This window comes from Tamandua tetradactyla, chromosome 20, assembly GCF_023851605.1.
Source record: "Tamandua tetradactyla isolate mTamTet1 chromosome 20, mTamTet1.pri, whole genome shotgun sequence".
In the NCBI taxonomy this organism is placed as follows: Eukaryota; Metazoa; Chordata; class Mammalia; order Pilosa; family Myrmecophagidae; genus Tamandua; species Tamandua tetradactyla.
Genome location: NC_135346.1, coordinates 30,979,491 through 31,085,823, shown reverse-complemented (window position 1 = coordinate 31,085,823; position 106,333 = coordinate 30,979,491). Strand labels below are relative to the sequence as shown.

The following is a 106,333-nucleotide window of genomic DNA, read 5'->3' as shown; positions in this document are numbered from 1 at the left end:
GACGGAGGCAAGAATGGATGGACAGGGGTGATGGGGTGGAGTGGGGCTGGGGTGGCCCTGCTCCCTTCCACCACATAGGCTACCACCATGGAAGAGGGTTGGCTCATTTACACCTTCACCCCTTTATGTTCCCTTCTGAATCTCTGCTGAGATTCCCCCTATATGTTCTGCTCTCTTCCTAACGCCCCATTTTATCAGTTTCCCTCCCGTGGAGGATGGGGAAGAGGCGGTGAGGGTGGCCAGGCCAGCACCAAGCCAAGTAGGACTATCACCTCCCTTTTTCTAAACGCTATACTTCCATTAATACAGCCTCCCAGCACATTTGTCTTTTGTTTCTTTTTTAAGCAGTGTTATCATTCTGTTGACACCTGAGGAGCTGGAGGTCCTTGTGTCCTCCTCCTCTCCCAGCCCCGGTTCTTTGTTCTATAGGAATCGCTGCAAACCAGGCCCCGGCAAGGTGATGTCCAAACCATCAGCTAAACTCCGGGGCTCTAAAGTTCCACCATTTGATGACAGTGGTGTGTGCTTCCATAAGGCAGAGAGGGGTGTGAAGGGGAAGGAACTTTTGAGTCCCTAAACAGTGATAGCTTCCCATTTATTGAGCACTTACGGTGTCAACTACTGTGCTCAATCTTATTCATCTTATTTAAGCCAGAGAAGGCCTAGAGGTATGGAAGGCCTAGGAAATGTTATTCACCCTATTTATAGATGAAGAAACTGAAGCCCAGAGACGTTAGTATACTCATCTGAAATCCACAGCCTGTAAGTCATGGAGCTGAGATACCCACCCTGGCCTGAAACCTGTCTTCTAACTACCGAAAACACTGCCGCTCCCCTGGGCAACGATGGAGATTGCCTCAGGGTCACTAAAGGCCATTTCAGCACTTTCCTGTTGGGAAAGTATTCACTCCTGGACAGGCTAGATAGTGCAGGACACAGGCCGGGTAGTGGACCAGCCCTGCCCCTTCCTGTCTGCACATGCCTCAAGCTCGGGCTGCAGTGTTCCGTGTCCTGCCTACTGCCCCCGGCTGTGCGGCCCCCAAGCACAGGCCTCTCCTCCCTGCCTCTGAATTGCGACGTTGGCGGCAGAAGCGGGAAGCATATTGTGCACAGAAACAAAATTGGGTGTTTTTTCCTTTTTCTGAAGGTGGTAATGGTGCAATTAGTGGCTAAACCATTACACCCCCCTCCCCACTCCTCTCCCTCTCTCCCTTGCTCACCTCCCCTCTTTCCCCTCTGCCTCTCTCCGTTTTCTCTCCTGGGAAGAGGTGGCTGAATAAGAAAGTCCATCATTCTCCTGACTTTCAAGAAGAGGGGCAGAATTGGGGGATACACAGATGTATCTAGGAACCCCTGGATCTAAGGTAGTGAATCAGGGACTTGCTACTGTTGGAAAATGCCAACAAGCAGATGCCCAGCAGCCTATGAGAAGACCAGCAAGGGGTTCGAAATTTCAGAAGAGGTGGGCTAGAAACCCAGAGGGTTTGATCACTGGGTCCTTTCCACCGAACTGTGCTGAATGGGGACAAACGCTGGCATGATGCTTCAGCCTGGTGAACTGTGAAGTGGTGGGGGTTGGGTTTGAGTCTGAGATTCTAAGTCTAAGCTAGCATAATGGGAGTGGTCATGGCTCCCTTCAGATCTTTCTTTTCCTCTCCCAGAAACTAAATAGAACCTTCATGTTTCCATGCTTCCCAAGGGCCTTTGCAGCCCTTAGCCCGCTCCATTTTCACAGCTTTCCTCTGCAGGAACATCTTTGTTTCCCTGTTTTGTAGAAAAGGAGGTGGCTCAGGGAGGGTCAGTAACTTGCACAAGGTCACACAGCTAGCACATGTTAGAACTGGAACTTGAATGCAGATTCTTAGTTTTAAACTCCAGTCTCCTTCCTTCTTAATTCCCCAGTCCTGGGCTGTGATCTTGGAGCCATAAGTATGGCTACTTCCCTGAAGAGTTGAAGTTGGCAGGGAAGGCACCCACAGAACTTGAAAATGAGGATTTCAGGGCAGGTCCGTGGCTGCTGACCGAGCCCTGGTAAGCCAGGTCATGCTCCCCTCCCCACTACAACCTCCGACCACTTTGCCTTTGACTTGAAACACACGCAGAAACTGGAACATAAGCCCCAGGAGGCCACATCTCCATGGTTCTCTGGGGCATGGGGTGGGGGAAAGTTAGGAAGATATCTAAGGAGGGGACCACTGCCACAGCTGTGAGGGGTCGGGGTAGCAGGCATCCAGGACAGCTGCCTCTAGATTCCTTGGGTCCCCTCTGCCCTTCTCCCCCAAGCTTATGTGCTGGTGCAATGGACGACGTAGCAGAAGAGTAGAGCGAGAGCGAAATAAGAATAAGAGAGGCAGAAGCCAACAAACAAACAAAACAGAGGGGAACAGAGAGATAGCTGCGGAGGCTATAGGATCCACAGAGAGAGAGAGAGAGACATTCCAATGAATTAGCCATCATTTCCCTGTAAATCTTAGAACCCGGCTGTTGCCAGGGAAACGGGGCAATACCTGTCTCTCCAGAGGAGATGAAGTTGCCAGGGCAACTGCATCCTGTCTTTCCTGGGGACCATCCCGGAATGTGGCACCCACTGGCCATCACCATGGCAACTGCTTTTTTGCCCCACTTCATCCCATCCCTCTTGCATGCCAGGGTCCCACCATTGCGGGTGGGGGAGAGGGGAAGAGAGGAGATCACTTGTGGACTAAGTTTGTTTTCCTCCCCCTCCCCTAGCTAATTTTCCTGGGATACTAGGTCCACCCGCCCCCGGACCCACACAGGCCTGCAGTATTGTGCACGGTGGGGCCAGGGCTTCCAGGAGCAGGTTTCTCAGTGGAAGGCAGGCAGGTGTTGGGGAGGCAGTTACCGGGGCAACCGGAACAGGGCGTTTCGGAGGTGGTTGCCATGGGGACCTGGATGCTGACGAAGGCTCGCGAGGCTGCGAACAGCCACAGTGCCCTGCTCAGAAGCCCCGGGCTCGTCAGTCAAGCGGGCTCCGTTGGCACTCGGCAGCACGGGCAGGCGAGTGGCTCCTAGTTCCCGGAGCCAAGCAGCGGCGCCCCAGTTCTGGTCTCCCAGCCCCAAGCCTCGCCTGCCTGCCCAGCGCCAGGATGGCCACCATCACCTGCACCCGCTTCACGGAAGAGTACCAGCTCTTTGAGGAACTGGGAAAGTGAGTTGCACCTCAGGGAGTCCAGGAGGGTGGGGGGAGGGAGGTCCAGCATCACGGGTGGTGCATTTGCCTGTGGTGCCAGGGGTGCCCAGATGCATTCCTGTGCACACAGATGTAGGCAGGTCACATGCACTTGGGAGCACTTGCTCGTGCACAGAGTGTCCAGAGTCAGGCGTGGGCATGTTTGGGGGTGCACATATGTGCCGAGGTCAGTTGGGTGTTGTGTGCATGTCGGAGTGAAGGGGTGATGTGCATGCACACATCCAAGAACACACCCAAGTATGCACAGGTTCTTAGAAACTCAGAGTTGCCAGTCAAATAGGTTCAAAGCTGGAATCTCCTCTCTAGTTTCACTTGAGGAGGTCATCTGGCCTCAACTTGGCTATCTCTGGCGACAGAGTTTCCCACCTCCCAGCTAATGCTTCCTGACTTTAGACCCCTGTGCTAACTGTGCAGAGTGGCCAACTTCTTTCAGCAAGGGCTTCCCCTCCTCCCTTCCCCCTCCAGCTCCTGCCGGGAGTGAAGGATGTGTACAGCAAGGGTTAATATCTGAGCGCCTGGAGAGGCTTCCATGATGTTGGGAGGAGGGGAGGGTCAATCAGGCCAGCTGAGGGGGGCACTGCTGTGGCGGAGTCTAGTGGTAGGAAGGACACACTAACTCTGGTCCTTTGGAAAGTTGCCCAGTGCCAGAGCTCATTTTCTGCCTCTGATGATGGGTGATGGAGATAAAGGTGGAGGATGAGGGGAAAGGAAAACCCCTTAGGGTAGCCTGGTAAGATGTGGAGCTGTGGGGAAGGGTTTCTGGATGCCCCAGTTAGGTTTGTGGAGGATTCTGGGATGGATCAAGGGTGCAGTTTGGAGGTGGAGTTTGCCCTATGAGCCAGCCAGCTCCAATGCCCTGCTTAGTTCCTGTGCAGCAGCAGGAGTGTGGGGAGAGGGGCCCTGTCCGCGGTGTGCGCTGGTGTGAGGCCTGGATATGTGCTCATCGGGGTGCATTGTGTGGGGGGGTTAATGTGTGTTGTATAAGGACTGACTGTGGGGGTGCACTGTTTGCACCGACAGGGTGTGCAAGTATTCACATGGATACACCGGGAGGAGGTGCTGGTGTGTGCTTCACCAGTGAAGTCTGAGAGTACAAGTGTGCCCTGCAAAGGTATATGCATATGAGGGTCACAGAGGTGCTGTTGGCTGGTTTGCATGGGAGTGAAGGTGTGAACATGTGTCAACATGTGTGAACATGTGTGAACATGGGAGCTGTGCGTCCATCACTAGGGAAACGAATGTGCCATCTAGGAATGTGCAAATGCATGTTTGTGTAAGAATGTACATGTCTTTGCACATGTCTGTGCACATGCAAGATGGGCATAATTATGTTCTATCAGATCTGGGCATATACACGTGTGTGTGAGGCCGGGGGTGCATGTACATGGGAAGGTTGTGTGTGTGTATGTGAAAATGTATGTGTGTGAGGCCTGGGCACTAGGGCTCGTGTGGGAGTGTGGGTGTTGTAGGCATATGCGTGCTCATCCTGGGTGTCTGCATATGTGTGGGAGGTAGGTCCATGGCTATGTACAAATAGGCTTCCTGCACACACACACACACACACACACACACGCTATACAGACACCCTCATATGGTCACTGACCCACGTGCAGATGTGTGTTTTCTCTTCTCTTCAGACTTCCTGGCTTTCTGAGTATGTTTTGTGTTGGGGGCAGGAGTCAAGTGTTTTGGGTTGCTTTGGAGGACTGAGGCTCACCGCTAAACTGGGCTGGTGCAGGGACCCCTCCTCCAGCTGGTTTAAATGCCCACATGGAACCCAGGAATTCCCTGATATCTGGAAGCTGCCTTTCAGGGTGCAGCCAAGGCTCGGTTTCGGCAGGACTGCGTCACAGAGTACAGTGAGGTGGAGTTGAGCTGTGAGTCAGGCACCCAGAGTGAAAATAAAAGTCGTGTTTTGCCCCAACGGGAGATGGATTCCATGGAGCCTGGGTTCTGTGGGGGCGACTTGGCAGAGCCTTCGCCACCCGACTGCCTCCCTGGGTACTTTGAGACACCCGGATGGGGCAGAGTTTCAGGGAAAAGGGAGACCTGGTGGGGCCATGGCAGGAAAGCCAAGGGTGGCGAGCATGGCCAGGCCTCGTCCAAGCCGTTTCAGACCTCTTCTTTCCAGAACAATCAGTACTCTTCACCTTTTTTTAGGTCACATATTCCTCTAGGAATCTGCTGAAAGACTAAGTCCACATTTCCCAGAAAAATGCACACACCTACAAAACGTGGCAATGTCGGACCTTGCAGGACCCCGGGATGGCTGTGTCTGGGCCTCGGGCTAAGATGCGTGTGTGGAGAAGGGAGGTGACATGGAGCCAGGCACATCCCCAGTGAGCCCGTGTGCCCGGGTCTGCCCAGCCGCTGCAGTCCGGCGGGGTCCAGGGCGGCAGTCCGGGGCACAGGCTCTGGAGCCAGGCTTTGAGTTAGTCTTCATCGTCCCTAAACTCTGTGACACTGGGCAGCTATAGATCCCTTGGGCCCTCAGTTTCCCCCACCCATAATGGGAAGATAATATAAAGGGTTGTGAGGATTAAACGAGACGGTGCGTGAGAAGCTGTGGCTTCCAGCTTGGCACACAGTTGGCCTGCCCTGAGGTCCTGCTGCTGGGATGCCTGCTGTCCTCAAAGTCTGGGCAGGGCTGACGGCAGGGGTGGAGCTGGCCAGGTATTTACCTTTTTTGTCTAGAGCTTGTCCCGTTGGGGAAGGGGCTGACCAAACCTTGCCTCCTGTGACTCCTCGTCTGTGTTGGGGGGGATGGGATGAAGACGTCTGCAGGCCCTGCCTTCCAGTGGTGATCCCCAGTACCCTCCCACCAGGACACTGCAGGTACCACCCAGAAGCTGAGCCCCCCTACCAGGAGCCCACTTCAGATCACTGCCAGGGAGGTCGGCAGAGGCAGCTGGATTGGCCCTAAAAGGGAACATGGGGGTCTTTGGACCTCCTTCCACAGGGCTCTGGGCCGCCCAGCTGGAGAGGAGGGCGATGTCTCTGGAGACATTACTGGTGTCCTGCCCAGAGAGGAGCAGGCTTTGAGGAGCCCAGGTTAGGGCTATGGCGATAAAGGATCCTCTTCTGCTCCTTCCGTGGTGGGCAGCCGGCTGGGAGGAAGGGTCCTGGGCAGCGGCTTCCGGAACCTCTTGAGCTGCCAGACTGAAGATAAAAGAACTTTGCCAAGGCACATGAATTCAGACACTCCAGGAGCTTGATTCCAGGTCCCCTGGAGGGTTGGAGCGGGGCTGTGTCTTGGAACCCCGAGACTAGCTCAGTCCTTCCTCCCTTGACTCAAATCCTCCTTCTTCCCAGGGGGTCAGGGAAAAGAGACCCCAGGCACTGGGAGTGCAGCACTTGCTCAGTAGCAGTCTCTAGTGACACCAGCTCCCAGGGGTCAGGGTGGGCCTGGGAATCCAGGCCAGAGCTTCCAGACCAGAGTCTACCTTCTCTGCAGACCAGGATCTCAGAGAGAGACAAAAAAGACTGGTCTGGGGGACAGGGGAAGTGCCAGAGGGCCCAGAGAATGGTCAGGGGCAAGGAAGTGGAGGAAGGGAGGCCTCCCCCAGACTGACATTCTTGGGACTTTAGATGCCACCCCCAGAAGAGGTTAGAGAGGCAGAGAATTACCCTGCAGCCTGAGTAATTGCTGGCGCTGTGCAGAAAGCCTCAGAAGGAGATTTTATTTGAGAACGGGAGGGAGGGAGAGAGAGGAAGAGTGACTGGAGAGAGAGAGAGCACAGCCCACTCTTTTCTCTCCAGAAACAGAGATCTGAAATGGACTTGCAGGCGGTGTTGGGTTGGGGGCGGGGACGTGCAGGGGCTGAGGCTGGCAAAGCTGGCAGAGGGAGCAGAGAGGGCTGGCTCCCCCTGCTCCCAGGTGACCTTTCCCGGGGCCCGGAGACCCCCCTCACCTGTGCAGTTTCATACATTAACCAGGCTGGGTTTGGGGTGTCCCCTGAGCTGGGGGTTCAGGATCCCAGGTGCTTAATTTCTTCTTGGGACCTGAGCGTTCACATCTGTAAAATGGGCTTAGCGTCCCCACCCTTCCCTGTCAAGGACAAGACGTCCCGGAGAGAGAGAACACTGAGGCGTAATGCACTACCAAAAGATGGGCGGTATGCTTTTATTCCGCTGCCGATAGCCTCTCACATCCCCAGAGTGCTCTGGGGCCTGCACGCTGGGGTCTGCGCGGCACTTTCCGTGCATTATTAGCTCATCACCGTAGGGCTTATTCATCCAGCTTGCAGGTGAGCAGATGAGGCTGGGGAGAGGGAGGGACGGGCCCAGGGGTCGGTGGCAGCATTTAGACTTGCACTCAGGTCTTGGGGCATGCAGAGTGAGGAGGAAGCTGTCGCCGAGAGGAAATGCTTCTGGCGCCGTATCTGGGCAGCATCTTCCCTATTGCCAACTGCAAGAGAAGAGGGGCTGTGGCCTTGTGCGGTGGGGGGAATCTCTAGTTTATTTTTTCTGCCTCTAACTTACTGGGCCACTCTGGCTGGGCCGTTGTCCTTTGTTTACCTCAACTTTAACATCTGTAAAATGGGTACCATGATACCTCCACAGATGCCTGAAATGCCCCCATTCCAGTTGCAACCGTCTCCAGTCTCCCTCTGTCAGAGGCGCACATGGGAAATGACAGACCCTAGAATATCAGCCCTGGAAGGGCTATAGCGACTGTCTGCTTAGTGCTTAGGTGCTGGAGCCAACACCCGAAGAGGGGGGATTTGCCCAGGGTCACAGGGCGAGTCAGTGGCAAAGCCAGGGCTAGGGGACCAGATGATGTACAGGGGCCAGAGGCCAATGGATAGGAAGCTGCGAAGCAGGTCCCCAGGGAGGGGGTGGCAGGGACAGGATAGGGGCCAGCCTTTCTTCCCTCCCACTCAAGCCCTTGGAGTGGCAGGCGCACATGTTCTGGTGCATGCCACAGCCCTCCGCCCCCACGCAGCCGCCCCCACTCAGGCTGAGACACTGACACTCAGCTCCCTTCCTCCTTCCCTCCCTCCGTCCCTGCCTCCCTCCACAAGCACACGGTGGCACCACTGCCAGCACCCCCTGCAGCCTGCGGCCTGTACCCCCACGGCCCTCCCATTGGGGTGGGGGCAGCGTCTGTGAATGCAACGAGTGGAGCCTGCTGTTCACACATGCACATAAAGACACGCACATGGATGCACACTGGGCACCTTGGCAGCAACCCTCGGAGCACACGCATGCATGTGGACACACACAGGCTGCAACAGAGCACAGAGCACGCGTCCACCCTCTCAGTGCAGGGACAGCTGTCTGATGCTGACTGGCCTCCTGGGCTCTCTTTCTCTGTCTGTGCCCTTCTCTCTCTTTTCCTCTCTCGCTGTCTGTCTGGTCTCTCTCTCTCCTCTCTCTCTTTTTGTGGGACTCTTTGCCACAGTTCATGCTCTCGCTGTGCCCGTGGTACATTCTCTTCTGAGCTTCCCTGTGGAACTGTAGGAAGCCCCCACCCCAGGCAAGCCTGGCCCAGCCCCCGAAGCAGGTCCTAACCTGTTGAAGCCCAGCCCAGGCACTCCAGGTCCTTTCTCGGGGCATGGCTGTCCACAAGGTGTCAGGCGGGACTGCAAAGCCAGTGGGGCTTTCTGTGCTGGAGAAAGTTGAGGGTCGTGTGTCTTGGGGTCACATGGCAGGAGCACATCTGTGATTCTTGCGTCCATTCACTGAGCACTTGCTCTGTTCCCAGTGCTGGGCTGAGCCCAGCAGGTGCCACATGATAGACTTTTTTAGTCTCTGCCCTTTTGGAGCTCATGGTCTGGTGCTAAGCAGATGTTGATGAATTCATTTCAGAAATTATTTAGATGCAACCGGATGAGGGCTGGGTCCACAAACATGGAGCTAGGAGCTGCAAAGAGACCTCAACTAGTTGGAACTAGGGAGGTATCAGGGAAGACTCACTGAGGAGGTGACATCAGGGAGCTGGAGGCTGAATATGAGTTAACCAGTGGGAAGAGGGTGGAAGAGTGTTCCTCGGAGTGGGAACAGTCCAGGAAAAGGCTCTAAGGTGTGTGCTCAGATGGAGCATGTCAGCCCCAGGGCATCTGGGGTCCCACTCTTTTCTGCCCTACTCAGCCCACCCTGACTTCCAGATGCCTGGCATCGGGAAGGAATACTGAAAACGTGTAGCTTTAGAGGGGAGAAAGCAGCCTGAGCAGGGAAGGTCTGGAAGTCAAATCAAGTGAGGGTTGGATGAGGAATGGGGGACTTTAGCAGGGAGAAGAGCCCTCTGGGTGGTTGTGGCCTCTTCCCTCATCTCTGCAGGGAAGCCCTGGGGCTGGAGAGCAGGAAACAGTCTGTTCCTGTGGCCCCGGAGGGCAGGGCAGGGTCGAGTGTGTAAAATAACCAGGAAGCGATTTCAGCTCGACATAAGAAAGAACTTTCTAAAGGTCAGAACTGCTCCCCTGCCCCATAGGCGGACAGAGCCTCTGGAGAGAGTGGGCTCTCTGGGAGCAAAGCTATGCAAATCCACACCCCTGATCCCATCCATTTGCCATCCTAGCATGCGCCAAACCCCACTTGCTGCCCTCACCCAGCGAGATGCCTTGCTGCTGGAAGGAAGCAGGAGGGTGGGTTCAGGGCCCGGGTGTCCTTAGAGCCATTAGAATATCTGTGTTTTATAGATGGGGAACTATGGTCCAGCCCAGGCCCACACAAAGCAGTGACACAACAAGACCTGGGCACTCCAGCCTCTTTCCACATTAATGCTGGGCTGTCACCACCCTGGGAGCCTCTCTCCCTGACACAGGTACTTCTGAAGGCCTTTGTGGCCGGCCTTGGGGATAGGGCCAGACCAGAAGGCCATCAGAGGCTGGGGGGAAAGAGCCCTTCAGCATCTAGTCTGCTGTACCAGGCTCTAGCCCTACCTCCATGTGCTGTGAATATCTTTCTTTTTGTAACCCGTTCAAGAAAGCCCATGTGCAGCCCAACCAAGGAATATGTTGGAACTTCTGTTGGCTCAGTGTTCCCTACAGCAAACAGAATCTTCTGGTTCCTGGGCCTTCTGTGTCCCCCACGAGACTTCTGCTGGGTTGGCACAGGGCAGGCCTGGTTGGGGGGTGTGGGGAGGGCAACCTGGAGACATTGCGTCCCTGCAGCATCTGCTGGAGTCTGGAAGTGGGCGCTGCGGCGGGGGGTGGGAGGAGGGGAGAGGTGTGGTTTTAATAATAGGTCCTAGGATTTTCCGGCTGACAAATCCCCTGGTTTGTGCAGTCTAGGCCGAGTTGTCATGGTGAGCCAGGGGAGACAAGGGGGAAAGCCAAGCACAGGGGGTGCCTGAGTCCTCAACCCTCGTCTCTTTTAACCAATTTGCCATTTGGGGGCTTACATAGCTGGGTTTTGTTGTTTGTAATATTGCTTTTAAAACATAAATAAAAAGAAAGAGGGAGCTTACACATGACTAATCTAGTCCAACAGTTGACTTCACAAACGAGGAAGCCGAGGCCCCAGAAGGCAAAGGGACTTCCTGAAGTACGTAGAGGTGGGTGATGTAGAAACATTCTGTGCAGGGTTTTCCTTTCGTTTTTGAATGAAGCCGACCTCAGCTTTTTAAACAGAATATCCTGATTTAAGATGATGTTTTGGGAATCTAGATCCCTCAGAGAATCTCTTGAAAACCACAGCCTTCTCCCTTGGAAAAATGCACACCCACTCGGACGTGCGGGCTGTGGTGTGTTATTTCTCACAGACCCCCTACCCCAAAGCCCATCTGTGGACCCCCATTTAAGGCCCCAGTGATCTGAGAGGGTGAAAGAGCAATGCACTATGAGTCAGGAGTCCTGGGTTTAAAGTCCTGAGCCCGTCTCCCTCTCTTGACCTCAGTTTCCTCATCTCTGGAATGGGGATGGGGTGGACCTCAACCGTGAGATATTGCTGGGTAAGCCAGCTTCTCAAACTCGAGCCTCTCGGTGGAGCTGCTCAGGTGTCCAACCCCTGCTCTTTGCTTCCCGGAGACATTCTAACTCTCTCTGCTCCGCCCCCCATGCCCCTGGGCCTTGATCTGTGCTCAGGGGTCTGACCAGCCAGCCTGGGCTAATGAGATGCTGACCACCAGAGCTGGGCAAATCCTCTCACAGGTCAACAGGTCTTGCACTTGACCCGGACGCTTTCTGAAATCACTCCAGCTCATCTCAAATTTGATAATGGTAGAATGCTTCAGTCTCTTAACCAAGAAGGGGAGATTTGGGGAGGAGACTGGGCTTTGATTGTGAGATGCCTGCCACATAGCATACAGGCAAGATAGTGAATAGGTAGAAACACGGGGCTGGAGTTCTGAAGAGCAGAGGGGCTGGAGATGCCGATTGCAAGGTTGTTGGGTGATGGTCCGTGGCTTTTCCCCATTTGGGGCCATGGACTCCTTTGTAAAGCTGATGAAAGATATGTATTCTTGGCCCAGAAAAATGCACGGACTCAGAATAATTTTACTCAATTTTTCAGTGGGTTTTTGATTGCCCAGAGCCTCGGTGAAGAACCCAGTAGAGGAGCTGGAGGAAGAAGTGTCAAGAGACGGGTACAGAGAAAACAGGGCTGACAGGAGCTCAGGGAGGAAGATGAGGCAGTGAAGGCACCGCCAGCCAGGTGGGGTAGCATGTAGAGTGCAGCGACCTCAGGCTGGTTGGTCAGGTGGCCCCTGGCTTGGGGAGGATCAAGCCCAAAGCAGAGCCCCGCGGGGCTGGGGGTGGGTGGGTAGGCCTGGCACAAGTATTTCCATGGAGCCCCGGGGGTGGGAGCCAGATTGTGGTGGGTTCATGAGTGTGGGAGGTGGGAAGAGGAGGCAGCGGATGTTGGACACTTGTTCTGGAAGTTTGGCAGCAGAGAAAGAGGGAGGAAGGAAGTGACCCAGTCTGCTGGGTTGAGGGAAAGGTTCTTAGTTGTGGGTTTTTTTTGGGGGGTGTGCTGGTGGAGAGGTGGAGGGTATTTTTCCAGAACAAAGGAGACCTGGGTATGTTTGAGGAAGCAGCCGATGAGGGGACGATCTTAAAGATTGTGGAGGTCCCAGAGAAGCAGACCTCAGGGAGCCCCAAGTGGAAGGAGCATCAGTGGGCATGATGTCTTCTGAAAGCTCCGATAATCAGTGTTCCTGCCTGCGGAGCCCCATAGGCGTGCCTGGGCCCCCAGCGGCTTGGGATAAGGTGGGAGAAGCTTCCTTTAGAAGAAGGAAGGCCAAAGGCACTCGTGGCAGCCGGGACCTCTTCCCATTCCTACATAGCAGGGACCCTTGCAAATGGCCCCAGGAGAAAGTGGGGTCCCATCTTTCGAATGGGGAAACTGAGGCCAGAAGGATAAGCCCAGGTCTTCTGAGGACCCTTCTAGTGTCCCTGGCGCTGCACCAGATTGCCTTTCAGGGGTGGCAGGCCAGCGAGGGTAGCAGACCCCCTGTGGGCTGGCAGCCAGCATTTCTCAGGACACCAAACTGCCAGGCAGCCAGAAAGCGATTTCCCAGTGTGAATCTTGCTTTTCACGGCCCATTAACACGTTCCCACATTCTCAGCCAGGCTGGGCTCGCTAGCAGGGGCACTCTCCTGATGTAGGACTGCTGGGCAGATGCTGCCTACTTGCTCACATGCAATGCCCACACTCGCTCAGGGGTGGGCTGCTCAGCCCCTTCCCTGCCTTACCTGGCCCCCCACACCTCCTCCCCTGGCTTACTTCTTCCCTGAGCTTGGGAAACAAGGTCCATTTTACATCTGATGAGGCCAGCTTACTCATTGCTTTGTTGGTAATGATGCCAATAAAAGGTGCTGTTTCTTGAGCATTTACTGTACTCCAGGGATTGTGCTGAACCCCTTACATACCTTATGATCTTCTGGAATCCTAGAAACAACTGCACGGGGCGGGTGCAGTTATTACTACAAGCTCACCACCGTTAAATGTCTGCTCTCAAAGAACTACACTGTCTGATCTGGGAGTCACTAGCCACATGGTGCTATTTAAATGAAAATAAAATTAAATAAAAAATTCAATCCTTCAGTTGCACTAACCCATTTCAAGTGCTCTGTACCCATATGCGGCAAGAGGTTTCCATACCTGACAACACAGAGAACATTTCCATCACCACGGAACCTTCTATCAGACGGCACTGATATAGAACATCGAAGCTGGACAGCCCCCTCTCCTAGGTAACCTCACCCCCCCTGCCCCGTCAATGTGGCAGATGAAGAAACTGAGTCCCGCGCTGGAGCAGCTCCCTGCCCAGGGTCTCCCATCAGGGCTGAGAGTCCAGATCAGGCCCCTCGAACATCTGTCTCTCTCACACACGTCCACGGTCTGTGATCCTCTGGCGCACATGGATACAGACTGCACACCCGTGATGCACACATGCCCTGTACACAGCGTCACACACGCAAGGGCACTGGCTGGCTGCCGTACTCACATCTCCGGCAGACACAAACCCCCTGCCACCCACCACCCACTCCCTCCTCTTGCATCCAGGGACACATTCAGAGGCTGTCCCAGGACTCACACAAGGCTCTCCCACCCAGGCCTTCCCCGTCCCCTAGAGGCCCCCGGCCACTTACTTCCACACCCTTGTTCCCTCCACCCTGGCCCCTCACCTCCCCCGCCCTGTCCTGGTCCAAAAGCTCCACGCCCCCCCCCCCCCCCCCCCACCTACTGGCCACCTGTTCGGCTCAGGGTCACAGGAGGAGTGGGCTGGCTCTTCTGTTTGCCAAGGCTGCTGGGCTGTGGCCACTCACTCCTGCAGGATAAGAACACAGAAATAGGCCTTCTTAAAACAGAAGATGAAAAGAGAGGAAGCCAGAGCGGCAGACTGCCTCCTCGGTGTCGTGCAATTCTCCTCTGTCCCTCGTCTCCCTGATCTCTACCACCGGGGCAGGCGGGGATAAGCCTTTCCACTTATGGATGGAGATGAGGCCCAGAGAGGGGCAGTGGCTTAACCTGGGGCTGCAAAGGTGGAAGGAGGGGCTCCCTGAACCCATCAGACCCAGCCCCACCATACCCCTGATGCTTCAGCTAAATGCCTGGTTCTGTGCCTAGTAGTTTGCACATGTTACCTTGCTTAATGCCTCTAATAAATCCAGGAGGTAGATGCTATTGTTGCCCTCATTTTAATAGAAGGAAACAAGCTCAGAGAGGTGGGGTGCCTTGTTCAGAGTCACACAGCTAATCAGGGGGCTAAGCCAGGATTAGACCATAGTTCTCAGTGGCCCCAAAGCCCCTGCTGAGGACCACACTTTCCTGCATTTGGTAGAGTCAGGAAAAAACGTTCACGTGGCCTGGATTTTCTTCTCAGCCTCACTCGATGTATGCCTGCTTACTTCAGCAGTTCTGAACTGGTTTTGATATACTTCCTTCTCTAAGATTCTGATCAAAGTTATGCATCCTCACCCTAGAAAAGAGTGCATACTCCTACATTCAGATGCACAGGATATCATTCAGGGGCTCAGGGGCTCTACAGCCTTGTGTCCCCCTGCCATGGACCTCTAGTTAGGAGCCTCAGATTTACACGAAAAGTTTGGCTCTGTGTTCTGAGGATGTTCAACATGTGACTTCTCTTATTTTATGCACAGGGCTCTGAAGTTCTCAGCTCGTTGGGATCAGAGCCCAAGTTTCTGGGGCTTGAAGAGCCTCCCCAGCACAGAGCCCCGTGGGGCGGCTCCCGTCAGGGCTGATTCTCAGGATGCCTAGTGGGACCTTCCAGCAGTCAGGTGGGGGCAGTGCTGAGTTGGCCAGGGGAGAGTCTCCTGGAGAGCAAGTTAAAATGAAAATGCAGATTCCCTGGATCTACACCCAGAGGTTTTGATTTGGTAGCCCTGGGTGGGGCCTTGGAATCCACGTTTTTAGAAGATCCCCCGAGGATTGTGAAGCAACCAGTTTGATAACCACTGACCCAAGGTCTTTACCTAGAATGGGATTTTGTTTTTCTAGTGGAAAAATTATATCCATGCATCCATCTATCCACCCACCCACCCATTCATACACCCTACACCCACCCACCCACCCACACATCCACACGTCCACATATCTGTCCATCCACCCATTAGTCCATTCACCCACCCACCCATCCATCCATCTACCCACCCACACATCCATCCGTGCATCCATCCATCCATCCATCCATCCACCCACCCACCCACCCATTCATCCACCCAGCACCCACCCACCCACACATCCACACGTCCATATATCTGTCCATCCACCCATTAGTTCATTCACCCACCCATCCATCCATCCACTCACCCACACATCTATCCATCCATCCATCCATCCATCCATCCATCCATCCATCCACCCTCCCACACATCCATCCATCCATCCATCCATCCATCCGTGCATCCATCCATCCACCCTCCCACCCGTTCATCCACCCAGCACCCACCCACCCATCCACACATCCATCCATCCGTCCATTCATATGCCCACCCATCCATCCATCCACCACATAGGAACTTCAGATCTGTGCTGAGCATGTAGGCTAGATACAGGTGAGCCAGACCGAGTTCCTGTGCTCAGGAGCTTATAGCCTTCCTCCTCCCCTTCTCTTCCTCAGAGCTTTTCCCAGAACTGGCCGTTTTAAATATTTTCTCCCCTGGGGTTTTTGGAATCATGGCCTCCAGCTGTGAAGGGACGTAAAGGTCTTCAGGGTCGCCCCGTGCCTGGGTAGGATGGGCGCCTTTGAAAGGCCAGCTGTCCCTAACATCCTCAACACCTGCTCCTATTCCTAACATCGGTGACGGCTGAAAACTCTGTTGTCTTGTCTCATTTCAGCTCCTCTCTGTAGCTTAAACCTCCTTCCTGCCCCTGCAGTCTCTCCAGCCTGTTGGTACTACACAGTGTGTGAGGCACTGGGGGCCCTCAGGAATTCATGGTCAGGTTGGGAGCGACAAACACATGGGTGAGCAGCACACACCTGGCTAGATGTGCTCTGGGAGCACAGAGGAGGGGTCCCGTAGCAGGGGGGCTGCCCAGGACATGTGACTCAGACCCGGCTGTTTCCCTCCAGGTGAAGGACAGGTGGGGGCTGCACACCCTGGGAGGGGATCTGTTTCTGTTTGAGGGATGGCCTCCCTTCCAGCCTGAAGAATTCTGGCTTTCTCCACCCTTCCTATGAGGTCCTATTTCCTGATTCCCACCCTGGCTCTTTCTTCCTCATCAATCTCCACAGTTTCCCAGCCGCTCGCTTCCTGCTGCCCAGACATGAAGTCAGTGACTTCACGCCGAGGGTGTGTGCAGAGCGGGCATCTGTGCTGGTCTGCAGGCTTCCTCAGTGCCAGGGTCTTCCCTCCTCCTGCTCCCATCGGCATTGTCATCGCCACCTGTAAGCTTAGGGTGGGGACTAACGTTTGGAACATGTGATAGGATGCAGCTGCGCCAAGAGCCTGGCCGTGACCTACCATGCTAGGAAGGGGGAGGCTGGAGACACGTTGGCTCCTTGATGTGGGAGAAGTAAAAAACTTGGGAGTGAAAATACCTGAGTTTTAGGTGCACCCGTGCCTGTAGTTTGCGGGGTCACCTTGAGCAATCTGTACCCAGCTACACTGACAGCAAATACTGAAGACCTCAGAGTCTGGATTTTAACGAGACCCCTAGGTGACTCAGAAGCACATGGGACTTTGGGAGGCCCGCCCAGGAGATTTGCTTCGTGCCATTAGCCTGTGGTCACAGCGTGACGGTCAGTGTGTCATACCCCTCAGGGGCCTCCCTTGTGACATGAAGGGCTTGCATCAGATGACCTTTGTGCTGAATGGGACAAAAGGGAGCTCAGATGCCAGATTTGGACCACAGACCAGTTTTGTTTGGCCTGATACCATGTTCAAAAAATTTTTTGGAATTGTGCCAGTATTTAAAAATTGGGAAATTTCACATAAAAATCCAGACTTCTGGCTTCTCTTGAAAAATTGAGTGATCTGACAAATGGGCCCACATGCCACATGGCAACAATTGTTTTCTCCCTTTGAACACTGAAACTCACAGGCCTTGCTCCTCAACCACTAAGACTTCGAGGGCAAAATTCCAGGAGCGTCTTAAACATATGAAGAGATGCTCAGCTTCACTATTAGTTTGAGTGTATTAAGGTTCTTTGGAGAAACAGAACTGACCAGACATTTGCCAATCTTATGAGACCATGGGGATTGGCAAATCCAAATTCCATAGGGCAGACCACACATTAGAAATTCCAATGAAGATGCAATTGAAATTCCCAGGAAAAGCTGTCTGTCTGAAGTAGAGGCAGAAAATCTTCCTGCCTTCTGAAGTCCTCAGTTCTGGCTTTTAAGACCTCCAATTAATTGGCTGTGGAGGCTCTCCTCATTGCTGAGGGCAGTTTCCTATGTTGGTTGTAGATGCAATCAACTGGCTATAGATATGAATTCATCCACAAAATACCTTCACAGTAACAATCAGGCCAGTGCTTTCTTGACAAATAGTTGAACAAAATACCCTAGCCAAGGTAACATATGAAATTAGCCATCACAATGAGTGTTACAAGTTAAATATACACCAACTTGCCATTGTCTCCATCTCACCAGCAAAGATAAGAAGTTTGATAACACACTGTGTTAATAAGGGTGGAGGAAACAAGTCCCCTTGCACACTAATGGAAAAGTTAGGTGGTACAATCTCTAAGAAAGACAATCTCTTATCTGTCAAAATTACTGAACACCTACTCTTTGGCCAAATAACCAAAGTTCTAGAAAGTAATATCATAGACACTTGCACACATGGGAAATGACAAGTGAATACAGTCAGGTCAGCTGTCATAATGCTGTTTGTAGTTGCTATAGATTGGAGCTAACCCAATTACCCCTCAATAGGGGACCGGCTACGTAAATTATGGGGCAGCAATTGAATACTGTATAATGAGGACATCTTTATGTTATGCCTTGGAAGGATTTCTAAAATATATGTTTACTGAAGAAAAGAGGGTGCAGAATAGTGTGCAAAGCTCAGAACCATTTGTGTGTGAGGGGGAGATCTCTATGGAAAACTGCTCAAGGAACTGGTAACATACTGACTCTGAGGAGGGGAGCCTGGAGGCTGGGGTAGACTTTTGTATCTTTTGAACTGTATCAATGCACTACTTAATCAAAGAATAAAAGCCTAAAAACTACAAGTCACCTAGATTCTGTGGCTCTAATACCACATGACCCCAGTGTTTTACAATGTGGGGAACCTAACTTTCAATGATCCAGAAGGCTCATCTCGCGTGAGGCTTCTAATAACCCACGACTGTGGTTCTCCCGGGTCTCCCTGGCCCCGCTTTGTCCCTCGGAGCAGGAGCAGCCCTGCCCAGGGCTCCAGCAGCGTGCAACTGTGCCACCTCCCCTGTCTCTCCGAGATGCAGCCCTTGGGTCTGCCCTCATGGTCTTCTCCCTCTCTGACCTCCTAGGGGCGCCTTCTCGGTGGTGCGCAGGTGTGTGAAGGTGCTGGCTGGCCAGGAGTACGCTGCCAAGATCATCAACACCAAGAAGCTCTCAGCCAGAGGTAGGTGGCCGGTTCTGGGCCCGCCCGCCAAGTCCGCTCTTCTTCCTTCACCACTACCTGAGAGCCAGCACCCGGGTCCCCTGGGCGGTTATGAGAACAGACCCCTCCTTTCTCCTCTCTCAGGGCATCGAGGCTAGAGGTCACAGCTTCTCCCAGACACTATGTGCCCCCCATCCTCCACCAATACAGGTGCCAGGTGGCACTTTCTGTCCCTGCTCCTCTGTGACTCCCCGTCATCTCTTACCTCCAGACCTCTGCACTTGCTGTTCCCTCTGTCTGAGCACACTTACCTGACTCCTTACCTGGCTGGCTCTTTCTCAGTCTACCAATCTCAAATGTCACATTCTTTGAGAGACTGTCCCCATCAGGAGTGGTCTCCCCCCTTTATTCTCTCTCATTTCTGTTTATTTCCTTCATTACTTTCCCCCAACCAACTCTCAGCCCATTTACTGATTTGGTTCCTTGTTTAACATTTCTCTCCCCTCTTGACTGCAAGCTCAAAGAGGGTAGGGATGGGTCTCAGCACGCTGGGCAGGGGGGCACACAGTCTAGTGTTCAATAGATGCTCAATGAATTCCAGGTGTTCTCCAGGTGTGCTCCACTTCAACCGCATCAGTCCATCAGCCCAGACTGAGGTGGCTGAAGGAGTAGCGTCCTTGAAGCAGTGGTTTCCAAACTTATCTGCACATTGGAATCATGGGGGAGCTTTAAAAACTGCTGATACCGAGGTCCCATTTCCCCAGAGATTGTGAGTTAATTGGCCTGGGTGGGGTCACTGCCCTGGGGCTGTGATGATTGTTCCTGGACCAGCAGCATCTGCATCAGTTGGCAGATTGTCAGAAAGGACAATTCATGAGCCCCACTTCAGACCTGCTCCATCCAAATTGTCATTTTAACCAGAGCCCGGGGTGGTTCGTATGCACACTGGGAAGCCTGCACGCGAGGCTTGCTTCCTGCCACCACGTGTCTAACAGTGAGGCAGCCCGTCGGAGAGGATCCTCTTTAAAGAAGCCCAGCCCCACCTGAAGAGTCTAGAAGTGGTCTTTGGGGACCACCTGGCCCCAGAGGAAATTTCCTGGGGGAAATTCTGTGGGGTGAGGTGGGTACAGGTGAGGGGCTGTGCAGCCTGTGGCTTGTGCAGTCTGGGAGATGTGTGAGGAGCTGGCGCCATGCCCGGGTGTTTGACACCCTGTGCCGAGCCCTGCCTGGCACAGGCCACAGTTGTGTCTGGGCCAGTGCCCAGCAGGTGTGGGGTTCGCCGAGGCCTGTGCTGCGCCTGGCACGGTTGTTCGCACTGCTCCCCAAATGCCTCCTGGCAGGCCCCGCGTTGGCCTGCATATGGCTGACTTTCATCTCTCTGGCTCCATCTTGCTGCGGGCCCAGCGCTTTATCCCAGTTACTGAACCGCCCCACAGGCAGCCCAGTGCCCTGCAGGCAGAAGAGGCTCAGCAGAGGGGGTGAGGTGTGTGTGTGTGTGTGTGTGTGTGTGTGTGTGTGTGTGTGTGTGTGACTGGCCTCTGAAGGCCCAGGGCCCGTGCATGGAGCAGAGTCGGCATTTAGGGGTTGAGTGAAAGGCTGGTGTGGGAGGGGGCGGTGTGTGCAAGGCTCTGGGGCCAGGCCAGGGGCAGGGAGCCCAGGGCAGTGGGGGGGCTAGCAGGGGGGCCAGCAGGGGAGCTGCCCCACACCCACACTGTGGCCGGCGGCAGACTGACACCCTCTCTGCACTTCATGTCTCCGGTGATTGAGGGAGAGGTCCTGACCCTTGAGATACACTGGGGAGAGGGCTAGAGCCACGACTTGGGGTGACAGGTTGAGATTGCTCCAAAACAAGGGAGGGTCAGGAACCGAGGTGCTGCCTGTGTGCCGGGGGTCTCAGGCTAGCTCTCCACACTCATAGGAACACACACACACACACACACACCACGCACACGCTATGCTCTGCTCCTTCAGCACCCCCTCACAGAAAGAGGCAGATGAGCCCCAGGGAGAGTGGGAGGCCAACTAGCCTTCTCTGGACGTGACTAAGCACTCCTGGGCAGTGTGGGCTCTGGACCCTGCAGGGTAGTAACTGCCGAGCACCCTCTGTTTGGTGATTTGTTGAGTTTTTGACCTCCTGGGGGAAGGTGGCCCAGGCCCAGGCGGGCATGTGGGGTGGGGAGGTTATCAGAGGAATCATCCTGAAGAAGTCTACCAACTGCCAGACGCTTTTCACCCCAGCGGGAGAGGAGGAACAGAGCTTCTTTTAGCTGATTTCTTTGTTTGCCACTCGAGGTACCTCCAGGGTGGTTTTGATGCTGAATATTTGGCAACACACTCTATAAGCTTCTCCCGCTGCCTCTCCTGGCTGACTTTCTGCAGCTCCCTGCAGGGCTGTGTCCACTCGGGGGGCATCCGTCCACCCTCCAAGGGCGTGAGGCTTCCCCTCTCTTTCCCACACAGCCTCTTTTAGAGAGTGATTCCCAAACCCAGGAGATATTATTTGGTACATCTTTTTAAACTTGTTTCTTAAAAATGTTCACAGTACAGACAATTCAAAGAAACAGTAAAGAAATGAAATCCCCCAAATCCCCTTGGAAGCCTTAAAAAAAATACAGCTGTCTGAGTTCCAACCCCAAATGTTGGATTCATTAGGTGGGGTTCCTGCATTTAGAAAATCCTACATTGGTAACGATAGCTGATAGACACGGAGTGTCCCCTCTACCAGGCTCACTGTGTGCCTCCCAGCCTTGCTTCATTGGGGCACACAGAAAGAGTTGACATTCTAGAGCACACAGGTGCAAGGGCATGGCTGGTGCAGCAGAGGTACCTGGCCTAGGTATGTGACCCCCACAGGCCCACCGTCCACCCTGAAATAAGAGGAGTCCTATCATGCAGCCATGCCTGAACTTCATGAACTCTATAACAGGGCTCCTCTTATCTCAGCAACTTCCAGGACCAGGAGCCCTGCTGATGCCCCATGGAGTGGGAGGGGCTATTCTTTTTCCCAGATTCAAGGCCTCTTTACTCCCCCGGCTCCTGTGCCTTCTGCCAGGAACTACTGCCCACCTGCCTGCTGCAGCCCACTCCTCTCTGCTGGTCTGGGGGGTTGCACTTCCTCTTCCCTGCTCCACCCTCCCCCCAGAGTTTTCATCCCCTCCTGACTGCCCAGCTCAGGGCAGAGCCAGCCTTCTTGCCTCCATACCTGGGGGCTGCCTCTCCAGAGCGAGTGAGAAGGTTCAGAGGACATCTTAGTGGACAATGAGGATGGCACTTCCAGGTACCCAGGCCGGAGGCTGGAGACTCTTCAGCCCACTCACCACTGTCAGACTCTACCAAATGGACTGATACATTACTAAATTCATTATTAGAATGGGAGGCAACATAGGACAATAATTATGAACATGGATTCAAATCCCAGCTTTGCCACATATCAGCTACTTAGCAGCTCTATGCCAGACCCTGGGAACATGGCAGAGACCAGCAGACAAGAGCTTGCTCGTATGGAGCCTGTTTTCTAGAGAGTGAGACAGAAAAGAGTATTAAACACACAAGTAAGCTGAGTGATTTCAGCTAGTAATGACTGCTATAAAGAAAATAAGACAGGGTAATGGAAAATTGTAGGGGCTGGGGGGAGCCTTATAGATAAGGCAGCCAGGAAGGGCTCTCTGAGGAGGTGATGTTGCCCTGTGTGATGAGAGGAGGCAGCCCAGGGCAAGGGCATTCCAGGCAGACAGCAAAGGACGTGCAAAGACCCTGAGGCAGGAAGGAGCTTGGTATGCCCAAGGCCAGGATGGCTGGAGCTTCACAGCTGAGAGCAGGGTGGCCCGAGGTGAGAGGCAGGACCCAGTATATATGGCCTTGTTGGCTGCATTGAAGAGTTTGGATTGTGTCTTAAGTACATTGCGAAGCTGCTGGAGAGTTTGGAGCCAGCAAACAGTGGTCTGATTTTATTTTAAAGAGACCTCCCTGGCTGTCATGTCAATTTTACTGGGAGGTTGTTGGGGAAAGCTCAGGAGAGGATCCTCAGAGCTCTGGGTTCTCATCAAGGTTGACCATCTGATGAGTGATTTTGATAAAATCAACTCCTCTCTGGGCCTCAGTATCCCCATCTATATAACAGAGCAAGGCCTCAGAGGTCAAGTGAAAACCAGTCCTTAACACTGCTTGAGGTTTTCTGTATATTAGAAAATGAAGACATTTCAAATAGCATTCCAAGGATTATTGTATAATGTGTATGTTTACTTTCAATGAAGTAATGCTTTCTCTCTGGAAGTTATAATGAGGTATAAATGGATTAATCACAAAATAATTACAAAATTTATAAAAACAATTCTTAGTATTTCCAGCAGTGAGGCTGGGTAACTGGATGCAAGTTTGAAGTTGTGTGACCAGCGTTTTCTTCTTGCAACCTTGTCCGTGTAACCCTGCTCCTGGGAAGATAACCTCACGTGGAAAAAGCATCAAAGTTCTGGATCAGGGATTGAATGTGCAGCCTGGGCCAGAGGGTCCCCAGCCCCTTCTGATAGAATGAACCTTGGCCTGTCCAATTTCTGGTTCTTCTGGGAGTGGGGTGGGGTGGGACAGGCTGTGGAGCAAGGGGCTGTTCCAGTCTCCCTCAGCCTGAAGAGGGGCCAGCCCTGGATGGGGCTCCCCCTCCTTTGCCAGGAGCTGGCATCCCCTGCCATGGAGGCTGCAGAAAGAGGCCAGGAAGGGAGGGGAATTAGGGGGATGCCTCCCCACAGTCTTCCCCCTCCTCCTCCTCCCCAGCCCGCCAGCTGTCTTCAGCTAGGGAGTTGAGCCTATGGAAACAGAATTGGACTTAATTGCTTTACTGATGGAAAAGCCACATTTAAGTATCGATCTTGGCTTCTGCAGTCCTTGGAGGACGGCCAGAGATTGCTGTAATGGAGGGGGCAGGGGAAAGGGGAGCTGGCTGCCCAGGGACAAGGGCTGAGCCTGGGGTAGAACTCTTACCTCATCCTCATCACCCTCATTGGAGCCTGCCTGCTCTGGAAGGGTCATCAGGAGACTGGGGTTCTAGTCTCGGCTCAGCCTCTGAGTGTTGTATGAGGTCAAATACATCATGTCCCTTTTGTGGGCCTCGATTTCTCTGTTTGGGTAGTAGAAACAGGTGAAGGTGGTGGCTCTGAGTTGGGGTGTGGAGAATAGTAGAGTGAAGGGATTTATAGTCCAGTTTTGAAGGCTTACTGCTTGGGCACAACATGTGGCTCCGCTACTTACCACGGTGTGACTTGAGCCACTTAACCACTCTGAACCTCTGTTTCCTCATCTGTAAATCCAGAATAATGGTAGAAACTCCCCCCAAGGGTTGTTGTGAAGGCTAGAAAATTCAAATAAAGTGCTCTGCAGAATGCCTGACACATAGTAAATATTCAACATTTGTTAGTGATTCCTTTTTTATTGTTTTGTTTTTTTTAATTACAGCATTAACTACCAAATTGTGAGAAAAGCACCAGAAAAGGAATTGGGACAACATATTTTCAGTCCCAACCCTGCCATCACTGGGGCCTCAGCTCACTCAGCCTTCAGTTTCCTTATCTGTAAATGGGGACAGTGATAGCCACAGCTCAGGGTTGCTGGGAGGACTAAATGACTTTTTCCAGCAGCCTGAGAGTCTGAGGCACAGAGAGCTCATCCTGACCAAGACCTCTCCCTGGGGTAGACGGGGAGGCTCAGAAGATTTGGACAGAAGCCCTGGAATGCTGCCATGGTGAAGGCTCTCTGTGTCCTTCTTTGAATAATAGAGCTGTTCTTCTGGAGAGACTACCCTCTCCCTTAAAAACACATCCATTCATTCAATTGTTTGATCATTTGTTCTTTTGTTCCATTATTTCTTGAGTACCTACTATGTGCCAGGCATGCAGCCAGAAGCCAAAGGTTCAGCCCAGTCCCTGGCCTCAAGAATACAGTTTCCATGACACAGAGTGAAATGTGCTGTCGGGGCTGTGAGCACACAGAGGAGGGGCCTCAACCTGCCTGGCTGTCGGGGCAGGCTTCCAGGAGGTGGTGACATCTAAGGATTGGGTAGGGGGATGGTGGCCAGTGAATGACAGGTGAGAGGTTGACTGGGAGTGTTCCAGATGGAGAGAACTGTTTGTGCGAAGGTCCCAAAGTGAGATGCTGAGCAGGGTGTACTTGGAGACATCAGTTTCAGCCCATGAACCTGGCCAGGTGTAGAGTGTGAGGCCAGGGCTGGAGAAGGAGCCAGCAGGAATCTGACCTTGGAGGGCACTATAGGCTGCAGGAGGGGAGCTAGGACCTTATACAGGAAGAGCCTGGAAACTGAGGCCTAGAAAGGGGAAAAGGCTTGCCTGAGGTCCTGCAACCCTGGCCTCTCCCTCTTTCCCCTGTGCGGCACTGCCTCCCTGGAGAATGGAGGCCCTGGCCAAAAGGCAAGCTTTTCGGGCCCCTGAGGGCTGCCCTGGGAGGTGGAGATTCTAAGAGGATGGAGAAGGAAGAAATGGGGTGGGTAAAGGCTCCTCTGCTCACCTGGACCTCACCTGAGCACCTGTGTATTTCAGACCATCAGAAGCTGGAGCGTGAAGCCCGCATCTGCCGCCTGCTGAAGCACCCCAACATCGGTGAGGCTGGGGGACGAGTGAGGGTTGGGGGGGCGGGGGGGGGCGGGGGTGTGGGGCGGGGACTGCGGGGAGCCGGGACCTGCTCCTAGTCGGGGCGACGGGGCAGTTTCAGGATGAGCAGCAGCTCTCTTCCCGAGGAAGGTGGTGGTGGGGATGGCAGAGGGGGTGAGGGTGGGTCGCTAATGAGTTCCACACTCCGCAGACACCAGCTTGGTTGGGGGGGGGAGGTGAAAAGGGGCCGTTCCTCCCAGCCCACGCTGCCACCAGCCTCCTTCAGAAAAGCTGTTTCAGGAAAACTCCCGAAGCTCTGAGAGAGACGAAAATAGGCCAGGAGGGGAAAGGTTGGCCTGGGCTGCGCAGCCCACCCCCCCAGGCTCACCCCCATGCTGAGTCAGCCTGGCCCGGTGGCTCTGCCCGCCTCCCTAGACCTGCCTCTCAGAGGCACGCAGCCGCGCCCCAGCGGTCAGAGAGGCTGCACGGAGAGGCAGGCCCTGAACCCACAACCTCCCCGCCCGCCCCTGCCCTCAGCTGCAAACCCAGTATCTGAGCTATGATCTGGGGGGTGGGGGTGGGGTGGCTGCATCCCTGCCCATCAGGATACTGAGTCACGAAGGGGAGGAAACACAGATTTGAGATCTTGTTCTGCCAGGGCATGGCTGGGTGACCTTGAGCAGGAGCACCGCCCTCTCTGAGCTGCTTTTCCCCACCTTCACAAGTAAGAGGGCTGTCTGGACCTCGCTTCTCTCTCTTTAATCATTTGGGCATCTTGTTAAGAGGCAGACTCTGATTGAGGGTGTCTGGGATGGGGCTTGAGGTTCTGCTAACATGCTCCCAGGTGGGGCTGAGGCTGCTGGTTCGTAGACCACACTTTGAGGACTGAGGTCTAGATGCTCTCTACGGAATGTTTCAACTCGGATGGCTACCACGCCTTCTCTCTCGGGAGAGAAGCATCTCTTTGTGCCCAGGGCCCCAAGGGTTAACTTGCCTGCTGGAGAAAAGCATCTCCATCTGCTATTTATACCCAGAAGGCACCTCCCCTTCCCTGTGCCTGGGAAGGGGAGCAGAGCTGCACAAGCAGCAGCCAAAGGCTCCAGGGCCAGGATCAGAGAGGAGGCAGCAGGGGGCTCGCAGGGAGGACCCGTGTTGGATCCTGGCTCCTGACCTGCTGACTTCCTCCCTGGGTGGCCTTGTCTGTGCCTTGCCTCTCTGGGCCTCCACCTCCCCAACTGCCTGATGGAGGCGGTGTGAGTGATCTCTGACAATAAAATCCCGTGTATTATAAAGGCTGTCAGCTCCGGAGGAAGGAGGCGGGGAGTGTATGTGTTGCTGCATAATTGCAGCTGTCTCAGGTCAGTGCCCCGTTTCCTTCTCCCTCTCACTCCTAGCTATAATGGGAGAAGTAAGTTGTCAGTTCTGGGGCTGACAGATTGTAGCTCAAATCCGGAGTTTGCTGCTTAATTGCTGTGTGACTTTGGACATGTTTCTTAACCACTCTGAAGCTCAGTTTTCTAATCTGGAAAGTGGGAATGATAATGACCTCATAGGATTACAATGATTAAATAAAACATAACACGATGGTAATCCTGAGGCAAGTGTTTAATTTTCATTGTTGCACCCCTTCCACTTTCCCCAGTGTATACCTTCCCACAGAAAAGGCTTACTTGAAGACTTATGCTCTTGCCTGAAGTTCTACTATAAGATTATCATTCCCCAAAGCCATCAAAATTTTTGGTCATCAGTGGAGGCACTATATAGAACATAGTGGTTAAACGAATGAGTTTTGGAGTCAGCCACACCTGGGTTCAAATTCTAGCTCTGCCGTTAACTAGGTAATTGAGCAGGCTGTGAACCACTCTGAGCCTCAGTATCCTTCTCTGTGAAGGGTGGATAATCATGGTACCCGTGTTCAACATTGGGAGGGTTAGATGAGATATTGTAAGCAAAGCCTGGCACATGGTAAATGCTCAGAAGTGGTAGCTATTATCTTCATCATCATTGAGTCATTTACTCCTTTATTCATTCATTCACCTGATGTTAAGATCCAAAGACCCACCATGTGCCAAGGCTTCTTCTAGGCACAGAGGATGTGTGGAAGAATTGAGTATTGGGTTGAGGGTGTGAGAGCAGGAGATGGCTGGCGTGGCTGATGCACAGGCAGCTGGGGAGCAGAGCTGAGCATCCTAGGACAGGAAAACTCTCAGAAGCACCTTGAGCTATTGTGAGGGCTAGAAGGATCCCCAGAGGGTGCCCCTTCCTGATTTCCCAAGCATCTCACTTCAGAGTAGGCTGTATTCTGCCTAAAGAAATGCAAAGATGGGCAGCTCGGGTGCAGAACCTGCAAGGCAAGTCTGTGCCTGGAGAAAGCCAGGCAGAGTCCTATCCCACCTGTTTAATGAGCCCATCCCAGATTACTGGTTGTGGCTCCCAAAGAGACCAGTTTCAGGGTGGTCCCTGGGTCAGTCCAGGTTGGTCCAGCCATGCCATGAACAAAGCATCTTTTTCTCCCTGATCCTACTTGGGGATGGACAATACCCTTCTCTCTGGATCCTTTCCACCTGCAGATGAGGCAGACTCCAGAAAGCCACCTGGGGAGCAGGGGACTTGGGCTGAGTTAGGGACAACCTGAGGGTCTAGTAGGTAATTTTTAGTGGGGAAGGGCAGTGTGGTTGGCTGATGATAGAGGATAATGACTTTGTTTATTGAATTCTTCTGGGGCCAGGTATTAGACTAAGTGCTTTACCAGCGTCATCTCATAATTTCCCACAGCAGTCCAGCGGAATACTATTGTTAGAAAGGTTGACTCATTTGCCCAAAGTCATACAGCTTGTAAGAAGTGGAGCAAGTCGGGCTCCAGAGTCTATGCACCTACTCATACCCAAGTGGCCCACACGAGCATGGTGTCCAGGCCCCCGTGTGGTTAGGGAAACAAATACTCTCATTCAACTTCCAAGAAAAAATGTTATAACTGGAAATATAACAGGAATGTCAGGAATTCATTAATCCAGCTCTTAAAGAAAACTAGGTTACAGATTTGTTTGTTCTATCACAATTGTTGAAAAAAAAAAACAAAGTTGCCAGCATAACACAATGGTCACAGACATGCCAATCACTCCACTGGGAGGTGGGACGAGGTGGTGCCATTACTACTCCAGCCAATGACCTGTGACCCTTCACCCAGGCCTTTTCTCTTGGGCTCTGAGTTATTCCTTGGTAGAAGAAAGTACTGCCTGTACAGTAATAACACTAAATGTTAATGGATTAAACTCCCCAATCAAAAGACATAGACTGGAAGAATGGATTAAAAAACAGGACCCATCTACATGCTATCTACAGGAAACACATCTTAGACCCAAGGATAAACATAGGTTGAAAGTGAAAGGTTGGAAAAAGATATTTCATGCAAATAATGAGAAAAGAGCGGAGTAGCTATACTAATATCCAACAAATTAGACTTCAGATGTAAAACAGTTAAAAGAGAAAAGAAGGACACTATGTATTAATAAAAGGAGCAATTCAACCAGAAGACATAACAATCATAAATATTTATGCACTGAGCCAGAGTGCTCCAAAATACATGAGGCAAACACTGAAAAGAGAAATAAACACATCTACCACAATAGTTGGAGAATTCAATTCCCCACTCTCATCAATGGACAGAACATGTAGACAGAGGATCAATAAAGAAACATAGAATTTGAATATACAATAAATGAGCTAGACTTAACAGACATTTATAGAACATTATACCCCACAACAGCAGGATACACCTTTTTCTCAAGTGCTCATGGATCATTCTCAAGGATAGACCATATGCTGGGTCACAAAGCAAGTCTCAATAAATTTTAAAAGATTGAAATCATACAAAAGCACTTTCTCAGATCATAAAGGAATGAAGTTGGAAATCAATAATAGGCAGAGTGCCAGAAAATTCACAAGTATATGGAGGCTCAACAGCACACTCTTAAACACCAGTGAGTCAAGGGAGAAATTACAAGAGAAATCAGTAAATATCTCGAGACAAATGAAAATGAAAACACAACACACCAAAATTTATGGGATGCAGCAAAGGGAGTGCTAAGAAGGAAATTTATTGCCCTAAATGCCTATATCAAAAAAGAAGAAAGCAAAAATTGAGGAATTAACTGTCAACTTGGAAGAACTAGAGAAAGGACAGCAAACTAACCCCAAAGCAAGCTAAAAGAAAGAAATAATGAAGATTAGAGCAGAAATAAATGAAATTGAGAACATGAAAACAATTGAGAAAATCAACAAAACCAGAAGTTGGTTCTATGAGAAAATCAGTAAGATTGATGGACCCTTAGTGAGGTTGACAAAAAGAAGAAGAGAGAGGATGCAAATAAATAAAATCAGAAATAGAAGAGGAGACATAACCACTGACTCCACAGAAATAAAGGAAGTAATGAGAGGATACTATGAACAACTTTATGCTAATAAACTTGACAATGTAGATGAAATGGACAACTTCCTAGAAAGGCAAGTTCCACAAAAAAAAGTCCAGGATCAGATGGCTTCACATGTGAATTCTACCAAACATTCAAGAAAGTATTAGTACCAATCCTGCTCAGACTCTTCAAAAAAATTGAAGAGGAGGGAAAGCTACCTAACTCATTCTACGAAGCCAATATTACCCTCATACCAAAGCCAGACAAAGATATTACAAGAAAAGAAAACTGCAGACCAATCTCTCTAATGAATATAGATGCAAAAATCCTCAACAAAATTCTTTCAAATCGAATCCAGCAGCACATTAAAAGAATTATACACCATGACCAAGTAGAATTCATCCCAGGTATGCAAGGATGGTTCAACTTAAGAAACTCAATTAATCTAATACACCACATCAATAAATCAAAGCAGAAAAATCACATGATCATCTTGATTGATGCAGAACAGGCATTTGACAAAATTCAACATCCTTTCTTGTTGAAAACACTTCAGTGGATAGGAATAGAAGGGAACTTCCTCAACGTGATAAAGGGAATATATGAAAAACCCACAGCTAACATCATCCTCAATGGGGAAAACCTGAAAACGTTCCCCCTAAGATCAGGAACAAGACAAGATGTCCACTATCACCACTGTTATTCAACATTGTGTTGGAAGTTCTAGCCAGAGCAATTAGACAAGAAAAAGAAATACAAGGCATCAAAATTGGAAAGGAAGAAGTAAAACACTCACTGTTTACAGATGATATGAGTTATTCCTGAAAGTGGCCTCTATTGATGGGAGGGGAAGCTTTGAGTGTGGAAATAGCATTGGAGTGAGTCCTGCTGCCTGGCTTCCAGGTCTTATTCATTGCAGAGCTGTCTCTCCTTGAGCCAAGGAGACAAGCCCTTTGTCACCACCTTCACACACACTTCTCTTGGGGACAGAAACAGTGCAATTATGCAGGTTGTGCACTGCCAGCTCACTCAACTAGGCTGCAACATCTTGATGGAGCAGACTTTTTTTTTTTTTTGCATGAGCTGCCACCAGGAATCAAACCCGGGTCTCTGGCAGGCAAGAACTCTGCCACTGAGCCACAGTGGCCTGCCTCCCAGGGCAGCCTTTTATAACCAGCACAATGGCACCATCTAAGCTAGAGGCAGGCTCTAGAGAACCAGCAGTCCAACCTCCAATTGTTTCCATTTCTCTGAGCCCCTAAAGGGGTTGATGCTTCTGATCAGAATGTGGTTTTGGAACCCCAGTCTTCTGGGGGCTCCTACCAAGGGGCTTTGACTGTCTTCTAACAGTCCTTCCTGAGATAATTCTGGTCACAGCTGGCTTCTTGGACCTTTTCACACTCAGGATAGGGGAGCTAAAGTCTCCCACATGTGCCTCGGGCAGAGTAGGCACAGAGGGTCCACCACCAAGAGTTCACTTGGAGGAAATGGGAAGAGGAAAGGTCCCTTTACAAGACTTTATTTTGATACACAATAATGCAAGTTTCTTGTAGATAAATGAGAAGACTGATCATTTTTAAAGTATCTTTGGTAACGCCACCATCTAGAGCAAACGTTTTATGCTCTGTGCTTCCAGATTTTTCTTAAGTACACCAATACGTATTATATCAGGTCAGGTTCCCCAGATGCAGAGCCTGAAGCAGGGATTCAGGTACTCATGATTTACTGAGGGTGTGCACACAAGCATTCCCTGTAAGGGATGGGCGAAGCAGGTTAGAGAAGAGGAAGGATGTTGTCTCGGGGGAAGTCCAACTTTGACCTAATCCCAGGTAGGGGAACAGGGAGTGTTCTTGAGCATAAATCACATAGCAGTGTTGTCTCCTCCTTAGGCTAGAGGACCAGCCCTTCGTACCCCAACCCCAACAACCTACACCATTAGTCAGCCATTGGCTGAGGGCTGCAGATGAACTTGTAGGCAAGGTGACTTCATCAACCAAGGGAATTCTCCAGAAAAGGGGGCAACTGTGAGTTGTTAGCAGCCGGTATTCCCAGCAGCGAGGAGATGCATGCACTAACCTGCTAAAGGGATCTGTGCAGGGCTCCAAGGTAGAGTCGCCCAATTCAGCACAAAAAATATACTGGGTGTCCAGTTGAACTGAAATTTCAGATGAACAAAAAATGTTTCTTTATATGTCCCATGAATGTAATATTTGGGACATTGATAATCCAGAATTCAAATTTAACTGCATGAAATAAACCCTATACTAGCAGCATCTACTATACATAAACATATATGCTTTAAAAATTAAGCAGGCAACTTACCCTACTATACCTTAAGAGATTAAAATGGATTAATAGGTTGACAGAGAAATGGATAGAAATGTGGAAAAGCAAGTATAGGATCTAGGTGGAAGGTATACAGGTGTATGTTTTAAAATTTTTATAATAAACTGTTAGTAAAAAAATTAAAGCATGATTGTATTATATGTGCTATTAGGCAACCTGCTTCTATTGCCTTAAAATAATTATCTTTAAAAGTTTCAGTCATCATTTATAAATATGTATCATTATTTAAGAATTTTTAAAAAAATTTATTTATATTTACGTTTGTACCTCAATCATCTTCCATCCCATCTCCCTCTCCTCTGGGCACTCACTGTGGGGTAACAGATGCCTGCTCCTCAGTCCACCTTCCTAATTTTATGTGCAGAAATGGAGCCCATAAACCATTCAGGGTATTCAATATCCAATCAGAAATATGCAAATATTCAAAGGTTCGATGGCACTAGATTTATAGTGAAAGAAAAGTCTACTGCACCCATGACCCACACTGCTCCAGCTGCCTTCCCAGATGCACCCCACTCCAGCTTCTCTGTGTCCTCCCAGAGAGACTTAGGCTACATATAAGCTTAATTGCTTCTTTTTTAAAAATGCCTTGCGTACTGTTCTGTACTTTGCTTTTTCACCAGACAGTATAATTTGGAGATGATTCTGGACCAGTGGGTATGTAACTGCCATGGTGTAGTAACAGCTGAGTAACTTCCCACTGAGGGCTGTATCATAACTCACCACGCCTTCCCCCCACCCCCGCCACCCGTGGACACTGTGAGGTGGTGGCTAGGTAGGGTGTGAAGCCTGTCCTGAGAATGTGCCCTTGGCCGGCAGCTTGTAGAGCCCTCGGAGTCCATCTCAGGCCTTAGGCCCTTCCTTTGGAAGAGCAGGAAAAAATCTGGGAGCTCTGGGCTCCTGGGAGTCTTGTATCTGTTCCTGGTAAACAAGGTATGAAGAGGTGACAGTTTCTCAGCACGCCAGGACTCAGGGGCCGCGACACTCCCGCCTCCACCCCACACTGTTATTTCCTCAGAGCTGGGAGCAGAGCAGGGGGGCTAGCTCAGGGCTAGCACTGAGTGAGCACCTCCCGTGGGCCAGGCACCATGTGGCCTCACGGGACTGTCACATCAGTCCTGCCAGTCTCAGAGCTTCACTCTCATCGTCCACGCAGGGAATGGAGGCTCAGAAAGGCATCGCAGCCTGCTCAAAGTCACACAGCTAGTAAGTGGCAGAGAGCTGAGTGAGTCATGGGCTCTTATATATATAAGATATTTTTTATATATTTTATGTGTGTATATATTTTAATTAGAGAAGTTGCAAGCTTTCAGAAATATGCAGAAAATACAGCATTCCATACACCTATTATTAGCACCTTTGGTGTGGTACCTCTGTTACAACTGATGATCTTATAATTGTACTATTAACTCTACTCCATAGCTACATTAGAGTTCACTGTTTGTATTGTACGGTCCTATGTTAGTCTTTTTAGTTTTTATTCTAGTACATATATACAACTTAAAATTTCTTCTTTAAACCCTATTCAAGTATATAATTTAGTGCTCTTAATTACGTTTACAATGTTGGGCTACCACCACCATCTGTGACCAAAATTTTTCCATCACCCCAAATAGAAATCCTGCACCAATTAAGCATTAACTTTCCATTCCCCACCCTCACCCCAGCTCCTGGAACCTATATTCTAGTTTCTGACTCTATGCATTTGCTTGTTCTAAGTATTTCATGTGTCTGGCTTATTTCACTTGACTTGGTGTCAAGATTTCTTGGTGTTGTTGTACGCATCAGGACTTCATTACTTTTCATAGCTGAATAATATTCCACCGTACGATACACCACATTTTGTTTATCCATTTAACAGTTAATGGACACTTGGGTTGCTTCCATCTTTGGCAATTGTGAATAATGTTATGAACATTGGTGTGCAAATATTTGTTTGTGTCTCTGCTTTCAATTCTTTTGGATATATACCTAGAGGTGGGATTGTCGGGTCATAAGGTAGTTCTATACTTAACACTTTGAGTGCCAGACTATCTCCCACAGTGGCTGTACCTTTTACGTTCCCACCAACGGTGAAGGGATGTTCCTATTTCTTTGCCTCCTCTCCAACGCGTGAATTTTCGGTGTTCTTTTTTTTTTTAATCATAGCCATCCTAGTGGGTGTGACATAGTATCGCATTGTGGCTTTAATTTGTGTTTTCCTAATGGCTAATGATGTTGACATCTTTTCATGTGCCTTTTGGCTATTTGTATGTCATCTTAGAGAAATGTCTATTCAAGTCCTTTGTCCATTTTTCTATTGGGTTGTTTGTTTTTTTGTTGTTGAGGTGGAGAATTTCTTTCAACAATTTTTATTATGAAATATATACAAAAAAGCAATGAATTTTGAAGTACATTGTAACATGTAATTATAGGACAGATTTCAGAGTTTGGGATGGGTTACAGTTCCACAATTTTAGGTTGTTCCTTCTAGCTGCTTCAAGTCACTAGAGACTAAAAGAAATATCAATATAATGATTCAGCAGTCACACTCATTTGCTAAAATCCTATCTTCCCTGTTATGACTCCTCCTCCTCTTTTGATCCCTCTCCCAATCTTTAAGGGTGTGTGGGCTATGCCTGTTCTAACTTGGAGGATTTCTTTACATATTCTGGAAATTAAACCCTTATTGGGTATGTGGTTGCCAAATATTTCTCCCATTCTATAGTTTGTCTTTATGCTTTCAAGATGGAGCCATAGGCTCTTTCCATGATGTCAACCTTCCCAGCAAGGAAACTGAGGCCTTGGAGAGGGGAGGGGACCAAAGTTTGACGAAAAGAGGGGGCTTTTGCTTTTCTGTGATGCCAGAGCCCCTGTGAGCACTCAGGGGTGCGGTGTCCCCTTGGTCACCTGCATTTGCCAAAGCGCCTGAGACCCTGCTTGTGCTTTGTGGCTGTCTGAGGGATGTTGGTGATACAGGGGTGGGAGGGTGGGGTGGGGGCTGGGCTGCCCTGGGTGTAACTGGCTGCCCCTCCCACAGTCCGACTCCACGACAGCATCTCTGAAGAGGGACACCATTACCTGATCTTCGACCTGTGAGTCTGGTCCCACTGGGATGTGCCAGGGATGGCAGGGGCAGACTGAGCTGGGATGACCTCTCTGAGTCCCTTGGGCTGCAGGGTCCCAAATGTCCCCACGCTGGATTCAATTCCCTCTTCTGGTCTAGAAGTTCCCAAAATGTGGTAGGCCTGCTGCTCAAGCCATGCTCGTTGGTTTTTGTGATACATCAGCCCACACTTTTAACTTTTGTACTCGTGTGTATATATATATATATATATATATATTTTTTTTTTTTTTTCTTCTTTACTTAAGGCCAGTAGTCTGGTTTTCCTTTTTAAGTGATGAGATCAAGTTTCCTTTTGGAATATGTTTAAGTTTTAAGGTTAGTCGATTTAAAGAAAAGCAATAATGAAATGATAGGCCTTTGTGGTTCCTGGATTGGCAGCAAAATGCGACACTGGTCTCATTTGTGAAGAACAGCCCTGAGCCTCCCAGGAGCCCAGTGATCCCGAGGATGAGTTTCAAGTGTCCCACGCAGTCCAAACTCCAGCCTGAAGTCTGGTGCGGGGAAAGACAGGGCATGGAGGGGTGCAAGGGACGGTGTGCTGGAGCTAGTAAGTGGGTTGCAGCAGGGGGTGCCCCTGTCCACCTGTGGCCCTTTGGCCCTACCCTCCTCCTTTTGGGGCTGAGGTTCTGAGGTCCCTGGGGCCAGTCCACAGTCTCCTGGAGACGCCTCAGATGAGGCTGCACCTGTGGCCTCTGCGGAACGGGTGATTCCTCTCCTGTCTCCCCAGGGTCACTGGCGGGGAGCTGTTTGAAGACATTGTGGCCCGGGAGTATTACAGTGAGGCTGATGCCAGGTGAGTGCCAGGTGCACCTGGGAGGTGGCACCCAATGCAGGGGCACCCTTGCCTGCCCGGCTTCCGAGGAGGCCACCCTCACACGGTGATCCTCCCCCATGTCCCCAGCCACTGTATCCAGCAGATCCTGGAGGCCGTGCTGCACTGCCACCAGATGGGTGTGGTCCACCGGGACCTGAAGGTGAGTCCGAGTCACCGCCCCAGCCCCGCCCTTCCTGCAGAGCCAGGGGCATTAGCAGAGCCCTGTTAGCTTCCCTGACTTAGGCTGGGTGGGGGATATTTTCCCCACTGCTCGGATGAGGAAACTGGGCACAGGGACATAGAGCCTCTGGGTACCAGGCCAGGGGGCACACAGGTGGACGGCCAACGCGGATGGGTGCGGGGAGGGCTGGGTTCAAATCTCAGGTAGGCCACTTTCTAGCTGCACAGCCTCCAATATCTTAACCTCCCTGAGACTTGGCTTCTTTATGATGGGGTTGCCATAGCAACCTCTGCAAGGAGCTGGCGAAGATGTCAAATGAGATAGCAGTGTCTGGTCCCTAGACACGTTGTTACTCTTGTTCCTGGGGTCTCTGGAAAGCCAGAGGAGGAGAAAAGCAGGAACACCCCGCTCTTCCCGCTGGGAGGAGGAGACTGACAGGGCTCAGCAGGTGTGGAGACCAGGGAAGGGCACAGCCGCATGGCCTGGTCTGCCAGCACAGACTTCCAGGGCTCTCTCCACTGGGCCTGGTGGCATCTGCAGCTGGCAGCCAGCAACCTCACGCCCATTGGGCAGAGCAGAAAACTAAGGTCTAAAGAGCCCAAGGGATTTGTCTGAGGACGTGCAGTTCATTCGTGCCTGAGCCAGGACAGAAGCCGTGGATTTCTGACCCCAGATCCTGTGCCCTCCATGGACTGGTGCCAACAAACCACTCAACCCAGCTCCCACTTCTGCACTAGCCCCTTCTAGGGTGACCCTACCAGGTGCCCTTGGAACCTCTGCTTTTTGACCTTCAGTGATGAATCACGTATTTCCTTTGTGTTAGCCCCTGCACCCTAGGAGAATGTGCCTTCCGTCTTTCACGCTGTGAGGCTTTCACCAGTGAACCTCAGGTTGGCCCTCTGGGGCCGCAGAGATCAAGCCTCCAGCTCAGAAGAGCCCTGGAGGGACCTGGGACAGCTTGGTTGTAGCTCCCACTTTTCTGAAGGCTGCACCCGCCTTTCCCAGCCAGAGAAGATTGCAAACTGCAATCTCTTGAGACCCTGAGCCCCTCCCGGACATGATTTCCAGGCTCTCTTCACCCTGCGTGCCCTCCCTGGGCATGCTCCAGTGGGTCCAGGGCTCTCTTTGGGGCACAACGCTCTGAAGAGATCCTCTGCCCACTGCTGGCTGGCACGGACAGCCCATGACTTGTCACTGGAGCCCCAAACAAGCTCCTTGTGGCTTGGTGCAGACCACAGCAAGGCTATCAGGCCTGACTGCAGGGCCGCTGTCCCCGAGGGCCTGCTCCCATTATAGCTATGGCCCTGAGTGGAAGGAGGAAGGAGAGGCAGCCCAAATTTAGGCCACTCTGGATAGATTAATTAGTGGCACATTCATCAAATCAGGGCAGGACGGCTACCGAGACCAGGTCACGTTGGGAACACAGTCCCCGGAGGACAGAAGAGGCCTCAACGAGCCGGGCAGAGGGGAGCTCTATATGTTCGGGTCCCATCTAGTTTTGGGCAGTGAAAAGTCAGACTAGGGCCCCTTGGAGTGGGGGGAAGGGGCCCGGAGAGGATTGTAAACTGTAATCTCCTGAGACTCTGAGCCCCTGCACAGACAGAACATATGAGTACTAAAGTTTAGCAGGCACTTTCTGGAGGGCAACGCTAAATGCTGTGCATGGATTATCTCAGCTAACCCTGACCCCACCCGTGAGGGAGGCATTACCGTTTTGTTGTTGTTGTTTGTATGTTGTATGGTGGGGTCACAGTTAATTTTCTTCCATGGGACTGTCCCACTATTGCAGCACCATTTGTTGATTTATTTTGGCGTGGGGTGGGGGGGAAGTGCACGGGCTGGGAATCGAACCGGATCTCAAGCATTCTACCACTGAACTACCTTTGCACCCCAGTTACCCCATTTTTTTTTCTGAGGATGAAACTAAAGCTCAAAAAAATGAAATATTTTGCCCAAGGTCGGCAGCATAGAAGGGGAGGCATGGGATCTGAAGCAGAGACATCCCAAGGCAGAGGGAGCTTTCAGGCCTCCAGGCCCAGCAGGAGGTGGAAGAATCCTGGGGGCCTGAGCCGGCAGAGGAAGGGTGGGGGCGCCACAGCGGGAGGCCAGGTGAGGGCCCTTCCCAGGTCAGCTGCTGGTCCCAGGGGCAAGCCCCACCGTCTTTCAGCCTAGAGGGGCTAAGGGCATCGCTCAGGAGTCAGACTTTACCTCGATTCTGGCTTTAGCACTTAACAGCTGTGTGATTTTGGTCAGGTCACTTAACCTATCTGAGTGAGCCTCAACTTCCTCATCCTTATACATAATGACAAATACTTCTGCCGCTTACTGTCCTACACGTTGGTGCACAGTGGCGGATGGGCAGGACTGGGACTCACCTTCTACTAGAGGCGACAGATAATGAGCAGGCACATGACAGATGGGAAAATCATGACCAGCTGCAATGAGATCTATGAAGGTAACAGCAAATGACTAAGTCAGAGGACACCTGAGGTTCCTCATTTTGACAGCATAGTCATGGAGAGCCTTTTCTAGGTGGTGACAGGAAGGTGAGAGGTGGCTGAGGAGAAGGGCCCAGGCTGTGAAGCTTGGAAGGAGATCAACCCAGGCAGAGGGAAGAGACTGTGCAAAGACCCTGTGGTGGGGAAGTGTGTGTCTGTTTCAGGGGCTGTAAGAAGGCCACAGTGGGAAATGGAGATACTAATCCCTACCTGAAGGGTTATTGTCACAATAAATGAGATGAGGTATGCAGAACACTTAGCCCAGTGGCTGGCACATAGCAGGGTCACAGTAAATGTTGCCTTTTCTTCCCTATTGTGGTAGTGACGGCTGTTTCCCCTCCCTCATCTGAGCCTCAGCTCCAGACCCAGAGGGAAGGGAAGGACAGGGGCTGGCTGGCGAAGGGAGGGCCTTCGTTGCAGAAGATGGAGACCTTGCTGTAGGGTGGCTCCCCTTTCTGGGGACTGATGCTCAGAGCCTATGGCTGCAAGTACTGGCAGGGAGCCCCTGGACTCCACAGCTACTCTTCCTGTAGGCCCAGGCCCCCCAGAGGTGAAGAAATTCTCAATCTGCTGACTGTTCTCTTGGCCCTTCCCTCCCCTTTCTCCCTCTTCAATCTGGTCCTGGGAAGCCCGAGAATCTGTTGCTGGCCTCCAAGCTCAAAGGTGCTGCAGTGAAGCTGGCAGACTTTGGCCTGGCCATAGAGGTGGAGGGGGAGCAGCAGGCATGGTTCGGTGAGTGGGGACAGGGCGTGGTGGCAAGGATGTTGGGGAGCCAGTCTTTGTTTTGACATGTCATCTCTAGGATGCCTCCACCAGAGCAGATACTTTCTTTTTATTTGAAAGTATCCCCAGATACTTTAAAATGGGAAATTTTATTTTTGTATGTATGTTGCCACAGTAAAAAACCCAAAAAACTAAAAGAACCCAACATCCATACCCCAGAAAATTTGTAACACTTGCTTCCAATAATAAAAATGACATGTACTCTTTGTAGGATCTCCTGGCAATTTCAATGTTATAGATTCCTTGGACTCTTTTTTTTTTTTTTTGTACGTTTTTTATTGTGAAATATAACATATACAAAAAAGCAATGTATTTTGAAGCACACTGTAACAAGCAGTTGTAGAAGAGATTTCGGAGTTTTGTATGGGTTACAGTTCCACAATTTTAAGTTTTTCCTTTTAGCTGCTCCAAGACACTAGAGACTGAAAGAAACATCAGTATAATGATTCAGTAGTCAAATTCATTTATTAAATCCTATCTTCTCTGTTACAGCTCCTTCTTCTCCTTTGATCCTTCTCCCAACGTGGGGATACTTTTTCATAGTGGGCAGGATGGATCACTGGTGAAGAGCCAGAGCTCTGGGTTCAAATACCAACTCTGCCACACACCTTGTAAGTGTGTGACTTTGGGCGAATAATCTGACCTCTCTGTCAAATGGAGATAACATGTTCCTCAAGAGCTGTTGTGAGGATTAAATGAGGTCAGGCCTATAAAGTGTTTGGCCTGATGCTTAGTCTATTAAATGACAGCTAGTCTTATAGGTATGTGCTAAAATATTCTGAGTGTCCATTATTTTGATGACTCCTCCCATCAATGCTGGGAGGTTTTTAAGATAGAAATCCCTAATTCTCCATTTGGCCCAGAAAGTAAAAAGATCTACCCAAGGGATTTGGGGACATAGCCAGAGTCAGGGACAGGACTCCCAACACCCCATGACAAGCTCTTGGAAGGGAATGGGGAGTGGCCAAGGACTCAGCTCCCAGCCTGGAGCTAGCAGGGCAAACTTGATTTCGTATCAGTTGATTGGTCATGACTGCTGGGAGGGTTGTGCAGAGAAGCTTCTGACACAGAGTCAGGACTCGCAGGCAGTAGTTCTGTGATTGATTAATGATTTCTGCCACAGGAGCTGGAGGGGGAGTGGTAATGTGTGCTTTGTATTTCTTGACCCTGGTCTACAGGCTTTGCTGGCTCCCCAGGCCAGGGCTTCCTGACCTTGGTCTGCTGGGGTTGTACGATGCAACCCCAAACTTTGGGGGTGTCTCCCCCATCTCCAGGGCAACCATCATCCCCTCTTCCAGCAGGATCTTGCTCCGGGTTACTTACGTGCCAACCTCTGTGTGTGTGTCTGCCTGTCTGTGTGTCTGGGGAGCAGGGTTCGCAGGGACACCTGGATACCTCTCCCCAGAAGTGCTGCGGAAGGACCCATATGGAAAGCCTGTGGACCTATGGGCCTGTGGTGAGTCCGTCCTGGGAGCTGGAAAGCCCTTTTATCCCTCCTGGCCATGCCTAGAGACCTCTGGTTCTCCATCCCTCCCCACCCACCCTTCACCTCTCCTGCCCTCATGGAGTTGAAGTTTCTCCTGGTCCTTTCCCAGGGGTCATCCTGTACATCCTGCTGGTTGGATACCCCCCTTTCTGGGATGAGGACCAGCACCGCCTGTACCAGCAGATCAAAGCTGGTGCCTATGATGTGAGTGTCACTTCTCTGTCGACCCTCCCCCACCCTCCCACCCTGATCCCTCCCAGTGAAAGTCAATGCTCCCGAGATCAGAGCCCTGGGGACACCTCCCTTCCAGCTTCCCACCCCACCTAGGGCCCCCGCTTCTGGGGCAGAAGAGGAACACGGCATGCCAAGTGATTGAGAGCTCAAAGTGATAGGATCTATCCCAAGGGACCCCAGAAAGCACAGTAGCACCAAAGTGGAGTGAGGAGTCAGAGTGTGGGTTCTGGAGCCAAGTTTTTATTTTTCTCTATATATGTAAAAATAATAATAATGGCCAATACTTACTCAGCACTCTTCTAAACAAGTCTTATTCTAGTTAGTCCTCATGCCAATCTATAACATAGGTACTATTATTCTCCCCATTTTACAGATAGGGAAACTGAGGCACAGAGCAATTAAGTAACTGCCCAAATCATATAGCTAAGAAATGGTAGAGCTGGGACTTGAACCCACAGTTTTACCTACCAAGCAATACTGTTGTTCGGCATAGCTGACACCCACAACCTTGCATTTTATGTTATATTTAATCCTCACAACATCTCTAGGGGCAGCTCAAGGGGTTACCTGACTAACTCAAGGCCACAAACAGGTAGAGGCAGAGCCAGGACTTGAACCCAGGCCTTCTGAGACTGAAGCCTGGGCTTTAACCATGGCCTGTTGCTCTCCAGGTTGATAAGGCACAACCTCAGACCAACAGAGGGGTTTTCCTTCCTCTCTGTCCATGTTCCAACTTGGGGTCAGTGGACCCTGTCTCGAAGGGTCCCTGCATTGAGAGTCCCCCATCTCCTCTTGGTTGCTGGCGCCCGAGTGGGCAGGCAGTGGGACCCCTGCCTGCTCCCCTGCCAGACAGGGGCTGGGGGATCGCAGGGGTGGCCTGGGGCAGGCTGGGCAAACCTGGCCCCTCTGCCCCTTCCAGTTCCCATCACCAGAATGGGACACTGTCACCCCGGAAGCCAAGGACCTGATCAATAAGATGCTGACCATCAACCCATCCAAACGCATCACGGCCGCTGAGGCCCTCAAGCATCCCTGGATCTCGGTGAGCCTTCCTCAGTGGGGTACCTCCAGGAACCCCTCCAGATCTCCAGATTAAGAGCCAAGGCGGGGCTCCAGCCATTTGGGAATGGGGTGCATCCAAGGTTGGCATCACGACTGGGGGTGCCATTGCCATTTAATGTCTGGTGCCAGGGGTGCTAAGAACTCTGCTGTATTTACAGCGTCCTTATAACAGTGAATTGTTCCCTCAAGATGCCAGCCATACTTCTCTTAATATACCCTGCTGAGGGGTGCCCAGGTAGGCCTGTCTTGCAGCCTGCCTCCTGCTCACAGACCTCTACCCCCGCTTTCCCCAGCACCGGTCCACCGTGGCCTCCTGCATGCACAGACAGGAGACCGTGGATTGCCTGAAGAAGTTCAACGCCAGGAGAAAACTGAAGGTAACTGGTCCTCTCCCTCCATATCCCCGGGAGATGGGAGTCGCTCAGCCTGGATCTCCATAGCGACCAAGAGACTCACTCATTAGTTCATTTGTTCGGCAAGCATCTGCTGAACATGTGCTGGCTGGGGGCTGCTGGCTGCAGGCTAGGCTTGGGTAGCCAGCAGTGAATGAGACCCCGCCCCTCCCTACTGAGGTCCCAGTCTAGAGGGGAGGATGGGGCAGTGGTGAGTGCTGTGACTGTCCAAACCTTAGGGCTGGGCGAGGAACCAGGGCTCCCCAGGGCAGGATCCAGGGAAAACTTCCTGGAATAAGTGGGGCTTAAGATGAGACCTGGCGGACACACTGGTCCCAAAGCAAGGTCAGAATGGATGAGTATTCCAGACATGGGGAAAAGCAGAAGTCTGGAAGCATGGGGGAGACCCTGAGGGGACTTTAAGTGGGTGGGTGGGACTGGAGAGAGAGCTTTTGGGGGAAAAGAAATGTTGGGGCAGGAGAGCTTGGGTGGGGGTGAGAGGTCCCAGCTGCAAGCTTGCGGGGCCCTGAGGCAGTTACAGCAGGACCAGAGGAGACCAGAACTGCCGGCTGCTCAGCAGGTCCTGTGTGCTCTCAGGGCTGTGACAGCTCCTGCCTAGGCCTTGCCAGGGACCGCACGAGCTGGTAGGAGGAGAAACCGAGGGCCTGGCCAGCTGGGGCAGAGAAGCCGTTGGGACGCTGGGGCATGATGAGCGGCAGATGCTGAGGCCCTGGCCTATTCAGAACCTGCTCACCAACTACTCCCAGGCCTGCAGAGGGGGGCTGGATGGGGCGTGGCCGGCATGACGTCGGGAGAGCCGAGTCCCACCCCCACACCTTGATGGGAGTGGGTCGGTATCACTGAGGGTCTCCAAATGTCAGAATCCGGGATTCTCATAACCATAGACTGTCAGATTCAGAGAGGGTCCAAATCGGGTCAGAACCAGACTGTCAGTACCTCGGAGGGCCTGACGGGAAAGCAGGGCCCCAGCCCAGTCTCCCACTCGACGGAAGAGGGCTTCTCCACATTAAGAACCCTCCAGGGCTCCAAGCCCAGGGACAGGGTGTTCAGCGCCCGAGCGGAGGATGAGGGGTGGAGGGCTGAGGGCAGAGGGGCAACGTCCTTGCTCAGGCCAGAAACGTCCCCCTGGCCTTTAGGAGTTCCCACAGGTGTCCTTGGAATCCATCCATCAGCCTTGACCAGCTGGCAGAATCTATTAATATCTGCTCCTAGGATGGCCCTGTCCCAGGATATGTGCCAGCTAGGGTCCCACTGCCCTCTGACTTCCTCGAGGGTTACGTGGGGGTGAGGACAAATGGAAGGGGCAATGGTATAAGGTTTGTCTGAATGAAGTACCTGCCTCCCCTTCTCCACTGCCCCTCCCATTTCTGTCTTTCCTCTGACCCCTCTCCTCCTGACCCCTCACCTCTGACCTCTCCTCTCCCACACTCCCTCCTCTAATCTGTTGCAGGGAGCTATCCTCACCACCATGCTGGCCACCAGGAACTTCTCTGGTAGGTGGTGGGACCTCAAAGTCCCTGACACACCCTGTACTCGTCTTCTGGGGGGCATTACCCTGGCAAATATTTGGGTGACCCCGGGCCAGGGGCCTTGGGGAGAATGGGGGCTGCAGAGGACCCCGTGGCTTGGGACTTAACCTCAGTTACCCCATACTTGTACCCAGAGGTCAAAGGTCAATGCTGGAGCCCCACCAGGAAAGGTTAGAGGTTAAATCTAGCTCTCCTATTTCACAGCAGTGCTGGGGTTCTCAGGCTGGGCCAGCTACAAGGGATGGCTTCTAATGCTGGGGACCAGGACCTCGCTGGACTGAGCCAGGCAGGGAAGCAGTACTGTTCCCCACCATTATTGGAGCACTGTGCTAAGCTGTGCTTTCTCCCAGGTGGCATTCATGACAAGGCAGTAAGGAGCTAGTGCCATCCCTATTTCCAGATGAGGAAACTGAAGTTCAGAAAGTGAGCTGTCATTTGCCCAGGTCACACTGCTAGAGAGAGTCAGGGGCTGCACTCAGCATGGGGTTGACGTCCAGAGCAGGGGCCCTGGACCAGGTCGGGTCACCAGGGAGTGGGGGGGAGGAGACTACCAGGCCCTTGTCCAAAGCTAGGCTGGTCAAGGCAGGAAGTGCTCATTTAGCTGTAGTGCATGGACCCAATGAGAGAAGGGGAAGAGGTTAGTGTCAGGGCTTAGGAAGAAACTTCCCTTGGCACGTTGGAGAGTGGTGGAGCCCAGCAGTCACCGGAGACTTCTCTCTAGGGAGCCTGCGAGGGCTGACAGGGCAGCTGAGTGGATATAGCAAAGCTTACCTAAGGGGCACTCTGACTCGGGCTCGGGCCAGCCAGAGAAGGCTGTAGCAGGCACGTGACCAGCCCCACAGTAAGGGGTCGGCTCTGAGGCACCCACAGCCCTGCATCCTCTGAGAGGGTGGATTTACCCAGCTGGGAAGAATGCCACCCAGAGGGGAGAAGGGACTAGAACTTGAGACTTGAGCTTTCCCATCACACTGGATTGCCGTCCCACTCACTCCCCAGACACGGATCCCATAGCTCCTTAAACTGAAAGATGAGCTACCCAGTCAGAATCTTTTTATAACAACAGAAGGGCCCCTAGAGAATTCCAGCCGGACTTACAAAATAGTGGCCGATGGGTCAGAGCCAGTCTCCATATGTGCTTTATGGGGCCAGGAGCATTCAAAAGTTTTGGTTTCCAGCATTTACAATTCAGGAGATTTCATATAAGAACCCAGATTTTGACTTCTCTTGGAAACGCCAGGCAGTGGAAGGTGGGGGCCGAGGGTCCTCAACCACAGGCCACCCCTCCCTCTGCTGTTGGGGTACGGCGGCGGTAGCAACACCCCTTGATGCATAGCTAATACAGACTTGAGAGGAAAGGGGCATGTTTCTTGTACTCAGGCCTATCAAAAGTGGGAATACCAAAGTCTGTGTGTTTTAAGAAAAAGGGAAAACTTTATTTTTTATCTTGAGGAAATAAAGTTTTTACCCTTGGCTGGTCCTCTTCTCTCATTTATGTTACCTGCCTGGCCACTGCAAGAAGTTAAGTTTGAGATCCCCATCCTAGTCCACCCCTCCTTCCCATCCCTCTGAGTTTCCCATTTTGCAGATGAGGGAACTGAGCCCTGAGAAAGAAATTGCTTATTTATTGACAGAGTCATGGCTGGAGCCAGCCTTTCTTCTTCAGCCTCAGCTCTGGCTAAGCCTCCACCCCCGTCCATCACACCCCGACCCGGGGGGGAAAGAGTCCTGGGAAGTCTCTCTGCCTGTGAGTCCCAGGAAAGACCGAGTTAGAAAAACCAAGTAGCTGGAGTGGGACTTGAAGAGCCCTGGGCTGGGGCAGCAGGGCCCCAGGTGCTGACTCACTACCTGACCTTGACTTGGGGCCTGTCGCCTCCCTGGGCCTCGACTTCCTTGTCTGCTAAATGGGGCTGCAAGCCTAGATGGTCCTAATGAAGCTGCGCTGAGGCTTTTGCTGGGGACAGGACTTTGTCAGACGGGGGTGGTGGGGTGGTGGGTGGGGAGGCGGTTCCGAGGTCAGCCCACTTTTTGTGCTTGTGATGCTGAGGTTCGAGGGGTGTGGTGGGTGGCGGTGGAGAGGGTGGAAAGATGTGTCTGGATGTTCAGGGCCCCTGGCTCCGTGGGGCTCAGAATTGGGATGGGGCGTCACAGAGGAAGCAGAAATGAACGTGGGCAGGAGGGAGAGAGCCTTGAGAACAGAAAGGGCCAGACGCGAAAGCCCCCCCTTGCTTTGTGAGGGGGAACATTTGGAGGGGAGCCCAGAAAGAAGGGTCCTCATCTGAGACGGGAGGGGTCCCTAGGAAGCTGGCCCAGCCATGAACCCCACCCCTTAGAGCCCCTGGGGTGTCAAGGTCCTGCACCCCACTGTTACCTCACCCTCCCCAGGCCCCTGGGAGAGGAACCATAGTGGCTCCCATTTATTGAGCACCTACTGCGTAGAGGTCAAGTGCTGCGCTAAGCACTTGATTTAAACCGTGACTCGTTCAACTTAAGACCTTTGCTTAAGGTCTGAAGCAGCCGGATGCCAGGCTGGGCAGGGATGGGAATTCCATGCTATTTCCTGGCTGATGCCCTCTCCAGGAGCTCTGGCCAAGAGGTGAGGAGGGAGGGAAAGGAAAATGACAGAGGTGGAGGCCTCCCTCAGAGATAGTGCTTTGATTTTTTTGCAGCCAGCGCTGGGCTCCGGAGTCTCAGGAGAAAGGCAGGGGATGGGCGCTGTGGCAGGGGTGGGCCCCGGAGGGGGCATCTGCTTCTTGTCACCAGCAAAACACGGCCTGCAGCTGTCCGGAGCTGGGCAGGGCTGACGCATGACCTCCGCGGCAGCGTGGGGCTAAAATTAGAGAGGCCGGGCCGGGGAGGGAGCGTCCAGCCCCAGGCGGGCAGCCGGCCTCCACTTGGCTGTCCCCAGCCCAGGGGGTGACCAGGGTCCAGAGGGAACCCCCAGTCTGGAGCCGCCGCCCCGCCGGCCCAGGACGCGTCAGACGCCTCCCCCCGGCCCACGGGGCCCGAGGGCCACGCTCGGGCTTGCTGAGAGCCCAGGGAACCCCGCAGCCGCCCTCAGGCCCCCAGATTCCGTGGGTGGCTGAGGAGCGGGAGGAGGAGGAGGGGGAGGAGGGCGAGGAGGAAGAGGAGGAAGCCTCCCCCACCCCGGCCCGAGGTCGCCGGCCGGCCCGTTCCCGCCCCGCCCGCCGGCCGCGTGGATGCTGCTCTTCCTCGCCCTGTGGGCCCTGGTGCCCTGCCTGGTGGTGGTGACCCTCTACTTTCTCTCCGCCACAGGAGGGAAGAGTGGAGGAAACAAGAAGAACGATGGGGTGAAGGTAAGCGCCCCGGCAGCCTGGCAGCATTCCCGCCGCCGGACCAGCCTTCAGGCCTGGGCCGCCCCCCCACCCCCCGCCCTGCGGATGGGGCTCTGGGCAGGTGTGGCCACACCTGCGGCTGGCCCGGCCCCGCACCCAGGAAGGCCTCTGGGCGCCCACCCGCTCAGCAGGCCCGCGGGGACGCGGCGGGACGGGCAGGGAGCCGGGCAGGTCGGAAGGAGATTTCTGGGGTTCTCCCGGGTTGGAGAACTGGTGAGCCAGGGGGTGTGAGGAGGGGACAGAGGGGGGCGTGGGGGATGGCCTCCTCCTTCCCAAGTGTGGTTGGACGGGAAAGCACCCCGGCCCGCTGGACACCCTGGTCCAGCCTGCAAAGCTGTGGAGCATCACTCCCCTCCGCGTTGGGGTCGAGAGGAGCCTCCTCCCCCCAGGCCTGCTGCATCAGTGCCAAGAATCCCCTCCTCCCCACACCTCCCTGCCAAGCCCCAGATGCCCGAGCTACTTCCCTTCCACCTGCTGACCCCTCCTTCCCATCTTTCTCTCTTCTCCTTCTGCTCTCTGGGACCTGTCCCCTGCTCTCTGCAGCTCCCCACTCCTCCCTGGCTGCTGGATCGCCTTGCTGGTTCTCCTCTCTTGACACCCTGCCTTTTTCAGGGTTCAGAGCCCTACCTGGCAGGGGTCCCAGGGCTGGGCGGTGCCCGGAACTCTGGGTGGCGTGGGAGGCTGTCCAAACACAGCCACCCAGGTGTGCTGGTGGTGCCGAGGCTGTGTGTATAGAGGCATTCACAGTTGCTGGTTTTGCTTTGTTGGGGGGCTGGGGGGGGGGGTCTGAGCTGGAGGTCAGAGACCAGGATTTGGGGCCTCATCACTGCCTGTGGTTCTCTGGCCAGAGTCTCCCCATAGACGTAAGGGGCCAGAGGTAGGAGGGGTGTGAACAGAAGGATTTTCAAGATTTCGGCTCTAACGACAAACAAGAAAGCAACAAAACCCTGCCTAGTCGTTCTCCTTTCTCATCTTGGGGAGTACATAATTAGTTGGTTATTAGCTAGTCAGTGGTTTTCAAAGTGAACTCATTGGAGCCCAGAGTTCTGGGAAGGCACCTCCATTAGCAGATGGGGTGGGGTGGGATGAGAAAGGGGGAGGCTGAGAGGAAAAGTTTGGTGCTTCTCAACCCCCTTCCGCCAGAGCCTCTCCGCATTAGTAGTCATTGTAGGTTGGTTAGGAGACCAGCAGCGAGTCCTCGGGTTTCCTCACTCATGCAACAAGGTTGAAAGGGGGGGCCCCCCTCAAAGGGCCATTTGTGAGGATTAACTAATACAATGTATATGCCGAGAGCTCCCCTCAGTGCTGGTGTGTGATGCGTGCAGGTTGCATGTTAATGTTATTTTTATCTGTTTGAGGAGTTGGACTTTTGGGTGAGATGTCTCTTGAAAACAAAGTTTGCTCAAGAAAAATATTTGGAAACCCTCATCTAAAGCCAACTCGATTTATAAAATCAACATATGCTCATCCCAAATCTTGAAATGGAAGCCAGAAGTGAGTTTTAGCTTACCTGCTGTTTTAGATTACACTTGAGTTACCCGTCCTGCACCCTGAATTGGAAAGAGTGACAGAGGGATGGCTGCATAGCATGTGGTGGCCAGGCTTGAGGCAGCTGGGGGTTTCTCTGATCCCTGGTGTACAGATGCTGGGCTGGGGATGCTCGGCCCCCAGGGAAAGCTTCCTCCCTGGCCCCAATTTTGGGGAGTGTGGGGGCAGAGGCCTCGGGCACTGGTGGACTGTGGCCCAGGTCAGTGGAGGGGAAGGAGGTGGTAGAGGGAGAGCCTGACCCTGGCCCACTGGGCTCCTGGCAGAGGCCCACTGAAGAGGCCCTAAGCACGAGGTCAGGAGGGGGCCTCCCCCAGGCTGGGTCTTGGAAGGAAGCTCTGGCTTAGCTCCTCCTGGGACAAAGCCAGGAAGTGGAGACTGTCAGAGGCAAGATGGGACTTTGATTGGTGCCTGCAGGGCTCTCAAGTGGGCACAGCTGAGCGAAGTGCCATTGCTTCCTGCAGCCCAGGATAGGCCCTGCCTGAATGACTTCCCAGGGTGGATGATGGGAAACTCACAGCTAGTTCTGACCCAAAGTCATCTATGTGGCTCAGTCTCCTCCCTTCCTAGGGATGGAGAAGGAGGAAGTTTAGCAGGAAGATGTGTGTAACCCAGTGGGGCAGAGGGGGGAGCAGCTGGAGAGAGCTCCAGTTGTCTTCTCACGATGTGGGAAGCAGGATCTCAAGCAATGAAGCCATAGGTTTGAGTCCAAGCTCCACAGATCCCCTCTGTGAAGACCTGGAATTGGTTCCGTCATCTGTGGAAGGGGCAGAAGGGAAGTTGCTTGTGGGGTGGGGGTGGGGGGTGGGCTGGTGAGAGGATGACATCAGAGTGGGCCTGGGGAAAGTCACAGTATGGGCTTCTTTCACTGACCCGAATTCAGCCGAGGCAGCGGTGGTGGGGATACATATTCTTCTTGCAAGTTTTTGCTGAGAGACAAACCACCAATTTCATCTGGAGCTTAAATGAAGAACTAATGATTGGTTCCAACGCTGGGGGGCAGCTGGCCCAGTTGGAGTTACTAGAGAAATTAGAGTGTAACGTACTTAATGGGCTTTTCGAGGTGAATTTTGTCCAGTACTCAATTTCTACCCTCCTTGCTAACTTTAGAACCATACTTCTACCTGTGGTTCTGAGAGATGTGACTCTTTTCATGACAGTCCCTTGTAAATTAAACTCTAAAGTGGTCAGTGTGAGACTGTTTTCAATTTCATCATTTGTGATTCAGAGAAACTGAGTCTGTCTATCTCTGGGAAGAAATGCCCCTCTTGGCCACCCCTAGGCCCCTCCTTTTATGAGGAGCCACCTCCTCAACCCCTCGGTCCCACTCACTGACTCCTGTTGGTGTCCCATCCGTGCCATTGTGACCCTCCCCCATGTCCCATCCTGTCACTGTGCGTCCAGCTCTGATGCAGTCTCTGCTCTGTGTTCCCTCCTCGTGTCCCACCTGGAACCTCCAGGCCCCTGTGCGGCTCCTCAGGTTTCTGCTCCCCACATGCAGGGAGCCTGGCTGAGCTCCAGCCAGGGGGTGAGGCCAATGCTAGGAAGACAGGAGAGGAGAGGAGAGAGTTGAGAAACAAGGAGACCAGAGCAGAGCAAAGGAGAGGAGAAGAGAGGAAAGGAGGGGCTGCCTGCAGGCTGTTAGTTGTGGAAGTCACACTGTCTCACCCAGCTGGAGAAGATGCAGGAGCTGTGAGCATTTATGCTGGAAATGCCCATTGAGCCACTCTTTTTTGCCACATCTGTGGAGGCTGCAGATGGAAAGCAGAGGCTTTTAGACTCCTAGCACCCAGAGGCCCACTGGCTATTGGAGTCAGAAAGCCTAGAATTTAGACCTGAGGACCCTCCAGGGATACCCAGTGTATACCCCTGGCAAAGGCCTACCCTGAAGGCACCTCAAGTCCCCCTTCTGCTCTTCAACAGTGTGGCAGGGAGAGAGGCCTCCTGGCCGCTGAGATGTAAGTGCATCCAGGAGAGGACCAGCCTTTGAAAAGGGCCCCGTACGGAGCCCTGGAGACCTGGGCACAGAGGAAGGAGCCCTACCTTCAGGGCCTGCGTTCCAGCTTCTGCTCTGCTGGTGATTTGCTGAGATGTCTTGGGCAGGCCACTTCACCTCTCCAGCCTCAGAAGTGTCAGTCTTCACCTTCAACCTTCTATGAATGTGAGTCTTTAAGACTCCAGGCTCAGAGAGCTGAGAGAAGGAAACAGTAATTACATCTGCCCTCTCTCTTTCTCTCTTTCCCTTGGTTCCATAGCCAATACAGAGGAAGCTACAAATGCAAAAAAAAAACAAAACAAAAAAAACTCAAACAGGTCAAATAAATCCAAGATCTAGGCTCAGCTTCACTTCTGGCCATGCCTCAGTTTCTCTATCAGCATCAAGGAGCTGAAGAGGCCAGTCACTGGGAAGTTGTGAGCACACGCAGGATTTCAAGGCCATTTAGAAGAGTGGTTCCCACACTGGGCCCTGCTTTAGCATCACAGGGGGATATTGTTTAAAATGGAGATGCCCAAGCCCCACCCTAGGCCTACTCAATCAAACTTTTCAGAGACTACCTGGTTCTTTGTATTTGCAACAAGTTCCCTAAGTGACACTGACACTCAGCCAGGAGTGAGGTCTCTCAACAGATTTAGGGGAGCCTAGGGGCAGACATTGGGTCTCATCTCCAGGCCTAAGAGGCCTTTTGTCCCTCACCAGCCTTGGATTCTGGAGGCCTTAGGCAATGGGAGTCTAAGACCCAGGATTCACTTCCCCCATCAGAGGTTGACAGGGCCAAGGCAGACTTGGCCTGGAGCGTGTTGGTTAGATTGGTGAGACCCAGGCTTGAGTCCATGAGGTCCCAGAAGTTCTGGCTGAGAGAGACCAGCCCACCAGGTCAGCTGTTCCCGATGACCCTGACTCCTTGCTCTGCTGCCGAGTCAGCAAAGGACCACCGAGGACGAGACCGAGGCCCATCCTCCTTCCAAACCTTCTCTGTCGTTCTGCTGTTCCCCGCTGTTTTCACGCTGTGTCTCTTCCTGTCCCATCTCTTCTCCTTGTTTTTCCAGAAAAGAAAGTCCAGTTCCAGCGTTCAGTTAATGGTGAGTGTCTGCCGTCTCCTAAACGCCGGTAAATGCTGGGCCTCGAACCCTCGCTCCTGCCTCCCTCCTGCAAGCTGCACTGGGAACCTGGGGCGGGGACAGGGTGCTCAGGGCGTGCTTGGTACGTGTGCGTTGTGTGACAATATGTATGTTGTGTGTGTGTGTTGTTTGCGTGTTTCTGTTAACACCTCCAACTCCGTGGCCTGGACCAACAGCCCGACAGTAGAACTGAGAACTTCCTTTGGTTTGAAGGTTGATTTGAACCCAAGTCCACATCCAGCCCTTGGCTTCTTGCTTCTCCTCACCCCTCTGCTCCAGAACTCATCTCAAGGCTTGATTTCTGCCAGTTTGGCGAGGGTGGGGCTTGGGTTGGCTAAAACAGTGGGCGTCCAGAGGCCCTTCTGGGGCTTCTGCAAGGCTTCCCCGCACCTGCCGGGGCAGAGGAGCCTGCCTCTGTGTAGGGGCTCCAGCGGCGGCACGGCGGCTCGGCGGCCCTCTTCTTCTGATTCCATTGCCGTCTCACTCCTCTATGTGGTTTTTCTCCCCTCTGAAAAGCCCGCCCTCTCTCATGCTGGTCCTTCCTCTCTCTCTACTCCTCTCTTACCAGTTTGCATACTCCTCCCCCATTCTACAGCCGCCATGGTGACCTTCTGCCCCTCCACATCTCCCTCTTCTCTTCCTTGAGCAGACAGAGCCCAGGAGCCCTCTTGCCCTCCTTCCAGAAAGGCCAGGGTTCTCCTTGCATCCATCCCTTCCTCCCCACCCCCACCACCCGCCGCCTGCTTAGCTGGGCCCTTCCCTCCTTAGGCTTGAAAGTCTAACAGGGTTTTCGGCACAGCATCTGGATGGCAGAGCCTGTGAGGCTGACGGGAATTGTGGCCACATCACCAGGCCCCTGGGGCAGCCCTGAGCTGGCTGTGCCTCATCCCCTTGCCAGGTGGGTCTCACCTACTCTCATGTTCTTTTTTTGGCAGGAATCTTCAGAGAGCACCAACACCACCATTGAGGATGAAGACACCAAAGGTAGGGAGGGACCTTGCCTTTGGGGGCTGGGTCCCCAAGGCAGACCCCCTTCACTGACTGCTTTCAGCTTCAAAGGGCCCCGAGGCCAATCTCCTGTTCTGCTTCTCTGCAATGAGCCTCAGCTTGGGCTCCTACAGATCCGGTCCACTGCGGGGCATTGTTCCCTCACGTGGGTCCTTGGGCCACGAGTGGCGCATGGCCGAGCTTTTCTTATTTTAGAGGTTATGTGTTTGTTTAATCTGCATTAGAAAATATTTGATTTAACATGTCCAAATCATAAATTTATAAATGGTATACCCTTTCCTTTTAAAATAAATGCATCTGAGGTTGGTTTGTTCTCTTTAAAGTGATATTAAAAACATGGCATGATGATAATAGATGGTGGGAAACAACGACTTAGAAAGTTCAATTGACTAGAGTGTGGGAAACACTGCTAAGGCCAACCCAAAAGGTAGGAGCAACTGTAGCCTCAAAAGCTCTTGGATGTGAGAGGGAGCAAAAGCCCAGATAACTGTGATGGGATAGTAAGAGACGGAGTAATAACAATCATCATAAGCGCTGCCATGTGTGGGCCCCTGCTGCATAGCAGGCACCGTTCCGCCTGCTCTATGTGTATTCGTTTATGCAAATCTTTACTACAGTGCAGGGAGGGGGTGCTATTCTCTACCCCATCCTGCAGCCGAGGAAGCAGAGAACAGGAGCGGTGGGGTCAATTTGTCCCAGGTCCCATGGCCCGAGCACAGGGCAGTTAGCAGTGGAATCCAGGCAGGCGGATTCCACTAACTGACATGTTGGGAGGCCCCAGGGTGTGGAGAGCACGCTGTGAGCACTGGGAGGGGAGACGGGACCCTCAGATGAGTTAACACGGTCCTGCTGGCCCTGCCCACACAGCCGGCCCCTAGTGCCCCCGGGCCGGGAGACAGGCGGACACAGGCAAAGGCACACCTGAGTGGTGTCAGAAGCACACAGGCGCTCATCTGAGATACAGAAAAAGGCCATCTACCGAGACCCCCTGGGAACGCAGCTGCGTCCATTGAGACAATTTTCAGGAGTTTAGATATTTTACCTCAAAAAGAATGAGGCAGTGTGATGGGAACCAGAGCGTTTTGTTGTGTAATAAATAGTTTCACGCAACTGCAATTCGGACTTTAAAGGAGCTTAGACACGACCCAAAGGACAGCCTCCTCCTGACCGCGCCAGGACGGCCTGGAGGCTGAGCCCCACCTTGTGTGGGTGTCCCTGAACTCACTGGTCACTCCCAGCTGAGGGGGCCGTCACCCCATCACCACAGCCTGGCAGCAGAGCAAAGCATTCTTTTATCATGGCACAAGGGACAGACCACAGACCTGTTAGGGTCACGCCAGCATTCCAAGTCCGCTCGTTCGATCTTTTAACCTCATTCTCGGCCCCGCAGATTCCAATTCGGTAAGTCTGTTGTGGGCTGAGATGTGTGAAAACATGCATCTTCAAAAGAGGATGCTCCCCCATATTTGAGCCTCACTGCCCAGATGGTACAAATTGGGCAGTGGGGTTCTGAGGAGACTTGACGTGACCTGAGAATTTTGGTCTCTCAGCAGAGAATGTGGACACGATCTGGCCTTGAACTTCTCTGCCGAGTCCTTTTGCTGGGTGACCTTGGACAAGTGCTCAACATCTCTGAGCCTGTTTCTTTAACAGGAAAGAGGTGGTAATAATTGTACCGACTTCGGAGGTTTGCTGCACGGATGAAATGAGAGGATGTATATAGGGTGCTCACACAGGGTTTGGCACATAATTGTTTAATTGAGTCTTGATTTCTTTTTTTGAAACTGGAGCTTGTGGTAGAATGACAGGAAGCCACATGACATCTTCTTAGAACATCCGTTTAGCTCAAAGGTTATTTTTAAGACAAATATTTAAATGTTAAACCGGCAGGAAAATATTATGAAATAGAGTACAAAATTTGTATGTGCTACTGACGTAAAATATGAGCCATCAAAGACATTTTTCCCCAGGGGTAATGGTTTTGGGCTGTATCTCTGAGGGCCCAGCATTTGTAATTATTAGCCTCTCCTTTAGAGAGAGGGTGGGAAAATTTTCCAAGTATTGAATTTTCATTCACCTATGCCCCTTTCACAGAGGAGGGTCTGAGGCCCAGAGAAGAGAAAGGGTGTGTCCAGGCTATTAATGCAGAACAGGGATGCTGTTCCCTGCCTCAGTTTCCCCACCAGTAAAAACAGCCCCAGAGGCCACATCTGATGGAGGCCACAAGCTTCACCCTGGATTTGGCAGGAGTGAGGAGTTCTTGTGCCTTCCCCAGCCTTTCCAGGCCTCAGAGAATGTTTCCAGAGAACCATTTTCTGGTGTTAATTTGTTAAATCTTCTTAGCAAGTGAGAATAGCAGCTGCTGGGATGGACTCGGACCTAATATTAAAGTTAATTAGAAACGTCATCCTTCAGGGAACATTTTCCCTCTAGCAAAGATAGGGACATTAATATTTCAGAGCACCTCAGGCCTACCACCCAGGACTTTCACCCTCTGGGCTGCACAGGGATCTGCCCGGCTTCCTACCCTCTCCTGTATCTCCCCTGGTCGGCTTGTGAAAAATGAATTTCCTCTCCAAACCAGAGAGCTACCTCAGATTCTGGGCGGAGAGACTCTGGAAAATATTAACCAGGAACACTGATCCCATCACAGCCTTGGCATGCTGTGTGACCTTGAGAGAGTGTCTTAATCTCTCTGGGGCCTCCCTTTTTCCATCTAAAGGAGAACATACCTGGCAGATGGGAAATGACAATGGTCACTCCTGAGCAGCTGCTGGGTGAAACCCTCACAAAGCTATGGGGCCAGTGAGGGTATGGAAGGGGCCTGGAACCAGAACAGCTTCTTCCAGATCTGAGGAGCATAAGGCCCCCAGATCTTCTGTCCTAAAGGATGGTGCTAGGGAGATTCTTGACCACCAGGCTTTAACTGGTGGGAAACTTGCTTTCCTGAGTGGGGCTGGAGGCATAGTCGAGTCAGGTACTATCTCTGGCTGCATCAATAGAGATCTGGTATTCAGAGTTGAGGAGGAGATAGAGCATTGCCCCAGCCCTGATACCCTGCAAAGCTCAGGCCACACCTGGGATCGTGTGCCCGCATTTACATTCAGAGAAGTATTCAGACAGGTCAAGGAACTTCGAAGGGGACATGGCTGGCCTGAGTCAGGGACCAGAAAGACACCAGCAGGAACCCTCAGCTTTGAGAAGAGAAGACTGGGGGAGGGGAGGCCATGGTGGCAGCCTGGGGGAGCAGGCTCTCGCCATGGACCAGAAGCCTAACTGGAGACTTTCACGAGAACAGACTTAGACTTGGAGGGAAAAGGAGGCTCAAAAGGTGAGAATTGTCCAACAATGCAGTGGGCTGCCTGCAGGCTGCAAGCCCCAAAATTCTGGCCAAGCCCAAACTGCTCTGTATCAGGCTGTTAGGAAGTGCCCTGGCTAGAGGCTGCACGAGGGCCCTCCAGAGGAGCTTCCGTTTTGGAGATCTTCAAATGACAAGGATCACTGCTCTCATTTGCGGAATGTCAGGCAAAGCTCTAATGTGCCATTATTTACCTAAATGCGCCATTATTTACCTAAATGAGTTAGCAAGGACCGTATATGTGTTAGCTATTTCCATTGATAAATTCATAACACGCTTACTCCTCAGAAGAACACTATGAGGTAAGTACTATCAGTACCTCTGTTAAACATAAAGGGAAACTGAGGCACAAGAAGTACTTTGCCCACCTGGCTTCTGCATCCATGCCCTTGACCATTTTGCTAGACTCTTGGAGATGGTAGTGAGAAGCAGCTCAAAGGAGATAGGACAATTAGCAAAGGCTCAAGGAATGTCAAGCTGGAAGGGTTTTAAAGTCCATGGAGAGAGGGCAGGGGAAGTGGCACAGGTCCCATGGCCAGGCCCATGGATTCCCTCTGGGTTGGCACCCCTGATTGTGTGGCGGAATGCTGCAATGAGGTGGTTTCTGGCAGAATTGGGGTGGAGAGGTGTCCCTAGATTATTTTTATGGGTTTCTTCCCATCCTTAGGCTCCAACTCCCATGAAAGAGAGCAGAGTTGACCAAAAGGCCAGATGTGCAGCTCTTAGAGACAGTGGTTTCTAGGCAACTTGGGCAATTCTGGGGAACAGGGCAAAGATAGCAGCCCTGGGCACTGATTTGGAACCATCCAACCACTCATTTATTCCCTCACTCAGCACATATGTATTGAGTGTTGCCTCTGCCCAGGCCCAGGCACAGCCCCAGAGACAGAGGTGCTACAGCCCAGTGTGACCTGCTGGAGCTCACAGGCTAACGACAGACTCATTCCCAATTCGGGTGATTCTGATTGGAGCCATGAGAGAAGGAAATCAGTCATTCACTGAAGTGACTGACATTGCAGGTAATAACTGTTGCACCCACCATGTGCCAAGGTGGGGGGTTCCTGCCCTGAGAGGCACCTGGTGTGGGGAAGAGTGTGATGAGCTGGCTGGAGTCCCAGCTTCCTGGAAGCCAGTGCTTTAATCTCTCACTGTCAGCTTGGCTGCCTGTGAAGTGGAAGTAATAGCCACAGCGTAGTTTTCCTGTGAGGCTCCAAGAGCACATAAGTTCAGCACAGTGCCTGGCATATTCATTCGTTCATTCATTCATTCATTCCCTAGGGGGTCAGGCCTGTTCTTGGGATACAGTAGGACAAGAGCAGCTACAGTCCAGCCTCTATGAGCTGATATTTGAGTAGGAGAATGAGAAAAAGTACAGGCTCACACAATAACTGGGTAAGTGCTATGACAGGCAGCATGTCAGGGTGCCAGGGTCCTGTGGTAAAGGCCCTGCATGGGGGAAGAAGGCTCACCACCTGGTATGTTCTGTGTCTTTGGGCAAGTTACAACCCTTCAGTGGGCCTGTTATCCCACCAGCTTCACAAGGGGGCTGGGGTATCTGATCGCTAAGCCTCCTCCAGCCTGAAAGCTCTGTGATTCTGTGTCCTCTGGGCCTAAAGGGAGCCCCCCACCCCCACCCCGGTGTGGGGAGGAGTGGCCCTGGGCAGCTTGTGAGGATAGGAGCAGGTAAGGGCCTCAGGCAGCCCTCCTCTCTTTCCCAGGTCTCCAGATGCCTGAGGCCTGGCCTGAGCTGTTCTCTGAGCAATGTGTTCATCCCCCACCCTGAGGCTGCTGCAGCAGGCCACTTAGCTGGCCGGGTTTAAAGCTAGGCTCGAGGCTGGGTCAGAGGGAAGGGGGCCCTGCCCCTGCCAAAGCAGGTGTGGCTTCTACCAGGCTGGGGGTCAGGAGGCCTGGCTGCAAATTCCTTCCTCGTTGAGGCTCAATCTCCTTGTGTGTAAAATGGGGAGAAACTGGCCCTGCCCACCTCCCAGGGTATTTGTGAGGAGTAGAGGAGGAAGGGGCTGGGACTTTGGGACTCTCACTGGGCGCCTACTAGATGCCAGGCTTTGGACAGATGCTTTGTGTGCATCATCTCATCCTCTCGCCACAGCCACCCTGGGAGGAGGCTGCTAGCATCCACACTAGACAGACGAGAAGCTATCCTGTGGCCCATGGTTGCACAGTTTGTAAGCAGCTGGATTGGAACTTAGATGAAAGTCCATTTGATACCTGAGTGTCTTCTACTACATGTTCACCACTGAACAAACGAGAGGCAGGAATGTCTCTGTTTCACAGATGGGAAAACTGGGGCTCGGAATGGCACTACACGTAGTAAGAAGACGTGAGTCCAGGTCCCCTAGCGGTCCAAAGGAAAGACCCAGTGCAGTGCTTATGGTGTTTCATTGGTGGACGGGAGAGGGTGGGGTCCTAGCAGCCTGGGATTTATTATGGCCAGAATGTTCTGGACCGCTCAGTGCCTGAGTCCTATAGGCACCCAAATGGAAAAGCTCAGCTGGGCTTAAAGGATTAAGCCCTAAACCCTTCCTTAGCAGCTGCAGGACACCGTTAGCCACAGTGATTCCCTGATGCTTGGCTGCCAGTGACAAGTGCCACAGCTGATCCTGTTTGGATTCCGGAGGCAAAACAAGGTGGGAGACACATATTTCAGAGCCAAGACTTGGCTTCAAATCAGGCCTAGAGTCAGAAAGTCCATCGTGTGTGCTTTTGGAGGCAAAGGCAGCCACGAGAGGCGCTGGCTCTGCCCTTTTCTGGTTGACAGAATTTTTGTACCCTTTCCACTTCTCCGGGCCTCAGTTTCTTCTTTTGTGAAATGGGGGTGATGCTATCTGCTTCTATCATCTATGTGATGTCCTCAGGTCCCAGCACAACATCTGGCACGTGATAAGGACTCAGGAGACGGTAGTGGTGCTTCACTACTATTATTATTATTTATCTGTGTCCCCTCCTGCCTTACAGTGCGGAAACAGGAAATCATAAAAGTGACAGAGCAGCTGATTGAAGCCATAAGCAATGGAGATTTTGAGTCCTACACGTGAGTTGACTGGGCTCATTCTGCATGTCCCTCTGCTTGGATCTCTGTCCAAGGGGTGCTGATGGTTAACTGGGGATGGTTGACCCTCATCTCTGCCCCTAACCCACTCACTCTGCATTGCATTGTGCACCAGTCTGAGCTCCTATTTCTGTTTTGCATTTGGACTTTATGCTTTTTGAAAGCTTTTTGTTCACAATGCCTCCTCCGCCCAACTCCTGTTCCCCCTCTCCTTCTCCTCGTCCTCCTCGTCTTATTCCCCAAAAGGAACTTCAACAAAACTCCTTTGCACCCCCCAGGAAATAGAGGGTGGTCTCCACGACCGAGGGGCTCTCCTCAGGGGATGAGCTGGGAAGGAGGGGAGAGAGGCCATCTCCTGCCTCCTGGCCCCAAGTTGCCCTGGAGTTTCCTGGACCTCTGCCCTCAAAGGGGCAGGCTCTCTGTGAGTGGGCAAGAAGCCATAGAGTACGTACCCACACTGAGCAGGGGTGAGCAAAAGTACCTCAAAACGGAATCGTAAATCCCCTGGGGAATAAAGCAGAGTGCATGAAAATAACATACATACAATGAACCAAGCATTAGAAGATGTCCCACACCACCTGGCCCGGCCATGGAGGGCGGCTGTCTGCAAAGGCTGGGCCAGAGCACCCCCTAGCGGTCACCTCCACCTTCCTGGTGTGGTTGGGAAGCAGGTCTCAGCTGGCCCCAAGGAAAGGAATATTCTGGGCTTAATGTCTCCGTGGGTGGACAAGGCCTGGGCCTGGAGATGGAACAGCTGGGCTCTGCATATGCTACGGCAAAGTGAACCTTGCCTGTTGGTTTAAAATGAAGTGGAAATAACTTGGTGGGGTTTGCTCCTTGGGTAGCCTGATTTTGATTTCCACTGTGCCTAGAGATGAAGTAAGTTTCCCAAAGGCTTGGCAGGGCAGGTACATTCTAATTATGGGAAAGGTATCCAATAGCAGAGGGGCAAAGGCTCAGAAATTCATCGGTTATCTCCAGAGGAACAAGGACCTTGGAATGTGCATGTGTGAAACTGAGGCCTGTGTATATGTGTGCACATGTACTTGTCATACTGTGTGCACATTTGTTAGCAGTGCACAAAGAGCATGCACAGCTTTGTGCCCGTGTACCTGGGTGTGGCATAAAGCACAGAAACAGGCAGTTTACAGGGCCTTGTGGCCAACTGCAGAAACAGTTAGGTTGGAGTTTATTATACCAGAGGCTCTGCAGAAACATAGCCAGAGAGGGAAAGAGAGAGGTGGACCCTGTGGACCCCGGGCCTCCCACTGCCTATTTTGGGGGCCCTTGGAAACCCTTCCCACCTGCGTGATGACACTTCTGAGATCTGCAGTCTACTCTAGCAGAAGCTCTGAGCTCTTGCCATGACCTCTGTTACTTCTGAGTCTGGCCCTGTGTAACCCTGGAAAACCTCTTTGTCACCCTGGGCCTCAGTTTCCCCACATGTACAGCAGAGTTGGAGCAGATGACCTCTGAGTCTGTTCACTCTAGGAAGCAGAGACACCCAGACATCTCCAGGAGCGGGCCTTCTCCAGTGGGGTCCTTGATGTCCAAGATAGTCAGAGTTTAGATTTGAAATGGGCCTCCCAGCCTGCCTCAGACCCCCAGCCTTGGAGGGTTCTGGAGCTGGAAGGGCCCCAAGAATCCCCTATGAGCTGACCACAGCTCTCTACCCCACCCCCACGCCCTGGCTTCATCCATCTGGAGAATTTGAGGTCCTGAGCAGAGGAGTGAGTTTTCTGGGCTCTCAGGGACAGTCAGGACAGGACAGGACTCACAGCCACTGGGCACACCTTGCAAGAGGCTTTGTCCCATATTCGCCACCATGCCAGCTCAGGCCCTTATGGACCAGACACCCTCTTCTGGGGCCTCTACTTCTGTCTGGTTGGGATCTTTGCTTGTCCTGGGGCCCCTCCTGTCCTTGATTTCATTGCCATTGTCACAGGGGCCCATCTTGTGCCCTTTGGGATGGGACAGACCATTTATGCCCTTTCCTCACAGGCTGTCACAGTTTCCCAGAAGAACTCGGGAAGGGACTGGTGAGCTGACCCTTCACAGCCTCCATTTACCGAGTGCCTCCTCCTGCCACACCCCATGCTCATCCTTCCCCTGCATTTTCTCATTTAATGTATTTTCCTCACCTTACAGTAGAGGAAACTGAGGCTGGCAGTCAGGGTGCTGCTAACCCCAGGACACCTTTGTGCAAATGAGTAAAAAGCACCCCTTCCGGGCATATACATGTCTTGGTAAGCAGAAGTCATTTTATGGGTGGAAAGACAAACTAGGTCCAGCCCCTGAGCCAGCAGCACTGGGCCCGGGGATGTAATTTGGAGGGTAGAATGTGGGCTGAATTTCGCCCCCACCTGGGCGCTCAGCCTGGCATCTTTATGCCTTGCATAACTTCGCATGATGTTAAGCTGCTTGTTTGAGATCTCATAACAGGAAGGGGCAGAGCCAGAACATGAACCCAGGCTTTTTGGTCCTAAATAGCACCATCCAGTCAACGGTGCACTGCACTTTACAGTTTGTAAGCCCTTTCCCATCCCCCAACCTCGTTGATACTGTGCAGTAGGTACAGTCAGCCCCATTTCACAGGCTTGCTGCAGAATGGCCCAACTCGCCTCCAATCGAGGCCCCTGGAATTAGAGGGTGGCCCTGAGACGTGACCTCGGTCCCTCTCTCCTCTGCCTTCCTTTCCCCAGGAAAATGTGCGACCCGGGGATGACGGCCTTCGAACCCGAGGCTCTGGGGAACCTGGTGGAGGGCCTGGACTTCCATCGATTCTATTTTGAAAACCGTGAGCAATCTCTTCTCTCTGGGTGCCTGTGATCTCCTCTTGTCCATGTCCTGCTGAATGGCACAGCAGGGTGACAGGAAGGGCCCTCGGGGCGGCTCAAGAGCCAGTGAAGCAGAAGTTTCCACGTGGACAGGGGTTGGTACCATCTTGGCTCCCTCTCCTAAGCCAGGACCACCAGACTGCCAGCTGCCCCCCTGTGCCTCCTGGGGCTCCCGGAGGCCTGGCATAGCCTGGGATAAGCGTGGCAAGTCCCCAAGCCCTCTCCTGCCCATGACCCTGGGAGGGGCTTTAGCTGCATTTTACAGATAAGGGGGGACCTTCCCACCAGGCTCACGCGCCCGTGTAAGAGGCACTCTTGACACCTGGGGCCATCCCAGCTGCCCACAAGCTGACCTGTGCGTTTTTATGCAATAGCTCCCGTGGGTGGGAGGTTCAGGGAAGAGGAAGGGATCCCAGGTTCACACTGCTGTGCCCCCACCTGTTTGTCTGGGTCTCTGTCCTGCATGTCTGTCCTTCCTGGCCTCTGTTTGGCAGGAGAGGTCTTGACAGCTTTGCAACCAGGGGCTATCAGGGGGCACTTTCTGCCTTTGTCTATGTCTCCCCTTGGCCAGGGCTCAGACAAGGACAAACCAAAGCACACAGAGGTAGAACCCTGCAGCCCGGGACTAGGAGGAAGGCTCCTGTGGTGGTCTGTCCAGCAGCCCCCGGGTGAAGGGCATGTGCCACCACCAAGGCTCCCAAGATGATTTCCGGTATAGATAGGTGCCTCAGGCAGGAAGTTGTTTCCTTTCAAGTCCTTCTTCAATACTTCTGGCTACATCAAGTGGGGAAGCTTAGTCGGGCACCAGCCTGGCTTTGACACTTCTCTGACACTTCCTAGTCTCTGTTTATCAAAGAGAGAGCAAGTGTCAGGTTCAGTCCCTTGCAAGCAAGAACATGGAGCTGGAATTACATACCTGGACTTCTTTAAAGTTTATTCTGTGATACTGGTTGTCCTTTAATGATTGTGCTAGAAAGTTTTCTTTTAAAATAAACATATAAATTAATAGAGTGAGTTGATTTAAGAAAATATTTTAATAATGTAAGTACAAGTGGCACATGTATACAGTAAAAATAATAAAGGCAGTTGGTAAATGGTGAAGTGGGGAGAGTTGATCTAGCCCAGCTCTCCATCAATACAGAAGGGGAGCAGAGGCCCCGGGAGGGAAGGGACTTGCCCAAAGGCACCTGGGACGTTGGTGGAAGGAGCTGGACCTGACTCACTCCTGTGCCCTCTCTGATGGAATTTTATAAAGAGGCTCAAGAGCACCCCCCCAAAGAAAGCTGCAAGGAAGGAAACTGCATCTGCCTTTAATAAATCAAACTCTGATTCTGATTCTCTAAGGGTGGCAATGGGGATTGAATTTTCAGGCAAGAGAGGTGGCTGGACCCCAAGTCTCCATTGCATGGGAGCCCCCTCATTGGTCACTGCGGCCCCCACTAAACGGGTTTGTCCTCTAGGGCTGCTGGTTTCCCTTTTATGTCGTGGCTCAGCGTGAACTCACCAATTCTCATGGAGCCGAGCAGAAACGGGCTAAGACCTAAAGCTAAAGGCTTGGGGATGACAACACGAAAATAAACTGAGGAGGCCAGGCTAGCCCTTGGTCTTCTTCCACTCAGGGGGCCCGTCTTGACCCCAGGCCCTGGGTCTCTGGTCATGCCAAAGGCAGGACCCCCACGAGCAGGGTCCAGAGTAAATGCCCTCTGCTGTTCAAGTCTCCCCTCACCCCCAAGCCTTGCTTGAGGACCTGGCCCCTTTTGTCACCCTGTCCATGAGGAGAATCTTATTGGAAGTCTATACCATCTGTTGAAGAGGAGGTCATGCCTGCTGGGTCATTTCTTTACAGATGCTCCCCAGACCCCCAGTTCTCACTGCAATGGCAAGGCCAAGTCTCCTGGACTTCATTGGGCTCTGGCTGTCACTGCTGGGATTGTTCTGGATTGTCCTAATTCATGCCCACCTAAAGGAGACTGATTTCTTTTAGGCCAGTTGTTGGTGGACCTGTCTGGCCCCTATAGGGTTTTGGTTTGAGATTCTGGAATAAGCTGACCTAAAAGAGACTGACTTCTTTTAGGTCCAACTGTTTTACTTTCAGGAACTGGCCCAGTTTGGGTACAGCTTTTGTGTATGATCTGAGACAAGTCAGATTGAGTCTCTGGACCTCAGTTTCCAAATCTGCTAAGTAATGCATTGAAATAGATGGCTGTAGGCGCCTCCAGTCCTAGTGCTGTCAGGGATGGTTCAAATGCCTGTCTGTATTTTGTAGGAGGGCCACTGGGTGACCTCCAGCCTCTGAGGTCACTCCCAAACCTATGACGCAAAAGCTCTACATTCTAAGTATCTGAAAGCCCAGAACTCTGAGAGTCCATTATTCTACATGTGTAAGACTCAGCGATTTTGCGCCCTTTATCCAAAGCCTGGGTGTGGTATGATTATAATATCAGTGGGCAGATGCTAGCTGATGTTTTCTGCAGTCCTGAAAAAGGCATTTTACATTTTTTCAGGAAATCAGTGCCTCAAACACCTAGCCATGCCTCAGGCTCATGGGGCGGGGAAGGGGAAAGGAGCTTTGTAATGTGATGGATTTCTGAACTGGAGTCTGTACTTCCATCTGCATTTCATGTGGTTCTCCACACAATTTGGACCTGCATTTGGACACACTTCAGGAAGGCACAGGTTGCGCCTAAGCCTGAGGTCCTTGCTGACCCCTGCCCCACTCCCTCCCTAGGTCAGAGTCTCTATGTGTGTGTTTTCCATCTTGATGAAAAAAATCGAGAGTCCCTAGAGCAACAACAACCACAGCGAAATGGTGGCTTGTACTTCACACGGAGGGAGCCGGCTTCAGGGGCTTGTGTCAGTTCTGACATAGTTGCAAGAGCATTGCGCTGTCCCCGACTCTGGAAAACTCTGTGACCTTGCCCACGTCCACCAACATCGTCCTTACAATTTCCAGGTCCTAAGGTTCTACCACGCTGATATTCTCCAAGTTTCCATAGTTCTAAATGTCTACAGAGAGGTGGTATCCATGGGCAATATCTGGACTGAAGATTCATTTCATGTGGCCTGAGACTTCATGTTAAAATCCAGATTTCTGGATTCTCTTGAAAAATCAGAGGGCCTGGTAATACTGGCCCTACTTACTCCCCTAGCAGCTACTAGGGAAGCTGTATACCAGGCGCCCTCTTTGGATGGGACATGGAGCTCTGTTTCCCACAGGCCCCACCACCCCCTCCTGTCTCCCCAGGCAAAGGGCAAGTTGTCATTTAACTTCTTATGCCCAGCTCACCTCCCTCATTGATGGAGCTGCCTGGCCACTGTAGGGTTTTGGTTTGAGATTCTGGGATAAGCTCATCTGACTTTACAGTCACCTTGTTCCTATACTTCCAAGTGTCTGAGATAGTCTGAGTCTCAAACTGCATTCCCCTGAGTCGGAGGAAATTCACTGTAGCTAACCTGGGACTGAACGTCCCTGCCTTCTAGAAGCTCTGCCTTGGCTCCCAGACAGCTGGGCCCTGTCACAGGGATCCCCTCCTCTGGAAGTGCAGTGAGCGGAGGGGCCTGTGCTGAGGGGCCGCTGGGCGTGGGGAACAATGGGGGCAGGAGGCAGGAGGCCCCGTGGCAGCTCCTCCGCCCCTCTCGCCCCCGCCGCCCCCGCTGCAGTGTGGTCCCGGAACAGCAAGCCGGTGCACACCACCATCCTGAACCCCCACATCCACCTGATGGGCGACGAGTCGGCCTGCATCGCCTACATCCGCATCACGCAGTACCTGGACGCGGGCGGCATCCCGCGCACGGCCCAGTCGGAGGAGACCCGCATCTGGCACCGCCGAGACGGCAAATGGCAGATCGTGCACTTCCACAGATCCGGGGCGCCATCCGTCCTGCCGCAGTGAGCACCTCTGCTCCCCCTCCCCCCGCCCCTCCCCCACCAAAGGGCAGGCTAAAGGGAGCGGGGAGGGGGTCGGCCTGGAGCCCGGGGAGTGCGGGAAGGCGCCAGGCCCGCGGGCTCGTGGGGAGAGCTGGCAGGGCCCTGGGAGGCAGGGGGGACAGGGCTGGCTGCCCTGGCGAGTCAAGGCTGCCCCCAGCCCCACACCGCCCACCGTCTCCACCGTGCCTTACAGTTGAGGGACCAGGCCAGGGGTCACCGCGTCGCCGGACCACGGAGACCCACTCTTCGTCGGTGGAATGTAGCTGCTGGTTCTCTTACTTGGATCTTGCTGGAATTCCCCCCATCACATCTCACGACCACCACGACCATCGCCTCCTCCTTCCCTGTGTCGAGGAAGCCTGCTGTTCCCAAAAGCCGTCCCAACTCCAGAGCAAAAGGCTGCCCCCACCGACCGACCCCACCACTGCTGCTCACTCTTGCTCTCTCCCATCGACATTTCCTTGGAACTTTCCCTCCCGGGGTGGGGCTTCCTCCGGCCTCTGTGCCCCAACTCAGGGCTCCAAGGAACCCCTGCCCCGGCTGCTGTTTGCCTGGCCTGGCCTTGGCTGCAGGATGCAGCGTCCCAGCTGGGCCCTCCCCGGGGCTGGGGAGATGGGAGACAGGCCCCAGGCCCACGGCATCTGTCAGCCCCGCTCCCCTTCTCTCGTCTTGCAGAGGCCCTGGGGGAGAGCAGATGACCCCCCCAACCCCCGAGCCAACCTCCCCTGTGGGAGAGGGAGAAAGAGCTCCAGATGCCAGGAGCTTCATGCTTCAAAATTCTTCCTTAACTCCTCTGTCTCCTGCCTCCTCCTGGGAATGCTTTTCCTTCCCCCTTAGAATGGGGGGTGCCAACCTCTCAGGGTGCCCCCAGGGTCCTTCCCCCTTCCTTCTGCTGATGTTTACCTCTAGCACTCAGCCTGCCCATCCCATTCTTCCTTCATCTGGGGAGAATTCCAGCTTCATAATATCCGAGCGAAGGAATCTGATTGTTTTTTGGGGGCAAAAGAAAGCAGCGTTTAGGTATCACTTCTCCTTGGACCGCATGCCTTTTTATAGCCAAAATTCCGTGTATTTCGTAACTGGATTTCACGTTAATGGATATTTATGTAATAACTAGACCTCTCAAATTATTGTGAAAAGGGTTGGGTTGGAAAAGAGGGTGGGAAGAGGGGTGAGGGTTTTTGGTTGTTGTTCTGTTCTAGATATCCTTTTTTTTTTTTTTTTTTGTCATCTCTGAGGTGGACTTTGTCCCCTGTGGATATCTGGGGCTGAGGTGGACTCAGCCCCAGGGGAAGGACCTCTCTGACATTGTGGCCCAAGGCGAGCTGACAGGGCTTCCGCTGGGGGCTATGGGAGCAGATGTGAGTGCTGACTGACAGTTAGTCAGGGCACAGAGCCTGCAGCCAGGATGGACTCACTTCCCTGCTAGGGTCCTAACCACCAAGCCTCCCAGAGTTTCATCCCACCACCACTCCTGTTTGCCTCCCATACCCCCCCCCCCCACCTCGGGGGCCCATGAAGCGCATGTCTTCATGGCCTCCTCCCCCTTGGCATCTGACGGCCAAAGCGAGAAGTTCTCTCTTCATGCCTCGTTCTACAGCCCTAGGTTTGCATTCTCTCTCTCTCTCTCTCTCTCTCACTCTCAATCTCTCTCTCTCTCTCTCTCTCTCTCTCTCTCTCTCTCTCTCTCTCTCTCTCTCTCTCTCTCTCTCTCTCGCCGTCCCCCCACCCCTTCCTTTCCCTTTCCCTCTTTCCCCTGAGACTGACTCTAATGTGGAAGGCCTTGGCACATCCACTACAATCTATTGTCTGCACTGTTTTCTTTGCATGACTTTATATGCAGTATGTTGAAAAAAATGAAAAGAAGAAAAAACTCTACAAAACCAATCTACACGTTTTGGAAAAAAAAAGAGGTTATATCCTCAGTGTCCGACTCGGAATTATGTTGCTGCCTCTCTGTGCTTTTGGCCTCTGTGTGGCCGTGTTTTGCCAGCATGAGATACTATCCCCTCTGGAGGATTTTAGGGGAGAAAGAGCCACATCTCCAGGGATTTGGAGGAGGCTCTGGTCTCGCTGATGCTCTGGGGAGTCCTGGGTGTTGGTTGGAGCAGGACGGATGAAGATATCTGACCCAGGACTTTCTGAGTTTCCCCTGACCACTAGCTGTCTGCTGGGCTCTTTCTCAACTCCTGCTGCCCAGACTGAGGGAACGAGGGGGCAGGCCAGGCAGGCTGGGTGGGCACTGAAGACCAGGAGAGAGCGTGCCCAGGCCTCCTGGTTTCCAAGCCGGCCCATCACTGGCCTCTGTCCTTGGCAGAGGCCCTGCTGTCCAGGCCCAGGGGCGAGCTCTTGGTCTGCCTTGGGCCTAGAGGGCTGCCTACCGAGGCCTAGCGAGCTCAGCAGCCCAGCAGCAAAACGACCTGCCTCGCTTATGAGCTCCCAGCTCCCCACAGCCCTCCCTTGCCAAAGGGCAGGTGTGCTCCTCACCAGGGGATGCTGCAATTACCATGGCAGGGTCTGGCCCCCCTTCTTCAGCCTTAGTTTTCTCATCGGTTGAAAGGGTTAAAAGTTCCCAACCAGCCTACACTGCAGGGCCGATGGGGGATCAAGTGGCATGGTGGCATGAAGCCCAAACAGCAATGAGAACTAGCAGGATTTATCTTTGGCTGGACTCCTGTTTAACTCTGGGCTTGGCCAGTCCACTTGACCTGCAGCTTCTCCTTCCTCTCTTTGGTGCCTGTCAACTGCTTCTCAGCAGTGGACTGCAAGGGGAAAAGCAGTGGTTCGGGGGTTGGGAGGCTTCAATTCCCAGCTCTGACCCAGACTTACTGTATGACTTGGGCAAGTCTTTTCCCCTGTCTGGGTCTCAGTTTCCCCACCAGAGGAAACTGAGCTGGAGGACCCCAAGGTCCTGCCTTCCATTTGCTGAAATGCTTCCTGTCCACTGTGTCCCTCTCTTCCTTGTTTTCCTCCAAGTGCCAGAGAAGTGGAGGCAGGTCCCACGCCAGGCTGGGATGGCCCCACTGTGAAGGCCACTCCTGGGGATGGGCAGCCACCTGCCTGGACCCCAGGGCACTGGGGGTGATCCTGAGGCAGCAGGCAGTGGAGACTGGCAGAAAATATCGGCTAGAGCCCAGCCTATCAGACAGATAAACCCTGTGCTCCTCCAAAACACCCTTCAGATGCAAAAAATAAATAAATAAAATAAAAAAAAATCCAAACCCAAGCAAAAACCTAGGCTTGAGCATGCAAATGCATTCACAGGGAAGTTTTGTCCCAGGTTTGTGCCTACTGCCGGGGCAAATGCTGACCTGCGGCCTCCTATCTCCCTCCCCAAGGGCAATCCTTTGAGGGGACGTGTTTGCCAGACTCCCCGTGCTGGTTTTTTGTTACTGTTTGTTTAGGGTTTTGTTTCAGTTTTTCTTTTTTTTTTTTCAATATGTGGCTGTGAACATGAATGATCACTGCTCAAACTTTCTGCTATCCGGGGGGTGGGAGGGAAGAAGGGGCGTCTGTTTTATTCTTGGTGTTTTCAGTGCAATAAATAGCTGCAAATGTCTGCGTCTCTCTGGGTCAAGCTTGGGCACTGGGAGGGTGTTTTCCCTGCTCTCCACCTTCTAGTTGTAAATGGAAAGGCCTGGACTTCAGTCACTCAGGCCACGCGCTTCAGGCTGAGCCAGTCACTGTGGGATGACGCCAGGGATGGGCTTTGCTTCCCCTGAGGCACGTGGGGGACCCCTAACAAGAAGGGGGGGTGGGTTCAGGTTGCCACAAACAGTCACAGCAAAGGGGTCTCGGATCCCCTTAGCCAATGAGTGGTTGCTCCAGAAGAAGCCAACCTACCCTTGTCCCCCCAACCCGCCCCATTCTCTTCCCTCAGCCACTAAACCTCACAGAGAAGCCCCCGGGCCTCAGAGCACCTGGAGAGTGGTTTTGAAAACAAGGTAAGGGGAAGATGTGTCTCTTTATCATAACCCCAGAAAAGTGATTGTGACTCTAACTCCTAGGGCGGTGCCTTTGGGGTTGAAGAGACCCAGGAGGCATTAGGAGTGTTGGTGGCAGTCTGAGCCGCAGCCGCTCCCCTCTGACGGCAGAGCCAGGTGCTGGGCAGGGGTTTTCTCCTCTGGCCATGATGGGCCAAGCTCCACCTAGGAGGCCCCGATTCCACAGGCCCAGGGGGATATGCCCACTGGAGCCCACGTCCCTGTCTAGACCACGCTATGGGTGTCCGGATTCCTTGCCCAGGACCTGCACCAGCCCCTCCCCCAGTCTCTCCTCACTGTCTCAGGACGGGTGGCCCCGGTGGGGTGGGGGTGGGGTTTCCATGGGGCGTGTGCCCCTCACGTACACGTGAGACCTGCACAGAGAGCAGGGGCAAAGGCTGGGAAGAGCAGGGGGGGTGGGCTGCAGGACCTGCCCCCTTGCCCTGGTGTCGCCAGCTTGAGTGCCCGGGTGTGGGTCCCCCGCAGGACTTGGGCGGCTATTGCAGACGTTGGCCAGCAGGTGGCAGCACAGGAGCAGGTTCCAGGAGGCTGTGGGCTCTGCCCAGCCACCACGCTGCGGGCGTGTCCGGTGGACCTCAAGAGGTGTCCTCGAACTCTCAGAAAGTAGCAGCACCACTTAAAACATGATTATCGCTCAGGCGCGTGGCCCTTTACAGTTCACAGAGTGCTTTCACACTGCTTATCCCAACCACTCCTTACAAGAGCCCTGTTTTAAAGAGGAAGACACTGGACTCGGAGGCAAAGAGGCTTCCTGCGAGACTCAGAGCCCGGCCTGGCCCCAGCCCTCAGTGCTCTGCTGCTCCAGGGGCCGCCCTCACCGCGCTCTGGGCTGTGCGTCCCTGTCTCTGTAGGACCAGCCAAGAGCACCTTTGACCTCCTGTCCCCTCACCTCCCCGGGTCCACCCCTGCCGCCTTGAGCGCCTCATGCCCATCCACCCCTGCAGAGGGCCGGCTTCCCCTCGTTCTCTTGCTCAGCGTACAGCAGCACCTCCTCACCCTCCAGGACCAGATCCGGCATCGCCTAGGCTGGTTTTGGCACCCGCTCTGGGCTCCCAGCATGCTCCAGCTCCCTCACCCTAGCACTCTGGTGTCTGCCTACCTGGGCCCTCCCTGCAGGCAACACAGCGTCTGCCGGGCACGCTGTGCTCGCCTGGAGCAGACCCCGGGCAAACGGGTATCGCTGGAATGAAAGCAGGAGGACTCGTGTGGGTCTGAGCGCAGACACCACGGCGGACACCAAGGGCGCTGGCCAGGCGTCGGCACACCGCACACCCTTAATATTTGTGCTCTCTGAGTCCTCGTGACAGCCCTCGCCCGGAGGCTCTGTGATTCTCCTCTCTGTGACTAGGGAGGCTGCCGTGCAGAAGGGTGAGGGCATCTGCCCAAGGTCGGGCCAGGGGGAGGGGAGATCCGGAAGCCCACCTCCCTGGGAAGGGCTGGGCACAGGGGATGCAGACAGATGAGCTCGCCCCATCTCCTGCCCGCCAGGAATCCCTGACGCCATCCCAGAGAGGGAGAGACACCCAGAGACGTGGAACTCAGGGTGCAGCTGGAGGAGGTCTGCCGTGAAGTGCGCCGGCCTTTCTGGGGAAGGTGGGCCCTGACTGCCACAGGTGCCCCCACCCCCCAATGGGAAAGGGCCTTCCCTAGACCTAGCTGCTGTAAATCTTTTAGGAAACATCCCCCAGCAGGTGTTGGAAGTGTTTGTTCAGGGCACGGTGGGGCGGGTCCAGCCCTGTGGGAATGGCCCCTTCTTCCCTTCTTCTGGTCCCCCTCCCTAGGGCAGCCCCCCCCCTTCCTTTCCACTTGGGCCTGCCAAGGTCTCAGAGGCCACCTCCCTCAGGGCGGCCCGGGGCCACAGCTGGGCGTGAATGGGGCCACCTAAAAGAGGACTATCCCTTCCCCCAACATAAAGGGAGGTCCTCACCATTCTCTCCTCGAGCTTCCCCTCTCTCTGCCTCAGTTTCATCATTGTTACAACAGCAGGGTTGAGCCTGTGGTCCCCCAAAACTGAACTGGGCTGGCTGCTATAGAGTCACTTAGAGTTTGCTAAAAATGCAGATATTTCAGGCCCTATTCTCAGAGAATTAGATACCTTGGGACTAGAATGGGACCAGGCAGCTGTGGTTTTAATAGGCACCCAAGTCCGGGAATCCTACACCAAGCAGCTCCCTCTTTCCCCAGTTCCCACAGTGCCTGGAAGCCCAAAGATAGTTATCGCCCAGCCCCACCCAGCCTTCCCTCTTCCCCATCCTCCTTCTCTGACTCAGCTAAATCAATATTGACTATCGCCTGGCCCCTACCTCTAACTCCTGCCACCACCCACGCCTGACTCTTGCTGGGACCCCAACCCTGAGTCAGCAGAGCCACGGTCAAAGCCAGGCTTGGGGTCCATACAATTGTATTGTTAATCCCATCCCCCTCTGCATCCCCGGAGCCCTGCTGGTTCAGCAGGGTGCCCAGCTCACTGGAGAAATCATCAGGTCCCCTAAACATTAACCTCATCCTGCAGAAGGAGTGAAAACTTCCTTCCCACCAGGCAGAGCTTCTTCCTGGATCCCCAAATTCATGTTAGAGGAAGGGGCCTCTGTCCCCCTCTGTAGTTCTCCATGGCCCGGCACCAAGGAGAAGGCTAAGTTGGGAGGGTGGGGGGCAGAGGGCTCCCCTTTGCCCACCTCGGGTCCTGTTCAACCCATTCATTTTACAGGTGGGGACAGTGAAGCCCAGCTTGCAAGGCCCTTTGCCCTGGCTCTGGGAGGTGTGGACAAGCCCTGAGCCTCAGTCCTGGGCCGCCCCTTGCACCTGGCATGCCAACCCCTGACCTCCTTCTCCCTAGGCTGGTTGGGGCTGGGAGCTGCCCTCAGTTTCTCCATCAGTACAAGAGAGAGCTGGCTAGTGATAACGATTCCACATAGCATAGCATGATTCTATATGCCACATTTAGTGTTAGGCATTTCGACCCGTTTCTAAAACTATGCATTGGTCATCTATATTATCTCAACTAATACCCTGCAAGGGAAAATGTACTATTTCCATTTTGCATTTGAGGAACCTGGGGTTTGGAGAGATGAAGCAACAAATCCATCTGGGTCACACAGACAGTAAGCAGCAGAGCCAGGATTCAACAGAGCCATGTGGCTCTGACCAGTGCATGTCCAGTTCCATCTTGGTTTCTATTGACTACAATTCTCCAGGGGCTGTCAGTCAAAAGTGCCGTGCACCTTAGCAGGAAAAGGTCTTTTTCCCAAAAACCGAAAATAATCTTGGATGGAGGTGCTGAGGAGGCCTCGATGTGGCCAGAACAGGCGGAGACACCTCTGTCCTGGCAGGAGAAGGCCATCTGGGGGACGCCGAGCAGGGTAGCAGGAAGTCAGGAGGAGACAGAGCTGGGGGATGCCGGCCAGGGCTCCGTGGGTGGGCAGGCAGCCCTGGACATGTGTCCAGAGAGGACCAACGTCAGCAAGGCCCCAGGCCCCCGAGGGAGTAAACTTTCCATGAGGCACCAGCAAAAAATGAGTCTGGAGTACAGCCTCCACCGCAGACCCAGAGACTCAGCAACCAAGGGTACGTGGAATTTGGAAGGGCCTGGGATCGGCTTAACTCTTTGCTGGTTATCCCCAGAGCCACCGTGCAGTTTATGCAAAGCTGGGGGCTGGCACCGGGGGCCTGGGATGGGGCAACCTGCAGATGAGGCAAGTCCAGTCTCTGCCCTGGAGGAGCTGGCGATGCTAGGGGTGGGGGAGGCCATGGTCCCAAATGTGTGCTTTCGACCAACACGTGCACCCCCAGGGCCCACGAGCAGCAGGCACCGCATGGGGGTCCGCCAGCACTAGCGCGACCCCGTATGGATGACTTTGCTATGACGTAGGAGTGGTCATTATCCACGTTTTACAGATGAAGAAACTAACGCTCACCGGGGCACATGTCTTCCCCGAGGTCACACGGCCTGGGAGGGGCTGGCAGGGAATGAAGCCCAGGCTCCGGGTGACCGAGAGGGGAGCCCGCTGCGCAAGGCCCCGCTGCCGCCCCAACGCGCTGTGGGGCCCGGAGAGGACGTTATAAGCGGGTGGACGTAAAGTCTGCAGAGGACGTGCATGCCCCGGCGGGCGGAGCTGAGGTGTCGGGACCCACGCGTGTGGGGCGGAGGGCTGAGTCAGGCCCAGCAGGTGCCTTCTCACTGGAGAGTGTAGGATTCCACATCGGGCTGGGGAACGGAGGAAGGGTCGTGGAGGAGGGCGTGTTTGAGAGGCGCCTGAATGGAGGGACGGGGTCCGGGGAGAGGGGCGCGGGTAAGGGATGCTGTATCAGAGTGCAAGGCACGTCCTGACCACGGCTCAGGAGGAGCCTGCCTGGGCCTGCTCAGGGCGTGGTGCGGAGATGGCCTTGGCAGGGTGGTGAACGGGAAGGCAGGGGCAGGGCGCACCAGGGATGGCACACCAAAGCAGCCAGGGGGCCCCCGCTGCGGTCTACTCGGGCTCACTTGACCTTAGACTATGGCTGACCCTGATGATGTGAGGGGGAGGCCCTGACCCCAAAGTGTGCTCTCCCAGTCACAGATCTGCAGCCTGGAAGGGTCTGTGGACAGCCCAGTACCCCATCTCAGGGCTTCCCAGTGCCCAAGAACAGGGATGGATGGCACCAGGGCACTCTCCCCTCAGCCCAGCTGGGCATATGTGCTGACCTCAGAGCTCCCCACCAGCCTCTCAAGTTCAGGGGTTCCTGGACGCAGGGGTCAGCTGAGTTGGAGCTGAGGACTGAGTGGGGCTTGGGAGCCCTGGGGCCTGGCCTGGGCTCCAGCAGGTTCTCACCGTGGGATCTCTGCTCTGGGAGCAGCTGAGCTGCACAGAAGAGGCAGATGGGAGGCCCTGTTTGGCCCACACTGTTCTCCATCTTCCCACATTAAAAATTGGGAAATGTCCCATAAAAATGCAGGCTTCCAGCTTCTCCCAAAAACTTGGGAGATCTGGCAATTGGGGGCTGTACTTCTGAGGGGAAGCCTCCCCCTTCTGATAGGCATGCTCTCTTCTCTACTTTGCCACAACCTCCACCACTCCCTCTTGTCTCACTACTCACTCACTGAAGTTGCCACTTATCCTCCCATCCACACCAGCAGCTTTGCTCCCCCAGGCTCCCCGCCTGGCCTTGGGGGCACTTGGATTTGCCACCCTGTTAGGACAGCGTGGGATTCCAGGTTGGGGTTGCAGTCTGAAGGCTGAGGCTTCTTTTGAGGTGCCCACCTCTCTGGCCCACAGTCAGCTCCCACTGCAGTTGGGACCTGGCTTGAGTCTGTTCTGAACCAGGACCCAGGATGGGAGCAGCTGGGAGATGGGAAAGGTGGTAGCAGAGGAGTGTGACAGAAATGGGAAAAGCAGGACAGGCTGGGAGATGGGCCAGGGTGGGCTGTCCAGGAACCACAGGCCCAGTGGCAGGTGAGGGTGAGGGAGGGCGGGGGGAGGTGAAGCAGGAGGAAGCAAGGTAAGGTGGGTCAGGTCAGCAGGTGAGATAAGGTGAGGGGAGTAGATGGAGGGGTAAGACAGGGGGAGGACAGGCCGCTGGTTGGATCTGCAGGCACTTAGAATCCTCTCATTTCAGACTCAATCTGGGGAGAACCTTAGACTCCTGGGCTCCTCCATTCCTGAGTCGCAGGACACCTGGCTGCAGGGAGAGGCGGGTGAGGTATGCTCTCAGGACCACAGACTGGTGCCCGGCGCCTGTCCTAGGAGAGCCAGGCAAGCCCAAGGGAAGCCTCCTTCCCACACAGCGCACACCGAGTGGGCTCAGAGCCAGGGGCCCTGCCTGTGCCTGGAGCTGGCCCCCAGGGGTGTGGGAAGCAGCACCCTGAATTGGGAAGGCCATTCTTGCATCCTTTGCAAATTAGCAAATCTCTCTTCCCCCACCCAGAGCCACAAACAAAGAGGGGCAGGGGGAGTAGCCTGGTCCTTTGTTAGGGGAAATTTATTAATATCCGAAATATGCAGCAGCCCTCCCTTTCCACTCCCAATCAAAGCCTTTGCAAACACCTGGGCCTCGCATTTAAAAGGCTCTGGGGCTCTTTTATATGACAGGGCCCTGCCAGGAGGGGGTGGTGGGACCTGGAAATTCTTTCAGCCTGGGAAACTCTTGGCTCCTCCCATCCCTGTCTTCCAGCTCCAGGCTTCACCTGCGGGAAAAGCTGGGCAAGAGCTGGAGAGGGAAAGACCAGGCAGGGACAAGGAAAATGCTGGTGTTCCCTGGCTTGGTCACGGCTCTGACCCCTTGGCTGGGTAGCCTGGGGCAAGCCTCTTCCCCTCTTGGCTGGGCCTCCATTTGCCCACCTGGATAAGGGGGCAAACGGCGGTCTCGAAGGGCCTAGAGCTCATCTTCCTTCTGTAACCAAGAAATTAAGACTTAAGGGATGATTTTGATTACTGAACATTATATGGATATTTCTGGTAGATTGGCGTTGACAGAGGGAAATTTGAAATCCCTGAAATTTCTAAATTATAATCCAGCTGGCTTGATCTCTGAGGATTATACAACCTTTATCTTCTGCCCCTGCCATTGTAAAAACCTTGTGACTAACCTTCATTTGTACCCAGTTATCCAATTTTTCAACTTTAGAGTCTTGTAATCACCCAAGACAGCCCCTGATGTTTATTAATGAAGGGTCTTGGGTCCACCCAGAACTAACCCACCCCAAGTCCAAAGTTATCTTGATGATCCAAGACAGGATGCAAGACAGGATCCAACCAAAGTGGGCCCTCCTGACATGCCCTGTAGCTTAGGCTTTAACTTACAAGTCACCTATACCTCATTATAAATAATAAAAATCATCACATTAAGGCTGATGTTTTCTTACATTACTTCTGTAACTAAGCATATAATCAATCTGCGCATGCTCAATAATTAGATCACCACTAATTCCATCAGCTGGGGCCACTCTGCTCATTATCCTAAACCCTGCCCATCTTTTTCTCTAATAAAACGATCAGAATTACTGCAGGTGGGGAGACAGATTTTGGGCCGCTAGGCCATCTGCTGTCCTACTACATGCCCAATAATAAACTCTTCCTCTCTTTGAAACTCTTTGTCCTGTAACAATTTGGTGACCCTCCAGGACAAATGCTTGAGATTCTGGACTCCCAGCAGAGCAGATCAGCCAGGTAACTGAACCTTTTGCAGCTGCTGGACTAAATTTAGTCTAGAGGCTGAGCTACCAGGTATCTCTGTTCTGCCGGAACTCCAGAGAATTTTGGCACCTAAAAAAGCTTCAAAGAGAGAAACCGTTTCCAGTTCCATGTCCGGACATATGACTGGGTGAGTGGGTCATCAGGGTAAAAGTGGACCGGGGAATAGGTATGGCAGCTCGAGTCCCCTTGACCTTGGCCTGGGTCACAGTTCCAGAACAATCCCCTTTGCGCTGACCCCTATACTTGTTTTCTGGGTACCATATTGTATGGGGTTTGAGGCCCTGACCTAACTTTGTTTGTTGAGTATACTCCTAGAAAATGAGTAATCCAATAATTAATTGGTATTTAGAGAAATTAAGTAGGCCTGTTTAAGTGCTAGCTAGTGTGTTACCTGGGAATAGAGAGAGTTTAATGCTTGTTTAATTGTTAATCAGTGTGTTAAGCACTAAATGCCTGTTTAAGTTGGCATGTTTGGTCTAGTTATTAATTAGTGTTACTTTAATATGTTAAGTGTCTTTTTAAATTTGTTAGTTGATATGTTCCTGTATTTTTTTTGGTCAAATGTTCCTAATTGGTTATTGACTATGAAAATTCTTTAAAAAAAGGGTGTGTGTGTGTGTGTGTGTGTGTGTGTGTAATCTTTGGGCTGTGTTGAAAATTGAAAAGCTTTCAGTTATGAGTCTATAAAAAAAGGGCTTATTTCTGTAACATAATCTGGCCTCAGAATGATTTAAAATGAAAATACAGTTAAAATTAAAGATATTATAGTTAAAATTGTTCTGCAAAAAGGTAGAAATAGGGTGGGCCGCAGTGGCTCAGTGGCAGAGTTCTTGCCTGCCATGCCAGAGACCTGGGTTTGATTCCCAGTGTCTGCTCATGTAAGAAGTAAGTAAATAAATAAAATACCGTTTTCCTTAAAGTGGACTTACTATTTAAAGAAAAAAAAAGGTAGAAATGGGATGAGATAATATATTCAATCCTTTAGTTGTTTCTCTCGGCAATATTTTTGTGTTTCTGTTTCTTGTACAACTAACTTTCTATTTGTGTCTGTCTGCCTACTCAATGTATATCCTCATACCTCCATATGGTAAAACAAAGTAACAAACATTTTTTGAAAAGCTCTATTGGAATTGCTTAATGAATAAATAGGTCATTTTATGTAAATTTTATATAAATTGGTACTTCTGAAGTAAAAGAGTAAAAAGAGAAAAAAACTCTGTATGGCAAGATTCAGAACCTTAGTTTTTTGAAATTATTGTCAACAAACCTGGGCATTGGAAAGAACTGCCCCTGGAATTTCCCTCTGTCTCTAGAAAAAGCAAAGGCCCTTTCCAAAGGTCCTGGTCACAGCTTTTAGTAAAATAAATCTAATAATTGGAAATAGTTAAAGAAGGACATAGGAACTCTCTAAATTCCATGCCTCTCACCTAAAACTTTTAATACACCAGCTTCATTCTGCCCCAAGTCCTAACCACCTAAAGCAGTTTTGGGGGAGGACTAGGCACAGAAAGATATGGTGAGGTGTAGGTTAGAATTCTTTATTTTACTGGGCCTGGAGATTAGAAATGGTAAGGATAAAAATGCTACAGAATAGGATATGTTTGTTAACATTATTTCTCCAATAATACCTTTGCAATGGTAACTGTAGTAATCAGATCACTATTAAAATATAAATAGTCTTGGGATAAGAGCAACAAATAAAATCTAATTGCCAAATTTCAGTAAGTAAAACAAAAGATCTTTGAGATATGGGACAGTTTTCCTGGATTTAGGCTTGGGACCAATTAAACAATTGCAGTATAGTCTCCAGAACTTGATAGTAAATGTACTTTTAAAATTGTAGTTTTATAAGACATTATGAAGACATAGAGATTTATTTTCAACCTCCAGTAAAAGGAATTTTATGATAAAATTTTGAATTGAACACATGCCATTTTATTCTCCTTGGGAATGGTCTCCCTAAATTTATACAAACTTACTAGTAAAATAAGTGCTATAATTTTTAAAGAATTACTTTAAAAATTCCTCTTAAAATAACCTCACTAGGTAGGTTAAGTTATATAAACTGAGCAATGTACCTATAATAATAACACTTATATCAAGTATAATAAAATTAAAAATACGCTAATGCTTCAAACATATTATATTTAAGAAATTAGTTAAACTTAGTAAGAGAAATATGAATGAATTTTTATAACCATGATTACCTGGATTTCAAATAATCTAGCTTTTAGTTGCTTGGCCATTTGTTACCTCAGTATGTGGAAGAATTTGAATTTGTAGTGGCTTCGTTAATATCAATCAATATATTCTTGTTAGTAAATGCTGTCATAAATAGAAAAAACTTAGTTCTTAGCTTCGAGGAGTTTATATTCTAGCTAGAATATACATGTACTATGGCAGAGTATAAAACAGTTGTAATAAAGGAATAAAAATGCTGGAAGAATTTAAAAAGCAGATAGATAAATAGTGACCTAAGAAGATCTCATAGAAGAGATGACACTTATAAGAACTTTAAATAAGAAAGTAGCATTTAAATAAATAGAGCTCTGAACTGGTTGTTTTTTTTTTTTTTAGAAGCAATAACTTAATTTTATAAACGCACATATTTCTGGTATTATCTAGCACTTGGGAATAATGTGGGGAACTTGATTTGTTTCTGGATACAAATCCCTTAAATATTGAAAAGCTGATTATGTTTCAAACGCAGGACTTTTATGACCTTTGAAGGTAGTGCTGAATTGGACTGAGAGATTTTAGGCATATTGTAAAGTAATCATTTGTGTGTTCTGAGTATAAATTCTATGAATGCCTAGGTGTGTTCCAAATACGAGCATACATTTCTTCCTTCTTCCATTATTTGTAGTATCTCTGTCTCTTCTCTGTTTCATGAATACTGTTATTGGAAGGAAGTATGCAGGTTCAAAAAACTTTGTGAATGTATCATCAAATTTATTTCTGATTATGTGCAGTCTGGATAAATAAAAGTAATAGGTAGAATGGATATAGAAGGTGATAGGAAGCTTAAGGAAATGACTTTTGTGTGGTATAATCATTACTGACTAGAAGCCCTGAATGGATACGGAAAGTAGTAGAAAGTTGGAGAAGATAAACTTCGTTTGTTATAGTCATTGTTGACTATAAGCTCTGAATGAATGTAGAGCATTGTAAAAAAAGGAATTTATGAAAGTGAATTCTGTCTGTCATAGTCAGTGTGACCAAAATTTAATAAGCCTGTTTATCATATATTTCAAAAAAGAAAGCTTTTGTGTCAAATGGTATTCACACAACACTAAAGTTTAGTTTTCTCCTTGTTAAAATAATGTGGATTATTAATCTGCTCATAATGTAAAGTTTTTAAAAAGTTTTTCTTAATCATCTGAGTACTCTGTCTAGAAAACAAAGAATTTTACATAAGAAAACTATCTTGTTAATGTTTATGTCGGCCTTATCCTTTATTTCAGAAGACAAGTCTTCTGGCTGTTAAGGGAAAACTGTTACAAATAATTTGTTCTTTCACCTTATAAATGTAAGGTGTTAAAACAGTTTCACATTGCGTAGGAGATATTTGGAAAGTATTACAATGGCTAGAAGGGATTTCTCTCCTGTTGCTGCTTAAATTTCTATAGGTAAAATATTATTCGTATATTTAGAGATTGTATAAAATTCCTAAAAATTTGACAATATTCTCACTATCCATGTTATATCCTGATACTGATCTACCTGAAGTTAAACAATGGTTTGGTATTGTTATTCACAGTTTTAGTTTTTTCTTTAAAAAAATAAAAGCTACAGATCACAGAAACAGCTAGGGTATCAGTTGCACTTCTTTGCTTAATACCTCTCTAAACGTGTATGTGAAAGCTATAGCTCATAGCTCCTCTATAACAATGAAAGACTTAAAAAAAAAAAAAAGGTAGAACAAATATATACATTCTATTTTATCTGTTAATTAACATAACTGGTTAATATGTGAAAGTGAAACAGAACAAAACCTCTGCTATGGCTTGTTAAAACAACTGTCTAATGTTTTTATTTCTAAAAACAGCTTCATTTAAAAATGCTTATATCTACAATTAATTATGTGTGCTTTGAAATTTATTGCTTTTTGGCATATGTCATTTTTTCACAATAAAAAATTTGAAAAAATGCTCATAAAAATTAGAGCTTAGATTGTAAATTTTAAATATTATCTTTAAATTCTAAAATGCTCTGCTCTTTGAAAAACCTAGTAGTTCCCTAAAACTTTTAAGTGTCTGTGTAACACCTGAGACTCAGATTTAGTTCTCCAGCCCTGAAAGCCAACATAATTCCATAAAGAAACTGTTACAAAAAAAAAAAACTATAGAAGAGCAAACTCTTATTAAAGATGTGATGAAACTGATCTGGTTAAAACTAAGGCAATTCAATATACAAGGTAAAAAAATAGCATTGTCTGCATTTTAAAAATTTAACTTTTGTGTAAGGCAAAAAGAAAAATGTTTATTTTGTCCAAAATTAACATTTTTTTTTGTAGCACACTATCTAATCTGCCTGGTCAGTTAATGTTAATATCCTAATTCAGGTTTATTTGATATAGAACCTAGAATAAGGGTTAAAATCTTAATATTCTGTGCAAGTTAATGTTATACCATGATGCATTTCAGAGTATTTTGGGCAGAAAGTGAAAAAGTGTTTGCAAAGTCCCTTGAGAGACTGGGGAAAATAGAACTATTAAATTTCCCCATCTGGGGAATTCCTGACATTTTCTTAAGAAAGAGAGGCTCCCAATATAATAAGCCAAGGCCTCAATTTTGAAGCTTGCCCTTATGAAACTTATTTCTGTCATAGCAAACTGAACCTACTTAGTGCCTTAAAACATCTCCAGAAAATCTCTGCTTTGCCCCTTAATAACAACATCCCTTTTCAGCCTTAAAATGTGGTTTCCCCACCCCCCCAAAAAAAATAATAAAATAAAACAAACAAAAAAATGTGGTCTCCCTCTAAGTCCAACTCTGACCTTCCCCCCACATGGGGCATAGTTTCCAGGGGCATAAGCTAGCCCTAGCATTGTGAAACATAACTGGCATCATGAGACATAAGTCCCAAGGATGAGCCTGGCCCTGGCATAGTGGATTCGTTGACCAAAAGGGGGAGAAGAAATAGAGTTTCAATGGCTAAGAAATTTCAAATAGAGTTGAGAGGTCACTTGGGAGGTTACTCTTCTGCAACTTTCAGCCAGATATTGCAAACTGCTGCAGCATGATAACCCCCAACCAACAGTATTCCTGGAAACCCTGAAAGATATCCTGGGATCTAAACATTTTACTTATTTTGTTTTTCAGAGACTTAAAACCCCCAGATTGTTCCAATACCAGAGAAGCTCTGAAATCCAGGAATACTGAATTCTCCAAGAATAACTACCAGTTTCATTGTATCATCCCTTTGCCCCTCAATGACAACACCCCTTTTCAGCCTTGAAGCAGTTAGAAGAATTGTTGCCCAGATATTCCTCAAGCTTGAAAGACAATTATCAAATGACAGGGAGGAACTGTAACTGAGAAATCAGGATTTAAGGGATGATTTTGATTACTGAATCATTATCTAGATATTCCTTTTTGCTTTCTGGTATATTGGAATGGACAGAGGGAAATATCTGAAATCTCTAAATTGTAATCCAGCTGCTTGATCTCTGATAATGATGGCATAGCTTTTATCTCCTGCCCCTGATTGTAAACACCTTGTGCCTAATCTTCATTTGTTCCCAGTTATCCAGTTTTTCAACGTTAGAGTCTTGTAATCACTAAAGACAGCCCCTAAGGTTTATTTATGAAGGGTCTTGGGTCAGCCCAGAACTAACCCACCCCAAATTCAAAGTTATCTTGATAATGGAGCCTGGTTCTAACCGAAGAGGGCCCACCTGACATGTACTGTAGCTTAGACTTTAACTTACGAATCACCTATACCTCAGTATAATACTAACAATCACATCCGTCATATTAAGGCCACCATTTTCTTATGCACATTCTGTGACTAAGCATGTAATCAATCTGCACAGGCTCAGTAATTAGATCATCTCTAATTACATCATCTTAGGCCATCATGCTCATGAGCCTAAACCCTGCCCATCTTTTCCTCTAATAAAGCTATGAAAATTACTGCAGTTCAGGGAGAAAGATTTTGGGCCACTAGGCCTCTGCTCTCCTACTATGTGCTTAATAAATAATAAATGTTTTTTTTCTCTTTGAAAGCCCTAACTCAGGAGTTGGTTATTGAGCCCACTGGGCAAAAGAATCCATGGCCCTTGTCCAGTAACACTTCCTCAGCCCCCTCAACCTGCTGCTGATGTAGAGGAATGGCAGAGCAAGCGTCAAAAGCCAGGAGAGCCTAGAAAGGAGGTGCAGAGCCTGTTTCCTTCTCCGTCCAGCAGGAGCTGGAAAGCCCCATGCCACCCACCTCCAGGCTCTGGGTAATGAGGTTTCCGAGATGGGGCAAGGAAGATGACATCATTTGCTGTTTATTAACAACGGACCAAAGGATAGCGGGTGGGTGGTGGGGAGACCCCAGGAGAGACAGAGCAGATGCAGGAGGCAGGATGAGGGTGCCCTGCCCCACCGGAGAATGCGGTGCGCATTTTCACGCCCTCACCCTCAGCTCCCAGGGAGGAGGCACCCAAGAGCACGCCCTCCCATGTCCAGGATGCAAGGTGCCAGGGTTTTGGGGTGTTGGCTGCCCTCGCTCCCCTGGCCCCGGACCAGGAGCTCAGGACCATGCAGCCAGGTGTGTGAACTGTGTCTGAGTCTCTCCGATGCCCCTCGCTACCCACAGACAAGGCAAACTTCCCAGGCCTGGAGCTGGAGGAGGGAGCCAGGGTGCAGGGACAAGGGAGAAGGGAAGGAAGGGCCCTGGGTCCCCGCTGTGACCCCCTCACTCCCACCTCCACGGCTTGCTCCCCTTTTTTCCTGACCGTGTCCAGGGTTCTGGCCGCCCACAGGCTCGGGATGCAGTGAGCGAGGATGGGGGTCCTTCTCTGCAGTGCCTCATCAGGTCCTCCTTTGCCTCCTCTCTCCCACCCAGCACTGCTCACCTCAAGCCACCAGCGCCTCTGTCGGCCTCCCCATAGGTGCCCCCGCCTGTACCCTGCCCTGTCTAACCCACCCCGCCCACAGACCCAGACGATGTTGGTATTCTTTCTAAAACACAGACCATGCAAAGTCCCTGCCCCCCACTCCCCATGACCCTTCCTCCCGACCTGAAGGCTTCAAGCCACATGCCAACCCCAACTTCCCCACCGCTCTCCTGCTTCTCTGCCCCTGGTCTCCGCCCCATGAGGGCCTCTTCCCAGAGGAGCCTGCGTTCCCATCTCCGCACTCCTCTTCGCTGGGTCAGCTCCTCTTGCAGGGTCCTCTCCCCAGAGCCCTCCCCCCAACCCCCCTCCTGGCCCTCCTCTTCCTCTCTCCAAACCTTCCCCATCCTCTGGGGCCCTGCCAGGTCCCACCTCCTTCAGGAAGCCTGGCCTGCCCACAGGACCCCATGGGGATCTTTTCTCCCTTCTTACTTTAACCCCCTTAGGGCTGGGACCTCTGTTGCCACGTTCACCATGCCTGGGACCCTGGTTGCCCTGGATCATTCATTCCCTGCCCTGGCTCAAGAGTCCCACTGCGTGAAAGTGTGCAGGGGCCAGGCTCCTCAGGGAAAAGGGAGGGGTGCTGCCTGCCGCCTGGGATATGAGCTGGCCTCTCAGCAGGCCTGGGCCGAATCCCCCCTCCCCAGCTTCAGTCTATCCACTTGTAAAGTGGTTTGAGCTGGATCTTTTTCAGCTTTGAATGGGTCTGAGTGTGTGCGTGCGTGTGTGTGTGTATGGGGTGCACAGGTGTCAGGGGAGGCCGACGCCTACAACGAGGGGCTTGCACTGGGGGGACCCACGAGTCACCATCATAACCTCCCACAGCCACCAGCCCCTTGGAACATCCCAGGGTGCGGCTGCCCCTTGCGGGTCCCAGGGAAGGCTGCGGCGCCTGGGCAGGGCCTCCTGTCCGCCTGGAGGAGAGGTCCCGGGCCTCACATCATGGACTCCTCCTCCTCAGCGATCTCGCGGTCCACCTCGATGGCCGTGTTCTCAAAGCTGGTGATGCCCCCGTACTTGCGCATGTGCACCATCAGTGGCTTGGGCGACTGGCTCCCGGCCAGTGTGGCCACGTACATGCCTGTCCGGTTCTCCTCCAGCGACGGGCCCCAGTCCATGGCCGGCCGGCTGGCCTGCTGGAGCCGCTGCGGGCGGGGCAACGGCAGCAGTGAGAACGGCCCGCACTCTGGGAGTGCAAAACCACTTCCCCTGTGTCCCTGCAACTACCCCGTGCGCGGTGGCACCGCCACTTCCCCAAGGCAGCAGCTAGAGCCCGTGCCTGGGCTGGGCCTGGCTCTGCCGCCTGAAGTCGTGTGGCCCGCGGACATCCCACTAAGCTCGCGGGAGTCCGCTTCCTCATCTGAAACTGGGGAATAATGATCCCCCCTCTTAGGGCCGGTGTGAGGACAAGATAATACACTCGGCCTGGCACCAGAACAGTGGAAGAGGCCAGTAAATGGTGGTTTTTGTTATGGTCATGTTACAGGCCCCTCCTCTGGGGTCAGAAGGCCCATTCCGGAGCCCAGTCCGGGTCCCTTCATGCTGAATCCTAAGGGGCTACGGACTTTGAGGAAAGAGCCCTGGGCTGGGAGAACTGCAATGGGAGCTGCAGCCGGCCTTCTAGGTCTCTTCCAGCCCTGACATTCTGACTGGTTCTGCCTCTGATGTCAGTCTCTGAGTTTCAGATACTGTGGAAGGAAGGAGCTGAGCTGACTAAGATGATGACTAAGCCGGGACATGCTACGATTTCTTCCTTGAGCCACATTCACAAAGCCCTCTGTCTGCCCTGCAGGGAGAAGACTCCCAGACTCTTAAAGAAAGAGGCAACTAACAGTCAGAAGGAACCCTGAAGGATGCAGGATGCAGGATGCAGGATGCAGGGGAGATACATACATCTCCAAGCCTGGTGATATTTATCAAAAGATATTAAGAGCATGTTGCCCCATTATCAGAAAGCCGTCAATGGCCTCTCATCTCACTTGGAATGGAATCCAAAGTGCTCATCCTGCATGGGCCAGAGCTCACTTAGCCTTGCCTACTTCCCTGACCCCAGTCTGCCACTCTCCTCCCAGACACTCGGTTCCATCACATCGGCCTCTTTGCTGTTTTCCAAATGTTCCAGCCCCTCCTCACATGGATTACCCTGCTGGTCTAATCAGGTCTCTGCCATCTCCTCAGAGAGGCCTTTCCCCTGACCACTCTCGCTAAAACAGCATCCTTCATCGCTCTCTCTCCCTGTACTCGTTTGTTTGTTGTTGTTTTTTTTTAATATAGTCCTTACCACCTAAACACCCTTTAGGTGTTGGCTTGTTAAATGCTCCTGGAGAGCAAGGGCTTGCATCTGTTTCCAGCTGGACACTAATGCCTAGACCAACACTTCTCAACCTGAGTGGCCCCTACTGACATTTGCAGGGGGCTGTCCTGTGCACTGTGGGATGTTTAGCGGCCTCCTGGCCTCTACCCAAGTAGATCCAGCAGCACCCCACTGCCTAACCCCATAACAACCAAAAATGTTTCCAGATGTTGCCAAATGGCCCCTGGGGACAAAATTGCCCCTAGTGAGAACTCCTGGCCTAGAATTGAGTATTCATCATGTTCTGGCTTATTTAATCTCTCCAAGATTCTTATGAGAGGGATACTATTACTATACTAATACTAATACTGTTATTATTATTACCCTCCACGCCCATAGATATTATCTGAAAATAAAGCTCAGAGAGGATAGTCAAGTTGGCCAAGGCCACATAGGTGGGAAGCGGTGGTGTGAGATTTGAACCCAGACAGTCTGACCTTATCCTGAAGCTTTTAAAAACTCTTATTTATTTTTCTGTTCCCAAATGCTGACTATGATGATATGAGAAATCAGCTCATTTTCTTCTCACAGAAACTCTTTGGGTAGGTATTACTGTTCCCATTTTAAAGATGGAGAAATCAAGGTTCAGAGAGGTACCATAACTTGCCTGGGATCACACAGCAGGCAAATATCAGAACCAGGATTCAGAGCCCAGTATATCAGTGCTGGAAGCCCTGGGCTCTGAAGGCAGTGCTCCCGAGCTGGGCCATGACTCCTCTGCAGTGCTCACCAACACCCCACCCTAGCCCCCATCACCATGCCCCTCCACCTGGCTGTGGGAAGCCAGAGTTCCCAGCAGCTCATTAGCAAGGCTTGAGGTCCATTTACCTCTGCGGGGCCAGAATCTTCCACCCTGAGCAACTCCCCTCCCCCTCTCACCTTAACAGACACCCTGGTTCTCAAGCAAGGAGACCAGTTCCACCTTGGGCCACACAATGGGACTCCTGAGGCTTGGGGGAAGGGAAGAGCTTTGCCCCAATGTCACTTGGCAGCTGGAGGCAGAACAGTGGCTGCTCTCTGGGGTCTCCTGTGGTCTGGGGTGTGTGGCCACAGCCCACTTCTGCGAGAGCCAGGGAAGAGCTCTGAGCCTCTCTCCAGCTGAGGACCTGAAGGTGGGGTGAGGGGTGGCCGAGGGGCAGTGGAGCTGTGGCACAGTAATGTGTCCTGGTGTAAATATTCCCACTGGTTAATTTCAAGCTATCAGTGGTTTAAGAGGTGACCCACAGCATTCCTGAATATTTAACAATTAGCTCTCCTGAACCAGTACTAGCTGGCTGCAGCAAGGCTAGTGGTTGGGGCAGGGTGGGAGTGAGAGTGGGAGGGAGGGAGGGTGGGGTCCCGCCTCTCTCCAGGACCCAGCACTGAGCGCTACGACAGTCTTGCCACCAGAGGGCGCCACATCTACGGCCGCAGGCGCAAAGGGCTCAGCGCACAGAGAGCGCAGCTGTCCCCCACCTCCCCGCCGCAGGAGGGTCAGGGAGAAGTAGGTCTCATGGTGCTCGCGCTGCAGGGTTGCGTGAAGGGTCACTACTCCTGTATCCCGAGTCCTAATCCTTGCCTTGCTCACTGTGGGACTTTGGGCAAGTCCCTCATCCTCTCAATGAGGATGACACGTGGAGATTGGCTGACATCAGGGGTCTTTGAGTTGTGCCCTGCGTGGTGTGAGGGGTCCCAGGGCAGGATTCCAGGTGCCTGTGGCAGGTCTGAGCTGACGCAGGCTACCGGTTAGGAAAAACAGTCTTCACGCTAAAAGACACTTGCAAAGTCCCGAACCAGGTGTTGGCGCAGGTATTTTCTGTTCTAGGGGGGTGGGCCCAGTCTAAGTTGGGAAGGCTGGAGGGAGACGAGCATGGGGCTGACTCACCTCCCAGACTGAACCCTCTTCTCGAAGCACAGCCACCAGCATGCCGGCTGGGATCATGAGGCAGGACAGCAGGCCCATTAAGATGCCCAGCAGTTCCGCCCAGGCTGGGAAGCGGTAGCTGCCATACTCCGAGGGCTGGTACTTGATGATGCTATACACCAGAAGAGCCTGCAGGGTTGGGGGCTCCCAGCGTCACAGGGGGCCTCAGCCGGGCCCCAGGGCTTGGGATAGCCCAGGTCCGAGCTACCTTCAGGTCTGAGATAGCTCATCCCCAGACCATCCCAAGGCCTAAGAGAGCCCAGCCCAGAGCCACCCCAAGTCTGAGATGGCTCAGTTCCAGGCTGCATGAGAACCTGAAATGATCTAGCCCTGGAGACTGTGCAAGGCTGAGTTAGCCCAGCTCCAAGTTGCCCCAACACCAAGGCCTGAGCTGGCCCATCCCTGCACTGCCCCTGCTCCAAGGCCCCAGAAAGCAGGGGCTCAAGACCCCAGCCTTGAGGCCTTGAGACCTGAAAAGACCCCATCATCTCTGCCAACCAAGCACAGGGCGAAGCCCAGCCCAGCTTTAGAAGCTGGGAGCATCGCGGAGGAGGAGAGATGACCAGGATCCTGGTGTCTACCCCACCCTCAGCTCTGATGGAGGCCCTCCTTTTGGGCCAGGGCAACCCAACCAAACTGAAGGCCCAGAGGGGACCCCTGCTGTCAGCCCTGGAGCCTGAGCCAGCCACCCTCCGCCCCACCGCAGTTACCAGGAGCGTGGCCGGGGACAGGAACAGCCAGCAGGCCCTGAAGTAGAGGCCGGGCTTGAAACCCAGCATCATGTGGACGTCTCGGCAGAACCTCTGGATGCCTGCACGGGGGAGGGCAGGAGGAGTGGCCCCACCCGCAGGCCCCACAGACACCAGCAGCCCCTCCTCCCTCCTCTGCCCCAATGGCCACAGGGGGTGCCCTGGGCAGAGTCCCGCTCTCCCACTCTCCCACCGCAGGGACCCCGACCACGCCCCCTGGGCCCTTCTCACCATACACCCGGGTAACAGCGAGGCACGTGGTGATCACCACCACCATGAGACCGAAGCTGGCGCTGTAGTCATCCAGAAGGACCAGCCAGTACATGCCTCCCTGGAACACAAGGCACAGCTCTGGGGTCCCCTCATCCCAGCCTCGTTCCGGGTCCAGCCCCTTCTCCAGGCTAGAAGTGAGCGGGCAGCAGCCAGGCCAGCGGGGAAAGCAAGATGCCGAGGGGAGAACAGCTGGTCTCCCTCTAAGCCCTTTACACGTGTCATCCGGCTTCTCACAACAATCCTGGAGGCAGACTCCCATTGAACGGAAGGGGAAATGAAATGGGTTTAAAGAGGTGACTTCACTTGTCCCGAGATCACTGAATCAGCAAGCTCAGGGGCAAGGTTTCGAGGGCAGGTCTTCCATCTGCCCCCCGCCCCTGGGGGACGGGGAATGGGGAAGGCTGGGTTTGGCCCCGGAAGGAGAGGTAGGCAGCCCGGCGTGTGCTCGGCCCCGCCCTGGCCGCGCCACTCACGTCGGTGGTGAGGATCAGCCCCATCAGGTACATGGCCCCGCAGATGAGCCCCGAGAACACGGCCTTCTTGGGCCGCAAGTAGTACGGGAACTCGTCCGTCACGGCGGTCACGATGGTCTCCAGGAAGGCAAACTGGGGGAGGTGGTGAGGGGCTGGGGGTCAGACCGAGGCCGGCCCAGCAGCACGCAGCCCCCGACACCCCCCGGCAGGAGGCGCCCCCGGGGGTCAGGAGGCTCACCTGGCTGTCCAGGCCGAGGGTCAGCAGCATGAAGAAGAAGAGGAAGGACCAGAAGGGGGACAGGGGCAGCATGGTCATGGCCTGCGGGTAGACAACAAAGGCCAGGCCCGGGCCTGGGGCCAAGGGCGCAGGGGGTCAGCAGCCTGGGGCGCGCGGCGGCCCCCACATGCACACTCAAGCATGCACAGCCGCTTACACCCCACGGGCACACTTGCTCACGCAAACCCAGAAAAGTTCACTACATGCACGCTTCCTACCCTTTCCTAACCTCTAGGGCACAGGCCGGCACACTGGAAGTGCTTCATAAACATAGGTTGTTAGAATAAATAGATTCATAAGAGTACATGAACAAACACAGGCCCACGTATAAATCCTCATGTGGATACGCTTATGCACACAATCATTTGTATCAACAATCCTGCTAACATACACGCTCCTACACATTCCTGGGCACAACCACAGAAGACACAAGGACTCACAAGATCATTTGCACAAGGGCACTTCGACACAGGATGTGACGCATTTAAACAAGGGGCAAAACATAAGACACTCTCATACACAAACTCATTTACCTCCAAAGGCAGGTTAACACACACTCAACTGTACATCCATCCCTTTGCACGTGGACACGCAGGGACCAGCTAAGACACACACAGCACACTCATTCACACTCTTGCCGGTCCACACTTACACTCGCTTGCCCAGGCCCAGCTGTGCCTGACACAGCCCCTCGCCCCGCCAGGCCTGGCAGCCTGCCCACCTGCTTTGGCTACTTGGTTCACAGGCACCCCCAGCTCCTGGGACATGTAGCCCAGCACGGAGAAGATGGCGAAGCCAGCCAGGATGCTGGTGACAGCGTTGCCCAGAGTGACGATGAAGGTGTCCCTACCGGGAGAGTCCGGGCACAGGCAGGGTGAGGCCCTCCCTTGATGGCCACTTCCCTCCCACTTGTGGCCCCCTCTTCCTCGGGTCTGGGAGGCTGCAAGACACTGACCTATAGATGTTCTGGTGAAACGTGTTGTAGGAGGCAAAGGTGAGGAGACCCCCAAAGCCTACTCCCAGGGAGTAGAAAATCTGCAGCGCAGCCTCAATCCATACCTGTGGCAGGGGACGGTGAGGATGGAGGGCAGTGGGGAGGGGTAACATGCATTGACATGGTGTCCAGAGGGCCAAGGAAAGAGAAGAAAGTGGGTGGGGTGAGGACGGTGGGACAGTTCCAGGCCTGGCGTGGAAGAGTCTGGCTCATGAGTCATGTGGGGGGAGCAAACCTCTGCTCCCATACACGACTGCAGGACTTGGGCAAATTTCTTCCCCTCTCTAGACCTCAGTTGCCCCATGCAGGCTCAGAAGGATGGTCTCTAAGCTCTAAGATCTCTAAGTCTTATTCTGAAGGAAGTATTACCTATGTAAATTTTTCGGTAGACTCAAAGTGACTATCCACCTCCCTGGAGTCCAAGGAATTTGAATTTGGATCCCACCTTTACCACTTTCTAGCGTATAGCCTGGAAACACCCCATCATCTCTCCGGGTCTCAGGTCCCTCATGGGTAATATGAGCCTCATAGGTTGGAAGGATTAAATAATGACATATGTGAAGTGATAGAGCCGGGTCAGGCAACAGTAAGTGGTCAATAATAACTGATGTTAGCTGTCATTATCATTGTTGTTTCATATTATTATCACTAAGCCCTCCTTGGGACTTGAAGCCTGACAGATCTAAGTTGGATTGCCAGCTCTGCCCTCTCAGCTGTGTGACTTTAAGCTTATCACTAACTGTTTTGAGCCTCAGTTCCTGCATCTGTAAAATGGGGTGAACAATGTCTTCTTCAAGGGATTGTTAAGAAGGATAAATGCAAAAGCACACAGGGAGGAGGGGTTTGCTATGCAGAGGATTCCCACCCCTGGCCCCTCCTTTCCCACTCCAGGCTCAGGGACATCCCTGGTCTCCACCCCTGCCCGAGGGCCTCACCTTGGAAGACAGCAGATGGTGGAACTGGGGGGTGAGATAGAACTGGATGCCCTTCCAGGCCCCTGGGAGGGTGACTCCGCGGACCAGCAGCATGAGCAGGATGAGGTAGGGGAATGTGGCCGTGAAATACACCACCTGAGAGGCGAAGGGTGGGGAGCCAAGGGCAGGGTTCCTTCCTCACATCCCCATCCTGGTCACTCGCCTTCCCACCCTTTGGTAGCCTAAGCGGGGTTCCTGACCAATCCTCCATGATGTAACTGTGTCCCCCTCTGCCTCCTGCCACCCACCCAAAACCAACAGCAATGCCCTGTGTCTGCTCCAAAAGCCATTCCTAATCGGTCCACTCTCTACCTCTCCAGCTGCCCCTTGCCTGGAGGCTAAGAGCCATCGGCGTCCACTCCCTCCTCCCTGCAAACCCACTGAGCAGTCATCAGACAATGTTCCCAGCTCCCCTCTGCCCTCCTCCCCACCTCTTCCCCAATCTCCAGCCACTTCCCTCCGCAAACACCAGCAAGTCTCAACACCATCGCTAAACGGTGTCTACTCTTTTAGTCTCTCTTTTAATAGCTGTTCCTTCTGTCATTCTGCAGTGACACATTCTAATTTATAAATGATGGAGTAAACTATTCAGAAAATTTCCAAGTCCTCCCCAAACAGCTTTATCACCCTTCATAACCGAACGGGGACATCCGTGGCTTCGCCTTCCCAGCGACTAGTTCACCTTCTTCAGGTGCAGGGATCAGACTTCCTCCCCCAGCCCCGGGACTGGACAGGACCTCGGCCCAATCAGAGCACGTCACCCTCCTGCGCACAGTGATTGGTTAGGAGTAGGCACGTGACTCACGCCTAGCCAATCAGAGCACTCCACCCTCCTGAGTCCAGTGATGGGTTCAGGGGCCGTACATGCCCCAGCTTACTCAAAGAGACCCAATTATGGGATTTTTGCCAACTATAGGGAAAGAGTGCTTTTTGCTAACCTGGTACGATATAAGCCTAGAGCTACCAGTGGCAACCACATGGAGAAATGTAGCCTGAGGAGGAAGGCAACCTCGAGGAAAGCAGTGCTGCAAGGCCAAGACAGCCAGATTCCTGATCGCATGTTTGAAGACCTAGGTCCAGGAGGGCTTGACGCGCACCCCCCCACCCCCACCCCGGGCTCTCCAACTGAGTGTGACAACTGGATTCCAGCCACTTGCCTGCTGAAAAGCCCAGACTCACATACCCTCCAGGCATGCAACAAATATTTGCTGAGCATCTTCAAAAGTACCAAACACTGGGTGAGGATACCACTGGAAGGGCAAACACTTGTTGTCCCTGGCAAGTTTCTGGTCTAGCAAACCAGCCTGGCCCAGTGTAAGGCCTTACCTCCATACCTGTCTACAGTCCCCAGACACAGCCTCTGACCCTCCCACCCAACCTCCTCCCAAGTCTCCATGCCGTCTCCCCTCCTCTCTTCCCAGCTGAAGTCTTTTTATCCTCTCAAGCTCAGTTCATGCCCCTCCTCCTCTGGAAGCCCCCACCGCACCCTGCACTTCAGGACTCCGGGGGCTCCCGGGCTTCACCTTGCCAGAAGATTTCACACCCTTGAGGATACAGAGGAACACAATGACCCAGGCGAGCAGCAGGCAGAGGCAGAGGTTCCAGCGGATTTCCCCGGGACTCCCGATGCCTTGGCTGCCTTGGATGTGGAGTACGTAGCGGCTGTGGGAGAGGAAGGTGAGTGTCCTCTGGTCACTCTGCCACGTTCCACTCCAGTTATTCTCCATTTGACACACACACACACACACACACACACACACACACACACACACACACCCCGACTCCTCTCTGTCCTTCTCTGACCAGCTCATCTAGGAGGCTGGCCCCCTCCAGATTGAAGCTCCCAAGCGCCCTCCCCCATGGCTTCAATTGGGGTTTGGCCAGTCGAAGGCATTAGCAGGAGACTGGAGGGTGGGAGGAGTGAGATCCCGAGGTATTTCTGCAAGCACACAAGGCTATGAGGCTATCATCACAGCTTCTGGCCGTGGGAGCATCCTGCTATAGACACAGAAGAATGTTGGCAGCTCCCCTTCCGAGGCTCCAAGGCTCTCCTGGTTCCAGTATCGCCATTTCCTTCCTGTTGCCTCTTTGGTTTGGGGGTAGAAACAGCTCTTCCTATTGCTAGTCCCTGGTGCCTCACCTTTCCTCATTGCTTCCCTAACCTCTGCAAAGTCCCTTCACTAAACTCTTTGCTGTTAAATGCTTTGGGAGTTTCATTGCCTCGGGCCTGCACCCTGGCTGAGCAGTGGGCCGTGGTGTTTCATGGAGCTCCCTTGTTGCTCCCAGTAACCACCGCATGTTCTTTGGCTTTAAGCTGTAGACCCAAGCCCAACTTTTCCCACTGGCCAGACATACTCTTCCACAGGTGCAGGTACTTGGGATGAGTTTTAAGTGGACAATGACTGAACTGTGCAATAAATGCAGGCTGGAGATTGAAATATTTCAGGACATGAAGTCCATTTGGGGGGAAATTCCTAAGAGCAGCCTTTTGCAGGTGAAGGGTTGGGTGACTTTGTCTCTTAGCCAGCCAATAGTCCCCACCCAAAGATGAGGCTATTCTGGATTGTTCCAGAACATGATCAGGAATTAAGAGTCCTGGCTCTGCCACTAACTGCTGAGCAGGCCTGTGGGTGCTGTTTTCTTGGCTATAAAGTGGGTAACGAGATGGGTTGATGATCATTGATGTCCTTCTGACCCCCACCATTCATGGGAGGTGGCAATGTGCCTGGCCCTGTGATAAGGGTTTAATTCTCACGAAATCTCTTACTGTATCTTAGTCTTCTCTCTCCTATTAGATAAATCTGAGGTGGTCTTACCTATGTATGGTTCAGGCCCTATGCTAAGTGCTTTACCTAGTAGCACTATAGTAGGTACTCAGTAAATACTGATTGAAAGAATGCATGTGTGACTGACTGAATATCACCCCCTAGAAAGGTTTTATTATTGTGCCCTTTAACAAAAAAGGAATCCGAGACTCCAAAAGCTTACGGTTACTGTCACCATCATTATTGTTATCAGCTAGTATTTATTGAGCCTTTTCTACCCCTTGCTCCAAGTTGGACTGTACAATTTCTATGGATCCTTTCCTTTAATTCTCATGACAGCCCTCTGAAATAGCTACTAGTATCAATCAATTTTAAAGGTGAAGCAACAGAAGCCAAATGAATTGTTTGAGATCGCACAGCTGGTCAGGTGAGGAGCTAGGATTAGAACCCAGGGTCCACCTAACACCCCTCCAGGGATGCCAGCACACCATGCCCCTTGCCCGCCCTCGGTCCTTTCAGACCAGTGCCCAGGGCGGTGGGGGTGGCCTGACCTCCAGTACTCCTCGCTGGGGCTGACAGTGCTGGTGAGGTTGAGGGGCAGGGCCCCGTTGCCATCCTTGGAGCCTCTGTGCTCAAGGCAGAGGTCCGTGTTCCACCAGTTGCCACAGTGCTCCCAGGGCAGGTGGCTGGTGAGGGAGGCGAAGAGGTAGAAGAGGACGTAGGCGATGATCATGTTATAGTAGATGGCCACGAGGCCTACGATGAGCAGCATGGCAGCGCCGGCACCTGGGTGGCGGGGGAGGGAGCTGCCAGGTGGCTCAGGCCAAGCCCTCCTCCCAGCTGTGCTGGGGGCTCCCCGGGAAGCCCTCACCTTTCTGGGCTTCACCTTCCTCTCTGTCTAGCAGGACAGTGGGGCACCCTCCCTGCCTCCCCCAGGCCTGGCCCCTGGAGGCCCCACCTTTGAAGAGGGGGCTGATTTTCCAGACGGCCAGGGGTCCCAGGCTGGAGAACTGGCCCAGAGAGAGCTCAAGGAAGAAGAGGGGGATGCCGCAGATGGCCAGCATGAGGAAGTAGGGCACGAGGAAGGCGCCTGAGAGGAGGGGAGTTGGGGTGGTCTCAGGTGGGTCAGGCCTCCCCTAAAGCCCAGCTGTAGCCCCGCCCCTCCCCTGGCCCACAGAGAACTTCCGCAGAGAACTCCCGCAGACCTGATGGAGCTTGGGGCTGTGCCTCTGCAGCTGTGTCTTCCCTTTCACACTGGGAGATCAAGGAGGGCCGAGGGGACAGGGCAGGCAGGGATTTACTCACCTCTGTAGCCCCAGTGCCCAGAACACAGTTGGGCTCAGACCAAGAGAAATGCCTGCTAAGTGAGTGAATGAACAGAGGAGTGAGTGAATGAGAGAATTCCCTACTGAATCAAGTGCATACGCCTCCATATAGAAATCAGTGTGTGACCCTTCCCTCCCCAAGCTGCCTGTGGCTTCACCTGCCCAGCATCCCTTCCCCTTTCCCTCTCCTCTCGGCACCTGTCTCCTGAGAGGACTGCCCACCACCCACTCCAGGGGAAGGGAGGCCAGTCTCACCAACCAGTCAATCCCCCTGTGGGCCAGTCAGAGACCTTCCCTGCAATTCTCTAGATTCCTTCAGAGAGAGATGCTCTGGCTTTCCGCGGGGCTGCTAAACCTGGATGAGGATGAAGTCATTCCAGAGTCGTCTGAGGCCACACCCCCTCCCCACTGCAGAGAGGAAGCCTGGTCTCAGGAGCGAATGAGAAAGAATGAGCAGAAAGAATTAGGAAAGGGGGACGTTGAGTTCCTGAGGTTTCGGAGACCAGCTTTGATCCTACATTTCTAGTCATATCAATGTATTTTGTTCTTTGTGTCATCTAGTTTTATATGGATTCCTGACACTCTATCAATATGCGGGTCTCCGATGAATTTGGTAGAGATGGGAGGAGATAGCGAATACTGGTGAGAGCACACAGGCTCTAAGGAAGACAGTCCTGGACTAGAATTTTGGAACGTGTGACCTTGGGCCAGGAACATGGTTTCTCCAAGTCCCTGCAGCCTCATCATTGTAATGGGGCCCACCCAGGAGGGTTGTCATAGGGTTGAATGAGTGGGGATGGAAAGCACCACATACGGGGCCTGGCAAATGGTTTAAACTCAACCCTAACTATTGTTAATGAATAGAACAGCAGCTTGATGGAAGAGCAAGAGTAAAGGATAATTTTTTTTTTTAAGATGGGAAAGACTTTCTGTTTTTAGTCTGACTAGAAGGAACCAAGAGAGAAGTAAAGATTGAAGATTCAAGAGGGAGGGAATGATTGATGGAGCAAGGTTCTGGAGGAGGTGGGGCTGGGAGGAGAGGTTGGGGAGCAGACACAGCTTTTATTACAAGCTCCCTCTGCCCATCTCTCCAGGCCTAAGAAGTACCCAGCCTTAGAGAGAAAACCTGTGGATGAGAGGGAGGGAGGAGGAGGGCCTTGGGTGAAAAGGCTGGGGGAGCTCCTTCCTCCCAGACCAGGTTATTATAAACCACTTTCAATTAATTATGACCAAGACCACATAGGAGGCGGTAGCTGAGGCATCTTAAAACCTCAGTCAGCCCAGATCCTTGGCCCATCACCCCGACCACCCCTCCAGCAGGACCTCAGGTCCTTACCTCCTCCATTGGTGTAGGCTCGATAGGGGAAGCGCCAGACGTTCCCCAGCCCCACACAGTAGCCGATGCAGGACAGCAGGAAGTCCAGCTTGCCTGTCCAGTTTCCCCGGTCTGCAGCGAAGTCTGCCTCCAGGTCCACATCACCCTGGTCACTGGGGGTCATCAGCAGGTCTGGGGTGACAGGCTGGCAGTGAAAGAGACCAGAGGGCTGAGGGAGACGGTGAGGCCAGGCTGGACCTGGGACCTTCAGACAAGAGCATGGGGTAGAACAGGGCTCCTTGTGAGGACACCCCTGTGGTTCAGATAAGCACTTGCTCTCTTGGTCTCGTGCAGTATCTTCTCCTGTTGCACCAATAGGGCGATTCAGACACTAAGAAAGCCACTTGGACCACAGTTTGGCAAACACAGTGACCAAACTGAGGGATGGCCTTATTTTGATGAAGACAATGACAGTGATGATAATGACATTCTTAATAACAGTTACTGTGTATTGGGCACTAAGTATGTGCTCACATTACCCGGTTTCATTCGCAAAACAACCCTCTGAGCTAAGTGCTCTTCTTAGCTCCATTTTAATTATGAGGAAAACTGAGGCTCAAAGAGGTATCATGACATACCCAAGGTTTTTGCAAGGTTGGCTGGTGGGAGGACTAGGTCTGGAGCTCAGATCTTCCTGATGCTAAAGCCTGTGCCCTCAGTGACCAGTGCTGTTAATGTGCTGTTCCATTTTGGGAACCAGACTTTAAGAAACACACAGACAATTTGGAATGTGTTCAGAGGGCAGGTGGCCAGGCTGGAGGAGGTTCAGGAAAACAGGTTACAGGAGGACAAGGGGAAGAAGCTGGAGCCCTTAGCATGCAACAGACTCATACCCTGTGGCTCAAGGGGGCCTTCCGAGCAAATTTGGGCTCATGAGCAGGAAGAAGCTACTCAAGCCCAATTGTAATCTTCCTGTCACTGGAGAAGAGATAAATGCACAGAAGGGAACAGAAACCAGCTGTTCCTAAGGTCCTTTTCCATGATTTGAGGAGGGGGATGTCACTGGTCATTGGGCACTCTCCCTTCGGGCTGGGGCTGGGCAATGGAGGCCCTCCTCCAGCCACTTGGGATCCCGGCTCCAGGGAGTGTGAATAGGCCTGCCCCAGAGGTCACTAGGCCTCGGGCCTGGAAGGAAGTCCAGAGATTCCAGGACAACCACGATTCAGAGTAGTTCCCAGCAAGTGGCCTCAGGAATACAGGTTAAAACAAAGTCAAACAGGGTTCTTTACTGCAGGACTTGTCAGATTCTTTCATGGACTAATATGCACTGGGACTCTACAAATCAAGACTGGAATAGGAAGTAGTTTATAAAAGGAAAGGACCTCCAGGAGCCACCGTGCTGGGATGTACTTGGGGAAGCATGGTCCTACACACTCTTTAGTGAGCCTTCTGGCTTTGATGGTCTTTGAGGCAAGAGTCATCAAATAGACTTTGCTGGAGATACCTGAGTGGCTGAGGACCAGATCAGACCATAGCACCTATCTCCTGACCAGATCTGTTTTCCCACTAATGCTGTCTTTCCTGGAACCAGACCAAGTCTGTGTCTGCACACCCATCAGGTGGTGACAGAGGAGGCTTTGCTAGGATCTGTCACATGAGCCTTGCCAGGATGGTGATATGAAAGGAGGAGGGAGCAGCTGCAGGTGTTATGGGGCGGGAGGTGTCTGGCTGCGATGGCAAGGTTGGGGCAGTGGGCTCAGGTGACACAACTGGGTAACAGTGATCACAATGGCAGTGGTTTTGCCTGAGGCTGGCAGTGCTGACAGGGGCAGCCTGGCATGATTATGGGTGATGATAACAATGATGAAGAGCATGAAAAAGCTACTTTTAAAGTAACTGAGCTCCAAAGGTTGAAACAAATATGCCCTTGGCTGTTCTTTAGCTGTGATCTGGTACATGCTGGGGTAAGGGTAGCAGCCACTCCTATACCTATCTGAAACCAGCCCACTCTCCAGGGCTTCCTCTCCAGCTGGGTGAGCAGCAGCTCCCTGGAACCACCCTCTCCCAGGTCAGTCCAGGAGGGATGGGGTAGCAGCCAGTTGACATTGGCCCATGACACTGGGTGATAAAGCATGCATGCCACCCTGAGTTCGCAGGAGGGCCTGGTAATGAGGCTCCTTTGATCCCTCCAGAGAAGCTGCCCTTTCCATGCTCACAGAGCCATCCCCGCTCTGTTTCCATGGTGACAAGAGTTCTAAGAGCAGGATGCCAGCAGCTCATCCCCTTCCTCCCCCAATCAGAAGGAGGACTGCTCCTGCTCCAGGGTCAAGGTCCTGCTTCGGGATGGGATCCCCCATAGCTGAGTCAGCCAGGAACCCACCCGGGGCCTCCAATTCCACTGCGCAGTGGATCCAAGGAGGCTAGTACAGTGAGGATGGAACTGGTTGGGAGACAAAGGGAAGCAACCAAATAAATGGGGCAGTGTTGGAAGCTTAATGAGTGGCATCACACTTCCTCCTGGGTGTGAAGCTCCTGCTCCTGTTTCTACCACTCCCCCACCCCCCACCCCATCTCAGAGTCAGGTGGGAACATGCACTTGAGTTCCCCAGACATGGGCTCCCTCTTTTAAGGGCCAGCAGATGTCTGTCCCCACCAGGGACAGGGACTGAGACAGGTGGAGTTGCTCTAGTCAAGGCTCTGGTAAGAGAGAGACAATGGGATTCTTGAGTCCAACTTCATCATTGTGCAGATGGGGAAGCAGTTTCAGGGAGGGGAAGGGATGAAACCAAGGTCATACGGCAAATTGAGGGCAGAGCAAGACTAGGACCCAAATTCCCTGATCCCAGTCCGTTTCATCTCTGAATAATCCCTCTCCTTTGCTGATAACTGTCATTTTCTCACTTTTTCCTTCCTAGTCTTGAAGGTCAAAGGAGGGCACCCTGAGGGGAGGGGGCCCCACCCCTATTCTAGGTCCTAGGATGCTTATCTCACCTTCAGGAAATCTGTAGACCACATCCCTCTATGCCTTAGTTGCCCTGTCTATAACGGGGTTTAGGAAGGCTTTGTCCCCAGAATTGTTTGAGGATTAAATGAGATAAGGCTTGCCAAGCTCCTAGTCTGGCATCCAGCGAGTGCTTCTCAAACCTGGCTATTAACGTCCTGTTTGACAGTGTGAGGCAGGGGCTCTGATGGAAAGGGAGAGCAAAGGGGAAGGAGAAGGAGAAGAAGAGTGGAAATAAATCAGAGCAGGACACAAGTGGTTTGCCCACAGAGGCCCCGAGAAGTCTCTCGGGTCTGTTCTCACAGTGAGTCTGGGCTCCGCTGCGCGAAGGCAGAGAGCTGGAAGGAGTGGAGGGCAGAAGGGGTTGATGACACCAACCCCCCGGGAACAGTCCTCTCAAGGCTACCACCTTCTCCAAGTTCACAACCTCCCTATAGGGGAGCAGGGCCTGCCTCGGTGCTCCCACTCTGGGGATGGGTCAGTGGAGGTTCAGATTAGAGAATGGACATGCCCAAAGCCACAGGGTGAGTAAGCTGCAGAGATAGTATCCAGGAGTCCTGACTCCTTGGCAAGGACTGTTCCTTTTAAACCAAAAGCTTGAAAACGTCCCTCAGTCCTAGCCTCTCTTCCTGCACAAACACAACCTGATCGTTGAGGTCTAACCTCCCAAGGACCAGTGGAGAGGCGTGGAGGTGTGAGCTCGGGACTCCAGGAATACAGGTGTGGCTGCCTCTGTCACAGAGAGGCACCTTCCAGCCCCACCCCACCTCCCATATCCCTTGGGTTTCCCATTCCTCCTTCCCTGCATTTGCCTCCCTTTAGCTCTGCTGAGGGGCAGCCTGGGGTCCCAGCAGGGGAAGCCAAAGCTGCCAAGAGAAGGAAGGGGGCGGGGAGGAAGCAGGTGGTGAGCCCACAGGGGAGGAGCTGGGGAGGAATGGGGGGTGGCCCGCATGCCAGCAGAGGCTGCTTCAGATGGAGGCCAGGTCGAAACCCTCATACCTCCACTCTCACCCACCCAGCCCTGAAATCAGTCCAGCTCAGGGCTGAGGATGCGCTGCTCTCCTAACACCGCCCCGCATTCACATCAGCCCCTGGGGGAAATGGGCCAGGGACTGGAGAGGGGAGGGAGGGGGTGGGGACCAGGGTGGGGGAGGCACTGGCCCCTGCGGGCCCCTGCCCTGTCGCCTCCTGGGAATGCTGACACCTGTTCGCAGGGCCTGGCCCGGGCCCCATCCTGCCACATCCCGTCCCCCAGATGGATGGGGGCAAGAGGGGAGAGCGTGCTGGCTGTGCCCCCCTTCCCCCGCGCCTCCCCGCAGCTCCCCTCAGCGCGGCCTCTCCGAGAGCCCGGAGCCGGGTTCAGGTGTCCTCTCCGCCCTCCGCGGGGGCCTCGATGAGGACGCGCCTCTCCACCCCTCCCTCAGGTGCGCCCCGCCCTTGTGCCCTACCTTGCGGAGATGAGCTCCCTGAAGCTTCTTCATCTTGAAGGACAGGTTGCTGGGGCTTCTTGGCTTGGCTTCCGCGGGGCGCAAAGAGCCAGGGAGGGAGCTGGAGAGCGGGCTGCCGGCCGGTCGCCGCGCCTTTGCTCCCGCAGGCTCCCGCGCATCCGCTGGGGCGGGCGCGGGCGCAGGCGCTGCCGTCTGTCGGCTGCGGGCGTGGGGTGCGTTCCGGGAGCTGCGAACACCCTGCCTCTATCTGCGCAGCGCCGGAGGCCGGGGAGGGGTGCTCGGCTACCGCCCCCCTGGATGCACAGATAGACGGGCGGGCAGACCGACGGACGGACGGCGGGGGATGTGCGCGCCTCCGCACGCAGAGCTGCGGATTGGAGGGGCCGAGGCGGAGGTGGGGTGTAGGGGGTAGGTGGAGTGGGGTGGGGTGGGGTGGGGTGGGATGGGGTGGGTAGAAGTTCGTGGCTGAAACCTCAGAGGTCTGGGAGTGTTTATTGCCTCCAGCTGCGTGACCTTGGGCAAGTGACCTGCCTTCTCTTGGGCAAGGAATGAGGCAAACACCCGCATGGACTCAGACAGCCCCCAACTTTGGGCTCGGTGGTCCCTAGCGCCTCTTCCTCTTTGCTGAGTGACCTTGCTCACGTTACTTAAGCTCCCTGCGCTGCTGTTTCTTTGTCTGTAAAATGGGGATGCAAATCTTACCTCCTGTACAGGGATGTGAGGGGTTCAGGGAGATTACACAGAGAAAGTATTTACCACTAGGCCTAGCACCTTAGTAGGTGCTCAGTCAACATTTACTGACCCCATGTGTGAGGCCCCCTCCTGCCCACTAAAGAGCAGTAGCCATTAGATAGTCAACCAATCATGCAGGCCACAAGTATTTATTGAGCACCTAAAGTGTGCCACATCCTGGGCTCAGCAGCTTACTTACACAACACAGTGACCTGGAGAGGTACTCCTGTTTTACAGATGAGGAAACTGAAGTTCAGAGAGGTTGTTACTTAACCAAGGTCACAGAGCAGGTGAGTGAAACCAGTGACAGTCAGACATCAGGGGTCTCCCAGGCCAGTGGTGGTCCTTAACACCCCTCCTTTCCTGAACATGAAGGAGAAATAGGCAAGAGGTTTGAGTGGGGGGCAGGGACAGAGCAAGTGCCACTGTGTAGCTGTAATGGCTTGTAACTTAGATCATCAGCACCTGAGTGTGACCTTGGGGAAGTTATAGTTTCTCTCCTGCTTGATTGCTTAGCTGACCTTTCAAGGTGTTGTGGGGGTCTACTGGGCACATGGCTAGGATGGGAATGTATTAATTAGAGTGACCATGTGCCTTGGTTTCCTGGGACTGGCCAATATGTGCTAGCGGATGCTGCATCGTTACAAATGCTGCCCCTTTTACTCTCAAAAGCGTCCCAGTTCACTCTCATTGCTCAGATGTGGCCTCTCTCTCTAAGCCAACTCGGCAGGTGAACTCACTGCCCTCCCCCACCCCCCATGTGGGACATGACTCCCAAGGATGTACAGCTCCCTGGCAACGTGGGGCAGAACTCCCGGGATGAGCCGGGACCTGGCATCAAGGGATTGAGAAAACCTTCTTGACCAAAAGGGGGAAGAGAGAAATGAGACAAAATAAAGTTTCAGTGGCTGAGAGATTTCAAACAGAGTTGAGAGGTTATCCTGGAGGTTATTCTTATGCGTTTTATAGATATCCCTTTTTAGTTTATGGTGTAGTGGAGAGGCTGGAGGAAGTGCCTGAAACTGTTAAACTGTGTTCCAGTAGCCATGATTCTTGAAGATGATTGTATAATGATCTTTTACAATATGTGTGATTGTGAAAACCTTGTGTCTGATGCTCCTTTTATCCAGGGTATGGACAGATGACTCAAAAATAAAAGAAAGAAAAATAAATAAACAATAAGGAGATTAGGGTAAAATAAATCGGGTAGATTGAAATACTGTAGTCAGTGAGAGGGAGAGGTAAGGGGTATGGGATGTATGAGTTTTTTCTTTTTATTTCTTTTTCTGGAGTGAAGCAAATATTCTAAAAATGATCATGGTGATGAATACACAACTATGTGATGATAATGTGAGCCATTGATTGTATACCATGTATGGACTGTATGTGTGTGAAGATTTTGCAATAAAAATATATGTATTTTAAAAAGTGTCCCAGTTCTGACACTAAATCGTATGGTCACTCTACTGGCAGCTAATATGATGAGGCCATTGAAGGGGTGTGGGTGCTTCTCACTCTCTTTGGGGTTTGGAAGGAGGTGGGAAAGATTTAAATCAAGACACAGGCTTGGGGATAAGGCCTTCCTAGGTCCCGGCCCACCTCTCCTTCCCAGCAGCTGCCGTACCCTGAAAACCTGGCCCTAGGCAAGACCAGGGGCTCTGCAGACCTGGGAAAGTGGGTCCCCCTCTATATGGGGGCTAGGATGGCCACAGATAAGAAGGGAAGGAATTTTTTTCTTTAGCCCCACTGAGTGATGACGGCTCTGACAATCCATACCTAATTTTTAATTCTCCCCACTAGCTTGGGAAGACAGGTGTGAACATCCCCACTTCACACATGAGGAAACTAGCACAGAGGGTGTTGTCATGTGCCCAAGGTCACACAGAGCACTGAGTCTCTGGGGTTTGGAGAGAAAGACAGGAGGGCCATGGGCCATGTCTAGGAAGAGGCAGAAGCTGGGGGACTTCCAAATTCAAGGAGGCTCCACCCCTTCCCCAGAGGCTGCCCGTGGGACCTGTCTCCCAAGTTCTTCACAAGAGGCGGCCCTTCTGAACCACCCAGCTCTGGGCTTCAACAGAGCCCTTGGAAGGTACAGAGAACTGAAGGGACAGGGGTAGAGGTGAGTCATTGCCCCCGGAAGACTGGCTATTGATGGCCCCTTCCCAGCAGCTCCTGTTCTCCGCAGCCTGAGGGGAGTCCGTCCTTGAGGAGTGTGTGTGGCGGGGGGAGTGGGGTGGGCAGGGAACAGGGCCAGGACTTTAGGCTTCCTTGAGCATCAAGTGGTAGTCCTTGGGGCTATAGGGTAAAGTGGGTCCAGGCCTATGCCTTACAGATGGGGAAACTGAGGCCCAGAGGGGGTGGGACTTATGAAATCACTCAGAGAAGGAGCAGGGTCATGCCTGGAATCTAGGCGTATGACCCCACCCAGGCCATGCCCTCCAGATCACACCTTGGTCACCCTCCCTCTCATCACCATAGTCCTTTTTGGGAAAGTCTGTATTTTCATAAAACAAACAAATAAAACCCCAGATTTTCTAGAACCTACTCATTAATTTCTGTTGTCCACATAAATCGATCTACCCGCTGAGGCCCCAATTTTATAATTGTACAACTGATCATGAGTTCGGCCACCAAGCACATTTGAAGCCTGCTGCCACCATCATCCCCGCCGCTCATTCCAGAGGGAGTTGGGGTACTACTTGGCAAAATTACTACTTGTAAGTCAAACGGGTAAATACTCTCATTTTCTCCCTTTTCTTCCCCTCCCTCTCTCTCTTTTTTGTTCTCTCTCTCTCAATATTTTTCTGGTCTCACATCGGACCAGACAGAGAGACATGCGCAGATTTAAAGAAAGTGATAAACGAAAATGTGCTTCCTTTTATTATATAGAGAGATATTTTTAAATACATATAAATAAACATTTTTAATTTGCTTTAGCGTTCACATTTTATGGCTGCAGAGCATGTGTTTTGCTACACCAGCAAGTGGTGACTGTGAAACACGAGGTCCCAGACTGCTCCTCCATCTGGTGTGATTCAGAGAAAGTGGTTCCTGAGCAGCCACGCTGGGATGGGGCTGCCCTCCAAAGTCCCCCTGGCCCCGGCCCCCCACACTGGCCTATGCTGCCCGGTTCTGCCTCCCGCTACCTGGA

At 52.3% G+C, this 106,333-nt stretch overlaps 2 protein-coding genes across 2 annotated transcripts; one reads left to right on the top strand and one right to left on the bottom strand.

Moving 5' to 3' along the window:
* The first annotated feature begins 25,115 nt into the window (after positions 1-25,115).
* CAMK2A (calcium/calmodulin dependent protein kinase II alpha) lies at positions 25,116-66,287 on the top strand. Its single transcript, XM_077137979.1, has 16 exons — positions 25,116-25,251; positions 35,020-35,074; positions 35,834-35,899; positions 36,008-36,080; positions 39,229-39,331; positions 40,755-40,838; positions 40,978-41,072; positions 42,022-42,144; positions 42,458-42,541; positions 44,028-44,070; positions 47,380-47,420; positions 52,053-52,085; positions 53,060-53,108; positions 59,464-59,539; positions 62,260-62,354; positions 66,055-66,287. The coding sequence occupies exons 1-16, from the start codon at positions 25,116-25,118 to the stop codon at positions 66,285-66,287; spliced, it is 1,389 nt and encodes a 462-aa protein (XP_076994094.1).
* Positions 66,288-84,931: 18,644 nt separating this feature from the next.
* On the bottom strand, positions 84,932-101,016 carry SLC6A7 (solute carrier family 6 member 7). The gene is made up of 14 exons (XM_077137978.1): positions 100,993-101,016; positions 98,023-98,206; positions 96,320-96,451; positions 95,913-96,147; positions 94,120-94,258; positions 92,558-92,692; positions 91,584-91,687; positions 91,350-91,474; positions 90,590-90,702; positions 90,352-90,483; positions 89,837-89,936; positions 89,567-89,667; positions 88,818-88,985; positions 84,932-85,745 (listed from the first exon to the last, which is right to left on the bottom strand). The coding sequence occupies exons 1-14, from the start codon at positions 101,014-101,016 to the stop codon at positions 85,536-85,538; spliced, it is 1,902 nt and encodes a 633-aa protein (XP_076994093.1). The 3' UTR covers positions 84,932-85,535.
* Between the last annotated feature and the right edge of the window lie 5,317 nt (positions 101,017-106,333).

What these genes read in the sequence shown, in the direction of transcription:
- CAMK2A (XM_077137979.1), top strand. Translation starts at nt 25,116, where the DNA reads ATGGAGAAGGAAGAAATGGGGTGGGTAAAGGCTCCTCTGCTCACCTGG. An exon ending in TCAAGCATCCCTGGATCTCG is followed by an intron (nt 42,145 to 42,457) that starts GTGAGCCTTCCT and finishes CGCTTTCCCCAG; the next exon opens with CACCGGTCCACCGTGGCCTC. An exon ending in GGCCACCAGGAACTTCTCTG is followed by an intron (nt 44,071 to 47,379) that starts GTAGGTGGTGGG and finishes TCTCCGCCACAG; the next exon opens with GAGGGAAGAGTGGAGGAAAC.
- SLC6A7 (XM_077137978.1), bottom strand. Translation starts at nt 101,016, where the DNA reads ATGTGGTCTACAGATTTCCTGAAG. An exon ending in GTGTGAAATCTTCTGGCAAG is followed by an intron (nt 92,693 to 94,119) that starts GTGAAGCCCGGG and finishes TTCGCCTCTCAG; the next exon opens with GTGGTGTATTTCACGGCCAC. An exon ending in GAACCAAGTAGCCAAAGCAG is followed by an intron (nt 90,703 to 91,349) that starts GTGGGCAGGCTG and finishes CCTTGGCCCCAG; the next exon opens with GCCCGGGCCTGGCCTTTGTT.